Source organism: Solanum lycopersicum, chromosome 9, assembly GCF_036512215.1.
Source record: "Solanum lycopersicum chromosome 9, SLM_r2.1".
Lineage (NCBI taxonomy): Eukaryota > Viridiplantae > Streptophyta > Magnoliopsida > Solanales > Solanaceae > Solanum > Solanum lycopersicum.
Genome location: NC_090808.1, coordinates 2,058,021 through 2,202,199, shown reverse-complemented (window position 1 = coordinate 2,202,199; position 144,179 = coordinate 2,058,021). Strand labels below are relative to the sequence as shown.

The following is a 144,179-nucleotide window of genomic DNA, read 5'->3' as shown; positions in this document are numbered from 1 at the left end:
CAGATACTTCACAAAAACAAAAATTTGCTACAAACAAAATTAATAGCAAAACATCAAAATCCTTTGCAAGTCATATTTATCGATCGATTGGTAATATATTATCAAAAAATTAGGTTAGCTAGCGATTTAACAAGAGATTAACAACAAAGTTCATAGTTAATTTCAATTTTTGTATTGAAATATATACGTCTTGATAAACTTTTATTAATTTTTTTTGGAGATTTAAGGTAATTTTTTGAAACCCCAAATGTGTTTTAGTGTGAAAAAAAAAAAAGTTTTCTACACATTTTTTTTACAATATATATATATATATATATATATATATATATATATATATATATATATATATATATATATATTTTAAAACATAGAGAGTCTTGATAGAACAATATGCAAAGTGGGGGGCCTAATTAGAGTTCTACAATTTCGTCCGTACAATCAAAATTGACAAAAAAAAAAAAGAAGCAAAAAAGATTATATATAATCTTCAATATTTGAAATAAAAAAAGGGTGTTACTTCAAAAACAATAAATAAAGGATTAATAATAATTAAAAATAAAAAAATAATACTATAAATTAATCAAAAGTGTTAATAGTATATTCGATCCCTCAATTATTGACAAATTCTTATTCTTGATCTCTACGATATCTGGCTAAACATATTTAACTTATCATTAATTGAAATATACAAACAAAATTATGTTATCCTTTTGCCGGTGAACGTTCATAATTAATAATTGTGTATTATGATAGGCTTTTACAGTTATTTCATATTTAACAATAATAAAATTTAAAAAATAATTTAATATCTACGTTAAAGGGCTAACGACGATCATTACAATTAATTAAAAGTTAAATATATATAATAAAATATCATACAAATCAAAATTATAATTTATCAATAATCGAGGGATTAGAAATGCTATTATATCTCAAATAAACAAGGAAATAATATTGAAAGATTGTAATAAATATTTTAAAAAATGATCAACAATGAAAAGGGACAAAAAGGGCATGGGCCATATTCTTCATCTTCATGGATGATGCAAAAAGGACAAATAAAGTGGTCACAAATTAAATATATATGATTAAAAAAAAAAGAATCGTATATAATAGCAAATTAATAACCTAAAATAAATGGAGTAGCTAGGATTTTATTTAATTGTGCTCCATAACAAACGTTTGCGAAAAATTGTCAGACGCCTCTCTCCCAAATATCTCGTTCGCCACTCTCCTCCAATCTCTCGCTCGCTTCCTCACTTTTTATACAAACACAAGTGTATAAAAATTGTTTCTAATTGTATAAAGCAGAGAACATTGTACAAATTTTATACAAACGCAAGTCTCTTTTGTCTTTCTCTCTTTCTCATTTTATACAAATTCAAATTGTATATAATCGTTCTATGCACTTATAATAATACAATTCGTTTTTACACAGTTCTCTGTCCAAGTGTCTTTCTCTTTCTTGTTTTATACAGTTTGCTTCAACTGTATATGTATAGCGAATTATACAGTTTCTATGTTTGCTATGGAGCGCAATTATATAAACTTAGCTATAATATACAAATATGAATTTTTTATTTGCTATATGTGAAAATTGCCCATAAAAAAACATAAATATAGATATGGAGTTATATATGAAACTTTTGTTTTTTTGAAAAAAAAATTAAAAACATTATATGATCACTAACATGCACACATGGATACCAACTCTTCCACTATGAATATTTTTATTTTTTTTAAGAGATTGTAATAATTCATCACTCATCATTCATTATTACAACTCTATACACATGACAAAAACCTTTTTGGCATTTGCCTTAAAGGTCAACAATATTCATCAAACTTATAATATGGTCCATTCATATTACTCTAATAAATATTAATTATTGGATTGGAGTATAGGGTTCCCACCCTCAAAGTCCTTTTGGGATTAAGGTTTGCCCTATTCTTGATTTCACATTATTTTGTCCCCTATTTTAAGTATTTCGTAGATCTTTTAAGTCGTGTCTGATATTTATATTAGGATTTTGATTATTTTAAAATTGTGTCTCGTGAAGTCTATTAAAAAAAGTTTTATTCTTTATTAGGATTATGAGTCGAATTTAAAATCTCTATTAAGAATAGAGGATTCATATTCATTCACTATAATTTTTGTTGGTCAATTTGTAACTTGTCTTGTGTCGATTAAATTGAAATTTCACCTAAGTCTTGTGTTTTTTGGAATAATATAAAAGGCGCTTTAATTATCTTCCTTAATAAGTTTACTTAGCGAAAATTCAAAATAGTCGTGCCAAGAAAATTAGAAAGGATTAAATCGGGTAACAACTTATCTGTACCGAGTGTTTACATCAAAAATCAATACATGCATGTCATGTGTTTAAATTTATAGTTCATTTTACTTCATTAAATCACGTAATAATGAAAATTGCATTGATTTGATATAAACACCCGATGCGAATAAATTTTTTTCAATTAAACCAAATTTAAAAAACAACATATATTTCCTTCAAAAGCCTTGTACCCTTAATTTGTGCAGCTTGAAATAATTTTCTTGTTTTTTTAACCTTTTATTTGAAGGTTAATTAATTTTAATTCTACATTTTTATCAATAACAATTATTGGATGTCCTTTTTTTTAAAAAAAAAAATCCAAGACTTGTTTGGGGTTATAGATGATCTAACTAGCTTTACATAATTATAACTCTCCAATTTATTTTTATTTTTAATTTTAAAAAAGTCATTTTGTTAGATGTTATTATTATTTTTTTATAATCCATTAGATTATGTTGAAAAAATGGAAGTGGTTAGAAAGAGTTGCATTACTTGTAGAGAAGATTCCTAAGCATGTGCCCTAGTGATTAATTAATATTAATAAGATTTAATTAAGAAAAGCATGCTTAAGATTTTCTGGAAACCACCAATTAAAGAGTACAAATAACATTTATTTTAAAGGATTAGTTTCATAATGCAAGTTATGTAACATTATTCGACTATGAACTAAACTACACTAACTATGTCCGAGTTTGATTTTCGTAGACTGCACTTTTGTATTAGAAAAATCATTAAATATAATATTATATTGTAAATCTAGTAATTAAAATGAATCATGAGCGCGATCACAAGTTAAAAAATTCGTAAAACTTGGACATGTTTCGTGTTTGGCTTAATACAAAATTCAAGAATGAAAAGAAAAAAAAGTTAAACTTATAATTTAGAATGAGTTAATCCGGATAAAATAAAAATAAAGTTTAAATTATTATTTTTTTTAGAAAACTAAAAATAAATATTACATAAATTGAGAGCGGAAAAAATTTATATATATATATATATAAAAAAAATTGCAAGACCTTTTATCTGATTCTTCTTTATGGGATTCTCACTTTAACAACTCAAGAATCAACCCTAGAATCCACTAATCTAATTATCAGTACTAATTTTATAATTTATTTTATAATAATTGGTACTGTTTTATTTAATTATTAACAGTGATACTGTAATTGTTGAACTGGACTATTATCTGTTATTTTCCACTTTTTGAGTTTGAGCTAAAGATAGTGCTATAATAAAAGAAAATTTGATATCCTATTAATATATGGAATATATTGTGGATCAAAACAAAAATAAATAAATATAGCATATGCTTTTATGTAAAATGAGTTGTTTTTACAAATAATTGCATTAAACAATTAGTGGTGTATCCAATATATAGATGCACATTTTCCATTATTAACAAGTTGGTGGGCCTTATGGTATCAAATTTTCATATATTGTATAATTTGTTGCAACCTTATAATTTATTTTTTTTGAATGAAAAATAAATAAATAGAGGTTATAATTTATATAGTTAAGAAAATTATAGACTATAAGGAGTATTTTAACTTTAAAATAAGACTTTTCGACATAAATTTCAAAACAAATATCAAATATCGAATGAAAAAAATACGAAATATCTCATTCTAGTAGTAGTTATATTATATATGGTAAGATTTTAAGTTGGTCAATCTTCCTTAGGAAAAAAAAAATTATATTTATACTCTTGATTGTTCCTAATATTATTAGCCACCTTCCCATGTTCAAAAAAGAAAACAAAGATTTTTTTTTATCTCAAAAAAAAAAATAACATCAAAATTAATTGTAGAAAATTTAAAGTGGAGATGTTTATTGTAATCAACTAATGAAAATTTTTAATTAGAGATCTCGCGTTATAATTTTTAGAGCTGAAAATCTCTTTAAAATGGAAATATTCACATTAATAGGACTAATAATTTTTGGATATCGAATGGTTGAAAATAAAATAAAAAAGATACAGTATATTCTTATGTTTTCTTTTTTATTCAGCATTTGATATTTACCTTAAAATTTGATGAAGTTTGATTATGCACTGAAAAGTTTTTTACTAAAGAATAAAATATTTTCAAATAAAAAGATAATTTCATACCGACCTGTTAAATTTAACAGTTTAGATTAAGGATAAAGAGGGGTGATTCATGGTTAAAAAATTTTGTTATAGGAACATAAAAAAAACTTTTTAGTTTACTTTTGCCCTTTTTACCTTTTTTTAATCTTAATTTTTTTTGGGGGTGGGGGTGGAGGACCATTTAATTATCAATAGGGAATTAAATTAACCTATTCATGTTATTTTCCTTTTCATTCAAATCTTCATATAAAGATTTGCCACTTTCAAGTGTTCCTAGCATCAAATTACATCATGCTCACCTAAGCCATTTCTTGTTATCAAATATACCATAATAATTATTTTAAAAAAAATATATTATTATATATAATATTATAAAATTAAACAACTTATTCTATACCAAAAAAAAGGTCTTGGTAAAAGAGACCCCTATTAAAGATTTACTACCACCTATAAATAATACATATCAAATAATTAGGACTATTGTTTAGCCTCTATAGAACCCTATTAGCTACTAGATTAGGAAATATTTATTTATTTTTTGCACTAATTTGATAGGATTAGTGCTAATTGGGGAACAAAGTAAATGACAAGATAAAGTTATTTAATTAGTAAAAATAATATCTATTATAGAATAAAATAATATAAATTAAGGGGTGCTCCCAAAATGGCAACAATTTATAGATTTGACTAATTGGTCATAGAGACAAAAAAAAAAGTTTATTAAGTATTTATTTAGAAGTAGTCCCCAATTGCTAGTATGTACCTTAATTGCACAACAAAATATTGTGAATCTATTTTGAAGGATGTGAAAAGCTATAATGTTTTTTAAAATTAGCCTTTTTTTTTTACTAATAAAATTAGGTAAAATTACATGATTTTATAATAAAAAAATCAGTAAAATATATAATTACTCGATCTATATGTAATTAGATTTAATTGAGAAAGAGAACTAAAATACTGGCTAATTAACATTGTACAATTACTAGCTGGTTTTTCAATTTTTCTTTTATTACTTGATTTATTTTAAGGGCAAAGGACAGAAATCTAGGCAAAATTATCATTTGTCCCTTATAAGTTTATAATTATAGAAATTCTTCAAACTGATACAATATTATAAGTGTTGATACATTAATTTGATTCATGAGATACATTAATCATTAAGTAAGATATATTACATTTTATACATGATACACTAATCTGATGAACACTTTATACATGATACTCTAATCTGATGCGCGATATACATTAATATGATATGCTGATACATTAATCTAATGCGTGAAAATGAGGGTTTTGGAGAATTTATAAACTAACAGGGATAATGATAAAAATAAAACTTAAAGGTGGAATTTCAGACATTTTTCCAAGAATTATTTTTTATATTTAATAACTCTTTAATTCCAAAAATTTCATATACACACGTTTAATTTAAGAGTACAAAAGATTCATTTTTTTTCCTTTAAATTTCATACCTAATCAAATTAGTAAGGATTAATAGCAATTTTGGTCCCTTAATTTTTGCAAATAATGATTTTTAATCCTTGAACTTTTACTTAATACATTAGACCATTGAAACTACAACTTTTGATCCATCTGCATTAAACACACACAATTTATCTAAGATTTTTTAATAGTTTACTAACTCATGACAAAACTTGTGAATTTAATTACTCGAATAACAATGTGCATAGAATATACCAATCTTGATCCTTTTAACCAAAAAAAAAAACAAGAAATAAAAAAAATTAAAAATTTATTACTAAATTGACAATTATTTTCAACTAAAAACATGAAAGAAATAATTCTTTCAAATATTACTCAATTCTCAAATAATGTATAATATTTGGTGTCCGAAATTTAAACAAATGTTAAAGAAAACGTCACTTTAATTTATTGAGTGATTTATTGGTTAAGCTTTTTTGTTTATTTAAAACAATTTGTTGGTTAAAATTAAATTTGAAATACATATGATTTTGTAAAATCTCTCCTTTAGTGTTCAATATTCATATGAATATTGGTTAACTTTGAAATGTGTATTATATGATTCTCTTTTTTTTTTAGCGACACGTTTTAATAATATTTTTTTATTTTCACGAGTTCAAATTCAAGACCTTTTAACTGATTAAGACGGACGAGATCTCAATTGTCCATGATAACCTAGGTTGATGACATAGATATATCACTTAATTATTTGAATATCGATTTTCTTTGACAATAATAATTCTTCTTATTCTTTAAATTTTATTAAAATGTTATTTTCTCAAAATAATTTATTTTAAATAATAAACTGTGAATTATTCCTGTATTCCGACACTTAAATCTCTTATTAAAATTATTACATTTAAATTATATTTTTAAAAAAACTTATACAACATATTACACGAAAAAAGGTTTTTCCTATTACGAAATGATGAAAAATGTCAAAAAAATGTAATTTTCACTCCGTTTCCACCCAATCAGCTCATTAGAAATACCCATAGCGAAAATAAATTTTCATTGAAATGTTGAAAATAATCATAAAATATTTTTTATTTTTCCACTAATTCAAATAAAATATATGTGAAAATGATCATCAAATATTTTTTAGTGAGATAATAATTTTTAACCAGTGTCAAATATGAAAGAATAAAATTCTAATAGTAAAAAAATCATGCTTATAACAGGATCGTAAAAACTAACCATTAATACGATAACCAAAGTAAATAAATATAATAATTAAATCAAAGTACATATAGTTAGATGAAATATGTTTCTTCAAATTAAGTGGTCCCTAACATATGATATGAAATTATTAAAGAGATCAATCCCTAGATAAAAACAATGCCTAGAATCATTACAACTTCTTTTAAAAAAAAATTTAATTAAAACTTTAATCTTATTTAACTATATATTTTTTTTCTTGATTAGGTCTGAATTAAGCACACTTACACACAAGCAAGACAATAGGGTGGCATAATAAGCATCACATGCATCACTTTTTCAACAAAGTCTTTGAGTGCTTCTTGTTCATATCTTCATCTTAAATTAACTCATATTTTAAAATTTAATTAAAATTTAAGTCATATATATTGATAATGCAAATAATTATTATACCATTCGTTCAATTTAATTGATTATATAACATGTTATTACAATATTTACTTTGCATATAATTACTATACTGTATGATTTACTTTAGATTTCTGTCCTATATACTATATTCGAATTCACACTAGAAAAGAATATTGAAGATGGAACGCCTTCGACGGCTTTACACTTAAGCTATAACTCTGACTCTCTGATTTAGAATGAAGGAATATTATTACCACTTTAATAAAATTATTTCTTGATTCGAACAAACATTTTATAAATAGTTACATATTCACATGTCGATTTAACTAGATAATGTAAAATTTTTGTACATAGTCAATAAGTAGAACCTAAACTCATTTAATTAATTTGACCTTTACCTTGGAATTATTGAGATGAATTTATTTAAATATTGGACATATACCTTTTAATAAGGCTAACTAATTATGAAGAAAGAGAGTGAATTAGGGTTGTTCCTTTTTGACTTCTTCCCCAAATTAAGCTGATTAATTAAAACAATTAAGACTATTCCAATCAGTAGAATTTTAATTGAATTTCTTAATCTATATACGCTTATTAATTTTTTGATTAAAAATAGTAATAATATATTCAGTGTACTTTAAAGCCAAATATGAAAAGGGATGAGAGGTACACAAAACTTAACCTTATTATTTATAATGATAGAGAAATTATTTATAAAATAGACCTTCGACTAAAAATAATTATTTCTCATTTAAAAAAAAAAAGATTATAAAGTATACAAATTAAAAAATAGACCACCGACTAATTATGGGATTTATACCAAAAAACAACTTATTGGACTTTTTCTATTTGATTTATCAATAAAAAATATTATTGTATTTTTAATTTATGTGATATTTTTTATATTTTAAGGAGGAATAATTTAATTTTAATTATGAATTTAGGTATGAAATTTAATTTTTAAAAAATATAATCTCTATAATAAAAAATTGTATAAAGATATTATAAATCGTGATGATTGATGATTTAAAATATTTAAAATATATTATAAGAAGTTTACGATAAAATATAAATTTATTTAAATCTCAAAATTTGAAAAGTGTCAACGGATCGAGGAAATAGTAAACCCCTATTATATATAACGGCCATATCTCTATGATTGAGCCTCTCTTTCTGTACTAGTTTATTGTTTTATTTTAGTTTTAAATCATTTTTCGTTTTATTTTTATTTTGCGGTCATATCTTGGTCTTTTTTCTTTTATAATAATTCATTATCATTGTTTTTTTTTCTCTTTTAGTGTTCTTTTTTATATACATAGTTTGCTTTAGTCCAAAGTTTAGTTTGAATCTAAAGTATGTTCCCAATTATATGTAGTTTACTTATGGTCGTTTGGTCTGATGTGATAATATCAAATTTTTTTTAAAAATATCACTCGATTTATGATATTTATATTAAAAATTTAATAAAATTTAATTTTGTATTAAATATCTTTGAAATAATTAATAATACTCACATCGATTGTTTAATAGTGCACTAAATTAGTGCATTAGCTATATGTCAAAAATGCTAACTTTTGTTTTAATCAATTTTTTTTTTATATTTTTCATTTAGTTTTTGAATTTATTCTAAAAGGTTGATATCACTCTTTTTAAGACAAAAAAATAAAAATAAAAATAATGTCATGACTAAAATACTTTTTACCAAGTCCATCATAGAAAAGGTGATTTTTTTGAGTACTTAAATAGAGAAAGATCATTAATTGAACCCTTAAAATAAGAAAAATTAAATTTATATGTCCTTGAAAGTTCCAAAAAAGAGTGAAGTCAGTAAATACTTTCTCTGCAAATATAACTGAGTTTCCCATTTTCATTAACTTCACTTGTTATATTTAATTTATATATATGTATATATTTTATTTAAAAAAGAAATATATATTCTTTCATTTTTAGCTAAAGATATTAAAGTTAAAAGGATAAACATATTTAAAAATATAAAATAACATAGGAAAATACTGTTCTGGCCAAAAAGACTTTTTCTATATATATATATATATATATATATATATGTGAAAAAAAGAAATTGGCAAGAAAATTTAACGGATGTTATTTCACTTTTTAAAATATTTTTATCCTTTTAATTTTTAGTATCATTTAACTAAAAAATGATTTTTTTTAATTAAAATCAAAAGATAATTTATTTTTTATGTCTATTTTATCTTTAATATTAAATATTATTTACTATTTAACATATTTTTTAAAGTATTAAATTTAACAAAAATAAAAACTAATATTTTTTATATTATTTTTAGTGTCAAGTTAATAATAAACCATTGTGATTGGACGTAGGTATATAATAACTTGCTGTTGTACTCATGTGCCAATCAACAGCCTGTTTGGCTCAACTTAAAAGCTGGTCAAACTGACTTAAAAACTGATTTTTGACTTATTTAACTGTTTGACAATACTTAAAATAGCTTATTTTAAGTTAAAAAAATACTTATTTTAAGCAAAAGTTAAAAGCTGGGGTAGGAGTGCTTTTTTTTTTTTTAGCTTATAAGCTGTTTTAAATTGACCACATTTTTATCTTTTTGCCCTTTATACTTTTATACAATCTCCAAATTACCCATATAACCCTAACATTCCCTTCTTCAATTTTTTCCTTTTCACTTTTGACGTAACAACTTCAGCACTTTTATCCAAACGTATAACTGTTTATTTTAAAAATAAGTTTCAGCACTTTTAAAAGTATTTTTTTAAAGCTACTTTTATTAAACCCATCCAAACGGGCCCTAAATTTCATTTACTTAATGCACATAAATCATAAAATATTGGTATGATAAAATTAATATTCTTAGTAACATATATGATAAAATTCTATATATATTAACATAATCAGGTAAAATATTGTATTTATAAGAAATGTGATGTAGATAATTTATTACAATAAAAATATTATTGCTTTTACGATTTAAATTTGTGATCTATTAATCACATAACGGAAATTTTATTGTTGCTGTCTAAAGCTTCCGTTTGAAAGATTGAATTAGAAAATGTGTGTATAAAAATATGCACATGTAAAACATATAGAGACACAAAAATATAAATATTTATGATTCGGTGAAAAATCGATCTTAACTGATAAACAAATCTGAATAGGCTAAAACGATTTGAATTTCACTTGACAAAAAAAATCGACTAAATTGAATTTAAAAACACCTTACATTAGTTAGTCCTAGTAATTACTTTTCGAGTAAATATCGATGGAAAGTCTTATTATGATTGTAAATTATTATAACTCGATCTCAAAACTAATACTTCATAATGTAATATTCGCTAACTTTTTTTCTTCAATTAATTTTTATATTTCTAGCATGACTATAATAAAACATACGCCACACCTTATTTCTACCTTATAAAGAGATAAGAAATATTATTTTCGAAAGAATTTTTATTCAAGTTTCGAGTCGAAGAAGAAAGAGGGGCTTTTTGGTAAAACAACATAATGGTCAAAAAGGAAAATTAACAGACAAAAGAAGCCTTTGTTGTGAAGGGACTTGCAGAAAGTAAAGAAAATTAAAGCCTGCAAAAATACTGAATTTATTAAAATTTATATTCCTTTTAATTATTTTTTAAATTAAAAATTTAATTTAAAAAATAATAATAAACTGACATAAGCAAAGCTACAAACCTGAGAGAATTTGCAGTACAAGTCAGATACACAGTTTACTTTACTCATGTTTTTAGCTAAAAAAAAAATAAACAAAAATAAAGCTGAGTTACTGAGTTTTTTTCTCAAAAATATTCCAAGAAGACCTTATTATTGTACTTTAAAATTTTAAATAAGTGTTTCGACATTAAAAAAAAATGTAAGGAAAAAACTTAAATATGTCATTAAATTTAAAAAATTTTTATTTATGTCATCGGTTAAAAGTTTGGCTCATTTATGCCATTATCGTTAAATAAAAGGTTCATTCATGTCATTATTTTTTAAAGATGGTTTTGGAAAGTCATTTTTGATACACGTCCAATTATTTCGTCCATGTCATCAACTTTTTTAATTAAAAAATAATAATTCTAAAAAAATTGAATTAATTTTTTTAATTAAATAAATTGATGACGTGGCCGAATTATAATTGGCCATGTCATCAATTTATTTAATTTAAAAAAAAATCAAAATTCTTAATAAAAATTGAATTATTGTTCTTTTTATTTATTTTTATTAAAAAAATTGATGACGTGGTCGAATTATAATTGACCACGTGTCAAAAATGATTCTGCAAAAATATTATAAAAAATAATGATATGAATGAGCCTTTATATTAACAGTAATGACATAAATTAGTTAAACTTTTAACTGATTACATAAATGAGCATTTTCTAAAAATTTAATGGCATATTTGAGTCTTTTCCCAAAAATATAATATCTGAAATATCTCAGGTGTAAAAAAAGAAATTATAACTTCTAAAAATTATGGATTTAAGATGTGATGTTAGAAAATGAAAGGGTGAGTATATATATTTAAATTTCTCATCAATAATTATTTTCTATAATAACACATCATTATAACCTGATTTTTAAAAGTTGATTTCACATTTTATATATATATATATATATATATATTTTTTTTTTTGGTAAGTGAAAAAGTGATTTCGTTATAAAAAAGTTTGACGTATTATATTCGAAATAATTATTTTGGTACAAAAGGTGCACTTTAACGGACAAACAATGTCGTTACCGATTCACAATATATATAACAGTCAAATCTTTCTATGACGAAGATTTTCTGTAACAATTTTTAATTTTCATCTTACGCAATACTATATGCTTCTTGCAACATTATTCGTAACTCATTAGACAAATCACATCGTTATAAAGTGAATTAACTGTTTAAACAAAAATATGTTACATTAACACAAATCGAGAGCGTAATTAAATTCAATTTAGCCTGTTCCTTTTTTTTTTTTTAATTAACTAATATTTCAGTACAATACTACTATTGGTTATCAAAATTCTTGAATCCAACAAATTTGCTGTCATTTTTTTTAAAAAAATTATTTTTTTGGCTTTCCTTAAAGTATGAAAAAAAAAAAAGAATAGGAATCTGCAGATTTTTTGGTGATTTTCTGACAAGTGTTAGCAAAAATATACTTAATGGTATTTTATATTTAAGCCAATTAAAAGTCATTATTAACTTTTATTTTATTTTTGAAGGTACTAAAAATGATATTAGTGGAAGTATGTGGTGTTAATCTGACAAAAAAAAAAGCTTAAAGATGAAGGAATTTGGACAAAAATTATAGTGGAAATTTGATTAGATCCAACTTTTTTTTTCTTTTCTCTGTAACACAATCATTAGTTATATTTAACTTTGGGGAATTTTATTCACCAACTAAGGTGGAAAAAACATTTTTTAAAATTTACCGGTTAACGAAGTAGATCGAGAATTATGAAATTACACGTTTAAATTTGAATAAAAATAAAATAAACTCATAACTTATTTTTATCTATCATTTTTTTTAACAAAACATAAAAATAAACATTAATATCGTCATAAAACACTTAAATAATTTTATTTTTTTAATTTGTAAAATACAAATAAAAGTGAACAGAAAAAACAATAAATTACTCCGTATATAGAAACAAATAAAAATAGGCTAAAATGGTGCTTTGACCATTAATTAAGAAGAGCTCTAAATAGAAGAAGAAGAACAATTATTTTTGTTTCATAAATGTGAAAAAAATTAAGTTTTATTGTATTTTTATAATATTATTTATAAAATGATAGATATTAATTACATATATATGCATTTCTAATGTGTGAAAATGATAGATTATTAATGTTCAGAAAAAAACAAAAAAATATTATTTTTAATTGTTAATTTTAATTTTTTTTAACCACCGCCAAATTAAAACTATATTATTTTTTCTGGTCAAAAAAACTAATCTTCAGTTTACACACAGTATTTCTTGTCTGATGCTTAAGTTCACACACACTATCTCTTTCTATAGGTTGCTCTCATCATCTGTCAATTCTTTGTTTTTTTTTTTTACCAAAAAAATAATAATTATCTACTCATATATTTTCGAAATTTACGTATCACGTCTATCTACATCAATTAAAATCAAGTTAATATAACGTGTTCTTTCAAAATTGAAATTTGAGTGTTCGCTTATATAGACAATCTTTGCTAATACAAATAGTACTCAGTAAAAAAAAGTAATTAATCATCAAAGTTTTGATCTTTATGAACTTTATCTGTAGTTTATTGTTTTTACGGTTCGAATCGATACTTTTAACTTTTAATAGAGTAAAGTTATGTTATTTTGCAACTCTTGATCATTTTTATTTTATTTTACTATTTTTTAGTCGTTAGAGACTCAAACTCAACTGTTAAAATGACTGATACTTACCATACGAGTAACTCCATAGTATCCACCCTTCCTATTTTAATAACTAAAATAGTAAAAAAAAAAACAACCAAGAAACAATCCCCTTACTCCAATGCTAAAAAAGTACAAATAGTAAAAAAAAAAAGATTCAATTTTTTTTTTTGCCAAATCAAAGTCAATGGTGAAGTAGAAAAATATGACTAGGAATAGTAAAAAAAAAAAAATTGGAGTAAGAAACAAGAAAAATTATTAAAAAAAAAGTTGTGTATGGTGTAGGGTGGGGGGGGGGTGGGGGTGGGGTTTGGGGTGGGGGTGGGGTGGAAAAAGAAAAAAAAAGAACTACATAGTGTGGGTGTGTTTTGTAAGTTTTCATTTTGCAAAGCAATGTCACAAGATTCTGAGGAGATAAAAACCATTGAACATTGGAAATGGTCTGAAATGCAAGGTGTTGAACTTGTTGTCTCTGAAGACAAAAATTCAAACACCCCCACAACAACAACAACAACAACAAATAGTCATCAATTTCAAGAAACAAGAATGGAGGTGAAAAAAGAAGAAGGGGGTGATGTAGAAAAGCCAACTAGTCCACCACCAGCAGTTGGTTTTGGTGAACTTTTTAGATTTGCTGATGGTTTAGATTATGCACTAATGATAATTGGTTCACTTGGTGCTTTTGTCCATGGATGTTCTTTGCCTTTGTTTCTTAGATTCTTTGCTGATCTTGTTAATTCTTTTGGCTCTTATGCTAATGATGTTGATAAGATGACTCAAGAAGTTTTAAAGGTAAAATTTTTACTAGTTGAGAGTGTTAAGCTATAGTTAAATTTAAGTTCTTGATAATGTTTTGTGTTTATGCAGTATGCATTTTACTTTCTTGTGGTGGGTGCTGCAATATGGGCATCTTCATGGGCAGGTAAAGCAAAAAACTTCATTAAAGTTGAATCTTTTTTTGATTTCAAGAATTAGTAGCTTCATAAAAATTGAATCTTTTTTTGATTTCAAGAACTGGGAAGTTCATAAAAATTGAATCTTTTTTTTTTTGATTTCAAGAATTGGGAACTTCATAAAGATTGAATCTTTTTTTCATTTCAAGAATTGGGAACTTCATAAAAATTGAATCTTTTTTGATTTCAAGAATTGGTTCTTTGTTGATTTTGGTAATGGTTTGACAGAGATATCATGCTGGATGTGGACTGGTGAGAGACAAACAACAAAGATGAGGATCAAATACTTAGAGGCTGCTTTGAACCAAGATATTCAATATTTTGATACTGAAGTTAGAACTTCTGATGTTGTTTCTGCAATTAACACTGATGCTGTAGTGGTCCAAGATGCCATTAGTGAGAAGGTGAACATACTAGATGAACTTTTTTCTTCTTTTTGGGAAAAAGGGTGTGTAGTTTGAGGATCTGATAAGCTTTTTCTGTTTGTGTTTTACTGTAGTTGGGCAATTTCATTCATTATATGGCTACATTTTTGTCTGGATTTGTGGTGGGATTTACAGCAGTATGGCAACTAGCTCTAGTTACTCTTGCTGTAGTTCCACTTATTGCTGTAATTGGTGCTATCTACACTATGACATCAGCCAAATTGTCAAGTCAAAGTCAAGAAGCACTTTCAAAGGCAGGGAACACTGTTGAACAGGTAAAGAAAAAATTGTATAAATTTTTTGAAATTAAGATGTTTCTTTGCTACTTGATATGCTGAAGTGTTGATGGTTTACAGACAGTAGTTCAAATTCGGACGGTATTGGCGTTTGTTGGTGAGGCAAAAGCAATGCAAGCATACACAGCAGCACTTAGAGTTTCTCAAAAGATTGGATATAAGAGTGGATTTTCAAAAGGATTCGGACTTGGAGCTACATATTTTACTGTTTTCTGTTGTTATGCTCTTCTTTTATGGTATGGTGGCTATTTAGTTAGACATCATTTCACCAATGGAGGACTTGCCATAGCAACAATGTTTGCAGTCATGATTGGTGGATTGTAAGTACTAAGCTTTGTACGTAAAAATGTCGATTTTTTTAATTAGAAGAAAGTTATAGTTGCTTAAGTATTTCTCCTTCATTTGATAGGGCATTGGGACAATCTGCCCCTAGCATGACTGCATTTGCAAAGGCTAGAGTTGCAGCTGCCAAGATTTTCCGGATTATCGATCACAAGCCAAGTGTCGACAGAAACGCCAAGACGGGGTTGGAGTTAGATACTGTTAGTGGCCAGCTAGAGCTTAAGAATGTCGAGTTCTCTTATCCTTCAAGGCCAGAAATCAAGATTCTCAACAATTTCAACCTCGTTGTTCCGGCTGGAAAGACCATTGCTTTAGTCGGAAGCAGTGGTTCGGGGAAAAGCACTGTGGTATCCCTTATCGAAAGATTTTATGATCCCACCTCAGGTACCACAACTTTGCAACAATTACTACTTCATTATTGAATTCAATATTAGCAATGTGATGGGCAACTTTAATGAAATGTCTGGCAGTTGAAAATGAATTTCATGAAGTCCATGTGTTTATGTGGAGACATGTTTAGTTATCATGCTATGTTGCTCGGACTCTTCAAAACGCAAGCCGGATTCTCCAAACGTAGGCGTGACAAAAATTTCAGAGAGTCCGAGCAATGTATTTAATGTATGAACATCTCAAGCTAATAGTTAATCTTTATGCAGGACAACTTATGCTTGATGGAAATGACATTAAGACACTGAAATTGAAATGGCTAAGGCAGCAAATTGGCCTTGTAAGCCAAGAACCAGCACTTTTCGCAACAAGCATCAAAGAAAACATACTATTAGGAAGGCCAGATGCAACACAAATTGAGATCGAAGAAGCTGCTAGAGTTGCCAATGCCCATTCTTTCATAATCAAACTTCCTGATGGCTTTGATACTCAGGTTAGCTAACTAAAAAATTACAATTTGTTTGTCTGTTTTTGACTCGGTACGTAGTTCAAGAAAGCAAGTAAAACTTTTGAATCTTGTTATCTTAAAGTAAAGATATGTGGAATGCATCAAATTATCGTTTAATCTTGTGATTTTAAATACGCCATGTGGGAAGTTAGAATTAAATAGTCGCCACAAAAGGAAAGATACTATATCTTCAAAACGGACTTAAAAAAGGAAAGTGAGACAAGCAAATTGTGACTTAGATTCAACCAATTATGCTGCATTAATAGAGATTTAGCAGATGCATCATTAAATGTTAAAAATTTCTTTACATTCCATATGGTATTTAATATGTGACCATATAATATAACTCATGCTGGTCCCACTAGTGTCTAAGCTATAAAATAAATATAACTAAAATCTAGTTTGGCATTAATCTTGGTCCAAGTGGGACCACTAGGGATATTACAAAGATTGATGCAAACTTATTAAGTAGTGCATTTTAAAGGATCTGTCACGACCGCAACAACATTTTTCGAGAGTCCGAGCAACAATGTACTATCATATAACAAAAGGGTTTCCTTTAGTCAAAGGCAAAGTTTCTTTTTTTTTGACCTAAAGGATGACTTTAGCCTAAGGCAAAGCCAATTAATTCATTGGTTGTGTTGAATGGTCAAATATCTATAGCTTTGAAGGTACATTTAACTGTTAATTATATGCAAAGATGCTTTTTTTTTTTTCAAATTTAAATTGTTGTGTTTGGTCAACAAACAAACCTAACATTATTATAATGAAGTCAATGTGTGTAGGGGACTGGTCATTTCATTTAAGAAATGGGTAACATGGGGTTTTCAGTCAACAGTGCATGTGCATGAACAAATTTTATTTTATCTATTCATGTGAGAACAAAAGACTTTCTTTGTAATGTTAGTAGTTGGAGGGTTGACAATAGAGAAGATAAATGCATCAGAAAAAAAAATTGAGGAAAAACATGTAGGGTTATCGATACTCGGTAGGATTATAATAAGCATGATATACATACAAAGTCAAATAAATACTTACTTGGAAGTTATTGTGCTCACAAGATGTATGGGGGTGGGGCGGGGGTGGTGCATTTCGTTGGATCGATTAAAATATAATTGATTGGGAAGTGTAACAAAGGGACAAGTTGATGAAAGCTGGAGATAGTAACTGGACTGTGATAATTAGTTTTACTTGATTTATCTATGAGATGTTACTTAGTAGTCAAATATCAAACTTTTATTTGTTAATCTGAGAGTAAAATGAAATTTGCGCTGTAACATGTATGACGTAAGCTATTTTTTAATTTTGATGAGTACGTTGCCTCTATCGAGCCTTGTGATGGACCGGTGTGGCATGAGTCGTAGTCATTATTTCTGTGATTAACGTTCATTGTTTTTCTTTAAAGTACACATGTTTGAGTTAGACCTATGGAATGTGAAAATGTGTATTTGGACATTGCAGGTAGGGGAGAGAGGATTACAATTATCGGGTGGACAGAAGCAGAGGATTGCTATAGCAAGGGCCATGCTTAAAAACCCGGCCATCCTTCTTTTAGATGAGGCAACTAGTGCTTTAGATTCTGAATCGGAAAAGCTAGTGCAGGAGGCTCTAGACAGGTTCATGATTGGACGAACGACACTTGTGATTGCTCATCGTCTGTCTACTATCCGAAAGGCTGATCTGGTGGCTGTACTTCAACAAGGCAATGTATCGGAAATTGGAAGCCACGATGAGCTTATGAGTAAAGGAGAGAATGGTATGTATGCCAAGCTCATCAAAATGCAAGAAGCGGCTCATGAAACCGCTCTTAGTAATGCCAGAAAGAGCAGTGCAAGGTATAGTTATCCAAATAATAATATTACACCTGACACTAAAAACGAGAATCATAAAACTCACAGCTGTGGCTTATACGTGAGGTGATTGATTCTTAATGCTCTTCAACTTTTTTCTCCACAGGCCCTCGAGTGCAAGGAACTCTGTAAGCTCACCAATCATCACTAGGAACTCTTCATACGGTCGATCACCATACTCCCGCCGGTTGTCTGACTTTTCTACCTCGGACTTCAGTCTCTCTCTTGATGCTGCATATTCGAATTACCGAAATGAAAAGCTTGCATTCAAGGACCAAGCTAGTTCGTTTGGCCGGCTTGCAAAAATGAACTCTCCTGAGTGGACTTATGCTTTAATTGGTTCTATAGGCTCTATCATCTGTGGTTCACTTAGTGCTTTCTTTGCATACGTCTTGAGTGCTGTTCTTAGCGTGTACTACAATCCGGATCATGCTTACATGAGCAAACAAATTGCAAAATACTGTTATCTTTTGATTGGAGTTTCATCAGCTGCACTCATTTTCAACACTCTACAGCATTACTACTGGGATGTAGTGGGGGAGAATTTGACAAAACGGGTGAGAGAGAAAATGCTGGCAGCTGTGCTTAAAATGGAAATGGCGTGGTTCGATCAGGAAGAGAACGATAGTTCAAGAATTGCTGCTAGGCTCTCTCTGGATGCCAACAATGTTAGGTCAGCCATCGGGGATAGAATCTCCGTCATTATGCAGAACTCAGCTCTCATGCTAGTCGCGTGCACAGCAGGATTCGTATTGCAGTGGCGTCTGGCCCTTGTCCTCATTGGGGTCTTCCCCGTGGTCGTTGCAGCAACAGTTTTACAGGTGAGTGAGTTCATGGAAACTCAAATTGAATCCCACAACATGTTAATTTATCAGTTAACAGGTTTATCAATAAAAATGATCAATCTCTAACTCATTAAGACACTTCCTGTTTCTGTATACTCCTCCGTCCCAATTTACGTGACATTCTCTCCTTTTTGGTCAGACGAAGAAAAAGGATAACTACTCTCCATATTTAGTTACAATTTGACTTTATACTTCTCATTCTACCCTTTGTGAGACGATATATATGCACACAAACATCTATGACTTATTTTAGACTACAAGTTTTAGAAGTCTTCATTTCATTTCTTCAACTCCATTCCTAGTCAAACACGTTCACATAAAATGGACGGAGATTCATTAAGACACTTCCATTTTAGATTATATGTTCTTTTTTTGCTGAATTATTTGTATCTCCCAACAGAAAATGTTCATGAAGGGATTCTCAGGAGACTTAGAAGCTGCTCATGCCAAAGCCACTCAACTTGCTGGAGAAGCTGTAGCTAATGTAAGAACAGTTGCTGCCTTTAATTCGGAGACGAAAATAGTCAACCTTTTCGACGCAAGCCTCCAGACTCCGCTTAGGCGTTGCTTCTGGAAGGGACAGATAGCGGGAAGTGGTTATGGGATTGCTCAATTCTTGCTTTATGCTTCCTATGCCCTTGGCCTTTGGTATGCCTCCTGGCTTGTCAAGCACGGGATCTCTGACTTCTCGAAGACGATCCGTGTCTTCATGGTGCTCATGGTTTCTGCTAATGGTGCAGCCGAAACATTGACCTTAGCCCCCGACTTCATCAAGGGTGGCAGAGCAATGCGTTCTGTTTTCGAACTCCTTGACCGTAAAACAGAAGTTGAGCCGGATGATCCAGATGCTACCGCTGCCCCTGATCGTCTTCGTGGTGAAGTGGAATTTAAGCATGTAGACTTCTCATATCCCACTAGACCCGACGTGTCAATTTTCCGTGATTTGAATCTTCGTGCTCGAGCTGGAAAGACTCTTGCTCTTGTTGGACCAAGTGGATGTGGAAAGAGCTCAGTCATTGCACTTATAGAGAGGTTCTACGAGCCATCATCCGGACGTGTCATCATCGATGGCAAGGATATTCGTAAGTACAACCTTAAATCCTTGAGAAGACACATTGCTGTAGTGCCACAAGAACCTTGCCTCTTTGCTACCACCATCTATGAAAACATCGCGTATGGACACGAGTCAGCAACCGAAGCTGAGATAACCGAAGCAGCAACCTTGGCAAACGCCCACAAGTTCATATCTGCATTGCCTGATGGATACAAAACATTCGTCGGAGAAAGGGGAGTTCAATTGTCCGGTGGACAAAAGCAAAGAATCGCCATTGCTCGTGCTTTCCTAAGGAAAGCTGAGCTAATGCTGCTAGACGAAGCAACAAGTGCACTCGATGCAGAGTCCGAAAGATGTGTACAAGAAGCATTGGATCGCGCTTGTGCAGGTAAGACCACTATTATTGTTGCACATAGGCTATCTACAATCAGAAATGCACATGTGATCGCGGTCATAGACGATGGGAAAGTAGCAGAACAAGGTTCTCATTCTCATCTGCTGAAAAACTACTCAGATGGTATTTATGCGCGTATGATACAACTACAACGATTTACACATGGAGAAGCTGTGAATATGGCAACAGGATCAACGTCTTCTTCGCGTCCTAAGGAAGATCTAGATTGAGAAAAAAAACGCGAATTGAAGCTCAAAATGAAAATACCACTAGAAAAAAAAAGAAAGAGGAGTATACCTTGTGTAACACCCTTATTATTTTTTGGACTGCTAATTTCTTGTTCACTGTTGCTAGTATAGTATAGTATAATATGTGCATTAATCCAAAATTTATATTTATCCTTCAATCTTTCACTCTTTTTCTCTGAGAACACACCAAATCAACTCAACTTAGTTGTGGCAGTACAATGTTTGTATTACGGTAGACTGTTTACATCATAGCCCCTTACTTGAATCATGATAACGCAGAATGCTTTATGCACCGTATTTTGCTTTTCTTTAGTTGTACAATGTAGGAAGGAAGAAAAAGGGTGAGTGGGACAATTCACTATCTTTATGGGGATTTTTAGTACCTAGTGTTCATTAGCTACTCGATAAAGTGGTTGAGAGTTGTGAGGTTTCAGGTTTAAATTTCATTAGAGGAAAAAAAAACACTATGTGGTGATTCGTCTCATCTGTCCTAGCATAGGTGAATAGAGTTACTTGGTATTTGTTACTGGTGAGAGGTAACGTGTATCTTGTGAAACTGATCGAGGTGCGTGAAAACTGACCCAGATACTATCCTCATAAAAAAAGGTCAAAAGATGACATTTAATCATAGTTTCGAGCCATATACCAACCGAACTAAGTTCAGTATTTAAGTAGAGAAGGATTGCAAACTCATAATCTTCGAGTTTAAAAGGCTTTGACATAAGCATATACCGGTTCAACCAAAGAGTTATCATTAGACGAACAACTGATATTGATCCAAAAGGAAAGACGGTAGGTATAGTTAGGTCGTGATCGAAACCATCCGATATATTCATCCACAGTCATTATGCTCTCCTAAAGTGATCTCCCAAATTCATCGAGTTTTTCCAAAGAATCAAATTGACCAATTATTAATGATATGTCGAAAATTTGTAAAATACTTATTTACTTGAGGCTTTCAAACACTTGTTAATTCAAACCGACTTCAGATAATTTTTTCGATCATAAATAACAAAGACACACCATACATGATTGATTTTAGTCATGTCTATGGCCACAAAGTCATAGTACATCCCCTTTATTTCAAGACAAATTCATCATAATGTTTGAAACAACATATTTAACTTTAATTTGAAGAAACAAATTTTTTGGACATGTTTTATTTTTTGTGTCCCACTCCTATCAATTCACCACCAAATCAACCTAACTAGACCCTACTAATTAATTACTACTAGTACTAATTGTTACAAACGTTAATTATGACAAAACCTTAATAATTAATCAAGATTGTTAAATTTGTCTATGATCACTTTTTTTATAAAAAAATATTGTTTGTGGGGATTAATAAAAACATGGGACCTAAAAATGTTGGATTTTAGACAAGATTATAAGTCATAATCCATGCCAAGATATGATTTTATTTTACTTTTTGCAATTTTGGACTGTTTGATTTTTGATTGTGTCCCTAGAAGAGCATCTATCGTAATAGAGTTTTAAGTTTCATGTTCTGATATACGTATAAAAAAATATTTACATTATTAGATTATTTAAGAAATAATTATACAGAACTTTATTTAATAGCATTAACTAATTAATATTTATAACATGTTAAATTACACTGATCAATATAAAAATATTCACCATTTTCGAAGATTTTCAATGGGATTCGCTTTGTTAATTATTGAAAAATTTAATTTTAGTCATTGTGATAGATAATTCAACATATTTAATCTTCAATTAGTTCAAAAAATATATTTTTATCCATTTACTTACAAGTATATTATTTCGAAATATGAAATAACACTACAAATTAAACATAACACATGAATAACTAAATAACGAAAACATTTACTAACTCTCAAAATTTGTCAATATTCACAATCAAATTGAATATAAGACACACATTCCAAATAATTTAAAGTTAAATATACTTAATTAATCATAAAAAAAATTAAAATTACATTTACCAATAACATAAAGGATCAAAAAATGCTACAACATCCACCCCTAACCTAGTTTAAATGATAGGTAAATAACTTATTATGACAAATTAAATTATAGTGTTCATATAAAATTATACTGATCATATAAAATTATTTATTATACTGTCTGTGTAAGCATATAACCGATAAATCGAAAGTGTTAAAAAAAAAAAGAGAAAGCAACTTATTATAATTGATGAGATGAAATGGAAACGTTGAAATTCCTCTATTCTCGATTAAATTTTTAAAATTAATTTTTTTTATAATAACAGTAATAATAATATATTCAGTGTTGTCCCATAAAATTGAGTCTAAACAAGATAAGAGTATAGTATGTTAACCTAACCTCTATCTTAAAGGTAGAGCGATACATATTTTTTTGATAGACCCTCTGCTCAAGATTAGAACAATTTCGGACGAAAAATAATAATTAATAGAATAACAATAGTATAATCAAACTACACAAATTAAAACATGTTATAATTGGACACGAGTCTCTCCGAATAAAATAAGTTCTGTTGAGAGGCAATCCTCAAAAATGAATCATGTAATACATAAATTTAAATTTAGTCGAATTTCAATATAGATATCGAATACGGAGCGAAATGATTGTTTGAAAAAGGATTGAAAAAGAGTCTAATAGTAAAAAGAAACAAAAATTCAAATAATGTGAGATATTTTTGTATATAGGTCAAAAAACTTGTTTGGAGTATTATTATTATTGTTATTATTATTAAAATAATATCAATAATATAGTATTATTAATAATAATAGTGGGGTGGGAGGTGCACGAGTGAAAAGTTACATAAAAATGTGACATTTTTAAAGTTGAAAGGGATGCTATATTATGGGCCTTTTTCATGATGAAGGCAACGGCATTATTTTCAAACATTGGTAAAAAAAAATAAAAAATTGAATAAAGGGGTAATTATTAATAAATTTATAAAATAATTAAAATTTATCTTTAGTTAATAATTGAAGTTAATTAAATAAACCTTATTTAGTAACGTCGTAAGCTTTGCAACACATGAGTTATTTACTAGAGAAGTAATTAGACGTAGATTGTGAGTTTTGAATCATTTCAGTAATTCATAGGTAAAAAATTGCGAAGTTATTATGAGTTACAAGATTATTTATCGAGAAAAATCGACCGTCTGATCTTATATATCTTGACCACAAAAAAGTTATTTCATAGGTCGTATTAGTGAAAATAAGATTAAAACTAAAATCTCTTCAGACTTAATATACTAGATCAAGTTATGGATAACAATAGTTTCAACATTATTAATTTATGTTATAATTAATATTATTTTTATACATTCTACGAAAACGATCCGAAGTATATTCCATTATGATATTATTTGGATCCTATATATTTGTAATTGTCTATGTGAACAAAATGCTAAAGTCAAAAACATGACAGATATGAGTTAAAATAAAATCATTCAAATGAATAACCAGTTGTGTTTTATGAAATAAAGATATATATATAAGATAAGAAAAAAAGACAAAGAGTTGAAGACAAATTTATTTTGAAAGTGAAAATTAATTTATTCAGAGACTTAATAATTTACGTAAAAAAATATATGAAAAATATGAAGATTATTTAAAAGTTTCATAATATTTGCGTGTTTATAAACAAAAAATTAAACTTATAAACTCAAATATATCATTGTATTTGTATAACTATTAAATATTCTCATTTAAAAAATAAAAATCAAAATCGCGTCATTTTAAAAATAAAAAAATAAAAAAAATATATTATATAAAATAAAATAAAAGATGCATCATAAGAGTTTTGGACTTGTGTTTTTGACTTATTCAAATGACAAATAAGAAAAAAAATCCATAAAATACAAACAAATTTTGCGTCAGAAAGTGTCGTAAAAAGCAATTTTTAACGATTTGTTTTTTTTCTTCTTATAATTATAATTCTATTTGGCGTACACGTTTGGAATTCCGAAAGAGTATGAGTCCGTCCCTCTACCTTTCTTTCTACGACTTAATATTTAGTTTTATTTGTAATAAAGTTAAATTTGTGATACGTGTTCCATAAATCACGTGTAACGTCTTTACTATCGAATCAAAATCCTAATTGTAAGGGCGAAGCTAGCATGAAAAATATAATTAAACTTTGACTCAAATTCTGTATATTTCTCAAAAAATCCATCACATAGTTTGCTTCTTTTAAAAGTCTGTGTGTTTCACTACTCTGTTACATTGATTTTTCACTCTGTATCCGTTACCCATATTTATCCAATTAATTCGAACGTTGAGAAGTCCCGTATTTAGATTCAAAAATTGTAATTTCCAATTAAAAATGGAGAAATACTTACCATTCCGTTACAACCCTTTTTGGTACGTTTTACATTTACTATATATATATATATATATATATATATACAACTAGAAGAAAACTAAGATAAATGTATATGATATACACATTGCCTAATGTTACCCAAATTGGGACATTTATAAATTGGTCCTAACTTAAAAATGAAATAATATTAGTAAAATATTAATTCAACTTTGTACCTTTAAGCCTTAGGATATACTATATATGAGATTATTGTTTGTGTTAATTGACTATAATAGAATGTTTACATTATAACTAATACAAAACACACACACACAAAAAAAAAAGATTAACCCCATAGCATCACTCAATTATTACTGCAATTGCACATAATTATTCGATATCTGCTACCTTCTACCATCACAAGTACTACATTATTCCACAGTTAACGATAATAATTAATAGTTAAACATGTTATTTTGTTCATTATAAGGTTCATATGACTTTCAGTTTCCACAAATTTAGATAGGATACATCTTGTAAGATGGATCAAGCACTATTCCAGTTCAACGAAAACTGAACGAATTACTGCTCTTTCAGCGTTTAGCTATCGAACCCAAATTGAATAAATTGACATATAGATTCAAAGACGGCGGTTCTTTAAGCAATCTGTGTTTTGATACAGTAGAAACAAAACATAGTAGGTAGTCACTAGCTAGCATCATCTCAGCGAATCTAGGCCAAACAAGAAACACCAAGGTAATGTGCTCTGCTAGGTATCTTCTAAACTTACTATACTGGGAGACGGAGAGAGACGGAGAGACGGTTCCTCTACCAGTGTCAAATGAGTTGTAAACAGGAGGGGGGAAGCTCTAACTCATTGACATTAGCTTTGGACCATTATCTGGCATGCCCATTCCAGCAGCTAAGTCGGCATCAAGTTGGGTGTGCGGTCGAGGGCCCATCATTATTTTCACACTGCATAAACAAAAGTACAGAACTATTCAGACTACCAACTATACTCACTAAAAAGCTACGGATTCACAATTCATTAGTCAAATTTGTGTGTTTGGAGCATCATATACACTTCAAATTGGATATGCAGTTCCCGACCATCTCAGTTTACAACTTATAATGAGAGTATCACATTTTCAAGTTGTAACATCTATGTTTCTGTTACGTTAATGTTTTAAGCTGTACGTATGAAACAAAATCCTCCAATTACCATGTGAGACATGTTGAATTATCCAAGAAATCCCTACTTGGACAATGCAAAGAAAATAGAGAAGCTGATAGACGAATAAAACACAATTTGTATGTTCAAGACTTCACACATTATTTATAACCAATTCTCTTTTCACCATTCACTTGCAAAAAGCTGCTAATCTATTCTTTCACCCTGTCCATGCAAGTGTGAAAGACTGCACAGGCTCTACGATGTATATGACCTCTATTTGCATTTGTTGACCCAATGCTGTCAAAACAACCAGGATAGAATAAAAAGGTAACTTGCAAAGAACACTAAGCAAGTACTACTGCCAAATTCACTACTAGAAGTTCTTCTATAATTAAAAAAACAGAATAATACTCCCTCCGTCCCATTTTATGTGGCACCGTTTGACTTGGCACAATGTTTAAGAAAAGGACGACTTTTGAAATTGTGGTCTAAATAATTCTTAGATACTTGCGTGGTTGTAGATCCTTTCATTAAGGGTAAAAGAGGAATTTTACAGTTAAATTGTTTCTAATTATAGTAAGGTGACATTCTTTTAGGGACAGACTAAAATGGGACGGAGGGAGTACTATTGTTCTTCCATCTTTGAAAGTAACACACATCTAACTCTCTAGACAATCAGCTAGTACTATTTGTTGGCAAAATGGTTTAACAGCAAATTATCAGGTATGTGTTACTGTGTAATACAAGCAGCTGAGATGGTCTTCAGTCTTCAATATACAACCCTAAAAGCACATCTCTATGGTCCTCGACTCATAAACTTCATGGTTCTGGTAAGTTAGATCATTGACCTGTATCTGTAGGAAAATTTGATGGCAAAAATGCAAGAATCAAGATGGTCAAGGACCATGTTTCCTTTGAAATCTTTAGCTAGTTTAGTTGTTGCTAGGCATGCTTTCCACCCAGTTTGTCAGTTCAAATGAATTTTAGAGAAGGTTGTCTCTACTCCTATTGGACTGTGTGGGACATCATAGTTTGCAATTTACCGAGTTTGTTATACTTCATAATAAGGAATGATATGATACACAGACAAAGCGCTATTATATATTCCCCTTCTCTTAAGAGGCTCTAAATTTGCAAAGGAATTGGTTGATCGAGGTAAACTTCTTCTCCTCGTTCCCTTGGTCAAGGTATCTGGAAATGCATCAAGGCTATGTCAGATTTCTTTCAAGAGAATTCACCAACAAAAGGGGGATGGTAGGAAAACAAGTTTTTGGTTTTCTCAAAAAAAAAAAAAAAGGAAAACAAGTTTTTGGACTGGAAAGGCATGGCTCTTTCCTAATTAATACAGTTCATTACATTCAAAACAATTGATCGTTTTTTAAAGACGGGATATGGCTGTATTATCATCTTTCAGGAGAAACCAAAATATTGGGAAATGGATAGCAACCTAAGTTGATTGGAATTTTCGGAAGCTCTCCTCCAGCTTCTTCCATGTCTGATTGTCTCACTCAGAATGTCACCCAAAGGCAATTGGGTAGGTACCTATGTTGATTGGATAGCTCATTACTACGACTTGCAATAATTTCCTTCTGGATGTAACTATCCCAGCATCACCTTTTGTTGGTGTCTTAATAACAAAAGTTACTCCTTACAGATCAAAATAAAAAGGGTCTACTTCCTAATTACGATGTTTGGGCCCATCCAACTTTTTATTCTCTTTAGGATGAAGATGTCTTATACTGAAGGAATATCACTATCTAGTCATTAATTCTTATTTGCAACGAGTGCACCTTGACTATTTCATCAAGTACCACCAACTCGCATAAATACCGGATAATCTTCCACCAAAGCCAAGGCAAATGGAATGTATCACCCAAACAATTCTTGTTTCTGCAGGAATGTAAGACATGGACTTTCATTGCTTTTACTCAACTCATTGATTGCTATGCCATACTCTTGAGACACCTACATCTAACTGAAAGTCTGAAACACCTTTTTTAGCTTCTAATCCTTCTCAAGTCAATAAGTTTGCCTTCAACTACAGTACCCTCACTAGTCTCTAGACTAAATACAATTACTTTGTCTCCTACAAATAGCTTTCTATAAACAAGTCAAAGGAAATCAATTTACAAGAAAATCATCAATTCTCAGCATTTAAGCTTCATTACCTCGCAGTAATAATCAGAAGAAACTATCCTCACCTAACTTCAATCCATTCACACAAACTCATCCCATAACAAATCAATAATTGCTTATTTCCTCTGCTTCAATTACCCTTTTATTTGTAGTTCCACTGTTCTTTCCTACTTCATTTTTAGCATGACTTCTTCACTAACGTATTTCCTTTCAATACTTGTTATTATTCTTTACTTGAACCTGGAATATATCCTTAAAGAAAAAACCTTTCTACCTTCACCAGGCAGGGGCAAGGATATGCGCACACTACCCTCCTCAGACCCTACCTATGAAATTATACTGAGTATGTTGTTGTTGCGATAAGAAATCAATAAAAAAAAAGTATCTTTTGCTCCAATTATTTCACAGTTAAGCTAAAATCAATTAACATCATACCGCTTCCTGTGCTTCTTCGTCTTGAAATGCTCATCCCTCACAGTAACATTTGCAAAATATCGACTAAACACGCACACACAAAAAAAAAAGTCATTTTTTATAAATTAAAAAAAAATCAAACTTCACGAAAATTGAAGCAGCGAAGTTTATCTTACTCGCAGTGCATACAGTAGTATTGACCCATTCCGGGAAGATCTTCGTCGACGGGCAACTCTTTCCGTTGCTCCTCCGGCTTTAACAGCTCATCGTAAACAGCATCGTCTCCTTTGACAAGGAATTTCGCACGGCGAAACTGCTTGTGAGAGTATCTACGCTTCTTCACGCTCCTGTGAGGACACTTTCCTCCCATTTTTTCCCTCTCTGCGAATTAGGGTTTTACCGATTGGATTGGGAATTTTTTTTTGAAACCCTAGATTGTGATTTCAAAGGGGAATTTATATATATATATATGCTCCTATATAAGACGGCGTCGCTTTGGTCGTGCTCTTGTTTAGATTATTATTATTGAAGTTGAAATATTATTATTATTATTATTATTATTATTATTATTATTATTATTATTATTTTAATAGATATAATTATTGGTTAGAGTAGAGTTGAACATTAAAATTTGCATAATTTTATACATTATTATTTGATTATAAAAATGATAATCCTCACATAAAATCTACCAAAACTATATATTTGCTTGCCTTTTTTTCTCTTTTTTTTAATAAGGTATACTATTGTTGATGTAATATATTGATTATATTTTTTTTCTTCGTATAATTAATTTATACGAGTATGAGCGGAGTTAATAATATGTTGATGATTTAAAGACAAATTAGTGTTTAAGTTAAACATAACTTACATGAAATACATGAAAGTGAGGATTTTGACACAACTTATATCCACACAGTGAGGAAGTTCAAAGTATTTAATGTTAGTAATTCAAGAAAATAAAGAGAATAATAGTGTTACTATATGCCATATTAGAAGAAATGGATGAAGTGGAAGCTCACATATCGTGGATTGTGTAATAAAAATATTCGCCATTACTTGAAGGTAAGTTTTATGAAGTGATTGTTTGACCCAACTATGTTGTATGTGACATAATGTTGGTCAGTTAACAATTCACACATCCAGAAAATAAATATAGAAAATTTAAAGATATTAAGATGGATGTGTGAATATTTTATCAAAAAAAGAAAAAAGATGATTATGTACTCATATTATAAGAGATAAAAATTAAAATGAAGATATTCAAGATAAGTTAAAAGTGATTTATAGACAAAATGATGAAGGTGGACGGAGATAGTTAGGACACATGAAGAGGAGATGCATAGTTGCCTAGCAAGTAGGTGTGAATGGTGAAATAAAACACACAACCTCGAATAATTTTTGCAATCCCTTAACCACCAATATTTAAAAAGGTAACTAGATATGATTTTATGCATACACGACTTATTAAAGAATACATGATCCTAGAAGAAAAATATGAAGATCGATGATTAGAGTCGAGAATTGTTTTCCATAACCTTATTGTTCTTATTACACTCCAATATTGCCCTTGTTAGATATTACATTACTTCTTATTGCTATATTCTCTTCTCCTTTGTTTTTACACAACCTTTTTATTATTATATTTTATTTTCATACTTATTTGTTTATATATTTTACTTGACTAGTAGGTTTATTAAAATAACATTTTTATCAATTTTTATAACATAGAAGCAAGATTATATATATACTATATTTTTTAAACCTCACTTAAAAAATCACATTGAATATATTATTACGATATATTCTTAAATCATCTGATTGCAAGTTAAAATTATCATGGTAAAAAATTGAGAAAATGCACAAGTACCCCTTAATTTATGTCCGAAATCTTAAAGACACGCTTATACTATACTAAGGTCCTATTACCCCCCTGAACTTATTTTATAAGTAATTTTCTATCTCATTTCGACTATGTGGCACTAGCTTGAAAAAAAAGTCAACCAGCGTTGAATCCACAAGATAGTATCACGTAGATCGAAAAGGAATAAATAATTATTAATAAAATAAATTTTAAAAAAATAATAAAACCTTAATATAATATAAACGTATGTCTAAAATTTCGACTATAGATTATTCCTACAAAATTCTTACCTTATATATGTTAAACTCAATAAATAGATACCGTTCAGCTGGTCCTGTGAATTATTTAGGATAAGAAAGAAAATTTATTGAAAATGACAACTCAGTATTAGGTTTTTCATACACTTGACAAGTGCATGGCTAAGAATAGCTCATCATCTCTTCACATACCTCTCAGTTCCAATTATCAAAACAACTTATTATTCCGTTCGTTTCGAAAAAGAATAATTTAGTTTAACTTGAAATCAAGTTTAAAAAAGAAAAAAGACTTTTTAATTTTATAATACTAAATTAAAGTTATGTCATATGTACTAAAATACTTTTTAATCTTATGACCTTAAATATGTCACGTAAAAAATAAAAGTTAATGTATTGCAAAAAAAGAAAAGGATCATTTTTTATGAAACTAACTAAAAAGGAAATAAAAATATTCTTTTTAAAACGAAAAGAATATTTATTTTGATCATTTTATTTTACTATATACTTTTTGCTAGGTAAATATCTGCCTAATGTGAGGTATTTTTATAAACTTAAGTGATTGATGAGATTAGACCTTGGGGTTTTATAATTTTTTTAGTTTTCTTCAAAGAGATTTTTACATAGGTTTAGAAATTGTAAAAATAAAAAATAAAAGGAGGATCATTTACTAAATATTTGTCCAAATATGTCACTTCTCTAATGTTTGATCATAGATTTTCAAACATTTTTGACAATATTATTTGAATGAAGATTCGGGCGAAATCTCACAATGAGTTTGGCTATAATATTTGAGAAATATATTTTATTTTTTAATAAATATAATTTACACTCATAAGTCTTAAAACTATCAAAAATAACCATAAGTTTGTATTATATAACAAGATAAAAACGTCAATGTAACAAAGATTCATGACTCCACCACAAAGTTAGTTGAATCTTTGTTGCAACAAATAACAAGTAGTGGTTGTTCAGAGAGAGTGCGACATACATCATTTCATACATCGTGAAGTAGATGAAGCACGTGACGTTATTTCCCTGATCCGCAACAATCATATCATCGCTTTCGTATTTATTGAATATTCCATCACTCCTTTGGTGTTCATGTAAAAAATTATGTGATACAATGCAAACAACTACTCTAAAGGATGTGTTTGGTGTAAAACTTCAATTTTACAAGCTCCCAAAACACTAATTTTTTCTAGTAACTGAAAATTTGAGTTATTCGTCAAATAATAGCAAATTATATAGACACACTATTTGCTTAAAAAAATTCCACTTTTTATTTGAAAAATCTATGGCCAAACGGAGCCTTATCGCCAATTAAAAGGGAAAGCGTTCCATAATGGGATATTTTACCATCCTACAGCTCGAAGACAAATATCTGATTATATTTTAAGTGGAGAAATCATATTCATTCCACCACAAACTTTAATGGTGTAGAAGCAATTAATCGTCTTCAAAACAACACCATTGATATCCATTATCATCCCGATAGGACTAGACGGGCCTGCCTCGTTGCGCGTCGAATTCCTAAATAATCATATTATTGCATCGACAAATCAAACAAGAATCTTGATAAGGAAATCAAACCAACCATCGTAATATTTTCTTTACGATTGAAAAAATAAGTGTCAACTTATGCTTACCTCGATTAATTCGTTGGATACTACCATCTCCCATCAACACAGATTCAACCAATGCTTACACTTAGTGCAACAACTTTGAAAGGTAAAGATTGGGAAACTAATGGGAGGCCAAGATACCATTTTTGTCTGCATGAACACCTACACCTTTCTGCACGAATTATACGCGAACTAATTCGTTCACTAAGGTGCAGGTGCAAATGCAGATAAAAATATCTCTTGTTTATCAAAATATGTTACATTAGAACGAAGCGTTAGTAGATATAATAGCAAATGTGATGAAAATAAAATTCAAATATAATAGATCTGGACACCTAACATGAAAGAGCCTTCCTATTTTCACAACACATATAATAACTATATTGGCATTGAGTGTTGGTATTTATTATTTATAATAACTATTGATGTGGTGAATTCTTGGGATTTGATATATGGGCTCAAAAAGATGTAAGCTACACAACAAATCACACACGTGAAGAGATGAAATAAATAAAAAGAAAAGGATATATAAGTTTCATTCAAGAAAGAAGCTTCTAGAAAATGAAGTTGATTGCTCCATTTTTTAACCAAAAATCTTGAGTTCGAATCATGAATATGAAAAAATCATGTTACGAAGCGACTTTCCACTTACATGAATTTACACGACATGATTTGAATATGCAGGAATTCAATACGGATATCAGACACCGAAACAAAAGATAAAAGTTTGAATGGTTAGTAGAATAGTTAGACAGAAGCCACGTGCTGAATAGGCTTGGGCAGATGCTGTTTACTCTTGGTGACCAATGATAAAATGACACGTGCTCTGACCAAATGCAGCAATGCTAACTCCACCTGAAATGCCTCAGTCTATCTAGTGGAATGCAATTTTCAACCAAACTATGAGTAAATGCAAATTTTAAACTCGATGAATTCAACCTAAATATTTCGTAATTTTTCACGTATATTCGTGTTTTGGATGAACACTGTTAAATTCAGTTCAACACATTGTTGCATCAATCTTCTGCCACACTTGACCATTGAGTCGAACTATGAGAACGAAAGATCTTTATGACGAGGAGTAACGATATATTTGAAATCTTTCTGTCTTAACTAAAGGTCTCAAAGTTTAAAACTTGGGATGTAAGTCTTAATGGATAATTAACCCCAAGTCGGAGGTAGAGGGAATTCAGTCTCTTTACCTCCTAAGCTATTGGTTATCGTCTAGATCTATTGAATGGTCAGCAACTTTCTCTACCAAACTCGATGAATAATGGACCTGCCTAGTTTTTCGAGTAGATTATCCAGTCCCCCCTTAAGAAAAACACATTAATGTGCTAAATTTCTCACTAAAGCATACCTATCCTCCTCTCCACAACTATTAGATGTCACATGATCCATCACTTCAAGCAATAATCACAAGCACCAATTGAGAAATGCACAAATTAATCTTATCAACAACCAATCTGGGTAAACGAAGTAACCATCAACAACCAGTGGCAATTATCAGAATAATTATCAGTATTAGGATGTATATCTGCGACATACACATAATGAGAACCAATTTGGCCACATCGCCCAACATAACGTTACAGAAAAAACAGTTGGAAGTGTTTGAATAATATAGTCGATAGTAAATGGAACCTAAACATTGAGAAACAAACTACACAATCAGTGTTTGACATGTTATGTATAGGACTCAATAATGTCTTCCAGGGAAAAACAGGTCTTTGCTCATACGTTGGTCACCAGAAACCAACTTTTTTCTATCAGCACCAATCCAGATATGACAATAGAAGAGACTTCGTCAGCACAGGGATGGAATCTAATTTTCAGGAGATTGTTGGATAATTGAGAAGTGAAAAGGGTGATTGAACTACTAGAAAGGATAGGAAATTTTACAGGGACGACACCACTACTCCCGACTCCATCAGATGGGGGCACAATGAAGATGGATATTTCTTATTAATTAGAGTATACAACAGGGGTTTATCTGAGATGACAGGAAGTTTTAAAAGCCCCCTTGGAAAACTATATGGAAAAGGCATGGCACCAACAAAGGTGAACTGCTTTTTAAGAATAGTAATAAAGAAAGCATGTTTCACTCATGAAACACTTCAGAGGAGGAAAATCAAGATAACATCTAGATGCTCTTTATGTATGGAAAAGCATGGCACCAACAAAGGTGAAATGCTTTTCAAGAATAGTAATAAAGAAAGCATGTCTCACTTATAAAACACTTCAGAGGAGGAAAATCCAGATAACATCTAGATGCTCTTTATGTATGGAAAAGCATGGCACCAACAAAGGTGAAATGCTTTTCAAGAATAGTAATAAAGAAAGCATGTCTCACTCATGAAACACTTCAGAGGAGGAAAATCCAGATAACATCTAGATGCTCTTTATGTATGGAGGCAGCAGAAACTAACAGTCACTTATTCCTTCATTGTAAGGTAACATCTCCAATCTGGGCAATCTTTTTCTGTCTGGCTAGGGAGGATTGGACAATGCCAGAACATAATGCACACTTGCTAAGCTGCTACATTAGAAAAGGTGGGATGTAAGAGTAAAATAAAATTGGTGGAAAATGGTACCAGCTTGCAGTTGGTGGAACATATGGAAGGAGAGAAATTAAAGGATTTTGATGGCAGATCAAATGGAATTGTATTTTAGTTTTTGGTGCAAAGAACAATGTAATCACACTTCTTTGATGGTGGCCAACATAAAGGGTATGCTGAGGAATACATTAATTAGAGAACTCCTAAGAAGTCCACTATCTGTTTTTCGGTTGGATTGTCAACTGTACTCCTAAGAAGTCCACTATCTCTATTCCTCAGGATTCAGGGATTGTTAATTTATCTTTTAGCGCCCACATGCTTATTTATCCCTATGCATACTTGTAGAATAGAGATTGTTATTAAGGATCATAGATATGATTACAGATATCATATCCTTACAAGATCTTGAAGTCTACAACTTTGAAAAGAGATTTTTCACATAACACATTGAAACAGTAGTGGAGATCTCAAGAATTCTTAGTTATGCTAGGCATTGTGGAGGAGATTTACAGGACAATATGAACTTAAAGAATCTTAACAGCATCTGAAGTGGCTGAAGAACCTAAGGTGCTTGGTCCAAAATTCATTTTTGTTATTACTTTATTCCCCACAGTTCCCAACTATCACATTCCCAATTTGAAAGGATTAAATTTGGAGTACTACAAAGAGAATATAAAAATTAAAGCACCAACAACGCTGAAATCTATTCTAAATACTTGGCAAACTCAAGACAAGATATATATAAGATTAGAAAATATAGAACAAGAGAGAAGATAGACCAAAAGCATTTTATGCATATACTGATGTGGTATATTAAACTGAAAAAAGTCGAACATCTAAGAATTATAAAGAAATAGATCAAGAATACTCACATAGTTGAATATAATTTGCACTATCCATCTACATCCTCATGGGGTTAAATAATTTTCTCAAAAGATCAGGGCAAATGTTGCATCAGGTCAAAGAATAAACAAAAGAGAATGGAAGGTGTCAATTTTATCTTATGAATTCAGCGCCAACAAATATCAACCTCCTGTTAAGAGTTAAAAATCAAGTCCTTTTGACATGGACTAAGTTTAGAGGTTGTCAATACACAAATAAAAGACTCAGAACTAGATAATATTTTTGGCGAACTCCATCCTTTGATTTTCAAAATACATCAATTTTATGGAGTGCCAGACGTAAATACACCTATACCAATTGAGCTGAACATTCTTGTTTCATACCCAAGGGATGTTTGGGTAAATACTTACGCACCCCAGGTGTTTATACAAATCAAGTACGTTAACCTTAGTAGTTAAAAATTAGAGTGAGAATGCATACAACTTAACCATGATTACGGGGTGGATGTATATATGGACACATTCAGCGATGCAAGCCCGAGGTTGGTGTGGAGTGAGGCTTAGTGCACATGTCATCCAAAAGAAAGAAAGATTCAAGTATCTTGGGTTTATTATCCAAGGAAATAAGAAGATTGACAATGGTGTCACACATCGTTATGGTGCATGGTGAATGACATGGAGGCTCACATCCGGAGTATTAAAAAGATGCCACCAAAACTTAAGGTAAGTTCCATAAAGTGGTTAATACCAACTAAGTTGTATAAGGCAGAGTGTTGGCCAGTCAAGAGCTCTCATATTTAGAAGATCAAAGGTTGTGGAGATGAGGATGATGCAGCAGATGTATGGGCTTATTAAGAAAGATAAGACTAGAAATGAAGATATTCAGGACAAGGTAGGAGTAGCCTCGGTGGAGGAAAAAATGCAAGAATCGAGACTGAGACGATTCAAACATGTGAAGAGGAGATGCATGAATGCGCTTGTTCTGAGGCGTTAAAGTTTTTGGCTATGGATGATTACAGGAGAGGTAGAGATAGACCGAAGAAGTATTGGGGAGAGGTGATTAGACAAGACATGACACAGTTGAGCCTTACAAGGACATGACCTTAGATAGGAGGTTGTGGAGCAGTGTTATAAAGGCGTGCTTAAGCCCTGAAGAGAGGCTCAAATTGCGTTGACTGTTTAACCTTGCTAATGTGCGCCAGGTGTTGTCATCAAAGCTCTTCCCTTGTGAATGAGCATTTCCCAAAAGGCAACACTAAACCATTGATATTTCAATGAATCATAAAAACAATCAATTTCTTCGTTCATATATTTGTTATTCATGCTTACAATTGTTAGTCATGGACAAAACACACACACACACACACACACACACATATATATATATATATTCTCCATCTGCACCTATTCTCAATAAATCTCATGCTTTATTTGCGCTTAAAGCCCCTATGAACCTTGGAGTTTTTTTGCGCTTTTTGCTTTTGATTACACTGTTATGTTGGGCACGAACTATGGTAGAAGATTAGTAGATAGTAGAGTGTTGTCTCATTTATCCTTCCATACTAGTAATCGTAGTGTTTCTCAGGTAGTTTCTTGTCCTTCAATTTCTATCATCATCTATTGTCTCTTGCTAAGTTGCTCGGACTTTTCACTTTTGGTGTCACACCCGTGTCAACACGACATGGGTGTGGGTGTGGGGTAGGTGTTGGGATCTGTGTCCGATTTGGTCAACCGATTTTGCGTACTTTGACCAAAATTGATGGGGAAAGTCCAAACAGTTTTTTAATGCTTTCTGTAATTAATAGAAAAGCTAAGGTGAAATTGAAGAAAATGGAATACCTTTTATATAGAATTTCTATGTCACTCATTTTCCTTTAATCACTGTCCAGATTCTCCTCAAGTTCTCTACGTAATATCTCATAACTTAGGTTTTATAACTCTATTTTAAAGATAATTTAATTATTTTTAGGCGAATCCACATCCGTATCCATATCCCTGAGTAGATCATGAATGACCCGACCTCTAGATCCACTTCCGTATCGGACACCCGCACCCGAGTCCGAGCAACTTCGGTCTCTTGTACTTTTATCACACTATTTTGTTGTAATTTCTGTTCTTATATTTTAATAATACTTTATCATGCTTTTAATAGGTTTTGCCATGATTTCTTCACTTTCATTTTTCTTTTCCTTTTTGATCTTCCTTCTCCTAAGGCGAAGATATACCGAAAACAACCTCTCTACCTCAAAGGTTAGAGTAAGGTTTACGTACACTGTACTCTTTTTAGACCTCATTTGTGGAATTACACTAGGTATGTCGTTGTACATGTCTTGCATTCATTGGTTTGCGCAAATATCCAGCGCGGCTAAGTTTTTACCATGACATTTGTCACTAATAGATTAAAGTTGCTTATAATTTTCAACTTAACAACATTTTGGTGTAGGAAAGTTGACAAATTGAATAACCAAATCAGCCAATTTAACCAACAATTTATTGCCCTAAACAAAATCGGACATAGCATAACTTTAGAAATTTATTGCAATCAACAAGTGGCACGTATTTAAACCAAACTTCCTACTTTCTAAAGAATTACCGACAGCCATGATATAATTAGGGAAGTCACCCTTCACAAGGTAATTTATAAACATTTAAATAAAGCCAACCACTTACTAACATATCCATCGTGACTTGGGACTGCAAGTGTCCCACACAAGAATCGACAATTTAGATGACATTGCGAGAGTTGATGACGGTGGTAACGTTGGATGTGCTCAAAACGTGTTGTGTTCTATATTCACATGATTCCAAACTTGTGTGGTGTCTTTGAGGCTAGATATATGCATCACTTCATGGTTCTACATCCAGAAAAAACAGAGTTAGGCCAGCTGTAAACTTCAAAGCAAACTTTGCAATTTTCATTTATTTGATAGTATGATTTCAAAAGCAATCAGTGATGTCGGTGACAGGATAAAACGACGTAGTCCTACTAAGATAATTATTTTGTTTCTGATTCAAGTCAGAATTACCACTAATACTCTCAAAAAGAAAGCATGAAATCAGAGTAACTTAGGAGCTAAAAAAAGGATAAAGGCAATAGTGAGAGAAGATAACAAGTTATACTAAAGACTCGAGGAGTTAAGAAGCATTTTGGTGAAATTCAGGTGAAATCTCTTTCACGCTTCTATTTAGATACGTAAATAGATAATAATCATTCAAAACTTAATCTTCATTATCGAATACAAAGGTTTAACATGTATATTTATGTTTAGATCCTCCAACAGCATTGTCGGAGGGAAAAGCCAAACATCCAGCTAGCACAATGATACGTTGCAGCACCTTCATTGCATGTAGACCGTGTGTCTCTCACATGAAAGAACTTTATTTAAATGGATTACTCAATCTACAATACCACTCCAGCTCATCTCCATTTACTATCGTCACCTTCACCACAATCACACTGCATCTTTATTTAAAGCAGCAAAACCTTCATCCTAAATTTCACCACAATTTCCCTCCATCTCTATGTACTTGCAAGGGCAAGCTCGTTCCTTTCAACCTAAAGTGCTCTGCTCCCTAACTAAACTCTGAATTCAGGTCGAGACAAACCATGAGAAATCTCGTTTTCCAAGATCCTGGGATCAGAGTAAGCACCAATTCTACTCAAAGTCTAAATCATGCTTGGGAGCGAATACGAGTTCCAGTTGTAGTGCCTGCCCTACACCTTGCAATGTATATATGCATAGCCATGTCCGTCATGCTATTTCTTGAGCGTATTTACATGGCAATAGTGATAGCAGGGGTCAAGTGCTTTGGAAAGAAAAGATATACCAAGTATAAGCTCGAGTCCGTAAAAGAAGACCTAGAGAAAAACAAAAACTACCCAATGGTGTTGGTCCAAATTCCTATGTTCAATGAAAAGGAGGTACATACCTTACTTGAGTACAAGTTCCAGAAATTTAAAGTTATGCATAAATAATTATTGTTTAGCTTTGTGTTTCAGTTTTTCCTAGAAGAAACTACAAATATGCCTGTTTCCATCGCCCTTTCTTTTTCTGATCAGTGGTTATATTTTTTCCATCTTGAGAGTAATTTTTAGAGAATAAATCACAAACATACAATGATCCCAAAACTGAAATAAATTGAGTGAATCAGAAAAAAGAAAATACAATTTCATTTCTCACGACACCAATAATCAAAAACCTAGAAACAACAAAGAGCATACAACCATATCCTAGTATCAATTGAAAGTTCATGGGAGGATTTTACCTTCAATGCTAGAGGAACAATATTTGTTCTTCTCTCACCCTTCATCTTACACTTCCCCATACCTGGACCGATCATCCAGAAAGAATTATAAAATAAAAATTACACCAACAATATGGGAAATTTCTTAAATGAACAAATAGATACCAAGAGATTACTCCCTTCTCATATAAATCCCGAACCATTAGTCAGAATTTACTAATTAAGCTAACAAAACTTTTGTCAAGATATATATCTAAGCTTTTCCCTGTTGAGTACTGCTACAAAGCCATGATTTTAATAGCAAGAGACCAAATGATTTAAATAGATCTAAAAGGTCAATGTTAATTGGTCAACAAGGTCAAACCAAGATGTAAGTCGGGACATTGAAAGGAAGGAAGCTTATTGTCCATCTGTTTATAAATTAAAAAAGGAGCAAGATAGTTTATGGACAGTTTTCACCAGTAGAATATACTGACTGATTGCAGAAATTATAGATTTATGTTAATCATCCAATACTGTTAAAGACATACATAGCTTAATAAGAAGATAAACTACAATGAGCATCAAGAAACCAATGGAAATAAATTAGATATTTTCTGCAGTTAGAAAAATAAGTTTAATAATATATCAATAGCATATTGACTGCAAGGTTCTAACCTCTAGCTTAGTCAAATGAGGAACAATATTTAGGAGCGTATAAAATAAAGGCACAGAGTTTTGCGCCTTGCTCTGAGTCCTGATCAAAGAGGATCAAAAGTAGACAACAAGAAAACACATTTGAAAGTAGTCCCAACTAGAATAGCATACGAATAGGGATATGAACTTTCTCTACACTATAAGAACCATTATCATCTTATTGTTTATTATCAGATTATCATCTTATTGTTCATTATCAGATTATCATCTTATTGTTCTTAATTAGATTATCATCTTATTTTTCTTTATCAGGTTTACAAGCTCTCAATTGGTGCTGTATGTGGCTTGTCATGGCCATCAGATAGGCTTGTAGTGCAGGTTCTTGATGACTCTACCAACGAAGTTTTACGGGTATCACTTTCAACTCAACTTTATCTGAGAGAGAAGCTTAAGAATCTTCTGAATGCCAACTAATGTTTGAGAATATAATTGCAGACATTAGTGGACTTGGAATGTCGAAAGTGGATAGAGAGAGGGATAAATGTGAAATACGAAACAAGAAACAACAGGAATGGCTACAAAGCTGGTGCTCTCAAGGAGGGTCTAAAGAAGCAGTATGTTGATGACTGTGAGTATGTTGTGATCTTTGATGCAGACTTTCAGCCTGAAGAAGACTTTCTTTGGAGAACCATACCATATCTTATCGACAACCCAGAACTGGCTCTGGTTCAAGCCAGATGGAAATTTGGTAAGGCCAAAGACTGCATTATGTCCATACACACACTGAACAATTGTTCATGACCTCAAAAACAAACAAAATTAAAGTTGTTTGGAAGAGGTAAAAATTAATGAATAGCGGATTACTATGTTTATGATAATAAACTTTGATTGTCTCCGTTCTATGATAAGAGGATTCTTTTATGTTTTTCTACTCACTCAAAGAACTTGTCATGAAATCATACATAGACAAAGGATTACCGGTTTCAGTCGTATTTCTGGTTCTTTCTTGGTTATTAATGTAAGTGAAAATCCTTCCACAGTCAATGCAGATGAATGTCTGATGACTCGACTTCAAGAGATGTCACTGGACTATCATTTCAGTGTTGAGCAAGAAGTTGGCTCATCCACATGTTCATTTTTTGGTTTCAATGGTAAACAAATAGTCAGATCTCACTCCATATACAGGCATTTAACAGCTAGACATTATTTTAAGAATGTAATTAGCTTTTTGGATTGAATTGTAGGGACTGCTGGCGTGTGGAGAATTCGAGCAGTGAATGATGCTGGCGGATGGAAAGACAGGACCACAGTAGAGGATATGGATCTTGCAGTACGGGCGAGCCTGAAGGGTTGGAAATTTTTGTTTGTGGGCGACTTAGCTGTGAGTTCATAACTTCAATCTTCTTACTTATGGCAATGACTATACGCCTCTATGTATCAGATGCCTAACATAGTTCATTTAGGTCAAGAACGAACTCCCAAGTACCTTCAAGGCTTACAGATTTCAGCAGCACCGCTGGTCATGCGGCCCAGCTAACCTCTTTCGCAAGATGATTAAAGAAATCATCCTTTGTGAGGTATCACTATTTAAAAAAGAATTTATACTATTAAAAAAAGTTATTTTGTCAACAATTCACACATCACACCTTTTCTTTTAAACGCAGCGTGTATCAGTATGGAAGAAGTTTCATCTCATCTATGGTTTCTTCTTTGTGAGGAAGATTATTGCACACTGGGTTACGTTTTTCTTTTACTGTATCGTCATTCCAGCAACTATCTTGGTGCCTGAAGTCCATCTTACAAAGCCTCTAGCTATATATCTTCCAGCAACTATTACCATTCTTAATGCCGCTTGCACACCAAGGTATGTAAACTCACGAAACTGAACTCAGAAATCGTCCTTCTGTTTTTCCATTTTATATTTTTCAAGCACAATAATTTAATACACCTTAATTGGTTTCCACACAGATCTTTCCATCTTCTTGTATTCTGGATCCTATTTGAGAATGTCATGTCTCTCCATCGATCCAAGGCAGCAATAATAGGACTCTTAGAAGCCAGCCGAGTAAATGAATGGGTTGTAACTGAGAAGCTGGGGAACACGATGAAGCAAAAGTACAGTGCCAAAGCATCAAAGAAACCAAGATCAAGGATAGGTGAAAGGTAATCATGATATCATTTGACAGTTCTCTCACTCCCTAGGAAGTTGGTTAAACATCAAAGTGTTCTCTATCCTGCAAATTTCTGACTGTAACCTGCACTATGGTTTTGCAAACAGGATTCACGTCTTAGAGCTGCTAATGGGAATGTATATGCTACACTGTGCTATATACAACATGCTATTTGGAAATGACCACTTTTTCATCTACCTGTTCCTCCAAGCAGGAGCGTTCTTCATTGTTGGAATTGGCTATGTTGGAACATTCGTCCCCAATTAGAAAATACGGTGAACATAGGATGCCACTGGCATGCAGGACACAGTGAGAACCATGCCCAACTAGTATACTAGTAGTATGCAAGTGCTAAATTGTTTAAAAGTTAGGCCCTACAAGAGCTTAAAGGTTTCAATGTAATAATGTGTTTCATTATTTTTATATATTTCCAGAATTTACAGATGTTCATTTGGCTGCCCAAATAACTTTTGCTACTCTTTGTCGTGTCATCAGATATCCATTGCATAGTATTGTATGTAGTAAATTGTGAAAAAGATAAGCATTAGTATTGTGTTCTAATTTTATCTTCTTTTCTGCAAGAAAAAGGCAAATTCATGGAACTTAATGATTTAGCTAAGCATATTTTACTTCGTGACTCAACCCCTCCTAAAGATTTTAATGAACCTATGGATCCAGAAAAAAAAAAGGGCAGCCTGGTACACAAAGCATTCCGTGTTAACAGGGTTCGGGGAATGGTCGCACCTCAAGGGGTGTAAATAGACAACCTAACCTAATCCAAGCATTAAGGGTTGCTTCCAAGCTCGAATCCGTGACCTATAGGTCACACGAAGACAACTTTACCATTGATCCTAGAACCTCAAAATTTTATAAACCTTACATGGATAAAGGCCAAAACCAGAGAATCTAAATATCTTACAAGAAAGTGGGGACTGACAGTGAAAAGTCAAATATTCCTCCAGCTTTGGACATCTTCATCTGTTAACTGCTTCTTAGACATGGGAATTCAATATTTTTAGGACTTGAAATCTTCATTAAGGATCTATTGAACAGCTAGCAAGGACGGTATATGAAGAAAAGGATGAAGATGATACGGAAGCTTATTCCTTTATGCATCATTTGGACAGTTTGGCAACAAAGGAACAAGAGACGTTTTAAGGGAAAGAGAAGTTGATTCCTGTTATAAAATATAGTTGATTACAAAATTTGTTTCGCTGGCATAAAAATGATACTGTAATTAGCATACATGACATCCCAGACTGGCTAGATTAAGTTTCTGGTTAGTCTTTGTACAAATCCAATATTTATATACTTGTCTAGGTCTTGGTACTTTTTTTGACTTCTCCAAATGAAATGAAATTGTCCAATATATACATATATAAGCAGTCAGTAGAGGTGAGATTCATGACAAGCATACAACAATTAGCAGACACATCTGGCTACAATGGCAGACAACTTTCAACTGTGTATATAGGGCTCTCCCCTTAAGCGCAAAACACACGAAGAAGTTGATATGTCAAGGAATACTAAAAAAATGATATTTTTTTTTGATGAAGTAACTTTTTTATATTAATGGGATGACAAATTCCTTTTTTTTATAATGTAAGAGATGCGGTGGGAAATTCCTATAGTAGAAGTAGTAAAAGAACAATACGGTTCTCTGCAATAAAAGCAGTTGAAAAGAAGATATTTTCCCTTGTCTTGCTTTATTAATTCTTTAAGTTGTGAATGCAGGGCCTAGAACATTACCTCTAGCATAGTATTCTACAAATTAGTCACAATGTTCTTCTTGCCGAACACACTACCAATGTTAAAGATCAATGCAACTAAAGGATTGTATGAGCAATCATAACCTGGAAATCATTCTCCACTCCTCTCACAATGCCAAAACCAAGACGTTCTTTGTAGTTTCAACAAATCTCTTTTCCTCTAACAAGGTAAGATCCGTGTGTCAAGCTCATAATTGCAGAACAATAAAACCAACATCAAATAACTTGCCTATGCTCTTCCGAAATTCTACCGGTATATCATCAGGCCCAGACACTTTTCCCTTGCTCATCCTACGAATAGCATCCTTAACCTCCTCGACCTTTATACACCTACAATACCCAAAATAACAACGACCCTCGGTGTGCTCCAAATTACCCAACCCCTATTAGATAATGCCTTAAATTTTTCAAATAAAACAATGATTATCGCATGTATAGGCAAATACTACCCTAAATTAAGGCTCAGTGAGAACAATAAGCACAAAAACAGACTTACATGGACGGGGTCAATGAGTCGATCAGAAGGCTCTTATGGCCTGGGTTGGTGCTCTCTATTCGACTTCCAAGAAGTACCCGCCTAAGGTCTGCCCAAGTTGCCGAACTAATGCCGATAAAAATAATGTAAGATCTCGTAAAATAAGTAGAGACATATACAGATACATATACAGGCAAGAACAAAAATTTGCTTCTGATTTTACAAGCAAAACATATTTCAAGTTGGTTGAGAATTATAGAGCACTTGTTTCTTACTACAAATAGTAACTGTTTCTACAGACAAGAAAAACAGCATATGTTGGAAGGGAAAGAAAAGATGGGATCTTTACACTCAAATCATGCTACACCCTTCTGCTCAATCTACAAAATGCAACATCAATTTGGCTTTGGAAAGAAAGTTCGGAAATGCCATGCCCCTTACAAAGTTCAGATCTTCACTTGGTTAGTAGGCGAAAAAATGCATGTCTCCCACAGTCAAATTTGCAAAGAAGACGAATGCACATTTGCTGTAGATGTACACTATGCGAAGAGCAGCCAGAGGACACTAACCATCTATTTCTGCATTTAAAAATAACTGCTCAATTGTGCTACATGTTTTTTAATAGTTTTGGGCCTGAACTAGACAATGCCTACAGATGCATACAATCTACTACAAAGCTGGCACCAGAGGGGACTTAAGGGGCATACATTCAAGACTCTGGAATACAATACCAGCAACGATTTGGTGGGTTATTTAGAGAGATAGAAACTCAAGATTTTTTTCACAACAAAAATAACTTAGTCTTAAATCTCATTGTGTTTCCTTGCTTTTTCCTTTTGGAACGACAAGGCAAATATACATGATATACTCAAATTGTGTACTTCTGTAAGAACTTCTTTTGATGTACAGCATACTCTTGATGCTGATACTTGCATAAAAAGTTTACCATACTTACAACTACAACAACATACACAGTGTAATCTCACAAGTGGCGTCTCGGGACGATAGTGTGTACAATAAAAAAAATCTCATTATATAGCAATCAACTATCAGTGCCTTGATGGAACCTCTCATTAATACTCTTCCAATTAGTATCATACTCATTCCTTTTTGCCAAAAAAATGTATTACACCATTCAATTTCTATACAACTTTCAGCAATTCAAATTCATTAAACCACACAAAACTTCAAAGTTTGACATAATAGTTTCTCTCATTTCAACTTATTCTACGGATACCTGTCACCTCCCCGTTAGCTGCAAGTACCAATAACTCTATTCATCAAAAGTTAAGTTCAAGACAAAGGAGAAGAAATTACCTGCGGAAGCACAAAAGTATTGTTGAGGGAAGGAGTGCTGGAAGTTCCGATTACCGTGCCGGAGAAGAGACCCGCCGGACGCCGATCGGGTCAAAGGGCTTTGAGCTAACCGAATTTGAGCCAATGCACAATAAGGTTGAAGCCCAATAAGAATGGGTCCAATGTTTAATGTGGGCTTTTAGAAAGAAGCCCAGTATCAGAATACATGGTATTTGAAGAAGGAAATTTATTTTGAAGTAAAAAAAAAATGCAATTAGAAAGTCTAGTCAAAGAATATTACTTTTAATTTAATAGATTTAATTATAAAAGTGTTTTTCCTAAACTATTTTTAATATCACCCTTAAACATGTCCCTCAATAAACCTCTTAAAAGACCTCATTTATTTTTATTAAAATTTAGATATTTGAATTTAAATGTACATCTGAATAATATGTTGTCTTTAAATTTGAACACTAAATGATATTTAAAACGTTTGTTTTTCAGTAATCGAGTATACATAATTTATTCATATGTATAATAAAAACGCAAATCAAACAAAAACTAATTAAGTATTGACAATCAATAAAATAAAATTAATATTTTGATTTAAAAATGAAATATTTATGCTTGCTAATGATGGTGGAGATAGTTTGTAGTGTGGTGATGATGGGAATAGTTGTTGTTCGTTGGTAGTAATGATGATGGTGATGGTTATGAAGACGAAGGTAGTTGGTTTTGTGGTGACTATCATAATGACGGTGATTGATAGTAGTGTTGGTGGTTGTAATTGTGAAGTTGGTTGATGTTATAGTTGGTCGTGTTAATGGTGATGACTGAAAAATATGTGGTGATGGATATTGTGTTTGCTATAGTTGGTGGTGGTATTAGTTATGATAATGGAGGTTGTTGCCAGTAGAAATTTACCACATTAATAGTGTCTGATAATAATAGTCGAAATGACGATGGTTATGATAGTGTTTGAAAAATATATGATGGTAGTTGGGGGTGGTGCTGGTTGTGTGGCGTAATTTGTCACTATTAGGAATTGATTGTAGTCATAGTAGTGGTGGGGAGGTGGGGTGACTACAGATACAGTGGTGATGGTGATGGTGACAGTTGATTTAAGTATATATAATGTTGAAGAAGACAAGTGTGGTAGCAGCTGACAGTATTCGTTAGCAAAAGTGGTAATTGCGATAGCTGAAGTGGTTGATGGTAACTTGAGATAACGGCGGTGGTGATGGTTGTAACTTGTAATTGTGATGGAAGAGGTGGTTAGTGGTGTGTCGAGTGATTGTGAATAAAGTGTTGGTGAATAATATCTACACAAGAATACATTTTAATGATATTAAGACTATGTTCTATATCTTTATGATTAAGACCTCTTAAGACCAATTAAGTGCTCCAAATATTAATGAAAACGAATATACTGAGACGTGTAATGTCTCGATAATTCTGTTTTAGACCTCTATCAAAATAATCACAAATAAAATCGTAGTCTTTAAGAACATTAAATATTTCAAAACAAATTATACTATGAATAGAATCGTTTCATCCTTAATCAGAAATTTTTATGTTCAAGTAATACAAAAATATAAAGAAAATTATGACAAGAAATGTATTCCTCTTAAATAAACATTATGCTATGATAATGATATGTTATTTTTAATTAATCTAAACCTAATCTAAATGAGTTTTATTGGAAGAATTACATTAATTATCCACAAGACCTCTCATTTTTTGTGTTTTGGGTGGAGGGGAAAATAATTCAGTCAAATCAAATTAGTTGATAAGGGGACAATCCAAAATTGTAAATTTAGTGTCACAATACCATTCTTTTCTATTTTTTTTTTAATCTTAAAAAACAAATCTAACAGCTAATATATTTATTTATGAAAAAACAATCTATATATATAGGTCGGTTTCATTTGTGGGGATATATCATAATGTTTTAGGGTTTGTACAAAAGTCATTAAAGTTTTCAAATAAGTTTCTTCATTTCTTTTTCTCAAAATTTTAGTGATCAAAATTTACTCTTCTTTTTTGTGGAGATATACACTAATTATATATGGATATACACTAATTATAACATGAATTATACGTATATTATACATTTGTTAAGTTATTTTTCATTTAAGCGATTTTGAACGAATGACTGTAAGCTAATTTTTTTTCAATTTAATTTAGTCTCACGGTTAGAAAACACTGTCCTTGATTTGTAATAAAGCTTCGATTTGAGGGTAAGTTCTGAATCATAAATCGGAAGTTGATAGATAAATTTATACTTTTTTTTCTTGAAAATTTTGAATCACAATTTCACATAATTTGCTAACCATAAATTTATATTCAATAAACAATTGTATATGAACAAATTATGATAATTCCCCCCCCCCCCCCCCCCCCCTTAAAATTGATAAGCTTATTGCCTATGGGGGACCTTTTTCTTCTTCTTGGCCAAGCAAAGCATTAAAAACACTTGGTTGTAATTTGTCAAACTCTAGACATAGGGACCTCTTTTTTTCTTATTTTTGCCCTAGGCAATTCCTACTACTATTACTATTTCCCTTTGATTCCATGGCGAGCGGAATTAGAATTTTTAATTATCGATTTTGAACTTTGAATTGTTTATATTTATTACATTCATTATATATTATTTATATTTATTCGAAAAAGCTAAAACAAATACAAAAATTAAGTTAGATTAAAATTAATAGATTCTGTTAAATTTATAACTTTAAAACTGAATCCGCCACTCCCAAAAAGTTACATAAAAGTCAAGAGGTGTCATATTCCGATTTCATTTTCAATGTCCTTATAACTCCTAACACTTTCATAATGATTAATAGTTGTATATAGTTCCAAATAGATATACCCCTACACTTTTTGGGGATACTATAGTTTGCGAAGAGTGGTCGTATAATCAAATAATTGAGGACATGGAAAAAAAATTTAAGGAAGCTAAGCAAGGATAACCAATCTTTTTTCAAAACTATTTTGAAAAATAAGTATGTTAGAATCAAATTTTATTCATATTAACACCAAAAGTTATAGTATATAGTTAATGAAAAGGACTAAAATTTATTTTTGTAATATCAAATTCAAAGCAAGCACCATAGGTCTCTTCAATCTTCATAGATAGAATATTGGTGTTACCTAACAATCTCCCTTCCACACTTGTCATACATGCAATATGTTGTTATTAGTTCTTGATTTTGATATCACTAAGGAAATCAAGCGCTTATCAACACAAAAGAAGCTATTCGTAATCGGGGATAGCGTGGCGGAGTTAGAATTTTCAATAAGGAGGTTCAAAGTTCGTAAAAATAGACACACTGAGTAGTTGAAGGGAGGTTCAACATCTACTATATTTACATAAATTATTATTTTAACCATGTATAAATAGTACAATTTTCCGTCAAAAAAGATTCGATTTTAATTTAAAAAAGTCACTTCTAGAAAAAAAGTCAATCAGCGTTTGGCCCACAAGATAGTGTCACGTAGGCCAAAAAGGGGTAGAAAATTATTAATAAAATAAGTTCAGAGGGGTAATAGGACCTTAGTATAGTATAAGTGTGTCTCTGAGATTTCGAGCGTAGATTGAGGAGTACTTATGCATTATCCCTTTATAATATAATCAAACCATTTATTTTTTCTTCAGACATACTCCCTCCGTCCGGTATTGTTTGTCATGGTTTCTATTTTTAGAGTCTAACTATAAAAACTTTGACTAACATTTTAAAATATACTTTTTCATCATATTAATATGCTAACATTGTAATTAATAGTACTTTTCATATAGTTTTAGAATATTTATTTATTTTTTTTGTATAAAATATCAAATTTATGTGATCTAATTTACTTTTGAAAATTACTCAAATTGACTTTCGATAAGCGCAACATGATAAACAATTTCGGACGGAGAAAGTAATTCTCTAGATGTGTCTAGCTTTTAATAATTTTTTCTTTTTTAATGAATAGTTTATTTTTTATACAGATAATATTACCCAAAAAAAATATTGAATAATGACATTTGACAAAAGATTTTTAAGTGTCAATAGCTTACGCTCAAGAGTGGAGCCATCATTAAAATTACGATTTGACAAAAGTTAATAATTTTGAATCAAAATTTAAATATGCATAATTAGATTATTAAAAACATATGGAAAAATAGTGGTTCAAAATGCATTAATCAAATTTAATTGTGGACTATATGTTTTCTCATGCTGCTTATAATGATAATATTGTAAGCATAATGACCACATGATATTGAGATTAGTAGCTAATTAATTAATTAATGAACAAATTGATAGATGTTTCCAAAATTTTCAATCTACACATAAGTTTTGTGTAGTCTATTCATTGAAAATTGGAAAGATTAATTAATCTTGAGTAATTTCATATAATTTGGAAATGTAAAATTGACTTAACAATCTCTTTCCAACTAATATTGCATTACCACGTTAATCGTTAAATTTCATAAGAGATAATCACTCTATTTTGTGTAAGATATGGATAAGATATATATTTACATGATATATCTTATTTTGTTTTGTTATTAGCGTGTAAACTTTAAAAGTTGAAATTAGACAAATAAAATTGAAGAAATATAATATACTAGACGAGAGAAATATGGACGGAAGAGGTATATTTTTCAAAGTCAAAGTGTAAAATTTGATTTATTAATTACGACAATAAAATTATTTGTAAAATAACTCTATTAAACTTTATCCTAGAAATAAAATAACAAAAAAAAATATCCAGTAAAATTTCATCGATATAAAATGTGAAAAATGAAATTAAAAAAAATTGTTTCATATTTGATGTTTTCTAATCAAATATATACTTTTCTAGAAACATTCTTTTCTTTTCAAACCCATGGATTAAATTTTACCTAAACAAATGGTGCTCGATTGACTAACACGTTGTAATTATATTCAAAATATAATAATGATTTTTTGCACCAACTTTAATTTGTGCAACCAACATTTACCAAATATATTATAGTACAAATTAAATAGTAGTTTGTACTCTTTTTTTTTCCCCTTTGATATTTATAGTACAAAGAACTCAAGAGCAAGGAAGTACAAATTGATCTTGTACAAACATGCCATACAAATATATATAATAATTTTTCTTCAAGTGTTTGAATCTATTAAATAAAAATTAATAATGCATCTTGAATCGAATAACTTAAATCGATAATAAAAAAATATTGAATTCAAGCTCATAAAATTTAAATCATAAATTTACCTTTCGATAAGACAGTTACATTTTTTACAGTATATTAGAGTTTTTAGGATTGTAACAAGAAATTAATAAATTCATTACAGAATTAAGCTGTGAACTTTATAAATTCTTGATAAAGAACGTATATCTTCCTAAAAAATCTAAGTGACATGGATTTAAATTAGTTAGCCTAGTAAGTTTTGAATGATAAAAATTGTTTTTTTTTATGTTAATTATTAAAAGAAGAGCTAGGTTTATGAATTACATTAATGACATAATATATATATTAGACCCTAAATTTGGTTTCAAATTTTAACTTTGACCTCAAATTATTATAATGCACAAATAGGCAGTTTAATTATCCCATCTTTTAATAAATAAACACGCGATTCTTACCTGGCAAAATGCGTGAAATGCACGCATTCTACGCGAGTGAGCGGTAATTTTCGATACCCACAAAGGTAAAAAAATGTTGAAATGACAATTCTTCCCTTAATGAATCTCTTTTATATTAATTAAAATTAATTTTAATTTTTTTAGATTCAAAATGACATGTAAGATATTTTTTCAAAAAAAACATGTAAAATATTTAGTTAGTTGGCAGCCACTGATTGGCTCCACTAATACACGTGGGAGCATTTGTATTTCACGCACTTTAACTCCAAAAATCACATATTTATTTATTAAAAAATAAAATAATTAAAGTGCCTATTTGTACGCTACAAAAATTTGAGGTCAGAATCGAAGTACCAAATCACATTTATTGTCTTTTGGGTTGAGGTAAAAGCCAAAAATTAATAAAATGATGTTCGAGAAATTCCATAAGAGTAATTAATTTAATTAAAAGCCAAACATATAAGCCATCTTCAGCGTTAAAATGGACAAGCTAGCTCACTAATTACCTAAGAAGTCAAAAAAAAAATCGATAATTCCACTTGAAATTATAAAATTAATTAATTGACCTTTTCACTTTGGATCTTTCACCTTTCAACAAAAAAAGACAAATAATTATTTATGCCAAGGTGGTAAATTAACGTACTCTATCTGTCTGTATAAGCTCGCTCATATTATCTGTCTCAAATTCGAATAAAAAAGAAGATTTTTCGAAAATCAATCAAAAATAATTTCTTTATCCCTGCATATTATATTCTTTTTGGCCCTATTTATGAAATTATACTGAATTTATTATTATTATTTATTTTTATTATTATCTTCGTTTTTGTTGTTAACGTAAAAATATTTATACCTATAAAAAATAATCCTCCATAATCTTGGTGAGAAATGCCAATAACCAAGTCAAAGAAAATAATTACTTCAATACTTGTTGTACGTATGTAGGTAAATAATTAATTTAATTTAATTATAAGGAGCATATAATAGCCACAAATTAAGGTGACGTAAATTAATTTGTTCTCTTTTCATTTGTTTTATATGTTGCATTGACATATAATATGTGGCCTATGAATCTCTAAATTCTTCAATCTAGTATTTAAATTTTGTTACTATTATTTTTACATTTTTTAGGAACATATGTGGATGACATCAAATTAAATAAGTTCGCGAACAATAGTTAAATAAAAATTGTGTAAAAGTATTAATTAATATCATATATTTATTAATTATTTAATTTTCATGAGAAGATCATTTAGAGTGAAATAATCTTTTGCTAAAATTTAATTTTTTAAAAAAAATTAGTTTTATGTAATTCTTTTTTTAGGTATTTTTTTCAGAACGGGGAAAATTAATTGTTATAATGACCATATTAGATGGTAGCTAGGAGATTAGAGTAAACAATTAATTTTTTCCTTTCATCAATTAATTGTTGCATGTGATTAATTATTTTTCAAAAGTAAAACACCTTTTTCAAGTTGAAATAAATAAATTAATAAATAAAAATGATGGTTAAAGTTAGGTGGTAAATTATGAAACAAGATTAAAGTAACAAAAGTACAAAACCGGCGGCAATCCTATTTCACATTCATGTATCAAAATAACATATTTAATACAATTAATTTAATTACTAAATGAATGAATGAAATATCTTGACAAATTTAAAAAAATGTATAGCTAAAATATTATATTAAAAGTTGGAAATTTTTAATTAAAGTATATTTTAATTTAAATATATAAATGAAATATCTTGACAAATTTAAGAACTCGACGACATGTACATTCATCTCCCCTTATAACACATCGCTTTTAAAATCAAGTCCAAAATCTAAATAGGAAAAATAAAAAGGTCAAAAATAAAAAATAACTAACCAGTAAATTCAAATTTAAAAACACATATTTAAATATCTAAATTCGTCCCTTCAATCCGATCAGACACTCTAACATTTTGTTTAGATCATTATTATCCATTGGTTCATAATTTATGATATTATATTATATTTTATTGTGTTGTATTGTACTGTAGATATCAATCAGTAAAAACTGTAATGTTTGTTATTATTTAATAACATTTTAATTGTTTGGTTTGATTGTATCGCATTGTGTTGTAACTTATAAATTTACTAAAATATCCTTAATTATTTTGGGGAATGAGGTTTCATTAGATTTTTAAATAATTAAGGTAAAAAGTAAAATAGTATTTTGAAATTTAAGTAACAACGTGAATACACCAAATTGACTGTTCCATAAAATAGAAATTTTCATTGTTACGTAACAATGAAATTTGATAATACAATACAATAAATTTTAAATAACAATTAAAACAAACATTGTAGGTCTAGCAACAATACAATACAATACAATGATCGAAATATAGTGTAAACTTATAAACAGTCATCTAGACATCTCTAGAATTTATATATCATACTAAAATCTAGTATCTACTAGACAACAAAAACGAATCGAAGTATTTAATCGTGACGTAAAATCAAATTAAAATGTCTAGATGCGTACTCCTAAAATTAGTTATCCTATTATCACATTCATCCATCATTCACATCATCCATCCATATCTTCATTTTCACATCACATATACATATATATTATATATACACACATTTCAACCACCCCCACCCCCTCAATGACACCCCACCAACCCCCCAAAACAACCAAAAATAAATATATAATAAAAACTAAAATAAAAGAGTCCATAAGTGGGGGCTTTACTAATTTTTATTATAAGTATATGAATGTGATCTCATCAATTTATTATTTATTCAACATATTAAATATTTTTTTTTCTATATATTCTCTCATTTGCCTCCATTTTATTCTCTTCAAACCAAAAAAAAAATTTCTTTTCCTATAATTTCTCTATAATCCATTTTCATTTTATCAAATGGGTGAGGTAAATTCACTACTTCTAAAACTCAAAAATCACATAAATTCATTTTTAAACTTATCAATTTCATTCAAATTACTCAATTTTTAATTATTATTTTTTTTGGAATTTGCAGAAAAAAGAAGAAACTAAAGCAGAGGTAGCAGAGAAGAAGAATGACGCCGGAGAAAAAAAGTCCGGCGGCGGTGACGCTGTCGCCGCCGGTGGAAAAAAGGATGCCGGTCCTACCGTCATAGTTTTAAAACTCGATTTGCATTGTGAAGGCTGTGCCAAAAAAGTCAAACGTTCCATTCGCCATCTCGAAGGTAATTATTATTCTTCGCTTAAATCTCTTCTGAGTCGAGCCTATCGCGGTTATACCGAAATTCTAAAAATTAAACGAAGATTGAAATATAATTTGAAATTTGAATTAAAAGAGTGAAGAGTTTTAGTTTATTATTGATAAAATTTTGTTTCCTTGAATTTACCGGCAAATAGAACTTTACGGTTTTTTCAAGGAATCATCATTGTGATTAAGATCGTCGGTTCGATCGAATTTAATAATTTTTAGTATTAATTTTAAATTTATGCTAAGAAATTTATTAAATCAAACGAGCTCTTAGCTTTAGCACAAATCACTTAAGTCATAATGAAGTTCAAATTCTGATTTCCGTCTCTGAATTTTGATAATCAAAGGTGTGGAGGACGTGAAGACGGACTGTGACGGTGGAAAATTGACGGTGAAAGGGAACGTGGATCCGGCATGGCTCCGGGAGAAAGTAGCGATGAAGACGAAGAAGACGGTGGTGCTCGTTTCTCCTCAGCCTAAAAAGGACGCCGGCGCCGGCGCCGGCGGTGGAGATAAAAAACCCGATGAGAAAAAGGCAGAAGAGAAAAAACCTGAAGATAAGAAGCCTAAAGAGGTAATTTCACTCTCCTTCAACTATAGATTAATTAGTTAATTAGTTTAATTAAAGGAATAATATCACTTCACATCCCTCAACTATTAATGAATTTCAACTTTGATCCAAGCACATTTCATTTATTCTCAAAATTTCAATGAATAATAAAAGTTTAATGGTTGATAATTCATTAAATATGAAGGACCAAATGTGCTATTATAGCTTAAGTTTAAATTTGATATTTATTTTTTTGATGACTAATTAAATTTTTGATATATGTTTAGCCACAAGTAAGTACAGTGGTGTTGAAGATTCGATTGCATTGTGATGGGTGTGCACACAAAATAAAGAGAATTATAAAGAAAATTGATGGTAAGATCTATATAATATAGTCAATTAAATCAATAGTATTAGTATCTGCGCGATACGCGATTAATGAAACTAATAAAATTATAATCTAATTTTGACAGGGGTAGAAGAAGTCAAAGTAGATTCGGAAAAAGATTTGGTCAATGTTAAGGGTACAATGGACTTGAAGGAATTAATTCCTTATTTGAAAGATAAATTGAAAAGAAATGTAGAAATCATCCCACCTAAGAAAGATGATGGAGGTGGCGAAAAGAAAGAAGGCGGTGGCGGTGGCGGAGAGAAGAAAGAGAAAGAAGGTGGTGGCGGCGGTGGTGGTGAGAAGAAAGAGAAAGAAGGTGGCGGCGGTGGTGATGGTGGTGAGAAGAAAGAGAAAGTAAGTGGTGGTGGTGGCGGTGGTGAGAAGAAAGAGAAAGAAGGGGGTGAACAAAAAGCCGAAGGAAGTAAAGGTGTGGAGACAAAGTCCGAAGCGAATAAATTAGAGTATTATGGTTACAATGCACAAACACATTACGCGATGCCTGTGTACAACCAAAGTTACATGAATCAAGACTATGGTCTAACAATGTACGATCCCGGTTACAACGCTCATACGGGCTACGCCATGGAGTATGGCTACCACCAACCGTCATATGTACCACCTCCTCCACCAACGACATACTTGAACAACGCACAAATGTTCAGTGACGAGAATCCTAATGGTTGTTCTGTCATGTGATTCACGTGACAGATCATTCGATCATCAATGTTGAGGGAGAGAGTTCAAGTGAAAATGTAAATACATTAAGAAAATGTCTCAATATCTAAAGATAACACAATGAATTGTAATTTACAAGTTCTAATGAGATTTTACCCCGATACTTTGTATTAATTTGTGGGAAAAAATCACATATTATGAGACATTTAGAAAAATAATAATAATATGAAATGTATACGTAATGGTATATGAGGATATAGTTTCTTTTTAGGAATTGTCATTAGGTTTAATTAGGTTTATCTTTTGACTTGTATGTTATTAATATAATATATAGATAATAATATATTCAATTTTGTGACTACATATTTTTGTTATTTTCTTGTTCATTATTTACGTTATCTCATTGTGTACATGTAAGCATTCATGTTTAATTTTTAACCTATGGTGGCTAATAAACCACTTGGCACAAGAATATCTATAGTACAATTTTAATATTGTCAATATTTGTTTTTATTCATATATAAATTATAAATTGATAGATTTTGCACATAAAAGACATAATGGAAATATGGTTTTAGGTCACATCTTAGGGTAGTTGGATTAGCACCATCTACAATTAGACAAAATTAAAGGAATTGTTTACACCATGCATTAGCAAACTAACAAATTGTACACTCTAAAATATTCTCAGTGATTCAGTCGATATAAATATACGCTTAAATTGTTCAAAGTTTATATACGTATTATGCAACTCATTATACTATATATACTAGATAACTTGATGTCTTTTTAAAAAAGATATAAATTCTAAATTTTAAATTTACTTCCGCCATTATATCTTTTTTACGAGTCATATTTGAGAGATGGCATCCAAGAAAAAAGTTGGCAACTTCTTCTTTGGATTTTCAAATAAAAAATAATTAGTATCAAGCTAGGGTAAACATTTTTCAAAGTTGCAATAAATTTATGATAGAAAATATATAGAAAATGGAATTCATGATAGCTAGTATTGAATTATGTTGTAGCCAATGGCATAGAGGCTCAAGCTTATTAAGTCTCATCAAGAATTAGTTGATGTCAAATGATCAATTATTATGAACTATTCAAAGAGTTTAACTAACAATGATAAAATTATCTTTATACGATGTAAAATTATGAAATTAAATTCAGGATCATACATTTTAAAATCTTATTGCTTTTGTTGAAGTTCCAAACTCAAGGACTTAATTGAAAACTAAAGCACCAACAATTAGTTGCACTGGTTTTACAACTTTATAATTGTAAATTTTATTTACATATGCATCGTTAACAAAGCCAAATAAAACTATTAACCAAGACTTAAAAGTCATAAATAGTGGATTGACAATGATCTTATGATATTGCATTCGTTTCATAACATATATTTATGTGACAATAATCTTATGATATTACTTATAATATGTCAACAATTTTTTTTCACTTAATAAGTGAAGAGAAGAGGGAAGTAAGATTTATCGAGTTTTATAAAGTAATTTCTTCACAAGTTGCTGGTGAAGGAAGTTCGAAGAGATATTCTTCATTCATTACTAAGCAAAAATTTTAAGTCTTTAAATAGTTCGTGCTTTTATGAATCCTGCACGCATGTAATAACTGAGCCTTGTTATACAAGTTATTAGTTTCACTTATTATGAACGGTTGCATATATAATGTACATTTTAAGTAATCAAACACTATAAAAAAAATCTTTAACATTATGGTATAGATATTAGTTAATTAGTTAATTAGTTCAACTACAAAACATTTCTTAATTGTCACATGAATCATGAAGAAATCAGCTTAAACCGGTTATTTTTCCCCTTTTTAGAAATTTCAACCTTTCCATATTATATTATAATTAGCTTAAAGGTTTAAATTAATTAAACATAAGATATTTTAAGATGTTAAACTCTAGAAGCAATGAGAAGTTGGATAAATAAGATAATTCTAGAAAATTCCAAATTGATAAAAAGTGACTTTTGAGAAGTTGGTTTAGCTAAAAAAAAAAAAAAAGTGGATTAGACAAATTAATCTCTTGATTACAACTAACTACAATTTAACTAATTAATCCATTGTTGGTTACACATACCCTTTAAACACTGCAAATAGCTTTAATATCAAGAAATTAAATATATTTATTGCATGGAAAATATCTATTTGATTTTGCCTTTTCAAATACTATAAAGGTTAAGTATTAATTTAGCCAATACAAGGTTCAACTTCAATTAGAATAATTATATTTAGTCAAGATGATTTTTTTTTAAAAAAAAATAGTTTTCATGGTTTGGTTGGTTATGATGTTGATCAATTTATATAAGATACTTAGTTAAATACTCAAAGTTATATTTTTTTTTTATGTAAATTATTCAATAGATTTGACTCTTGTTAACTTCTTTAAGCCATGATAATTAAAACAAAATAATATTTAGAGGGTCAAGATTAAGGTGTTAATCTTTTGTCTATCACAAAGCCATTTATTAAAAGAGCTAACTCTTGCATTTAAATAAATATTCTATAAGAGTTAGTATAGGGGGAAATTCGTAAAATTAAGAGAGTCATTATATCAATATTGTTTTTGAAAAAATATCTACTTTGTTGAGTAAATTGTTAAAATGACGTTTAGATTTGTCTTCTTCGCTTCTAAAGATATTTAGAGAAAGGAGTATTGTCAATCATTGTCAGTTGATGATAAAATTTAATTAATGAATCTCTCACTTAATTATATTTAGTTGGAAAGATAGATGTTCGACATGCTATTATTTTCTTACGAACGTTTTTAGTAGGTCAGAGGTATTATTTCTCAACTTAAGTTTATCGTTATCCTCAAACTTTAAAAAAAAAAATTCAACAATTGAATTTATGAAGAATGAAATTATTAATTAAAATATAGTTGAAAGTTCTACGCACATCATAGGTCGTAATTTTTATTGAGTAAACAGACTTTACTCGATAAATCAATTGATATTTACTTTTCTATTTTAGTTAAATTAAGAAACCAGATTCATTACGTGATTAACACGTAACTTATATATGCTATTCACCTATTCATGAGGGAATTTATTTTAATTTTGTAAAATTTACTAAGTAAAAAATTCTAATTATGAGAACATGTAATGCTAATATTGCCTTAAGATGTAATTCGAATCTTAGACTATAATCCAAAAATCACGATTATTTATCAAATGTCACTAATCAAGAATTCTTTTAGATTATTATTTTAATTTTTTTTTGCATAAAGAACCCATCAATGTCAAAATCTTTTCCGTAAAATACGCAATAAATAAATAAATTAAAAATAGAGATTATGATTATTGACTAGAAGAATATTATGAAGTCCAATAATAGGTCTTTTTTTCTTCTTACTTTCAATAATTGTTTGATATCTATATTGAAGTTTGATTAAATTTGAAGTCATGCTAATAAGTTTTACATTAAGGGATAAAACGCTTTCTGACAAAGACGATTTTGTATTAAAAAAACTTAGATTCGGAACTTGTAATTAAAAATTAAAAAAACATCTATTTATCAATATATCATAACTTTTATCATAAAACAAAAGATCTTTGCGTTTTGCGTTAGTTGTTTTAAATATTTCAAACAAATCAAATCTAAAATATAGTGTGCGTAATTAACTTCGCTAGTATTCTAAGAATAAATATTTTGCATATTGATTTGATTCTTCAAAAATATCACATATTACGTCTCAGTTCCTTTGTAATTATTATTTTTAAAAGGGAAAATACACAAATACCCCCTCAACCTATGCCTGAAATTCCAGACACACACTTATACTATACTATTGTAACGACCTGTTTAGTCGTTTTGAGCAGCAGATTTTATTTCTGGAAAAACAGGCTGAGGCGACGGACCCCACGACGGACCGTCATGGGCAAGACGGACCGTCGCAGGGTCTCGTTTCAAAACACTTAGAAAAACTGAAAATTGGGTACTGAAATCGACTCTCTGAACTTCGTAACGAAATGGCAGGACGGACCGTCACAGGTGTGACAGACCGTCACAGACCCTTGGTGGAAATATTGGGTCTCTGAACTTTGCGACGACCTGCAGGACGGACCGTCGCAGGCACGACGGGCCGTCACAGGTTGCGTAATCCCAGTTGAAGTCGGAATTCTGGTTAAGTTTTAAAGGGGCGTTTTGGACTATTCCTGCTATAATTATATATTTCGTGGGTCTATATTAATAACTCAATTTCTTGGGGGATAAAAGAGGTAACCTTAAGTTAATTAGTGGGTTATTATTGCCATCTTTTACACTTGATTATATGTTAATTAGGGTAAAAGAAAGAGGGTTTGAATAAGAAAAATAGAAAGAACAAAGAGAAAACAGAAAAAGAAAGAGAACGAGTAGAGAGAGAGAGAAACGAAGAGGATAGCAAGGATTTTGAGAAGATAGCTTGTTGATCGCAATTCTTCGGTGGAGGTAGGTTATGGTTTCTCTTACGATATTCGTAGTAAACTCTTAATAGAGAATGATATGTATTGATAATATTGTAAACCCTGCTATGTGCTTAATTGTATGCTTGCATGAATGTAATTATATAATTGTGATTATATAAGCATGATGAAGTTATTGAATCCCAAATCTTGCAAAATCTTAATCTCCTTGTTAATAATGAGGCCTTGGTATAAAAGAAGGCGTGATGAACTAAAATAATGGGATTGATGAGGCCTTAGTATAAAAGAAGGCGTGATGAACTAAAATAATGGGATTGATGATGCCTTGGTAAGAAAGAAGGCTTGATGAATTGATGGAAGGAGATTAGGGGATCGGGTGTCACGAACCGACATGTAGAATTAGGGGATCGGGTGTCACGAACCGACACGTAGTATTAGGGGATCGGGTGTCACGAACCGACACGTAGAATTAGGGAATCGGGTGTCATGAACCGACACGTAGTATTAGGGAATCGGGTGTCACGAACCGACACGTAGTATTAGGGGATCGGGTGTCACGAACCGACACGTAGTATTAGGGGATCGGGTGTCACAAACCGACACGTAGATTTAGGGGATCGGGTGTCACGAACCGACACATATATTTAGGGGATCGGGTGTCACGAACCGACACATAGATTTAGGGGATCGGAGTGTCACGTACCGACACAAGAGGATTAATGAATATTGAGGGAGCGGAGTGTCACGTACCGACACAAGAGAAATAAAGATAATGAATCTTGAAAGATGTTAATATACTCAATCTAATGAACATGATTCCCAAATGAGTATGGTATCGAGGCTTGAGTCCTCATGTGTGAACTTGACGGTAATTGTTAATGATATAGTATTTGTTGTTGCTACATGTTGAGTATCATAGTTGATTTTATGATATTACTCGGTATATATTGATTTCTATTTTGAGTTGGCCGATGATATCTACTCAGTACCCGTGTTTTGTACTGACCCCTACTTTTATGTTCTCTTCTTGTTTATTTATGGAGTGCAGCAAACGTGCCATCGTCTTCAACTCAACAGTAATTCAAGCCAGTCTTACTACATCGGAAATTCAGGGTGAGCTAATGCTTCTAGCTTGGACTGGATCTTCTTCTTCAAGTCTTGATACCTTGAACTTCCGGCATGGACTAGCTTCTTATGTATTTTTAGCTTTTAGAATACTCTTAGTTTAGTCATTTGATCGTAGATGTTCTTGTGATGATGACTCCAGATTTTGGGGAATAATAGATGTTGAATTTTAGAAGTTAATGAATTGGTCTTTATTTAATGAGTTTAAGTCTTCCGCATTACTTTCTGTTGATATTATATTGAAATGTTAAGATTAGATTGGTTGGTTCGCTCACATAGGAGGGTAAGTGTGGGTGCCAGTCGCAACCCGGTTTGGGTCGTGACAACTAAGATCCTATTATCACCATGAACTTATTTTATAAGTAATTTTCTAACCCTTTTTGGCCTACGTGGCACTAGCTTGAAAAAAAGTCAACCAACGTTGGGCCCACAAGATAGTCATTACGTAGGCCAAAAGGGTAGAAAATTATTAATAAGATAAGTTCAGGGGTAATAGGACCTTTGTATAGTATAAGTGTGTCTCCGATATTTCTGGCATAGATTGAGGGGTTGTGCATTATCCCTTTTTTTAAAAAAAATGCATTTTTCTAAAAATTCTACATATGCACAAGAACTTTTCTGAAAATAATATCTTTTTCAGAAATAATTAATTTATTCATCATCATAATTATTTTCTAGTGGCGAATTATTTTACTCGATATTCAATATTCATTTTAACCAAAAAAAATAATAATTTTACTCCGTGATACACATATTCACGTGCCCCATGATACACACGCATGTCATATATAAAAAAATAATTGTATCATACTTGGAAAAAATGTGCACTTTTCTAGACAAACACAAGTCAAATTTGGACATTTTGAATACGTTAGTTTGTATCTATATATATATATATATATATATATATATATATATATATATATGTATATATATTTAAAGGCGATTAACATAGGTTGTGGTTCAATGGGAAAAACGTTTCACTCTTAACCAAAGATCTCAGTGATATAGAGGAAATCATGTTGGGCGCCCGACACCAAACAGACCCTGCAAAATGCAATTCAGAAAAAAAAAAAACTTAAAAGGTGGAATAAAAAATTTTAATTATGAATTTTAATTATTTTTGTTTATTTATTGAAATCTGAATAAATTATTCAAATATATTTAAAAATATACTTAATATCAAAATTTGAATCAAAATTATTAAATTTAATTGCGTAGTACTAGTCATACACGATAGTTAGTTTGCTTTTTTTTTTCAGATATAAAAATCATATAGTAACGAAACACAAGTTTAATTTGAATTTTATTTTTCAATGATCATGATCTTTTAAGTCCATGGACCCTACTAAAACTTAGTTGTTGAAATAATTATGTATGTACATATGTGTGATATAAGTGGCGGATTTAGAATTTGTAACTAAGGGTCCAAAATTTGAAAAAGTAAAGGGCTGGCTCTGTCTTTATGTGATACACATAAAACAGATTACGATAGATTGTAATGGATTGATAAATGCATATTGAAAGAAAAAACTATAATCTATCAAATAGTTTCATCATTAGTTTATATTTTTAACTCAATATTGTAACAGATTCTTAACTCAGTCACTATTTTGTGACAAATAGAAAGAAAATATTTGTGAAAAGTTTGCGACGAATCAATATCACTATCACAATTTTTTATTAACTCATCCTCATTTTCGTCATAATAATCCTGTTACGAAATTATGACAGGGTAGTAATTATTTTTTTCTCAATAATATAAAACTAAACTGTAAAATATCATCATCTATATCCAATGGTGAATTTAGGATCTTAAGTTCGTGGGTGCTCACTTCTCTTAGTATTTTTTAAATGTTATAATTAAATACTCGTCATTTCTTAGAAAATACTAAATCGCGAGATTTTTAACTAGTTAAATTTTTTTCAAGAAATAAATGGTTGTTCTTTATAAAAATATTTAAATCACAAGAAATTTATTCAAAATATAAGAGAAAATTTAAAACTAAAGGTAAAGTAAATAAAGTATAAATGGAAGAGAAGGAAGTTGAAATTAACAAAATTAAAAAGAAAAGTCATAAATAAAGTATAAGAAAAGTAATGAAGAATTGAATGGGGAAAAAGAAGGAAACATTTAATTTTAGTTATAAATAAATACATAATTTGAGTTATAAAAATATTTGGATATATATATATATATATATATACACACACATTACGTTGAGATTAATAAATATCAATAGTAAATTTCATTCATATTAACGAATTTTCTCGTGAATTAAACTAATACAATTTACGATCGATGAATATTTATTATCATCAATATCGAATATTCCTTCACAAATTTGTGTGTTTATATATATATATATTATTTTTTTTCTCCTTTCTTTTTATTAATAAATTTATTTATTTATGCGTTTCAAGTTGGCCATCTAATCAAATTTGGCATATTTGAAAATTCCAAAATTTATATTACAAATAATGTAATTTATATTTGTCATATTTATTGTACCTAGTGTTTTCTTGCGTAGTGCTTTGGCAACATCTCCATAATATCACAATTGTTTCATGCAATTTTGTCAAATTTTCAACAATTTTTTTTTTGTCAAGATAAGATAGTGATGACCAAAAAAGCCAAACCACAAAAATATAAAGTTGTTATTTTTCTTAACAAAAAAAATATATCACATAGGAAGCTACTCCACAAGACTAAAAATTAAAGGTTAATTATGATGTCAATATTTCTTTAAATCTCCAAAAACAAAAAAATTAAAATACAACAAAAGTTGAAACCATCATATTTTTTAACTTTTAATTTTCCTATCATCAACCTAAAGAAAGTTGGACAAAAATAAGGTTGATTGTAAATTTGTAACACACAAGAATGGCAAATTTTATTTTTAGTTTTATTCAAAATCAATTTTATTGATAAAAGTAAGACTCGTATACATTAACAATATTATAAAGAGGTGAAGTCAGAATTTTTACTATTTTGATGGAAATTCTTTATATACATTAAGAACGAAACTCAAAATGTTGATTTGACATGTAATTAACTTATATTGTGATTTATTGAAAACGGTTACTTGTACTGTATTTTTTCTATCTTAATTTATGTGGTACTATCTGAATTTTAAGAGACCACAATTGTCTTTAATTATGAACTTAAATATGAAATTTTGTTTAAAATAAAAATTTATATTAATTAACTCAACTAATTAAAAGTCCTAACTTTTCGTGAGTGTTTTTCATTTTTGATACTTTAGGAAGTATTTAAAAACATTTTGTGCAAAATTACGTGTGTGTATAGAATTCAAAGTTTTCTTTATAGGTAGAATAAAGACAAAATAAAAGGAGCCAATAATTGTTGGGATAAAAAATTAAATTCTTATAATATGACATATTTCCATACATCATTTAGCATGTTTAATAGAGACATCTTTTAAATTTCCCTATCATGGATCATTATCAAACACCACTCAAAAGAATTGTAAAATTTTTATTATATGAAACAATTTTTAAAGCATGTCATTTAATTTGAGCTCAATTAAAATTTTATGTTTTTTAATTTATGGTATACACAAACAGATATTTGAATATTTATAAAAGTTGAATAAGTATAGATACATATGCGATACATTTTACGTAATATATATAAATAAGTTCAAATATATCTTATATGATTGTCATCATGTAAAAAATCATGTCGGACGTGTGTACGTATCGTACACTAAAAATTAAAGAATATAAATATCAGTTAACATCGAATTAAAAGATATATAGATGGTTATGTAAGCATGTTGTTAACTTCAAGAAAAATAGAAAAATTGTTGTAGAATATTTTATAGAAAAGTTCATCACAATTTTTGTGATAATATTATGAATGAATTATAGTATTTTAATTTTCATGTTTTTTTAAAGATATTTATTACATTATGATTAAAACATCATTATACTATACTACCATAACACTTTTTAAAAATTTCACTTCTTAATAAAAGATATTATTTTTTAGATGATTTGGTAATATAGAATAATGTATTTTATAGTATCAGTGTGAACAAATTAAATTGAATCAGGTTCTTTTATAATAAATGAGAACAAAATTAAAGTTTATTGCTTTTAATACAAGTAAACTTTGTATATATAATATGAAAATATAAATATGTGGCACAATTTCATTTAAAAAGCCAAAAATGCTGATTTCATTTATGATTAAAGTATATAAAAATTGTCATTTTTGTGTGAATAATGATTTTATAAAAAAGTGAAAAGATTTTAAATAATGATTCAATATTGATAAATAAAATAATTTCTATAATCATTGATTTTCATAATTTAATTTTTTGAGTTTTTTTATATTTTTTATTCGAAGAATATTTATACTATCGATAATTTTATTCGTTCTTTTTATCTTTATAAGCTAGACAGACGACATACTCAATATTACTTCAGTTATAAGAAAAAACAATTCTTACAATTACAAAAATAATAAATATTCTCTATCGTTTTAATTTGATATTTTAATTTTTGGCATGATGTATATCAATATCCATCAAAAGATTTTTTAATTCAACACACATTATATAATATATTTTTTTTAAAAAAAAATGTTATCTATACAAATTTATTTTAATTTAGCTTCAAATTTATTAGAATTATTATTAATTATTGGACTATATGTTTTGCCTAGTTCATCATTGAAAATGTGTTGATAAAAGAGTTCTATTAAGACCTGTTTTATTTTATTAAGCTTCATTTGTTGGTTTTTAATAGAGGTGTTAATTATTCAAATCTCACTTGTTAAATGTGTTTATCTTATAAATTTATATCATAATTATTCAGATCTTAATAAGTGTATTAATTATTTTTATATTACATGTGACAAATTTTTATAAATGAAGATGTGTATCCAAGAATTTATACAAATATAACATGAGTTCATCGATTCAATATAATGAATTAATGATACAAATGTCACAAATTTAAATTTCGTTATCATATATTATTAAGAAAAAATGTCAATATGTGTGGCTCATAAAATTAAAAAACAACCCTTCACATGCAGAAACATATGGAAAATATAATTAAGTATATAAAAATGATCGAATTTAATATCCTGTACAAAATTTATGTGTGATAAATCGTATATATACAAATGAATTGATTATCGATTTACATTAAAAAAAATAGCAAAAACATATGTCTACATTTTTAGATAAAATAATCTACTTCACATCTTTTTTTTCTTTTGGTAAAAAAACTAAAAATAATATCAATATATCAATTTTTTATTTTTTTTTAAGATAAGGAGGAATATTTCAAATACTAAGGAAATAATTATTCATTTGGCAAGCTATCAACATTTTCATATTTAATCTGAATATCCACTCCTAACAAGGTTTATTTATTTATAATTAAAATACTGTAGGTTTAGGTACAAATTAACATAAGCATCCAACAACACTACTTTATTTTATTTAATTAATTAATTAGGTCATATTATTGGCCCCTAAAATTCAATAGAAAAGGCATGCTTTTGAGCTTATATATATATATATATATATATATTTATTTATATTATTTTTTTTATTTTTTTTTAAATTATATTTTTTGTGGGATGGATTTTGCTACATGAGGTCATATTTTTTTTCAATAATATAAAGGCCACGTATATACCTAACCTCAAAACAATATCTAGTAATATAAAATAAAACATTTTATGAATATATTCTTTATTGTTTTTTTTCCAAATATTTTATTTCAAATCATGCTTTGCTGACTCCGTACATACTTGTCTTAATTAAAAATCTAAAATATAATTTTCTTTATTAAGTTTGTATTATATGTTGTACACGACTAATTTTTCCATTAGGGCAGGCTTACTTGATTATTAGGGAAATAAATTATGTTACGAGGTATTTCTTTCTTAATTAAATAGGTCTTGCGTGACACAAAATTAAATTTGTTGAACAATTTTATAGCTATTAAATATCAAATAAAAATTGAAAAGAAAGTAAATGAAATTTGATCCGTTCATTTATTAACTCAATTTAATGCTGGAAGATTCTAGAAGAGATTGATGGCATGGTTCACTCCAGCTAAAACAAGATAAATGCAGCTTCAGTTCCACGTCATCTCAACAATAGTTAGTTGTATAATAATTCATTTATAATATTTTTACCTAATACATAGTGATGAGATTTAATAAAAATATATTTTGAAATAGATTCATCAACATTTTTATAATTATTTTGTGAAAATAAGATGATGAAATGGATTTGTGGATATATTAAAAATAAAGAGTAAGAATGAGGATATCTGAGCAAAAGTGGAAGTAGCTTCATAGGGACGGAGATAGGTGAGAATTTATGGATCCAAACGAATTTGATAACTTTTTTGTAGATCTTATATCAGTTTACTGAGGAGACGAGCTTATTAGAGTGTGTAACTCAAAGTTACGAATCATTAGAATAGAATATTAACAAATATTGAAATATTTTCTTACTTCCTGAAGAATTTAAATTTAGTGATGTCGGTTGTAATATAATTTGTTTTAGTCTTGCTTTTTCTTTCTACTAATTATTTTCATTTCATATTAATTGTTATATTTTCTTCATTGCTGTTTTCCTTTTTCATTCTTTATTTTATTATACTCAAGTCGACTATCTTTCAAAAGTAATATATTTATCTTCATAAGTTAAGTATACGTCGTATACCCTCGACCAGTAATTCATTTATGAGATTTTATATCGGAAAAACGTATTATTAATTTGTTATTTATATGTATAAGATAAATTTCAAATCAAATTATAATCGGATTATTAATGAGCCAACCATCGATTCATTTTTTAAGTAAAATCATTTTCTTAGGCCTGCATTAAATTATTTTTGTCACTCGTATATCAAATTCAAAAATTATATTTACATAATTTAAATATCATTTTTGCCTCTTTTATTTGTTAATTACATACACGTATTTACAAAATTTAAAACCTAACTTTTGCAGGCCATTAATTAAAGTTCCACACGTAATCTTACAGTATGTATTTAATGTTGAGTTCTATTTGCCCTAAATTTCTTATCATAAATAGGTTTTTCTTTTAGGAAAAGGTTTTGGATTGACTAATTATTTTTTTGTATGAAAAGGTTTAGGATCACAAGCTTGATACGTTATCACTTGTGTGAACCTCCCATGTATTCCGAGAGAATTGGTTGAGGTTGTTTCCCTCTGTATTTTGTACTCTCATATTTATAGTAGATTACTCATCTCCTTTGTGGACGTAGGTCGATTGACCGAACCACGTTAAATCTTTGTATTTTTTGGTATATTTCTCGTTGTCTTCTTACTCATGGTCTTTCGAGGTTTGTATTGCTAGCTTCCGCGTTTACACCTGCTTATATCCGGTCCTAATATTTAAGTATTAAGAGAAATATTTTTCATTAATTTTTTTTACAAAACAATATTTTTTTTCAATATTTATTAAAACTAATAATTTGTATTAAGCAAAGCTCTTAAGAAGTGCTAATGCTTCTAGAAAAATGTCATTTTTTCATTTTTTATTATTATTTTGATTAAAATACTTATATTTTTAAAAATTTGGTCAAATATACTATGAGATTTTACGTAAACATGCATGTCCACTTGTATTATTCAACTGAAACCTAAAAATACCAAAAAAAAATTAAATAGATGAGGTGACAAAATCACTAGTGTGGTCCAATTTGGTAATTAATAAAGGGGTTAGGAGATTATTAAGCCCCTAACTTAACTAATTAATAGTAGTACAATGACATCTCTAAAATTTGTAATAACCTAATTTTATTAGCACTTATAAATAATATAAATATAAATATAATAATGATAAAGTTTATTGAGGAAATGGTTCACTATCAACAATATATTGCCTTGATTATATAGACATTCATTACTTTTTATCTCTATTTTAAATTAAATATCTTAAATTTAATTTGTAAATATAAAATTATTTTTATTAAAAAAATATTTCTTCTAATCAAGCAAATGTTAAATTATTTTAATTAAATTTAAATCTCAAATATAAAATTACATTTGTTAGACAATATTTCTTCTAATATAAGATGTTTTTAGCTTAAGTCGAAATTTAGTATCGAATATAACCTGATAAAAGAAAACAAACCAAATACTATTACTTTATCTATATTCTTAATTAGAAAAATTGAACTTTTTATTTAAAAATATTTAACATAAAACGTTATTGATATGAGTAAAGATTTAATTAAAATTAATATCATATTGAATATCGAACTTACAAAAAAGACACCGCAAAAAACTCATTCATAGATTGAGAGGGGTATTGTGGCAATGAGTCATTAAATTGACCTTTTAATGCCTGTGACTCAGCAATGATTATGACGTGGCCATGTTTTTGGCTTCTTCTTAAGAAAAATAAATTAAAATAATTAAACATTTCAACCATTAAAAATAAAATAAAAAGAGAGGCAAATTATCAAGAGAGGTATAAAAGGATTTCAAATGAAATAATAGAACACTATTTTGCCAAAATTCCTTAAAATAAATTATTCACTAAGCATGGTCCATTTCCTTTTAAAATTTCAAAATGTCTTTTTGCTTTATTTTAGGCCAAATATATAAACAGATCTCTGAGTTATCCCAATTATGTTATTTTTCTATTGAAATCATTGACTCACCCATATTGTTCCGTTTAAACAAACATTATTAATTGATGTGAAATCAGATTTGTGAGAGATATTGATAGAGGATACACATGTTTCAGAACTCATTAGTCCAATTGACAGTGAAAATGTTCGAAAATAAATGTGTTTTACATAAGTCATTTGAACACATTAAAAAATAAATCAGATGAACACGGTTTGTCTTCATTTCTTCATTCAAAATCATTACAATTCGAACACAATTGAAGGCATTTACAATAGAAAAGCATATTAAAATCAACCAAAAGTTTAGAAGTAACAAATTATGGATGGTTCAGTAATTTAAAAAAAAATGACGTAGTTGACGTACCTGAAAGAAAAAACCCAACAAGTTTAGGGATCTGTTTATGAGTTCGGCCTTTATTTTATACAAATTTAAGTGCGTACTTGTGCACACCCAAAGTTAAAGATTATAGTTATCAGCTGACTTTAAGTTAATGATTATGTTTATGTATTATGCCTAAAAATATATAATTATCACATATTCAAGCATTTTTCTTTATTTATCAAAAGTCATATCCCTTAAAACAAATTAGTGAAAGTTTTAATACTATTTTGATGATATAACCAAAACTTAATGACATACATGCATGATCATGATGCCCATATTCCATGACATGGCATGTTGAGCATGAGACATGTATGATGGATGGCAATGCATATGACATGCCATTTTTAAATTTTTTTTTTTAAAAAAACATGTGAGTATGAACTAAAAAGGGTTTGAAGAATATTAAATTTGACATTTTTTAAAAAATGTGGGTCCCAGTCCACGTCATTCTTTCATATTGCCATGCTGGATTTTGAATTTATAACCCAAAGTCCAAAAATAACCAACCGTGCGTATATAAATACATTAATTATCTTTCATTTTTCAACATCACATACAAAAATAATCAAATATTAAATAATAACAATAAATTACTCTTTGAAAAACAAAATTAAAGAAGAAAATATATGTTTCTTACTATAAGATATATATCGTAAATAACTTACCAGATAAGTATAATATTTATCGATAGAGTGATTTTTTAAAAGTAATTTAAACATACATTGATGGGATTTTTATTAATGAAATATAGCTTTGCTAGCTTTCAAAAGCTTGGTGAAACGGGATATATTAGAGTCGATTACGTATGTGTATGCGTATTGATTGAGAAATCGACGTGGAATTATTCTTACTTGAATGACTTTCTTTCGTCTAAAAATTATAGTATAGAAATGTCAAATATACATATTAAATTTTTTTATTGTGATAACTTTCTTTATATTCTGAATTTCATTAATGAAAATTCCGATAACAACATACGAATGAGTTGATTTTAAGACATCCCAGAAAGAAAAGGGAAAAAGGTGAAGTAGAATTGCTTCATTATTTGGATTACTCTAAATTATATGATATAATATAAGAATTAAACCAAAGTAGAATGTTTCTAGTCAAAGTAATTTAATTCAAATGAAACCTTTTCTTTACAATTTTCATAACTTGGGAAGAAAAATACAAGTTGAGTAACACTAGCCACCATATTAGTCAAAAATATTAATTGTTGGTTCCATATTAGACCATTAATTTCAAATCAAGGTTCACCCCTCCCTCCCTCCACCCACCCCACCCCAACCCCACCTATTATTAATAACCAATGTAGTTATTTGACATCGACTCTAATTTAATTAATTTTACTTATTTAATTTCATACAAATATAAATATTTAATTATGTAAATATAAAGTATCAGAAATAAATATCATGTAAGATCAAGTTAAACTATTAACGCATGTATTTAGTAGTTGAAGGATCACAAATAAGTATTACAGTCAGAGGTGAACACACATAGGTGGGGTAGAGTGCACGTGCACCTATTAACTTCAGAAAAAATTATGTATATATATATATATATATTGATCTATTCTAAGAAGCTGATAGAAAATATAAGTAATCACGCCCGTAGAAAGCCTAGAAAGACACTTGGTAGTGCCGGTACAAGCCAACTCACCCGCCCACTCGATTAGGTTTCAATCTACTAATCTAATACGATATTATTTGTTAATTGTCTTTAATAATTCTGCTAATAGTCTTCAAATTCTGATTTCGCTTTCGATTATACTAAGAATATTTGTTTCAATTATTAATAAATGATACAGTTATACGAAAGATAACTCGAGTTTACACTATATTCACACATGGTTTTAGAGTGGAGTAGATTAATTTAATGAATGATATATAGACCAGTAGATTAGCATAAAACTTGTTCTAATAATAATGACTTCTTCAAAATATAAAATACTTGTTAAACATAGTGTTTAAAAAGTTATAAATTCAGAGAAAATGCACAAGTATGCACAAGTACCCCTTAAATCTATGCCCGAAATCACAAGGACGTACTTATACTATACTAAGAATCTATTACCCCCTGAACTTATTTTATGGGCAAGTTTCTATTCCTTTTCGACCAACATGACACTAGCTTGAGAAAAAAAGTTAACTAGCATTAGACCCATAAAATAGTGTCACGTAGGCTGAATATTATTAATAAAATAAATTCATAAAGTAATAAGACCTTAGTATAATATAAATGTGTGTCTAAAATTTCTGATATAGATTTAGACGTACTTATTCGTTATCTCAAGAATTTATAAAATAGTAGCTTTTTGTCCCTCCATCTAAAAACATTAATATTTTGAGCTAATCTTTTTGTTCCCAAAGTTTGAAACCCTCTTTACAAGGCACAAATAAAGACTTTGAAAAGATTAATTTTTTATTCACACTAGAAAAAGAAATGTATTATTCTGACTATATTTTCTTTGATTTAAATTGAAGACTTTTTTGAAACATAATGACTAGCCTTGATTTAATTTTATTTGTTAATATAGTTACTTTTTTGACTTTTTGGAATCATTTTGGCTTATTTGGATAAGCTTGAGGTTATATAGTTGCATATTTTTTGTGGCTGGAGAAAATATTTTAAAATATTATTGAAGTGTGTGCAGCACCATATCTTCCTTAAAAAATAATAATTAAAAGTCCATTATAATAATTACTATTACTAAGTATACAAACTCTAGAAGGATTAGAAATTGGACTTTTTAGATTTATAGAATTTTGTGGACTGAGCTTCGATTGATAATAAATTTTGAGGTTGAAATATGAAATATTAGAAATTTTGAGTTATTGAAAGTTGAGATTTTTAAGATATGAAGTTATGTTTAGATGTGTATTTTATTTGAAAATAAAATTGGTGAACGAAAGTGAGTAAAGAGTTGTACAAATACAACTACTCATCGATATGTGGATCTAATTCGGCTAAAAAATTAAGCTCATTTAAAGAATCAATACGTGACTCTTCGCAACCTCCCCACCCCACCCCACCCCGAACCTCCTTATACCTAAGGCTAGACATATCTGATGTATGAACAATTTAATATGATGACGTAACGTTGAAAATAAAATTTGAAATGAATCCTTCACTAATTTCATGTTGAATAAACTGATTATAGAAATCACTAACATTGAAAATAAAATTTTACGAATGAATTATTCTCTTATTTCACATTATAGAAATCGATATTGAATCTAATTCAACCTTAAAAATTAGTTGGAATTTTTTTTTAAAATTTATATTAACTCATTCTTTAAAAAGTATCGATTTGAGACTCTTCAATATGCAATTTTAAAATTTTGATGTCAATGTTTTCTCTATGAAAATAGCAAATCTCTATTTTAATTAAATTTTTTTTAATTGTACTAAAGTTTAACTTTAATTCTTGATAATATCAATTGAGATAAAAGAGTAGAGTTCTTAAAAGTTATAAATGGGCCTCCAGAAATAAAGCCCATCAAATCAACAGCATAATCCAATAGTAAAGCCCATCTAATTGTATTTGTTGACCCAAAAAAGCTTAATGTTAAGTGAAGTGCACATATAGCAAATTTTAGGATCTATTTAAAGAATAGCCCAAGTTTACAAACATTTTAGAAAAAATCACCTAAATATACGTCAAAACTTTTATCGCTATTTCTAAAATTTTCTATCATTTTTTTTTTTTAAAAAAAAACTCCAATTACATATGTCGCCCTCTCTCCTCTGGTCGATATAACTATGTATCCGAATGTCTGTAAACATATTCGAAAGTTCAATAATATATCTGAATGTCCTATTCCTTTTCGAATATATATTTTTCCTTTTGAATACCACTCTCATCTATGTATTCAGATATATTCAATTTTAACGGATAATTATAATTTGGAAAAAGGTAAAACAAAATAATATAATGAGCTATTGACACTAAAAGATTTAAGGAAAAACTACTTAAATGGGTCATAAAGATGATTATTTTTGCTTAACGGATCATTTTTGATCGATAATTTCGTTTAATTTAATACTAAATCACTTTATACATATTGTGGGTATGTATTCAAAAATTACTCGTTAGTGAATGATATTATGAAAACGTAAAGAAAATATCGACGAATAATATTACGTTCACGTGTCCCTATTTAATTTTGTGTTACGAGATCTTCCCACCATGTCAATGGTGAATCGAATACGAATCTAATGGCATTGGTGGCAGCTTCAACATCTGTATCTTTTTCTACTGAAAGAATCACTTGTCGTTTCACAAATTCACTCTTCAAATCCAATTTTATTACGAAGCTTAACAATCTAGACTCACCATTGCAGCAATGGCAAACAAGATCAAGAACCTCGTTTATTATGCATAACCATAGTGTTATTGATTCATATAAAGGTGTAAAACGAGTTTCATTTCAGCTTCCTCTGTTACGATTACCTCTTCGTGTTGCTCCTAGTTCATCTCTTCCGTTTCTGCACAAATTCATTTCATCTCCTATGTCTTCCTTAAGTTCCGACGCTAACCCTGATGTTAAAACGGTGAGTCCTCTTTTCCCTTTTCGATTTTGAGCTTGTTTTGGGAGATGGGTGTTTGGTGATTTCTGGGTCTTAAATTCCCTTTTCGTTTTTTTTTTCAATTCAAATTGGTGATAAAGATGTAATTTTGAGAAATGGGTATTTGGTGATTTGTGGATTTAGGAAATTTTTTGTGTGCTATGGCTGTAAGGGTGATATGATTTTGGATTAATTTCTTAAGGAGATGAGATATTGAGCTTATCCTTATCCCTAGTTATGAGTGTTTGATTGTTTCTGAGTTTTTGATATTTATGTGCTATTTGCTGTGATTCTTTTTTTAGATGTGATGTTGAGCTTGTTAATGATAACGGGTGATTGATCTGTATCTGAGTTTTGGTCATTGTGAGCTTGTTAATAGTAGTTCTACCGTCCTACTTTTGTTGTAGGTTTATCCTTCAAAGTATAGTACGTAAGGACGGAAGAACGATATAATCTATCCAATAGTATGTAAGGACGGAGAACGATATACTCTATCCAAACACTGCATTTGTTAAGACAATACAATATGATATACGTAATACAACACAATACTTAGCAACCATCCAAACAAAGTTTCAAGAGAAAGATGGCTTTTTGAGCGTTTACCAGGAAATTAGTGTGATTATTTATGGTGTTTGGGTGTTTGTGGTGCTATGGCTACATGTTAGCATACGATAACAACATAGACAGTGTAATCTCACAAGTGGGGTCTCGGGAGGGTGGTGTGTAAGTAGCCTTATCCCTCTACCTTGTGAAGTAGAGAGGCTGCAAGATAGCTTGAAATATTTTTCATTTGTAATTCTTAAAAGAGATGTGATTATGAGCTATTGCTAGAATTTTTGGGGTTGTGCTCTGTCTCTTTGTTTGCTGTGATTTGTATTGAAATTCTTCAAAAGGATGAGATTTTGAGCTTACATGAGGATGATTGTCGGATTATTCTGTCTATTTTCTGTTGCTGCTGCAGGTTTTCGGTGGGTTCAGTTGAAAATCTTTAAAAGGATGAGACTTTAAGCTACTTGTTTTTTATGGTTGTTTGATCATTTGAGTTTATGTATTTCATATTTGTGTGTTGTGTGTGCAAGGTAGCTGTGATTTTAGGTTAAAGTTCTTTAAAAATATGGGACTTTAAGGTGTTTTTTCAGTAATGAGTGTTCATATTTTCATGCATTTTGGTTACTTGTGTGTTGTGGTTGCAGGTTAGAGCTGTGATAAAAGGGAGAGTGCAAGGGGTGTTTTACAGGGACTGGACTGTGGAGAATGCTAAGGAATTGGGATTGAAAGGTTGGGTTCGAAATCGGAGGGATGGATCGGTGGAAGCTTTGTTTTCTGGAAGCCCGGAAAAAGTTCAGGAAATGGAGCAGAGGTGTCGGAGGGGTCCATCATCTGCTATTGTCACTGGACTAGATGTCGTCCCCTGTGATGATGACCCTGGAGCTGGGTTCGAACGCAAACAAACTGCGTGATCATAGGCTAGCCTTTTGGTAAAGACTAACCCGAACACTTCTTTTGTTTTCTCTAACTTGCTCTTGCTACATGTTTAAGTGATTATAAGTATATCATGTTTGTACACACAAGGTCTTTGAAATGTTAAGGAATTTATTGTTAAATGTTCTTATTAATGTCCCCGGAACTGTGCTTGTGCTTTTGCTAATTGCCTTTTGAATTTTAGCATTATCTTACCATCTTCATGTACTAGAGTAACTGACCATGTTTTGTGGACTCTTCATGTTTGCTGCCGAACCTGTGTCGGTACGACGCTAGTGTGGGTGTGGGATCTGTCTGGTATGAGGTCATATTGTGACCAGATCCATGAAGATTTTGATTTCTCAAAGATGTAAGACATGGGAAATGACATACCTTCAATATTATAGTCCTTTTGTCTCAATATTATATCCACAAGAGTATCTCTCAAAGTTTAGAATATCTCTGTAGCTCTATTTTATAATTTTGAATTTCTTTTAGTAGAATCCCAGCACCCATACCTTGATCCATACCCTCAAATCATAAAATTTAGATTTTACCGGAATCCGAACTTCGGATTAGCACCAGTGTCGGACACTAGTATCCGAGTTCGAACAACTTAGGTAATTGATGTAGTGGGGTTTGTGGCTTTGGGAGATGCTCAAGCCTCTACTTAAGACCATTACATATGGCGAAGTTTCCAGAACTGTTTGCGCATCTTTTCAGGCCAATATGGACTAGAGATTTGGCCACTACCAACAACTACATACCCAGTGTAGTCCCACATGTGGGGTATAAAGAGGGTGAGGTGTACGTTTAGACCTTACCACTATCCTTGAGGGGTAGAGAGGTTGTTTCCAATAGACCCTCGGCTTGAGAATAGATTTGCAAGACTAAAAGGCAATGATGAAAATAATGAAGAAAGAGAAGTACTGACAATAAAACAGTGTAGATACCACAAAGTAAATAAAACAACAGTACTAACAAAACCGAAGAATAAGATAATGCTAGCACAAAAACCAATTATGCTGTCAAAGAAACTGAGATTTGGCGAGTGTAATGTAGTGTTTTTTTTCGTTTAATGAATCATGTTACCTAAGAAATTTAAACTATAGACTCAAATTACAGTTCCTTTTAGCCATTATTTTGGATCCATTTCTACTGATCAACCTATGGGCAGATGTTGCTTAGTGTTACCAGTTTCATTTGAACCTTTATGTGTAAAACTTTACTACATTGCAGCAAATAATAAATATGAGCTCATTACGCACCCAAGGGTGTGGCCTATTTGTCAAGTAAGTGGTTGAGAACCATGAAGTCTCAGATTCAATTCCCAGTGCACAGAGTTACCTGGTACTAGTTGGTGGTGGGAGGTGAACTGTGAAATTAGTCGAGGAGTACGAGAGTTGGCCCAAACACCATGTTATAGAACCGTAAAGGTCGAACCCATAGAACTAAAATCCTGGATCCACCCTTGGTCAAGAAGGGAGATTATCTTATACTTTTGCTCTGCTCCAAGTATGGTAACTTACATTACCTTCTATGTCAAAGTCAAATGTACTTGTTACTCGATTTTCTTTGATATCTCTTCAGCCATATGTTTATATGTTGAACTCTTAAATAACAATTCGAGGATTTTTGCTTCTGATGTTTTGGGCATATATATGCTTTGCATGTGAGACGTATATTCTTCCTATGGCCTCTTATTCTTATTGTTGTTGTGTGTGCGAATAACATGTATATTCTCAATTTTTCTTCACCTTATGAATTCTGAATTTATCTGAGGGTCTATCCGAAACAATCTCTCTCTACCTCCTAAGATAGGGGTAAGGTCTGCATACACATTACCCTCTCCAGGCTCTACTCGTAGAATTACACTGTATATGTTGTTGAGTTTTCTATCAATCTGATCGACTAACTTTGTTTTCTATCTATCCTCGAGGCTGCAGTTTGCCAAGCAAATCAAAGACGATGAGTTGACTGGAAGCTTTTACTCCATCACAGCTAAAACATTCGGTAAGATTTACTTTTATGTAGTTTCAGTATCCCCGCATCGGTTGTGATCGATGAGAAATGTGGACGTAAGCTTGTTTAAGGAGCTAAGTTACGCCCAAGGTTCATTTTCTTATCACGTGACAAATGGTAGTTGAGGAAAGTATGGTACAATAAGTTGAGGCCCTCGATATTTTATCGATACACAGTCCTAGATATACATATATTTTCGTATTTGTTGATTATTTTTAATTTAAACGGTTGAGTGAACAACTCTGTTAGTTCTTAAGAGAAAAAGATATGGAACCAATTATATGACTTTGACCTTTTGAATACTTTTTCTGTACAACATTTTAGACTATGAGTTGAAGATTTGATCTTTCATGGATTTGAGTTCGAAATTTTATCACAATTCGTTTAATCATTTATGAGTTTACGATCATATAATTTAAGGTCTTTTAGAAACAGTCTATCTACTTCAGAGTAACGTATGTGCATATGCTACTTTTTTATTAATAGAATTTTCACTGAATATGTTATTGTTATACCATGTAAAGTCAGAGCTAAAATTACTTAATTTGAATTAAGACAAGTTGTTTGTTAATTACAAGTTGGGATAACCGTGTGGGGCAAAAAACCAAACACTAAGGGACCTTAATTACATGATTAGTTGTTTAAGAAAATGAAACATCAACTATTAGCAAAAAAAAAATAAAGACAAAATACACATAGAGAGTTGTTCCTACACTCTCAACATTACAAATATATATGTAACTCTTGAATAGGATATAAAATATTATCGATATAACTGATTTTATGGTTCGAACTCATAAACTATGAGTTATATGCGGAGATAATATTACAGTTGCTTCCAGACTCATATAAATTAGCATAGAAGGTAATAACGCAAAATTCTAAGAAATAGAATCATAAAAATGAGTTTAATGTTTTCCTTTAACGTAGAAACACCTATGAGCCTTCAATAATGTCTTTCTTACCCGTTGTTTGAGTTGACTAAAAACGATGAATTAAAGATAGCCTATATATAAAATCCAACTCATATGTATTAAATTAATTAATAAATATGTGGACCACAGTTTAATTTAATCTTGCTGACCCTTATAAATATGTTCAAAGTTTTTTTTTTTTCTCTTAAAACTATTTTGTTATTTTCTGTTCCCTTAAAGGAGGAATATGCATTTGAATCTGCCAACTTCTTGTCTAGCAAATCTTTTTATATATTACAAATTTTTGGAGATTATCCAATCAGCCTAACACACTTAATTTTAAAGTTTAAATTCTAAAAAAAAAATGGAAAAATATTTTTAGAAAAATAAAAAAGTTTAAAGTTAAAATTACTTTTTAAATATAAGAAAGTATGTCATTTTCTTTTCAGGACTAAATAAAAGAAAAAAAATATGACATATAAATTGAAACAAAGAAAATATGCATTTTCGTAACTGAAAATACTTGTTTGAAAGAGTTACGAGTTTCTCTTTTTACGAAAGTGCATCTATAAATACTTCCTATCAAATAAACGTAAACATTAAGCTAAAATATTATGAATATACTATAAGTTTATCATGGAACTTTCTGCTTAGTACATTTAATTTTATTTATATAAACAGAAAATGAAGTGGAACTTTTTTAGCTTCTCTTTTTCCTCGTCCTGTCTCAATTTATATAATATATTTCATGAAATGGAATTTACTTTATTTTTATGAAATGATCTATAGATTTGTATATTTTAGATTATAAATTTCAAAAATCTTTATTTTATTATTAAATTATGTATTCAGTCAAATATGTTTGTATAAATTGAGATAAATAAACACAAACGATTAAACAATTTACAAGTTTTTGAGAGCTAAGAATGTGACACCAAATTAATTTTTTTTGGTGGATTGCTTATTACAAGGTTGTTTTAAATATTAATTTATGAAGGTATCCTTTATTATTATTGAATAAATTTTTCCTTTGACAATTAGTTATTATGGATCACAATTCACATGAGGTGTCTATAAGCATTACAATAGAAAATATTTAGATTTTTATGATGTGACAATTGAAGTACCCAAAGGAGAATCTAGTATCTTTTAGATGATCAATAATTAAAGTAATTATTTTAATAATTTATTTGATACTTATATTAAAAAGTTTGACAAATCTTAACCTTAGCTTTTAGGAACAAAGAAATATATCTTTCGTTATACTTTTTTTATGTATTTATCCTTATCATCCAATATAAAGTATATACTTATCTTTAAATCGTTAAGTTTCATATCTCCACTTTTATCATCCTATGTGGTGTCTACATGGGGCATGCCACATATATATTTATATTATTTCAGTTAAAACAATATCTATGTAGGTATGTCACGTAGGCGCCATACAGATGCTACATAGAATGAAAAATTGAGATATGAAACCTAACTGTTCAAGAGCAAATATGTATCTTTAGTTGGATGACAATGTCAAATAAATCGAAAAACTTTAACGAAAAACAAATTAAATATAATCCATTACTAAGAGTACAAAAACAATATGATCCTTTTTCGATATCAATATATATAACACTTTGTATAATAATCCAACTAATAATTCATACCAAACACACCCAAAATGGAAAATCTTACTGGCCTTTCCTCATATCCTTTTCTTCTCTCATTTGAGCAATACATGAAAGGTCAAATTATTATTAATTTCATTTATTAATCATGTTTCTTTCTTTATTGAGTGCGCGAATAAAGTTTCACGTACATCATATTAAAAGTATAACGTAGCCGTAGGTGAATTCGTGACTGAATCAAATCTTTCGTGATGAAAATGCACTCTTCCCTCAACTTTTCAACATAGGGGGCTAGCTTGCTTTCACTGGTGGGCGGGAGGGCGAACGGTCCAAAAGACACGTAGACGGAGGCGAGTCCAAAATCTAGTTGTTTCATTTTTCTTCTTGTTCATCACTCGGAAATCAAGACAAACCGAACACTGCGATAGTAAGACATGAAACACTTGTTTGGATAAGGTTCATTGAATTTTTAAGTACACAGATTTTTCGAATAATCTATACACCCTTCACTTAAAAATTGTACTTTTATGTACAAAATCAAAATTTTATATATGAGTTGACCTAACTCAATAATTTTTTTTCCACCAAGTACAAAACAAGAACATAAAGTTTGGAAAAGTGAATTTGGAAAAAGATATATTATATGATATGTAAGCATCAATAACCAAAAAGGTTGAAAAAGCACATGCAAATATATAGGGACCCTATATAATACTTTATACTATAAATCCCCTACTCAACTTCTATTAGAAAAACAAACCAAATCCTAAAAATTTTCATTTTACTATCAAATATTAATTAAGATCAAAATATGGTGAAGTCCAAGATCATTGGGAAGTTATTGAAGACTCAATATCTTCATCAATTAATTCTCAATTCCAAAAAAATTTCAAATAATAATGCTACTACTAGTAGTGAACAATTTTCCGTCGAAACGCCACGTGGCAAGACATTATTGGTGCCAAATGATGTGAAAGAAGGACATTTTGCTGTTGTTTCAGTGAATCCTGAAGAGGAACCACAAAGGTTCGTGGTTAATTTGAATTGGTTAAATCATCCATCTTTTTTAAAATTATTGAAAAAAGCTGAAGAGGAGTATGGTTTTAGTCAAGAGGGTGTTCTTGAATTCCCTTGTCGTGCTGCGGAATTGGAGAAGGTTCTTGCTGTTGAATGTTCGAATAAAGTCTCACGTTGGTAATCGAAAAATTTAATAAGAAGCTATACATATATATATAAGATGTAAGGGTCATTTGAGAAAAAAAAATATATGTAATTAATTGCTACTAGTGCTTTTGTAGTTTAACAAAGTTATCAACAAGATGCTATAAAGATATCTAAGGGATGCAATAATAGTATTTGCTCACTTCGTTTTATTTTATGTGGTTTAGTTTGATCAGGTATAAAGTTTTTTTAAAAAGGTTTTTTTGAATTTTATTACTTTTTAATGATATGTATGATGTATGATAAAATAATTAACAAACGTTAATTGTGTTATTGTTTAATTAGACTTACTTGTTTTGAGAACAATGTTTATTTTACAGACTAAGGTCAAAACTATCCTTAAACTATGTGAAATAGCTTAAATATACCCTTAAACTATATTTCGGTTCAAAAGTTACCCTTTCCGTCAAACTATTGGGTCACACCTACCCTTCTAGTTAACGGGAATATCCATGTGTGTGTTAAATGTCCCGGTGATGCCACATGTGCACGCCAAATAGACCCACCTCCACATAGACGACTAAAGAAAAAGGGTCAAAACCGTCCTTAAACTATTCGAAATAACTTAAATATACCCTTAAACTATATTTCGGCTCAAAGATGTCCTTCCACTCTAATCGTTACATCTCACTTGCCCTTTTGTTTAACGGAGGCATATCCATGTGTGTGTTAAAATGCGCCATGGACTCCACACGTGCGTGCCAAACACACCCCACCTCCACACTTGCCCTTCTATTTAAGGGTAGTTTTGACCCTTTTTCGGTTCATTTTATATGCTATATAAATAGAATGATATTATCTATGTTTTAAACTTCTTATTTTATCCTTAATAAAATATTTATAGTTAATATCATAGCTTATTTTAGATCACAAATTTCTAAAATTTTTATTTCATTTTTAAATTTCACGTTTAATCAAACAGTGACAAATAACGTAGCCAAATACAGAAGCAATTTGCAAGTTTTGAGAGCATAGAATATGGCGTTGAGTTAAACCCTTTTGAAGTTTTCACCAAATTCACCAAGAATTATTTTTGATCGACAGCTTATTTAGGTTAATAATAAAGTTATCGTTAGATTTTCATATAGTTTCGTCTAATCAATGTATATAAAAAAATATCTCCTTTGTATTATTGAATTTTCATATACTATTGAATAACTCCTTCTAACTCAAAATCAAGAATGCTTTAGCATAGTTATTATGGATCATGTGTAGATGTCTGTAAGCATTATCATGAAAACTTATTATGTTAATTATTTTTTTAATTTTTCATCTGATGTTAGGAGTCCGTAACAAAAGAAAATTTAATATCTTTTAGATTACTAGTAAAACTAACGAAAAGTACCATAAATTAATTTTACCCAATTATCAATAAAAGATTACATCAAAAGACGTGTCTCAGTAAACTGGCATAGGGTAATTAGCAACTAATCTTTTAAAAATATCTAATACATATCTTACACGCTTAAAACTCGTAATAAACTAAAAAAATATCCAATATGAAGATGTAACAACACATTTATACACAAAATATGAGACGATAACGTAATATAAACATATAAATTTTAGCCAAATTACATGTATCTAGATTGAAATAATATATTAATTGCATTTGAGATATTTGTGAATTACAAAAAGGACCCCATTCAACGGATGAAAGGGATTTATCAAGCTAAGTAATATCAATATCAATATAAGAAAAAGGGAAAACGTAGCTAACTAGAAGAGAAGGTCCCTCACTTTTTCTTTTGTCTTCATCTTCATAACTATATTTAATTAATTTGTATAAACTTATTTCATTTACGCTATCGTGATTATCATCATTTCTAATTTTTACTTGCTTGTGTTATCTTATTTAAACAGTCATATACAAATCATGGCAGATCGATAAAATTTTAGATCGATGTTGTAATATATACATTCGACCTAATGTATGCTTACTCACAAATTCTATCGAAATGATATGACTTTATATCGCGTTAATGTGAAAAACACATGAACATGTTTTACTTGACTAATATAGTAAATTAACAGAGCCCAGTGGGATGTTAAATGAGCGGTTTGAACTAAGTAGGCATTTGGTCATGAGATGAAATCAACGTTTGGACATGTGATTTCACGCATTTCATGAGATGAAATCACAAATTCTCCAAAAAAATCATGATATGAGTTTTTTCAAAGGTAAAAATCGATCAACAAGTTTATATCTTATAAAAGTAACCTACGGTTAATTTATATATATCTACTAGCCATTTATTCCATATGTAAATAAAATTATAATTCATATCATTACTTTTTAAACCATTTGTAAATCATATATAACGATTATTCTCTCAAGTATAATTTTTTTTTACTTCAAATCAATTGTTAATTTACCATCTATACTCACCAAATTCCATATTTTTTTAAATCAAATTTATTACTCCTTTGTACAAATCAATTTGATAATAAAAATTCATTATTAAGTGGTTAAGAGTAATCACATGACATAATTGCAAAAATAGTTTCCTTAGCTAATAACAACTTGAACACTATATCTTATGTTCAATTTTTTTAATTGAATTAAAATTTGATCGATAAATGTTGCATTTTTTAGAATAGCCTTGGTGATAAATGTATAATGCAACTTTATAAACTTTTTCTTTTATTTGGTGAGATTGTATAAATAATTGGGACAATTTTGATGATTTTACAACTTATGAGATTTTTATGTCTATGATAAACATAACGTAAAAAGCCCAAATCGTATTTCCAAACAAACCTTTTAACTTCATCTCATAATTTTATATCGCATGGTCAAGCGGGCCCAAGTTGGTAAAAAAGGTTTCTTAAATTGATATGATCAGCCTAAAATGGTTAGATAATTCATGAGATGAATTTGCAAGTTAATTAACTATGACTGTGCTCTAAGAGTTTACATATACACATGGTATATCTATATTAATTTGTGTAAATATTGAGTATGAATAAATTTTTACTCTCGTACAAACTACAAAACCCTAATGGAGAAACTTTCATAGTCATACATGTGCGATATGAAATGAATTTTACTTCTGTATATCGTCAATGTAATAAATTACACTATCATATCATTTAAAGTTGACCCTCGAGAAATTCCTCATATTACATATTTCCTTCTTTTCGAAAAAATAGCTAGAAAAAAAGTATAACCCATTATAATAAGTAAAAATAGATAGGCGTTGAAAAAGTTATTTACAATACATATTTCGATAAAAAAAAGAAAAGAGAAGGCATAAATATCTAAAAGTAATTGCATTAAGAAAAAATGGATCATATGTTTGCAATAAATGACTAAAATAGTTGTAATATATGACCAAAATGTTTGGTTGCCAATTTGGGCACATTATTAGTTGTATCGTGTCTAGTTATTAGCCTTCACCATATCCTATATAAATCCCCTTCTAAAGCTCTAGAAAAAAAAACAATATACACCATATACACAACAAGTATACACCAAAATATGGTAAAGTTCAAGATTATTAAGAAGTTATTGAAGGCTAAATTTCATCAATTAATTTTCAAATCCAAAAAGAGGTCAAATAATAATCCTACTACTAGTTCTACTGATCAATTTTACGACGAAATGCCACGTGGAGAGACGTTATTGGTTCCGAGCGACGTAAAAGAAGGACATTTTGTTGTTGTTTCAATGAACCCTGAAGAGGAACCACAAAAGTTTGTGGTGGAGTTGCATTGGCTAAATCATCCATCATTTTTGAAATTATTAAAACAAGCTGAAGATGAATATGGATTTAAGCAACAAGGTGTGCTTCAATTTCCTTGTCGTGCCGGGGAATTACACAGAGTTCTTTCTACTGGATGTTCGAATTAAATGTCACGTTAGTAGCTCAAAAGATTAAGTATCTACATATGTATAAACAAGGCCTTTCGAGGAAAATCGTGTGGCCCAATGGAGCTCAACTATTAATTATTTATAAAGTTTAGTTCAGGTGTTATTCTTCAATTAAACTTAATAATGTTAAGGACAATTTTTCATCTTTTTTTTATATATATATATATATAGATTGATGTTGATCATGGAGTTGTCTTCTTAGAATGAAATAGTGTAGTATGTTTCAAATTATATCAATAACAGTTACGTCGTATAAAGGAGAATTTTGTATCTTTTTGTTCAGTAATAGAAGACAAGTACTCATATATAATTATTTGATCGAGTGATTATTTACTAGAACATCGACTAAACATCATGAGTCAACTCCACTTTGGGATAGTCCTAAATATTCAACTAAGTACTAAATTATTAAAATTTCTCACACCAACCGCATAAAAAGAATATGATATTATATTATTGGTGCATTTTAAATGATTCTTATAAATTATTATATTATCGAAATTCATCGTTCAAATGGAATTTAATTAGATTTTAAACAAGAAATAAATTTACATTAAAATAATAATTAATAATTTCAGATATTAATGGTAAGTAAGGACAGTAAGTGGGGGAGAAAGGGAAATATCAAGTAAGTAACATCAATATCAACATAACATGCATTTCTATATCAGTTGTTCTCTTTTTCGACTTAAAATATCACCATGGTTCACATAGAAAATTCGCATATCTAAATTATGATAGTTCAAATATAAAACTTAAAAAAATAAAATATTTTAACTGTATTACGATCCTTTTCTCGAAAAAAGAAATTTAATAAGAGTTGAAAATATATCAAAGATGATTAAGAGTAAATCTTGATTTAGTTTTGACAATACATGACAACTAATAAGACTTGTACTAGCTGTTAAAAAATAGATACAAATACATCTTGATTTTGACAATACATGACAACTAAGAAGACTTGCCAAGATCATAATATCATTCGTCTAAGATCAAGCGGAATATTATCATAGAGAACATATATAATATACTTTCGGTGTTTCATATGTTTTATTTAATTTTGACTTGACACAGAGTTAAGAAAGTAAAGAAACCCTTTGAATCTCATGTGATCTTATACTAAAGGTACGTAAAATGTATCATTTTAAATTTTATCGTCTTAAACATGATGTTTGAAAAATTGTTAAATCACGTATCTCCATGTTTCTTTAATAAATAAATGTTTGTGATTACAAACTTTCCTATATGCATAAAGATGGCACATACCGTCTTTTCACGCTTAGTGTGAATCTTTTTCTCGCAAAATTTAAAATGGTGAGTCTATTTTACCAGATATAAACTTATGAGTCAAGGTTTACATAAAGATTTTCAAATCGGAAACCCAAAAATCCTGCTTTTCGAAGAATTTGGTATTTGAAATCATGATGTTGATTTCAAATCGCATGTTCAAACGTCTACCAGAATTTGTGAGGCTATTAAAAGCACTACTGAAGGAAGAATACAGATTCAAACAGAAAGGGTTTTTCTGAAGTACTTTGTAAACCATAGGAGTTGCTTTGAGTACCAAATAACAACATAACCACGGTAGTTTCACAAGTGAAGTCTGAAGAGGACAATGTGTACGCAAACCTTACCCCTACCAAGAACACACTGAATCGGTGGACATGTATCGTTCGCCTTTTTTGTCATCTTAAGATAAAGTAGAACTCAAGGACACAGCAGTATGAGTCTAAATAACAGATGGAGCAATACCATCAATTAGAAAAAGCAATCATGCAGCACTTGGAATATCACCAAACTTTTCAGAGGCTAAAAATGTTTTGATTCATAGTATCAACAGAAATTTCAAAAGGAAACAGAAGCATGCTGATAAATTGGAGAAACTTATGGAAAGTAAACAGGCCAATTGAAGTAGTACGAGTCTCGGGTATCTTTATCCATGTATTGGTTCCACTGCGACAAACGAAACTCAAATGAGAAACATAAAGCCAGTAATTTCATCCTAGTTTGAAACTAAAAGCATTGGAACAAAAACCGTCATCCTTTTGGGGCGCATAAGAGTTAACATAAGAAACTTTAGAACCATGAGTACCTTGAATTCATAGTCCTGATTTTTCTTGAGAGCTTTCTTCCAGTGATATTGCTCAAAAAGCATGGCTTTGTCATGCCAGCTGCAGATAACATACTCAATAAGTCAGATACACAGCAAAAAGGATTTTTTAAAAAAGAAATCTCAATCTTGAAGTAATATGGCTGTCGTTGAGACAACACTTACTACTGCCAGTACTTAACAGTATTTCTGCTATCTTTTGTCTCGTAACCTATAACTAAGATTTACATGAAAGCACAAACAGATTATCTCCAACAAGCTAAGCATACTACAGTCATCATACATAGAGGTTTTTCTCTAGTGAATATGGAACTGTTCCACAGGGATGTGTCTCATGGCACTAATTTGGACGTCTTGAACAAAGCAGTACTTAATAAGTTCCTAAGATTTCTACCTCCGACCAAGTTTGGGTGAGTGTGATCTTCCTTTATTTGAGGTCGTGCTAACACTAAGACCTTTTACGTGTCTGAGGCAATCATCAAATATCCTAAAACTTTTAGTTTTTGCTTTACTTAAGGTAAATCCCTGATCTATTTTGTAATCAACAAATGCTTTGTTCTTAATGAGGAACAGAAGAAAAATAGTGAGAACGATTAGGAGTTCAACTTAGCATGAACGTACTGCTCCTTTGTTGTTCAAATGCCAGCAGATGCCATTTAGCTGGAAGAGGTGGGAACTTAAGAAGAATGGAACACAAGATAGAGAGATGTGTATGCAGTAATTTTTAAGATAAAAAATTGAAAGAAAAGAATGAAAATGAAGCACAGAGACGACCTGCTAGCATGAATCAAGCGCTACTTTATTCCTAAACTTCTGCAACTCAATGATTCTAATGACAATTTAATCCCGCAACATACTAGTAACACTTATTTCAGCAATATAATCTTTTGCACAAATGAAAAAATATCACATGCCTACTGTCGCTCATAAACTAGTGATACTCATATATTCTTTGAGTTGGCATTATAGTGTGCACTAACCTTCTATTGACAGTCTGCAAACTAACTTTTAGTAATATATCCACTAAGAAGGTTTAGAACCTAAATACGCAAAACCTATATTCACCGATATTTCCATTTAAAAACATATCAAGTGGAAGCATCGACAATGTTCCGGACATCTCAATGGGGATGGAGAAAGGGCTAAAGTGAGCAGGCAAAACAACTCACTCAACCCCTTGATGAAAAACAGATTGACTCAATTATCTTTTTTGATACAGACTGATCCCACATAGCTTAACTCTAAACTGTAAAGAGAAACTGGCAGTGTAAATTCAACAGCCCTTAACTCAATCATAATCACTTCAAGAACAGCCTTAACTTTATAATGATAAGGATCAAGAACAGCTTTGAAGGTTAATTACTTGTCCACCCAATTGAAAAGGGAACTTGCAAGGTGAAAAAAGACCTCGCTTGTGGTATCACAATGCACAAATGGACCACAACTTTACTTCAACTCTTAACATCATAATTTGATAACCACTGTCTTTATCCAAAACTAGTTGTTGGTGGCTATATGAACTGAAATCCTTTATGCCAGTTATGTTCTATTCAGACTTATATGATTCCATTACCAAGTAATTAGTCATTTACGGCAAAGCAGAAGTTCTCTAAAACTAGAGGCAACAATACCAACTAAAAGTAGAAACGTCTTACTCATCCCCAAATAGATGTACAATGGTACAAGTTCCTAACCAAACTACAAAGACTCCTAACAAGCACCATACCTACAGCAAAAGTTGACCAACACCTTATGTCGATACCACTCCTCGAAACTACAAGCACACTGCATAGAAAAAGAATTGAGCCGAATAAAGATAACCCCTTTACCACACTCTCTCCCTTACTCTTGCTTTAATAGCTCTTTTGCACCACCAACACCACAGGGTGGTACCACTCCCCAAAACTAAAAGCAGTCACACATACTATATAGAACAAGAATTGAGCCAAATAAAGATAACCCTTTATCACACTCTCTTTCTCTTGCTTTAATAGCTCTTTGCACACCAAGACCACAAGTCGATACTACTCCTCAAAACTACAGATACTATATAGAACAAGAATTTAGCTAAATAGATAAAATCCATTTTAACACACACACTCCCTCTCTCTTTTGCCAACACCACAAGTTGATACCACTCCTCAACTACAAGCAAACTACATAAAACAAGAATCGATCCAAATAAAGATAACCCCTGTACCACAATCTCTCTTGCTTCGATAGCTCTTTGCACCACAAACATCATAAGTCAATACTACTCCTCTAAAACTATATGCACACTATACAGAACAAGAATTGAGCCAAATAAAGATAACCCCTTTACCACTCTCTGTCACTTTCTCTTGCTGTAATAGCCCTTTGCACCACCAACACCACAAGTTGATACCACTCCTCAAAACTACAAGCACACTACATAGAACCAGAATTGAGCAAATTAAAGATAACCCCTCACACTACCTCTCTTTCTCTTGCTTGAATAATTCTTTGCACCACCAACACCACAACTTGATACCACTCGTCAAAACTACAAGCACAATAATAGAACAAGAATAGAGCAAATAAAGATAACCCCTTTTACCACACTCTCTTGTTTTAATAGCTCTTTACAACACCAACACGACAAGTTGACACCACTCCTCAAAACTATGAACACACTATATAGAACAAGAATTTCGCCAAATAAAGATAACCCCTTTACCACACTCTCTCTCTCTCTTTCTCTTGCTTTTCATAGCTTTTTCTGCACCAGCAACCCCACAAGTTGATACCACTTCTCAAAACTACAAGCACACTATATAGAACAAGAATTTAGCCAAATAAAGATAACCCCTTTATCACATTAACAACAAATATGAAGAAAAAAGTATAGAACAAGAATTGAACCAAATAAAGACAACCCCTTTACAGCTCTCTCCCTCTCTTGCTCTAATAGCTCTTGGCATCAAAAACCAATTTTTCTCCTCAAAACTACAAACACACTACATAGAACAAGAATTGAGCCAAATAAAGACAACCCCTTTACAGCTCTCTCCCTCTCTTGCTCTAATAGCTCTTTGCACCACAAACACCACAACTCAATTCTACTCCTCAAAACTATAAACACACTACATAGAACAAGACTTTAACCAAATAAAGATAACCCCTTTATCAAATTAACAACAAATATGAAAAACAACAAAACATTGTTGCAAAAAACAAAGAAGTGAAAGTGAGTTTTGCAGGTTTTACTTGTATTGATTGGAAAGAGTCCACATGTAGGGATTGATCCATGTCAGTGCAGAGAAAGCAGCAGACCCGATCCATATATTCACGAACCGTTCCGGGTCGGCATGTGGCACTCCCGGGTCACCCCTGTATGCGTTTCCAAAGTACTTCTCCATTTTCTGCTTCTTCTTCTTCTCAAACTCTAGAAGTTTTCTCTATTAGCTTATCCCAATATTTTGTGAGCCAAAGGAAGAATTATATTTATGTATGTGCTCTTTTAACTTTTTGGAGTTTCACATTTTACCCCCTTGAACTTCTCGTACTATCGCGTATCACATTAGAGTCTGGTTAAATTTAAATGATGATAAAATATTTTTTTAATAATGAAATTTCATATGTAGAATTCAAACTCGAGACCTCCCACGTGTCTTAAATGAAAGTGTCCTCGTATCTAGGGTTCGAACTAACACATTGAAAATAAAATGCTTCTACAAAAATATTTTCATATCAGAATTCGAAATCTCATATTAGAGATGAAAGTATACTTGTCATTTTATCATAAATTTTATTGAATGTTTGTTAGTAATGTTCTATTTACGATTGTTATTAAATATTAACCATAACGGGTCATGTTACATTGAGTAAACTATAAAAAGGTATATACCTTTATTTTTTTCTGTGAGAATCATATTTTAACTGTCTATTATTCTATTCAATTCAAACTATTGATTTTTCACGAATTTTATACCTCAATTGTGAAATTTACTTTGTAATAACACATATCTCGATTTTGGGCTGGTTTACAAATGCTTGTTGTCTATTCAGAATAAATCAATTCAACATTAAAATATATTTATATAAATAGTGATAGTTTAAATATATAAAGAGAAATAATGGACCGTTTAAAATATGAAACTAATTAGGAAAAAAACTAATTTGTTTATATGTATTTTTGGATTATTAATTATATTGCATTAAAAGAAAGAATGATATACAAAAGGAACTTAATTGGCTCTAAATATAAAAGAAAAAACATCAATGGGAAATTATGCAAATATAGAATAGTTAACAAATCAACTACTTGAATTATGTATAAAGTTCACATATTCATATATGTAAAATATTTCCTCTTAAATTTGTAGTTTTGTAATCTATATATATATATATAATATGATGTCTACAACTTCTTCTCTAACAATATGGCAAAATAAATCAGTCAAAATTGATGATATAAATAGATATAAAATTTTCACTTGATATTTGTTTGAAAGAAAATGCATTTGGATGTTAAATTGGTTATTATCTAAGTTATGTTTGAACTTAAAAAGCTTTTAGTAATAATAATATATTTAGAGTCTGTTTGGCTCAGCTTAAAAGCTGGTCAAACTGACTTAAAAGGTGGTTTTTGACTTATTTAGTTGTTTGGCAATACTCAAAATAACTTATTTTAAGTTAAAAAAAACTTATTTTAAGCCAAAAGTTAAAAGCTGGGGTAGAGGTGCTTTTTTTTTTTTTAGCTTATAAGCTGTTTTAAGTTGACCACATTTTTATCTTTTTGCTCTTAATATACAATCTCCAAATTATCCATATAACCCTAACATTTCTTTCTTCCATTTTTCCCTTTTCACGTTTGATATAACAACTTCAGCACTTTTATCCAAACGCATAACTGCTTATTTTTAAAATAAGTTTCAGCACTTTTAAAAGTACTTTTTTAAAGCTGCTTTTATTAAGCCCATCCAAACGGGAGTGTAATCTCATAAGTAACATTGGAAGAGAACGACGTATACACAATTTTATTCTATTAATTACTTCCGTTGAACCTTCGGCTCAACTAAAGCATAACAAAATAAAAAATGAAAAATAAATATATTAATAAACAATATGCTAAAAACAACATAAATAATAAATATTATGTAGATCGAAACAAAAAATAATAATAATAATATATCGAACAACAGATAATAAAATTGTAATATAACGGTCATATTAACAAAAGAAAACTAGATAACGTTCTAACTGCCTACTAAAATTTTTACCATAATACTCAACCTCCGTGTCTCCCGATCAAGAGTCATTTCCATCGATAAACTAAACTCCAGATAAATCATGTTTTGTCTGATCACTTATTTAAACACACTTTCGAAAAAAATTTAAAATAAAAGCTATTTGGGTCAGATGTGAATTTTCTAAACTATATGGGCTTATATGCTATTATTAGAATGTAATTTTTTCTATAAAAAAAAGGTCCCGCTCCGGTATTCGATCCTCCTCTCTCTCGATCTAAAAATCCCTTTCTTGGTGTTTGGTGTTTACCGTTTAGGGTTTATCAAAAAATTCTGCATAAACCCTTCTCAGTTCTCTCAATTTTGAAGCAATTTCAATTTATAAATCAAGAAGTCGGTACCCCAAGTTGAATTAGTCTAAAAAATCAGCTGTAAGTACTCATTTTCATACATTTTGGTTGTATATTTGGGGCATTTGGTGTTGTAGTTTTTCTTGTTAATGTAGCCTAATAGTTAAGGTTTTATGAATTATCAAGTGGGGTTGAGGAATCTTGAGGTGGGTTTTTGGTTTTGTTGAAGAAGTTGGTTGAGTTTTGGGTTCTGGGGTTCGCATTTTAAATCACAAAGTTGTGATTTTTGTTTTAATTTTGGGAAGAGCAAGGAGTTTACAAAGTGGGGTGGAGGAATATTGATGTTTGTATTTGATTTTGTTGAAGAATTTGGTTGAGTTTGGGTTCTGAGTTTCACACTTTGTGTTACAAAGTTGTGATTTTAGTTATGTTTTGGGAAAAGAGAGGAGTTTACCAAGTGGGGTGGAGGAATATTGAGGTTTGTATTTGATTTTGTTGAAGATTTTGGCTGAGTTTTGGGTTCTGGGGTTCACATTTTGTGTCACAAAGTTGTGATTTTTTTTTGTTTCTAGGAAAAGACACGAGTTTTACCAAGTAGGGCGGAGGAATATTGAGATTTGTATTTGATTTAGTTGAAGAATTTGGTTGAGTTTTGAGTTCTGGGGTTTGCATTTTACATCGCCCAAGTTGTGATTTTGGGAAAAGACCTGAGTTTACGAAGTGGTTGGAGGAATATTGAGGTTTTTATTTGATTTTGTTGAAGATTTTGGGTTCTGGGGTTGTCATTTTACATCACCAAGTTGTGATTTTTTTTTTCATTTTGGGAAAAGCCAGAGTAGTTTAGTAATTCATGTCTACTTGTATTTGGGGCAATTGGGGTTGTTCTTTACTCCTTAATGCAGCTTAAATGCATAGGGTGTTCATGAATTGCAAATGAGTGTGGGGATCTTGAACTGCATATTTGAGTTGTTGAGTTCTTTGTAATGTTACCAAGTTGTGAACTTTTCCTTTTAAAGGCACAAGTTTGAGCTGAGTGGTGAGGTTTTTGAGTAAAAGAAGCTATAAATCTTTTAGGAACTTGAATATGATCGTTGGAGGTAATGCCGAGGATAAAAGGGAGAAAGAGAGCACTGTTGATAATACTAGGGAAGAAAGAATTGGTACAGACGATTTTGGGCGAGCAGTATCGAGGACTGCGGTGGCACAGATATGTGAAAGTATTGGGTTTGAGATCTTCAATGAATCTGCTCTTGAATCGCTTGCAGACATTGCAATTAAGTATATACTTGACCTAGGGAAGACTGCTAATAGTAAAGCTAATATAGCTGGAAGAACACAGTGCAATGTGTTTGATATTATTCAAGGATTAGAGGATATGTGTGCCTCCACTGGTTTTCTGCGAGCATCGGAAGTGAACCGCTGTGGGTTAAGTTCTGGTATTGTTAGCGAGATGGTTGAGTATGTGGAATCTGCTGAAGAGATACCATTTTCTCAACCTCTTCCACATTTTCCTGTGGTAAAACAACCCAATTTGATACCCAGTTTTTTACAAATTGGTGAAACACCACCATTTAAGCACATACCTCCATGGTTGCCTGCATTTCCTGATCCGCATACTTATGTACGGACGCCCACGTGGAATGAGAGGGCATCAGATCCTCGAGCTGATAAAATTGAATTAGCAAGACAGCGAAGGAAGGCAGAAAGATCTTTATTAAATTTACAACAGCGATTGGTGTGCAATGGTTCAGCAGTGGCATCAACTTCTAGGCAGCCAGATGATGTTGGTATCACTTCAAGTGCTAGTAAAAGTGAAAACCCATTTCTTGCAAAACCTTTTCAAGCTGGTGAGAAAGACGTGGACCCAGTGGCTCTTCCAACTAAACTTTCTAGTGAGGTAGATGATAAAAACCACATTTCTTTGCTGGAAACGTTCTCCCCAGCAATTCAGGCAATGAAGGATGGGCTTTCTGAAACAGTAGATGGTACAGAGAAAACACTTCCGGACAAGAGGCCTGCTGTCTGTTTAGAGTTCAGACCTGGAAAGAAGGCCTTAGGCGATTCTTTGGATCTAAGGCTTTGGAAAAAGGGTTCAAGAAACGCTTCCTTGTTCCGGCGGGATGAAGACAGAGATGACAAGAAGAGGAGAGCTGAGTTAATACTGAGACAATCTAGGGAAAATCAGCAGGAGTTAACCCAGTTGTAAATTAGTTGGTTAGTTTGATGGGGTAGTTCTGTACCCTTTTCAAAACAGCAGCAATTGATTAGGTTTAGATAAAAGTCAGTCATACTGTAATTCTTCTGTGGATGTCACAGAGTCTGTTTGGATGTCGAGATGTAGTAACGTAGAGCATTTTTTTGAGGTTAGTCATTGTTCATTCTCCAATGAATCTATTTCAGTGAGAATCTTTTTTCCTTCTATATACTCACTCCTCTTGCTCACTCCCCTCCCAACCCCCGAGAAGAACACACACGCTCGCAGAAAAAAAGATTACACAGAAGAAAAGGGGGAAACAGAGTAGGAACACATGTTTTTGAATAACAATGGTGTTGGTCATGTATGTATTTCATTATTCAGTCTTTAATGCAGAAGTTTGGAAGTGGGGTTTTGATGGATGAAGCATGCAAGTGATGAGAAATGTCAAGCCTAGTTGTTTTGTTTTCTCTTGACATTTTTGTTTTCATCATTTCATACAAATTGGTAGTTGTTATTTGTGAGTGTGGTACTCAGGGACCAACAATAGACTCAAAACTATGTGTGTGTCTTACATGGCCATGACTATAAAATGTGTAAAGGATTTTCTATGTTTCAACATTTTGTTGTCAACTTGTTATCAATGTCTTGCTGCTTCATTGTCCAGACTAGCAGTTTTTGGAGTTCTCTTGGGTTCTTGTGGTGTTTTAACTTGTTTCATTCATAGTGTAAAGGTATGTTTTAAGGTTATTTATGAAACTCAAGGCATTCATTTTATCCATAGGCTATTGTAATTTGTATACAAGAAAAAAATTAGTTTATATGGATTTTTTTATATGATAAAATTGGGGAGAAACAGATTGTTTCCTTCATTTAACCAAAATAATGCGATAAATATCCTGCGTACATACCACTCTCCTCAGATCCCACTTGCGGGTCATACATGTCCTACGTTAGAGATGTCTAAACAGAAATTTCACAGCGAAAGATCGTTTTCAAACAACAGGTTCATGTCTGCATAGATAGAGAATAAATGCTAATAGACACTATGAGATATGTTCTGAAAATTCGAGTCTTTAACATACAAAACTAAAATTTAAGCAAGCAAAAATGAAAATGTGCAAACTGAGTGTCTTTTTTTCTGTCTGCTCTCTAACAATCAACGATCCACAGGTCGACTAGTGCTGCTCAAGTAATTGAATTAGTGTAATAGGAGAACTGTCTAAAACTATCCTCTCCAAGAACAGTCGCGAAAGATGGGTCTGGTCTGGAGGGTGGCCATCACTTCAACTTCAAATCGGTTTCCAGAGGAAATATTTTCCCGCGGTGATTAAAGATCATGAAATCCAGATTGGCAGGCAAAGCGACCACCCTGCATTGTAGAGATACGTAAGATACCCAAAAAAGGACATTGCATATACATCAAGGGCAAATGAACCGACTTCTGCTACAAATTCTCACTTGGCTATACATGAACTTCAAACAGTAGGACTACGTATGTGCTTTCACACAATTTTTTCTTTAAAATACTTGAAAGCAGGAATACTTTTCTACTTTAGTAAATGCCCTAAAAGATAATCTAAACTGTTACCTAGAATTTGAGGGACGGTGATGTAACTCTCAAAACAGGTTAGACAAGGAAAAACACATAAAAGCTTTCACTGAAGTTGTTATTCAGCACTGAAGTAAAATATTAGATGCCCTACAACCACAAAGACGCTGAACAAATGGTACCCATAACCCAAAGCCAACCCCACGATTCCAATTTCAAATACCAAGGTGACCAGACATTCCTCTGCCCCCCTCCGCTCTACTTTTCTTTCCTTTCAGCTACTGCAGAGAGCAAAATTATCCCCAAATCATGTAATGGTTTATCCCCATTATAGGGTCTTAGGAGGTAGAAATAGGTATAGTGTCAAATACAAGTCATAACAGAACTCCTTTTCATTCTACCATTGTTTCTTTGGCGGCAAATACAGGTTTACTTTAGCAAAATAGTGAAACAAACCCATTACCTCCATTACACAAAATTTAACCAATTCAGCCGTTTCGTCTAGTACTAGCTTCTGCATTGAGGGATTACTAACAATGAAACACTTGGACGTTATCATCCCAAAATACCAAGTTAATATCGAACTATATTTTCTAACTATAAACTATGCTTCCCATAATCTCTCTGCGTCAAGTTTTTCTTCTATATATTGCTTACCCAAAATCACTAAGAAGAAACCTACAAATTCTAGTCTTTTGTTGATTCACTAGCAAGAAATTATCATCGTGACAAAGAAAAACAACCATCTGGTCATCTCCACTGGGTGTTATGGAGTATAAGCGACGGTTTACATGCAGTGTACGGATATTGATAAAGAAGTTAGTTATAACTCCTACTACATCAGCATAATGGTGACAGAAAGGATTCTGGTAGTTTGAGGAGAGAAGGATTAAACAGGTAAACCAAGGACATATTGAGACTCGTCCAAAGAAAAGTCAAAACTAGTGAATATATTAAATAGGAGGAGCGTAAATATCATGTTTCTGGTATCCACAAGAGACTGGGTAAATAAAAAAAGAATCCTAAATAAAAAAGAAAATACATGTCTTTCTAATGAGATGTGATCTGTCGAGGGTTAGATGAACTAAGCTAAGTTGACAGGGAAAAAAGTCGAGGGATCAATAGCAGAAGTCATAATTTGCGGTATTCCTAGGTAGATATAAGTAGGAACGGGAGAACACATTGACAAACTATGATTCAAAAAATAAAGTTTGTAGATATAGAGAAAAGTAATGGTAGGATTATCAAATGGTAAAGTAAAGAATCAACACCACCAGTTTTTAGTGTCTATATTCAAAACAGAAAGCAAATTTTCTATACTTCAAAACTGGATTAAAAGGAGACAAATACTAAATTTTGGAAAGATATAGGTATGTCCAAGGATAAAAAATGATCAACATATCCTTATTAGGGGAAATCTGATGGGAGAGATCATGGTGTTGACTGTTGACAAAGTATATGGAGATATTGTTGCAGTAACAAAGAGTTACCCGGTATCTCTGTCTGTGGGAGGCAGGTACTCTGTGGAACAGTTAAGATGCGTGTAAACTCGCCCAGGCACCATAACTATACAAACAAAAAATTGATTTGGTACTAGAAATGAAAATGACAATGTTATTTACAGGTTTCCTAACTTATGTTTAGTTTTAGTTAACACTTGCACCTGAAGGGACAAAGGTTGGTCAACAACCAACCAAACTTATACTTCTCTGAACAAAAGGGGAACTGCACTTGATAACATTTAAAAGTAGGTAAAGTCAAATAGACTTCATTTCTACTAAAAGAAAATGTGCAGGCCACAAATATGAATAGGTCGTCACTGGGAGAAGCTTTAACCACCCAAAAGAGACGGGTGACACCAGATGTGTAGTGGCAGGCACGACAAAAGAAGAAGAGCTGCAAGCACAATGATTCTGTGGTGGATACTAAACAGTCAAACCAAAACACATTTAAAGACAAGTGCTTAAAGAAGGGAGCATCGGAGTTAGAAGCTAATACAGTTATCCAGAGGAAAAAAATGAGAAGTTGCATTGGAAAGTAGCATCTAGCTATATCTAAAAGTCTAAGACATTAACCACAGTAATTCTGACACAGGAATGGTGCAGGGCAAGGATACGTAATAAAATGGAAATTATCAACAACAGAGAAGTCAAGGATAACTTTAAAGATTCACATCCATGACCAAAAGAAACATTAGCTCACTCTAAGCCTTTTGTCCATTGAAGTTGAGGTATCCTTGTAAAGGATTGGAAGTGCCATAAAGAAGTCGGAATGGTATAACTCACAAAGCTACGAAATTTTGTTTGCAGTAGGCAACAATAACAAAGAAAGATGCAAAATGAGTAGAGAAAGAGTTTCTTAGTTTTGAATTTTGATACATAAAAATGAAAGTGATATTCAACGTTGTCTGAACTTCAAGAAAAGAATGATAAAGTAGACATTTAGGGATATTACAAGGGTGACAGAGAACATGTTAGACCACAAAGGACGCTATATGCAAGAAAAGTGATGGAAATTTATAGAGGTTATATTTTTGCTAAATCAAATCACAAAATTGATAAAAATATATTGGAAGAGAAGGAGGATTTCCACATAATACTCATTGGCCTGGCGCGACTTCTAAACTAGCCGAGGGGCACTTTGTCCACGAGGTAAGCCTAGCTTTTCATTAACTTAGAGAAAGAAACTGATATAGTGCTAGAAGAACTCCTTTGTGAGTTCTTAAGAAGAACAAAATATATATAACAGTATAACACATGGAAGATATGAGCAAGGGAACATTGACCACTGTGAGATGGTGAGAATAGATCTTCCCATAACAGTGGATTTACACCAACTATCTATATTCCTACAAGTCCCTAGAAATCCAAAATTTTCTATTACTGCAAAACAAAGAAAAAAAACAATAAAAATACAAGAACCCCAATTAAAAAGAATAAATTAAGTACCTGTTTTCCTCAGATTGAGGGTGGATTGACTTGAAATTTCCAGGGGCAGCCATTGCAGCCCACAAGCATAACACTAAACTAACTATCAATTCGATAACAACCTGCACATTACCCAATACTTTAGATCAATCATTACCACATCACAACATACCCACTATAATCCCACAAATGGAGCCAAGGAAGGGTGATGTATGCACAACCTTACCCCTATACTATGAAGGTAGAGAGGTTGTTTCCAATACACCTTCGGCTCAAGCAATCATATCAAAAATCAAACATGTAAAGATAATACTGTAGTGAAGAAGCCATGTTGAAAATAATTAATAAGAGAACAAGTAGCGACAACAAACAACACGATTTAACAACAAAACAATTAAAAATAGAATAATCATTACCACATCACAACAACAACATACCGAGTATAATCCCACAAGCGAGGTCAGACTATTTCCGATAAACCTTAAGCTCGAGTAAACATATCAAAAATAAAGTATGTAAAGGAAATACAATACAACAGCAAATTTACACAATTGAACAACAAAAATTTACTTCTTGATTGAACAACAAAAAAATAAGAAAAGATCAATCACTACCACATCACATACATATAAAAAAAATTCAACTTCTTGTCAACTATAAATAACTCAGCAGATTCAACAATAAAGGTGAAAAATGAAAATTTACATCAATGGGTGGTCCAGAAAACTCCTCCTCAGTAATCTTAAGCAAAGCCCTATCTGAAATTGAACAAAAAAAAAGAATCTTCAAACTGATGCCGCAAAAAAAAAAAGGTAAAAAAGGGAACAAAAACCTAAGTGGATTACATTGGATTGTGGAATAGGTAGCATGAGATAGAATTAGAACGCCGATGACGCCAACGAGGAAACCGGCACCCATCTTGGTCGGAGAATAGATCGGCGGCCGGTGAAGAAGATTTTTGACGGCGGAGATCAAGTAAAAGTGAGCTAAATCTGCTTTAGCTGGTTGTACTTTGAAGATTTAGCAGCGTAGATCCGTATTTCTATTCGGGTCGGGTACTTACCCGACATTATATTTAGTCCAAAGAATTTCGAGATTCAGATTTTTTTCTATTTGATTCTAATTTTTTCATATATACTTTTTAAATAATAAATTATATTCAAATTCGCGATTAAAATTAAATTGTTCAACAATTGAAATTTTGAACAATATCATATAAATTACGAGAGTAATAAGTAATACATTGAGGGAGGATTCTGTAACTCTTAATTCTTGAAGGGATGTAAATGTATTGTCTCATATTAGAGAGGGACATTAATGCAAATTTCTTCTTAAAACTATATAATAAAAAAAATATGTATATATATTGTCTCTACACATTTTATCTTCATTCAACTTGTCACTCTTGTTAGCCATTTCAGGTAAGTAATTTGCTAATTTTTGCATCATTTTTTAGTTGTATTGATATACTTACTATATTAGATACTGTGTTTTCAAAAAAAAATTTGGGGGTACCCCTTGCCAACGAAAGCAAAGATTTTGCTTTTGGGTCGAGCTCGTTGCAGCGGGCTTGCCTAGCGTGGGTTTGTGATTTGCAAGCTATTGCATAGATTTACCCGGTGCGCACCAAAGAATAGCGGCTACAGTTTTTCTTGTTATCGGAAAAAAAAATTGGGGGTAAGAAAGGGGATTCCGGGAAAGGAGAATTTAGATAATCAATCAATTAAACTACTAAGATTCTTCGTAATTTTTGTTTATTGTTCATATGAAAAATTTGATATTTTTCTTGCAGTTTGTAGTTCAAAAGTTTGATTCATAGTGAAACAACAAAAGGATGAGTTATGTTCTGGAATTCTTCTTAGGGTACACTTTACCTAGAATATCAAATTTCCACAATGGTTGTACAAAATTTCATGATTTGCAACAAATTAGACTGCGTTTATCGTATGGGAAATGTTCTGCAGTTCGAAAATGTAAAAAGATTCGATTTTTACGACAAGGTTAGTATGAATTAACTTGCTGTCAAAGAAGTCGAAAATCTTGTAATCCTGTTATAAATGGTGTTGTCAATTTGCTTGTTTTTTTTTTTCAGCTTTAAATTTGGAGCTGATTGATCATGCTGATTTGCTTTCATTTCCGAATGAGGTACGTTGAGTAATTTTTTTTCGTTACGTTTAATGAGAAGGTGTAATACATAAACATACACTCAAACTTAGTCTCAGCTGGCAACTAAGCACATTCTAGACACCTCAACTCGTCTTCACTATGTGACACGGTGATTGTTCATTTGTTAAAGCTTCTTACACTAGAAACTGATGTAGGATTTGATCTGATAGCTAAAATTTCGACCAGCTCGTATGCATATTTAATTGGGAATGTAAAAAAGCATCAGAAACATGAACGTTAACGTGACACATTTATTGTTTTTTCATGTGCCATTCAGTGTGCTGTCTGTTCTTCTTACTCAGACAAGAATCGAATTTTAGGCTGAAGCTTGTGATGGGAGAGGAACAGATATCTTACCTTACGTGCAAACTGTTAGAAACTTCCCAGAGGAGGAGCTAATCGGAAAAGTTGTCATGGTCAGATTGGACTTGACCATCGTACTAAGGGAGCAGAAGAAACAGCAGTCTCCAGCAGCTCGCGTAATTTCAACCATCAAATATCTACACAAAGCTGGGGCAAAATTAGTTCTGTTAAGTAGCTGGAGTTTGAGAGCTGACTCGCGGCTTCTCAAATTGGAATATGTTGCAGGTTTAAAAAGTTCTTACTTTTTACTTATTGTTCATGTTGTTTCTCCCCATCTGTTAACTTGGGCTTAGCTTCCCAGAATACAGTGTTAGAAAGCGCAAAACGCAAATAAAGTGTGAGCCTTGATGAAAAAAAGGCTCAAAGAGAGAGAAAATACAAATATATATGTTCCGTCCAAGACTAATAATTATAAGCATGAATGACAAATATATTATATGAACAAAAAACATGAAAAATAGATATATGATAAAGTGTAATATTAGTGATTTAGTGTCGCCTCTTCAAAAGAGGCTGCTAATTGGCAAGTAAAAGTATGTCTTAAAACCTTGATCAGGACACTGAACCGCATATTAAGCGACGCGAAGCACTCAACACACTTTGAGCCTCGCTTCATGGCTTAAGTGCATCTTTGAAAACACTGTCAGAGTATGAAAAACCTACCTAGGCACAATATTCTAGGCAATGATGAAGGGCCGGCATACATCTAGTTTTTACTTTAATGTTTTTATGTTCCAACAAAACATGTTTTAAATGGAGTTTAATTGATCTGGATAATGTGTTCTTCAGAACTTTTATCGTCGGAACTTGAACTAAAAGTAATACCAGTGGATCTTGGTTCTGGATTTGAGCAGTCCCTGAGGGAAGACAGACATAAATCTTCCATCCTTCTTCTTGAGAACCTTTCTCAGTTTAAACAGGAGCAAGCCAATTGTTCAGAGTTTGCACGACGCCTATCATCTGGCGTGGATATCTTTGTTAATGAAACATTTTTCCAATCACATAAGATTCTTGCATCAAATGTTGGTATTACTGGCTTCTGCTATGCGTCCATTGCTGGATTTCACTTTGACGAGCAAATGTCTCAACTGAAGAAGATAATCGAGATGAACAAGAGGCCCTATTTTGCAATAGTATGCACCCGTGAATCTAAATCTAAGTATTTTTCAAGTTCTTGATTAAAATGAGAACAGGACTTTTCTGGTTCACATATTGCAAGTGCTAATTTGAGATGCAATGCAGGTCGGAGGTAATCTCGCTGGGAAAGCAGTAGCCTTGCTATTTTTGGCATCTAGATGTGACGGCTTAGTGTTTATTGGCAATGCTGCATTTCAAATAATGCATGCTTTTGGATTACCTGTTCCTATGGAATTGGTGGAACAAGAATCACTAGAGGCAGCCCGTGTGCTAGTTGAGGCTGCAAAGGCAAGAGGAGTACAAATCATATTACCAAAAGACTTTTGGTGCATCAATGATTATTATCCGTCGCGGATGAAGATTTTTCCTGCTAATCGTATCATTGATGGTAAAGTTAAATTCTTAAATCTTCAACCTAGCCCCAAGGTTTGCATTGTTTCATTTGCTAGATTAAGGACTAAATGGACAAGAGATTGCTGAACAATTAAAAAAGTGAAAATATATACTCCCTCCGTTTCAATTAGTTTGTCTGGTTTTGACTTGACACGGAGTTTAAGAAAGTGAAGAAGAGTTTTGAGTCTTGTGTCATAAATAGAGATATGTAGAATGTACCAAAATGCCCTTTAATCTCATGATCTTAAACATGTCATGTGGAAAGTTTAGAATTAAAGAGTTGCACGTAAGGCAAACAAATTGAAATGGATGGAGTAACAAACTTCATTTCCTGGCTATTGGCCCGTCTCAGTCTATTTGCACCATTATTGGACCGTCTCTGTAGTATTTACCATTGGGATGATAGTTCCTAATATATTTAAGGATTTCAAATGTTTTTCCTTAGGATGGAAACCTGTTGATGTTGGACCTAACACATTGGGGGAAATGATCTCCGTGCTTTCGAGATGCAAGGTAATCTCTGAAGTTCCTTCTGCTGAAGATTAGTATTAGAAGTGCTTGCTCAATTTTGAGGTCTCCGTTTGGTGTTCTTTGACTAGTTTGATATGAGTGAATAGAATCTGTCTTGTCATATTGCAATGGTAGGTTTAACCTTTGATTTGCGTCTATGAAATTGGTAATTTCTGTGATCTTATCATTTAATCTATTCTGTGGAAACAATATATGCTCAGAGAAGTATGTTTTCATTGTTTTTTCAGAAAATTTTGTGGATTGGAGCTGTAAAGTTCAGCTCATCACATCAAGAATCTGCTGGAGCATCCAAATTAGCTGCGATGCTTTATAATCTTAGTCAAATGAACTGTGATCTAATTGTGGTTGGCAAACAGGCATGTGAGACGTTTATTGGGAGATCAAGGCACGTTACAGCTGATATGATTGAAAATGCTTCCATTGTCTGGGAGTTTCTGAAAGGGAGAAAGCTTCACGGGCTCTTGGCACTAGATAGAGTAAGCCTTTTCTAACTCAACATGCTGTGTTAAAGAAATTTTAAAATCCTGAAACACATTGTTAACAAGTAACAACCATCCCACTTGTCTTGGATCCAACTTCCTCAAGTTTTCTAGAATGAAAAGGAAATCGTATTAATAGAAAAAAGGAGGTAGATACATGGATAACGACAGAGATTTCATTGAATAAAAAATGATACAAGAATTAATAAGCTCATCAATAACCCCTCCAATTCACATCTTAACTAATGTTTACAACATTGGCCGCGTGTTATGTCAACAACAACAAATTACCAGTGTAATCCCACAGGTGGATTCCGGGGAGGGTGATGTGTGCTCAGTCTTACCCCTACCTTGTGAAGATAGAGAGGTTGTTTCCGATGCCTCTACTTTATGTAATGAGGAAACTATGACTATTCTCATTTTAAGTGGAGCGTACTAGCTGGGGTGGTAGAATCATATATGTTGGGAAATATTTACTTAGAGTAGAGTAATAATACCAGGTTTGGAGTCTTTATTCCTGATAAAAGATTTACTGGCTTGCCTCCACTACGACTTCTTTTCTGTATAACTGCATGACATGCATTGCACGTTTTTCCCCTGTTTCCTGTCATCTAAGTACTTCAATACTCAATTGAAGTGCTGCTAATCATTCACATGGAACTTGACTTTGAACGTGCCAACTAATATACAAAGTATGCTTACCATAGGTGTATGTTAGCTTCAGAACTAATTGAGTGTTTGGTGTTTGTGCAGGCATATCCATTTAAGTTGAATTGGGATGCTTTATATGCCAATACAACCCTACCTCTTGTTGTTGACGTAGGAAGTGGTAAATCTCTCTTTTCCCTGATTCAATCTTTCTATAAATCTATCAGATCATTTGTGTTTGAATGTGTATAGTCATTTGTTACGCCAATAACAACTTCATATTTACAATGAATCCACTAATTTCCCTATCTGGGAGCAATGAATCCAGTGTTTCCCCGGTACTCGTGAAGGAAGCTTACACCCCCTAGTTTCTCTATTCATATATTTACAAATCAGCCGTATAGTTTAAACCAAGCAATGTCTGTGCTAGACTTTCAACTACAAGAACAAGTATACTTCAATCTCAGGCTAGCTGGGGACTTGGGGTTGGTTATATAAATCCTCAATTTTCATTTCACTACATGGAGCTCTATGAAGACCACCTTTCTCATGTTATCCTCTACGCTTGCTATTTGCACCTTCTATAGGGTGTGACCATTTCTGATCTTATATGACCGCATTCATCTTAAGTCTGCATTTCCTACAACACTCATTTTGCTGATATATTGGGCCTTAGAAGCCCAATTTTTGTTCCTATGAAACATTGTTGGTCTTACAATCATTTCATAGTGAGAGGGAGACAACCACCTTATATTAACAAATAAAACTTTTAGTTATATTTTTCCATTTCCTTAGCTTTAGCTAACATATCAACACGACCACGCTGTTGTGCAGCATTTAAGGACACAATTAGTTCTTACTTCTCACAGATGAAAGCATAAAATTACAGGCAACGGTTTATTTCTGACCAGAATGGCAAAGATGCGGAAGGATTGGAACTTTCTTGGACTGGAGAGAAATGAAAAGGTTTTAGTCTTATGCAGAATGTTTCATCTGCTGCTTCCTGTTTTTTCAAAAAAGAAATCATGTTCTAAGTGTAACAATTTTGACTTTGCGTTTTTCCAGTTGGTAAGACGTTGTCTTGATCATGTTTCTCAATCTGGCATGACAAATGGGTACATGCTGTCCTCCCTACATACTTGTATTATAGAAGCAGATAGTCATGTATTATCTGTTTTCTGATTTTGTGTTTTGTTCCTAGATACTTCATAGCAACGAATGCCACATCAACATTCCGATCCATTGTTTCCAGTTACCCTGGTGATCTTGTGCTTGTGTCAATTCAGGTAGGTAGCATTTTGTTGCTTCTTTTGAATAGAATCTTAGATACATATCGAAATGCCATGGTCAAGACTGGCCACGCATTTGCTTATACGTTAATAACACGAAACAATCAAGTTTGACATATATTTAGTTGCTTTAAGTTTCAAAAAAATAATCTTAACTTTCTTAAACACTGCGTCAAGTCAAAACCAGGCAAACAAATTGAAAGACAGAGAGAGAGAGAGAGTAGTAAAGAGTATAGATGAATAACTTTTTGATGCTTACGGATGTGTTTGGAGATACAATTTGATATGACGATGTAATTATGATTACATCGTTACAACTAATGCAACATTCCTCGCAACTGCAGTGTCCAAATCCAGATTTCAATAGAACAGAACACCGATGGAGGATGGTGCAGAGATCATTAGTTGAAGCAATAGCAGACTTAGTAGCTCCTGATGGGAAGGTATGATAAGTGCAGCTCTCTGGTGCTATGCATTTGCGTCTCGTGTTGAATTGTTATTCTGTGTGATTGATATTCTTCATCAGATAGCCAAAAGTAGCTCGGGCTGATATGTTTAGCGTGAGACGAACAAAAGATCATTTCATGAGAGAAAAGAAGAGTACTAAGTACTAACACAAGTCTGTTGTCTTAAACACAGGTATTTCTCCAATCTGATGTAAAAGAAGTTGCAGTGAGAATGAAAAAAGAGTTTATGAATTATGGCAAGGGCAAGCTCACAGTAATGCACGATTCGGAAGATATCACAAGTCAGCAAGATGGATGGCTGAACGAAAACCCCTTTGGCATTCGATCAGATTGGGAGCAACATGTTATAGAACGTGGCGCTCCTATGTACAGATTACTGCTATTGAAATCTTCATCTTCTGGTTGAGATAGTTACAACAGGGTGGATTATTCAACAAACAAATTCCCCGAGGTAAAATTCATGCTACAGCTTTCAAGTTAAGTGACTTTCTGAGAGAAGAACTCTTAGTTGAGTGACCATCTGAGATATTATCACGCGTTTTGGTTACCAAACAGATGGTCTCGGAGTTTGAACGCAGATGGTCTCGGAGTTTGAACGGAGAGTGTGAAAAGAAACAGGAGCTGAAACATAGTACCAAAACTAACCATTGGCACCAAAGTGAGAGAGCTCAGGTAGGAAAACATAAACAATTAGGAGATTCATTTCACTATCTTTTTAAATTAACATGATTGAGTTCATTTTCTGATCTTTTTGTTCAAACAAAAGTCGAGTTGATTTCTCAGACGATCACTCAACTTATAGTTATTACCTCAAAAAGTCACCATTGTTGAAGAAAATTGACTTTATGAGATAATAACTCGATTAATTGAGTAACCATACGAGAAATCAACCCAACAAAGGTTTAAAACTAATTTCTGATTGCAGGTTTTGCTCGGTATATTGCAGTAATCTGAGTATAGCAGAAAATGCCAATAAGTTGGATGCTAATTGAGGGCTACTAAAATAAACCAGCAAGCAGAGGCGGAGTTAGAATATTGTATACAAATTTGAATGACTTCTGTAGCTTATGCTACTCGTATAAATATTTAATTGTGAACCCTGTTACTAAAACGAGCTTCGATTCGATCACAATCTTAGAACATGTAAATTTTAAATTTTGGTTTCGCCTTGTATTATAATAAAGAAAGATGGATGGATTTCCATTGGAAGTGTTATTTAGTGGTCTGAATTGGATTGAGAATGATGAGGTCTCAAGTTAAATTTTTGTAGAGAAAAAAATATGAGGTGGTTTCTTTTCATCTAAGGTTTGGTGGACATAGATACTTGATACAAGTGCCAGTGGAGATAGTAGGTACCTCGTGCAATTAATCGAGGTGTGCACCTTCTGTTCTCGACAAAAAAAAAGCATCTTGGGTAACATTTGTATGTATATATTTACAACAAAGACGATTTCACAACATACAAATGTTGAAAACTAATTGATAAAACCACAAAAAGCAAAATTGATGACCTCTTTAGCCCCCACACAAAGGTAATGGGGATAAGGTCTGCGTACATCTGACCCTCCCCAAGTTCCACTTGTGGAATTACATTGGATATGGTGTCGTTTGGATATGGTGTTGTTGAAGGAAGGGATCTCTTACCGATATAAATAATGAACACATTTAGTCTTGCACAGCATACAAGTGGGGTGCCAACTCAACGAGCCACAAGTAATCGATTCTAGAGACATTACGGACATAACTATGGTTAGTATGAACCAGTTCATTGAAAACTATACACTCTGGCTTGGCTCGGAACAGGACAGAAGACGGGTGTATTTGCACAATCAAACCACTTAACGTCACCCTGCCAGTAGATAGTTAAAATGAATGTCAGATATGGGAACGAATAGATGATATGTCAAAGAACTCCAAACAGATACACTAATTGATGCCGGACTAATAAAGCCACTAATCTTAACCTGTATGCACCATCAGGCTGCTTCATAGCTGCTTTAAGAAAAAATGAGGCAGCAAGGCATCTGCGGAGGAGAAGTGTATCATCTTCACAAGAAGTGACGCGAAGACCCATTTGTTCAACATTCCTCACAATTTGACTGAAACATAGGTAGAAAGCTTAAGATTTTTCACTCACTCAAGGACCCGGACAAATGAGAAGAAGCGGCAAGTACATTATATAACAGTGAAATATGACGAGCATGAGCATAAGAATGTAACACATAAAAAAAGAAGAGTTAATGGTCAAACACTGAACGGTAGGAAAAGGGAACAACTGATACTTCAGATGTGTTTTGAGAAATAGTCGGTGATAGTTCAGTAGTAAAAGTGAACACCTGATAGTTCAAGTAAGAAAACTGGCAAAAACGTGAATGTGTGTGTTTTATCATTTTCTCTAAAAGAACTGTGGAGGTAGAAATAATCATAAAGCAGAACAGAATAATATTTCCTTGAAGTTGAAGTACATAATGCCTACCTGTGGATATCACGAGCATGTTTTAGAGAGCGACTGTTAATATAATTATCCTTGCACCATTTTCTAAGATTCTTTTCAGCTTTTTCTTCACTGTGTACCATCTTGTTCTTTTGAAAGAACTCATCAGCAGCACGGTATACATTAAGCAATGTCAGATGATCCCCCTCTGGACTTGCAAAGCTTTTCAATGCGTTTCGTGACTGACAACCACAGGTAAAATTATTCAGACTGTTTTCGAATTATATTACATGCCAAAATTAGTATAACACATCAACAAAGTCAAAGGTGACTGCTAAGTGGAAAGATAACACAGGAAAAAGAAAAGCCAATAACACGGGACGACAACAGTTGCTAAAACTGCACGCAAAATTCTTCTTCAGTCCATTCACCATTTCATGGCACCCTATTAGCTTGTACTTAACAGACAGATTTTGAAATTTAAAGAAAAACGAAACTAGAACAGCTAAAACGACATGAACAATTTTTTATCTACTCCAATGGTTAGATAATTTAAAATATTGAAGGTAAATTTTGTCGATCGATCGCCGGAATCAACATTATAAGAGTTAAGGGAAATGTCTCTCACGAATTCAAAAGAGGGTCGAGCTTTAAGCTCTACACCCTATTCATCAACTAGACAAACTTATTCAAAGCCTGTAAACTGAAAAGATTTATATTTGAATGTTGGAGCATGAAACTGATCTATGTCTCTTTAAATAAGTAATGGACCTCCTAATCTCATACTAGACAATATTATAATGCACGACTTTCAAGGGCCAGGAAACTGACGGGCATAGAAGATCCTAACCAAGACAGCTTACTTATCACCAGACAAGCTGCAAAGCTTTTAAATTCAGGCCCGTCTAGTGGTTCGCCAAAGATCTCCTAACTTTCTCCATAATGATTATCTGTAAGCGAAGCTTTCTCATGATCGGGAGATAGGCGGATGGTGTCCAGCAAAAGTATGTTTTTTTAATTAAAAATGGAAGGTTCAGTATACGATGCTATCTTAAGAGCTGGATGCAATAAAACAGTTTGACACTCATTGGACTTATAGAAAGAAAATATTTACTACAATCCTATGTACATGTTTTGGGGGGTGGGAGGTGGGGGGATGGGGGGGGGGGGGGGTAACAACAAGCTAGCACAAAGGACTACCTCTTCCAACTTTTCACGTGGTGCATAGAAAATAGATTCCACTGAAAGCATTGCAACACAGATCAACATTTCTTTCAAGCAGCCAAATTGGCTAGCAATAATGAGAGCCTTAGAGTAGACTGGATCAAGGGGTAGCCTGGCCATTTGACGTCCAACATCTGAAAGTTTATTATCTTCTGTTACGGCACCCAATAAGTAAAGAGACCACAATGAGTTGACTACAGCAGTCCTGTTAAAGAGAAGCAAGGAAGGAATTATAGTCAAGGATGAAAACAATAATTGCACGACAATATCCAAATTCTGAAAATGACTGCATAATCAGTAATGTGATAACGCATGCAGGGGGTGCAACGTTCTGCTCCATAAAGTAAAGGGCAGCACAAACGTTAAGCTGTTGTTGAGTATCTTGCTAGTTTTTTCTCTTCTTATAAACAGTCGGATCACTTAGTGGAGGGGGTATTACATAAGTTAGCTCTATAAGAAGAAGCAACGATTTGCCAACAAATAAGTAGATTTCATAGGTCTGATGATGCTTCAGTTTCACAAGGAAAGTGCAGGTTTCCAATTATACAGATTTAAGTAAATATAGGATGGATGCTCTCCATTGTGCTTCATTAATTTAACAAAACATGAAATGGATTTTATACATAATATATGGTGAATTAAGTAAAACATGTTCAGTGAAATGATGCAGTACCACCATGCAAGAGATAGATACCAATTAATGGTCAAACACGTGCGACACAAACTTGAGTCATGCAAATAGGACAAAATATTGGGGGTTAAGAATTAATAGAAAGGCATCATATATGCTGATAGCGAAATATATATGCAAAATGCACTGAAAGACTTGTCTCTCTCATTTGGGTAATCACCTGTCTGGTTTTTCAATGAAGTCAAAGTTGATGACATCATCAATGCCTAGAGCCTTGAGCTGCAATACAACATTTGAGAGGTCACATCTCTTAATCTCGGGTAATGTAGAATCTGTAAGTTTCTCAAAGAAACTTTCTTGATATAAACGATAGCATTTCCCAGGTCCATCACGTCCTGCACGTCCACTACAAAAATTCAAGAAATTAGCCCTTGATCTGATATTTAACAGATAATATAACCAAAATAGTAAATGTCTGTTATCCATTTCCCTCCTGTATATATAAATCCTACTGCATTGGTTCAACTTCTCGATCACCATTGTCCCATGGATTTTACTTCAGAGGCTGCACCCAGGACTTTTTAAGTTTAACCTTGTCTCTATTTTTATTGTACGCAACTAAAGTATCTACCAGCTACCTCCTACTCCCCACCAATACAAGTACCGGATAACTCTGCCCGCCAAATAATAGGTACATGGAAAGAATACGCTACTTTTATCGATTGCAATTTTCAAATTTTAAGCTTCTATCTGTAACCAGAAAAAGAATCCTCCTCTACAATTCCTCTGCTTTGAAAAGATATTATGCTTACAATTACAATCCTCCTATTCCCTATGTTGATCTCATCAATATTATGTTGGCCCTTTGAAGTATATTAGTACCTAAGTGGCAGATACAGATCCAAGATAAAACAAAAACTTCAAAGCATAAGTACATCCCAGTACATATCCTTAGCCTATCCCACATGTCAAATATGATTAATGCAAAGTAAGAAGAAAATTATGGTTCAAACCACCATAATTTTTAAAAGTTGGACAAAAGATGCCTTTGAATGAAGTTAGTTGAGGAAAGGAGGTGATTTAGTCAATGTGTATTGAGACTTAAATGCACCTGGAAGCACCCTACCTCCTTTGAAGAGCTTGAGCTTTAGATGTTGTGACAATGATCAATGAATCAACTCCCATCTTAGGATCATATGTTCGGGCTTTCACCAGTCCAGGATCCACAACATACCTAATACCAGGTATTGTCACTGACGTCTCAGCAATATTTGTTGCTAGTATCACCTAAATATGAAATGAAAGAATTAAAATCTGATTTTAGTGGACATAACTTGCCAACTCAGAGCAATTACCAAATATTAAGCCTTGAAAACTTCATGTCAAGCATACCAGTGAAACTAGATAAAGAACTTATTAGCATTATTATAAACATAGCCAAATAATAAAAATGCACATTCACAATGCTAAGCTTTGTAACAAATACAAGGCTACAAGCTAGCACATAACCAAACTTTATTTACCTTGAGAAGATAACCAAATAAATGTTTCTATAGGTCAGGTATTAATTTCATATATATTTAGTGTGTAGGTAGAAGTTTCTAAAATTAGTACACAAAGGGATGCACCGGTATAAGCTCAACCAAAGAAAGAAAACATTGCATACTAACAACTAACCACCCATACGCACCTACCCTGGAGAAAAATAAATTGACCTTATGTTTATCCCCAACTGACATACAAGTGCAAGGATCCGGCACCTCAGAAGGTTACTTGCAATTTTTGTGGTGTATTTGGAGAATTCACGTGAAATACCCACACACCAAAGTGACACCCGCTGAACATAACCGTACAAGCCAAACCATGGCATCTACGTGGAATGCAGATATTTCTAGGACAATGATACTCATATGTACTACGTTATGCAAAAGTAATGGAAGGAATTCATAAAACAACTGGCCGAATATCAATTAGAGCTATAAAGTTTCATGAAGTGGTAGAAATGGAACTTGTTTTCCTTTATGGAATGAAGTGAATTAACCTAGTTTTCAAGAATCATTTCAATTCCGTAGTCACAACATTTTGACAAGTGGCTTATTCCTTTGAAAAACACTGCAACTCAGCTTTGTCTTTTTTCAGACAGATGATGCAAGATGAATTCAAAGTTCAGAGTAACTTTTTTTTCACAAAGGATGTCACACACAATTATTATATTATCCTATAAACAATTCAATGGAGTTCATATAATTCATGCTTTACACACAGACCTAAATGCAACCCCAGATATAGACAAAAGGTAAGTACATCCATGATCCATCTCAAAAGTTCAAAAAATAAGCTATCCAAAGAAACAAATCAACCTTACGATATCCAGCTGGTGAAGGCATGAAAACCCTCATTTGCTTCTCAGAGGGAAGTGATGAGAATATGGGAAAAGTTAAGAGTTTCCTACTGCATTCGGGTAATTGTCGGAGACGTTCATGGATAAGCCTCTCAACGGATTCAATCTCCTCTTGACCAGTAAGGAATACAAGCACATCACCAGGTCCCTCCTCTAGATGTATCTAGCAAAACAAGTTGGAGGAATGAACAGAACATAAGACATTCAACAACATCACAAACTATAAACTTGACTAATCGAACCCTCAATGCTACTTGAAACATTAAACTTAGTTATGTAAAAGGCCAATATAGTAACAAATCCATCTAGGAGCTGATAAATAATATACTATGAGAAAGCAACAACAAAGGCACAAAGCTGCTGTGCTTTTGTGAAAATTTAATGACACTGTCGATCAGTTCAAACTCTTATTTGTGAAGCAACAAGATAAATGTAAAAACCTGAAATATAGTAATCAAAGCTGCATCTATGCAATCTGTCTCAGGCTTATGGGTGTAGAATATATCGACAGGAAACTGCCGTCCCTGAACATGAACAGCTTTTGCACCACCAAAGTACTCTGAGAAAACTCGTGCATCCATACTGGCGGACATGATGATCAATTTCAATGGGTTGTGCTTTTTCACTTGACATGACTTCAAAATACCGTCATTCTGATTGTCAACCCTTTCCTCCAGGGCATGCCCGTTATTAGAATTATTATGATCAGTATTTACCACTCCGTTGATAGATTTTGACCTTGCTTTCTGTACATTCTTTAACAGTCCAAGCAATACATCAGTGTGGATAGTCCGCTCGTGCGCCTCATCAACAATAATAACAGAATACTTGGAGAGGTATGGATCCAATAATGCTTCCCTGTAGTAGTGATTAGTGGCATGTCATTCACCATTTGTAAATTGATTTTTCCAGATACAGCTTTAGATAATCATAAATAGCTCTATCATGTGATGTCAAATGTGAAGTAAACTCTCTGTGGCACATGAACAATCTCTCCACACATGCCCGTATATGCAACAATTAAGTCCATAATCATGGCTATATTACTCTTTTTTTTCTTTCAGAAAAGTGACTCCTACATGTAATGCATCAAACCTTTTTTTTTTCCTTATTACCTCAGAAGCAAACCATCTGTCATATATTTGATCTTTGTTTGGCCAGAAGTTACATCTTCAAATCTAATAGCGTATCCAACCTTTTGACCCAATGGAATGCCACATTCCTCAGCAACACGTTTAGCAACAGTGATAGCAGCCACACGTCTAGGTTGAGTTATCCCAATGATACCACCATCACGGCAAAATCCCCATTTGTAAAGATACTGAGGTATTTCTGCAAAGATATAGGCCACACTAGAATAAAGCTGAGGAATGTCAAGATAGCAGCTAAAAGATGCAACACAGACCTACTTGTATCTGATGAATAATACAAAAGATGCATTTTTTAATTTTTTAGATTATTCTACTGTATAAGTGTATTTATTCCTATAGATTGAATAACAAATTTTGTTACTTGGAAGTTGAGAGAGAGAGAGATTAAGGAAAATTAGCGAAAGAGAGTATCCAAGAATAATCTTGAAAATCATAGGACAATATATATAAGTTCATTATATCAGGATGAATGATTTCGACACACTCAAAAAATGGAACCGACAAAACAGAGTGAGCTGTCAGACGACAATTCAGCCAATACTTTCAGGTGCACAACTCAAGCAGTTATGACCAATCACAAACGTTCACTAACCACCACAGGAGTTCCTCAGTTTATGGCTACACCAAGTTAGTGAGGGTTACTTAGACTTAACCGAAATTTTCATATGGTCTCCTGTCCTAATTCATTATCCTTCCTGCTGTCAATCCTCGCATATCTCTCATCCTCAAGCACACTCATCGACCAAAATGTGAGAGATATCCTAATTCGTCTAAAAAGAGTCGAATACTAAAATAATAAGCAAACATGAAAAACAATAAATTGTTGGGTTCAACCCCCACTTAGGAAGTATAAGTTTATAATGCGTAGATGGCTTCCTTAACAAAACTCCAGATCGACTTTGCTTTGCCGAGAGAGCTATACCTCATTTTAACAGCCACCTCAACCCCTCACTACAAAAGAAAAGACTCCTAAGAAATTATTTAATGTTGTGATCACTAAATCCACATGTACATCACCCTTTACATTTTCACCAAATAATCAAAGAACCATATGTCCGATCATCAAAACTTCACCAGTTCTATAATGTGTGACTTGCACAAACAGACAAAAAGACATCTTTATACACCTCGGTAAAGATTGATAAGCCACACAGAACACATAAACAAACAGATAAAGAAGAAAGATACAATATGCATGAGTCTTTTATCCTTTTTACTAACTGAGGACGTGGAAGGCCTTAGAACTGGCACAGCGCAACATCATAAATGACCACCATCATTGAAGTATTATCTAAAGTATTGCAATGTAAATGGATCTACGTCACATGCATGTCAGTCAGTCTAAGAGGACATGTAGCAAATAGTACTTACGAGTTGTCTTTCCACTTCCAGTTTCTCCAACAATTATCAGAGTGTCATTATTCCGCACCTCCTCCACTAGTCTCCTTTCAACTAGAATTAATCAAATAACATGAGTAAGATGAAAATCTACAGAATACAGCAAACTAATAAAACAGAACAGATGAAAATGAAATAACAGTATGACGTTAGTATGAAAAATCAATGCAAGCACTGGCTTCTCAAGAAATTATACGCAGCATTCATGCGTATTGAAGATATATGAAGATTCATCATGAATCAGCAAGTTTATGCTAGCTGTCAGCCTACCGTAACCCTCATTTTTCCGGGGTTACAACCAACAATATAAAGAAGCTCGCACATGGGGAGAAACCACAACACTCTAGACTCTCGATAAAATCAGCTGTAACCATCAGAAAAAATAATTTTCCCACAGGCCATACACTACTTCACTAAAAAATGCCAACTCCCAGCCTAGCACTTATCATAAAACAATCAGTAAACTGAAAAACAACTCACACTGAAATACTCAGAACAGGATTGGAAAAAAAAAAGCACATTAGACTGAAGAGTTCAAATTGAATAACTAAAACAATACCTGCAGCAATTGGTAAATTTTTTCTCTGTTGCTCAATCTTTTGCTTCCTGCCAAAAAAAAAATATCAAACCATTGAACAAAAAGGCGTGCATCTACATAGTAATATACCCACAAAAGAAAGAATCTTTTAGCTTCTAGGATTGAACCAAGAAAGTATAAAACTAAAACTAAACAAGGGTATATACTAAAAAGTAACAATCTGGCAAAAAAGATCAAATCTTTGAACATAAACATAGTTAAATACCCACAAAAAGGACACCTTTAGCTTATTGGATTGAACCAACAAGAGATAAAAGTAAATTCAACAAATGGGGTATGCTAAAAAGTTTTTTTTAAAAAAATTACCTGGAAACAAAGTCCCCTTTTGTTTGATTTTGATGAGTGTTTCTTGAAAAATTGTTAGCAGCCATTGAAGGCATATCTCAAGATTAGTTCCAAAACTTGTTAATGTCAAGTTTTACAAACAAAAGGTGGAAACTTTGTTCACTATTATGAACAACAAGATGAAGAGTTGAATCCATAAGGAGCCGCAAAGCCTAATATATTCACCCTTTGTTTTAAACAAGGGCATAATTTTTATTAAATAATAAATTAAACTTTTAATATGTATTTACACAAGTAAAAATAGCAGAGAATGATATTTTGATAACTATATAAATATATTTTGAGGTATAAAAAAAAATTAACTTTAAATACATTTTTTAGATTTTAAATTGTAATTTATGTCGAACTTCATTAACACCAATCAAAATTTGTTTATTTTTATAGATAATTGAAAATGCCTTCGCGTTCGAAGTCTATATTATTTGACCCTTATTCTAAAAGTAGTTTGTTTTGATTTACTTATCCAATCAATGAAATCAAAAAGAATTTTTTATATCTTTTTTTATTTCTATATATATGTAATATTAAAGAACAGCTAAATTAAAATAGTTTGTCAAATTTAAAGTTTCAAAGCATTGTTAATAAAGAAATGTTTATCTTACTTCAACTCAAAAAAAAAATCATATTTTTTAATAGTATTATTTTATCGATATACCAATAAAAATTAACGATGGATATATGTGATATTAAGTAAAACTTTTATGTTAAATTAAGTCCCTCCATCATAAAACAACTTTCATCTTATATATATATATATACTTCTTATTTTATAGAATTTTTTTATATATGTATATTGTTAAAGGTATTTTTAATTTTTCATTTATATATTTGCATATGGTTAATCATATGATCAAGTTTTTAAATGGTACTTTATAAAAAGGCTAAATACATACGCAGGTCCCTAAAGTTGTTCGCGCTTTTCTCCCAGGTACCTCAACTAACCAAGATTCCTATAAAATCCTTTAACCCCAATAATTTGATCCTTTTAAATATTTTTGGCTGATGTGGAGCCAAATTTCAATAATTTTTTTTGGTAATTAGGCGCGTGAGATGAACCTTCCCCACGTGGAAATTTTGACCAATACAATCCAACCAAATTACACGTCAGTGCCACATATTATATCATCAAACCTAAAAATCAATTTTCTCCCAAATCACTTTTAACCCGTTTCTAAACGAGAAAACCCTAAGAATCTCTCATTTTCAATTACTTTTACAGCTGAAATTCTTACATTTTATAGTGATTTCGAGTGTTTTGTTGAAGGAATCATCGAAGATTGCAGACGATTTTGGAGTTCATTCGCGATTTTCGAGTTAACGAGTGTCAGGTAAGTGACGAGCATGTTGTTGTGGTTGTGTGTTTTTAATATATGTGTTTATCCTGTGTTTATTATTGATATATACTGGGTTTTAGTATCAATGTGGTGGTTGTTGTTAATATCTAGATAAAGCTAGGGTTTTTTGGTTTTTATTGTTCATAACTGTCAGAAAAATTTGGAGCCTTGTTTCAGGGAATCTTATGGACGCCATTATTATAACTCGTTTTCATCATGGTGGTAAGTTTATTCAGGACAAAACTGGAATTACTTATAAAGGGGAAGCCGAGGTGGAATATGTTAATATCGACAAAGACCACTTCTCAATAATCGAGTTACTTTTTTACACTAAACAATTGGGGTATATTACTGTTGGTGGGTTCTGTGTTAAAGACCCCACAAAAAATGACTTTATTGAGGTGGACACTGATTTAACATTAGTAAATCTCATCAAAGACCTAAAAGATGGTGACTTTTTAGACATTTATGTAAAGTATGTGGTGGATGATTTAGAAGTGGTCACAACAGGTTTGCTTTGTGGGTCTGTCGTTGAAGAAGACTTAGAAGATATAAATGTGACTGCAAGTGAAGGGTTAAATCATGAGGCTGAATCTGAAAATGTTAATGTGGAAGTTGAGCCAGGAGATATATCAGATCTAGATGTGGAATGGACTGAATCAAATGAAGAAAGTAGTGATGACTCTCAAGAGGATGCTATTCCTGATGTGGATGACTCTGAGGTTGATGAAGAATTAAGATCTCTTAGAAATGAAAGGAGAAACAAAGTGAAAAAGAAAAAACCTACTCAAACTGAGGAAATAAAGCTTGGAACAGCTGGTGTTGATAGAGGCTTTGAAGACATAGGAAGGAATAAGGCTGCTAGATACACTGGAAGACTAGGGGGTGATGAGCAATATATAGATAGCTCAGAATTGGACAGTGAAGACAGTAGGGTTGAATTGGATTCAGAATTTGTGAAGGGTGTTGATTTACCAAGAAGAAGAAAAAGTAAAAAGGTAAGATTTGATCCTGATTGTGTTGTAGCAATTTTTGAGCTTGGTATGGTGTTTGAAAGTGCTGAACAATTTAGAAAAGCTATTGCAGACTATTCTTGTCAATATAAAACTAGGTTAAAATTGAAGCCTAATGACAAAAAAAGAGTTAGAGTTAAATGTGAGGACAAGAAATGTAAATGGTTGCTGTTTGCTAGTATAGATAAAGATTCTGGTGATTTTGTTGTCAAAAATTATTATCCTGTGCATGTATGTCCTCAATCGACCAAGAACAAGTTGTGTACATCTAAGTTTGTTGCAGAAAAGTTCAAGGATGAAATAACCTGTCAACCATATATAAGATTATGGGAAATTCAGGAATTAGTGAGAAAAAAATTGAAGAGGGGGTGGTTGGAAGGATGCAGAAAAATTATTGGTTTTGATGGATGTTTTCTGAAGGGTTCTTGCAAGGGAGAATTGTTGGTTGCTGTTGGTAGAAATGGAAATCAACAGATGTTTCCAATCGCATGGGCTGTTGTTGACACAGAGACAAAACATAGTTGGAGTTTTTTTCTAAAGTACTTGATAGAAGATCTGAACTTAGGCAGAGGACATGGACTGACTGTTATGTCAGATATGCAGAAGGTTAGATGGTTTTTGCATTGTATCTTGTTCTATTATTCTTTTTCTTGTGTTGCTAATACTTTTTAATGTTTGTGCTACAACTGCTTACATAGGGCCTTGTACCAGCTTTATGTGAGTTGCTACCAGATAGTGAGCAGAGAAGGTGTGCTAGACATATCTGGTCCAACTGGCATCAATTATGGAGTGGTGAAGAAAGAAGGAAACGGTTCTGGAGATGTGCTAAGTCAAGTTTTGAAATGAAATTTGAAGATCAGATGGATAAACTCAACAAATTAGGTAATAAAATTTGTGAGGACTTGTTGCATTATGAAAAAACTACTTGGTGCAAAGCATATTTTAAAGAGCATTCTAAGTGTGACATTGTTGAAAACAATATGTGTGAAACTTTTAATTCTTGGATACTAGTTGCTAGACATAAGGCTATCATAACTATGCCAGAGGAGATTAGGCACAAGATAATGGACAGAAATATTGCAATGAGGCAATTTGCTGAAACTTGGATCTCAGATATCTCTCCTATGGCTAGACTAGTACTAGAAGAGAACAAAGATCTTGCTAGATTTTGTGAAGTTAGATTCAATGGTGATATTGGGTAAGAAATCTTAGATGGTCAATACAGACATATTGTTGATATAAGAAAGAAGACATGTACATGTAGAACATGGCAATTGAGGGGCATACCATGTCAACATGCTGTGCTTGCATATCAGCACAAAGGCATAGAACCTGAACATGAAGTGGTACATTGGTATAGGAAAGAGACTTTTTTGAAGGCTTATAATCATTTTCTACAGCCAATACCAAACATGAAAATGTGGCCTCACACTAGTGGTGTAGTGATTGAACCTCCTGAACCAAAAGTCATGCCTGGTAGGCCACCAAAGTGCAGAAGAAAGGCAAAGAATGAGCCTAGAAAAAAGTATGGAAAGTTATCCAAAAGAGGAGTAAAAATGACATGTTCACTGTGTCATCAAGTAGGCCACAACAAAAAATCTTGTCCAACATTGGTAAGTTATTATTCTCTTCTAATACATTTACAATAAGTTTCAATTATTTACAATAATTAATTATTATTACTGTATTAATAGGCTGAAATGGGACAAACTGGAGGCTACCCAAACAGGAAACCAAGCTCAAGCCAACCATCACTGTCTAGCCAACCATCAAGCTCAAGCCAGCCACCATTGTCTAGCCAACCATCAAGCTCAAGCCAGCCACCACTTTTTAGCCAACCACCAAGCTCAAGTCAGCCACCACTTTTTAGTAGACCATCAAGCTCAAGTCAGCCACCAGTATTCAATCATCAAGGCAGTTCTATGTGTTTTGATTCTTCAGCTGTTAGAACAGAGCAACAACCTGCTAAAAGCAGAGGCACATGCAGAGGTAGAGGCACTGGGAGAGGCACTGGGAGAGGTACTGACAGAGGAACTGGTAGAGGCACTGGAGAGGTACTGGCACTGCCAGTGAAATTGGAAGAGGCAGTGTTTTCAACATTGGAGGTGTATCAAGTCAGCAACCTGATCAACCAAGGACTGTGGAAGCTTCAATATCAACAGGAAGACAAAAAAGGACCAAGACTATAGGATTTGGCATCTATACAAATGCAAGTGGTAGTCAAACCTTTAATGTAAGTGTATACATAATTTTGTTCATTTCTTACTCTACTATATAAAGTCTCATTTGAAGATATTTCCATGCAGCCTGGTACTTCAGGAGAAAAATTTATCAATTCGAGAGTTTATAAGGATGCATCTCCAACAAATATTGATATTGGTTATAAGCCTCGAGGACTCAGGTGGAATGGTGGAGATGCTGTCACTGGTTCACAGTTACAACGTATCACTCAGTCAAGGAAAAACAAGCGTGGAACATCTAGTGCACCAAAGAATGCCTAATTTATGTATTTATGTAGACTAGTCACTTTTTGGTTGTGTAATTAGCAGCAGAAATTTGTATTGACTGCTTTAAAACTTGGAGCTCACTAGAGCAAATTAATGGCATGAATGATCAATTTTAACTGCTTTTGAGACACAAATTATCTTCATTCCTTCAATTAGATCATTACAATAAAAACACAAGGCATTTACAGTAGAAAAATCGATCTAAATTGTCCATAAAGAACACTAGAATCTACCATACATACTTTTATGAAGGAATCTAATAGAAGACAAATGAATCAACTAAGATTATTTTTTACACAAATCCAAGTAGCCAATATCACCCCTACGATGATGCATATTATCCATACTTTTCTTGATCGATTCCTCTCCAATTCATATGTTTTGACTCTTTTCAACAAACCCCATATCACCCTCCTAGCTTGAGCAGGCATTTCATCATCATACCATCGAAAATATCCACATCCACCTCGTGCCTACAAAATTAAAGAAAAAAATTGAATTATAAATAAGGTGATTCTTTACTATATTGGACAAAAAAATGAATTTGATTTACCTTTGAAGTTTTGCAACAAAGGAACCTACGTCCAGGATTGGATTGCGTCCATGAGGTCTTCATTTCCACAACAATCCCACATTGACATAGTACTTTCGCAGTTGAAGAAGAAGAAATCGATGAAGAAGATTAATTCGACATTGGAACTTAATGATTAAGAAGAAATCAATGAAAAAGAGATATAAGAGGAGAAATAATGATGAAGAGAAACAAAAGAGGAGAAATAAGGGATGAAGAGAAACAAAAGAGGAGAAATAATGGAAGAATGGGAGAAATTAGGGTTAAAAGGGGGAAGAAGATCGTTGGTGGGTAGTTGAAGATCCACATCAGCACTTTTAAAGCGTCTGCACGCGCTTACAGGACGTGAGATCACGTTTGGCTCCACATCAGCCAAAAATATTTAAAAGGATCAAATTATTGGGGTTAAAGGATTTAATAGGAATCTTGGTTAGTTGAGGTACCTGGGAGAAAAGCGCGAACAACTTTAGGGACCTGCGTATGTATTTGGCCTTATAAAAAATTTCCAAAAATACCAGTCTTCCTTGAAAAATATCAAATTTGTCCTCAATCTTAACCACCTATTGCAAAGCCATTTTAGGTTATTCAATTTTAATTTTTGCTTTACATATATGTACCCATTGTATAAATATAATAGGTTGATTTAGTTCTAAAAAATAATTTTTTTATTTGAGTATTTTTCAAACTTTTGCATAGTTGCTCTAACTTTGTTTTTCAAAGGAGGATATAACATTGAATTTTTTTTTGAGAAAATTACGCGGTTAAGCAAACTTATACTATTTAATTACTATCATAGTTTCATCACTCAATTCTATTATGTTTAGATTGCATATCTATAATGATCTAGTTGGTTATTTTTGGAGATTTTCATAAATTTATAGTTTTACCCATTTTGATGTTGATCTTGAGTCATTTCTGATTAAGTTTTGGAAGTTTATTTCGAGATTCGAGTAAAAAGTTGTGAATTTTGTAAGGCTTGAATCTGAAAAGGCTAAAGTTTGCTTAAAAGTGATATTTTATGTCTTTTGAAGTTTTGAATGTCGAAATAAAATTTTGTCGATTTCATTAGTCCCGAAATGTAAAAATTGATCTACATAAATTGTTGATTTCATATTCAGAGTCTTTTTGAGTATTTGAGGTCCTAAGTTGGAAATTATTGAGATTTTAGTATTTGGGTTGACTTAGGTCAATATTCATAATTTAGATGTTTGAATCAAAATTTTGAGAATCTGTTGGATGATTTTAGTCTAGAGTGAAATCCTGAGTTTGATTTGACCTTTTTAGGCGTTATGTTTATTTCTTGTGACTTTCACGAATCTCAGATCAAGAAGACTGAAAAGTTATTTCGATAGTTCTATTAAGTCAAGAACATCGAGTTTAATCAATTACCATTTATGATTTGTGTGTACGGGGTTATGAAAGAATCCCGAAGATCTTTTCGATGAGTTTTTAATTGACTATTTTTCTAGTGTATGTATGCACCGCTTTAACAAGCGATGGTGATTGCTTTTTTGGTGTATGTGTGCACCGCTTTAATGAGCAATGGCTCGCGTAAGTGAAGCCATTGTCGCGTTTACAAGGGGTCGGGTCACATGACCTTGTGTATTGTAGCACTGTTAGATCGGGTTGAATTCTATGCAGGTTGTGATTGGAGAAGGTTCAATTGGGACGAAAAGAGTGCTTAATTTCTATCTACTTTTGCTTTGTTTAGTAGGTTGTTTTCTGGCCGTATTGTTTGGTATTCATTCTTTGCTTCTACACTTGCGTATATTCCTAGTTCAGACCCATGTGATCTTCTTCTTCTATTATTGAGACTTGTGGAAGGACTTTGAGAGGTAAGTGGGCTTCTTGTTCTTTTTACTTTACGTTTTGTTCTATCCGAGAAACAAAGACTTTGAGACTTGTAATTATCTTTTGAATTCGGTATTATTATATTATTTATTTGTACATATGACAATCAAATTTTGAAATTATTTTAAAATTAATAAGTTTTCTACTTTTATTTTATTCTTATTTTACTTTTTGTATTTCTTCGTTTCATTGAGTTTGAGTGATTATATACTTTCACTATAAAAAATGAATTTATTCACTACTTGGAATGTATAGTAAACTCTCACAATGAAATGTATATTCCACTTACGGCATATTGATGCCATCTCACTGCCACATCAAATATCATGTCAAATTTCAATATTTTTTTTTCATGACACCATCGCGGAACCACTAATATTGTCATCATATTAGTACCAAATATTTGTATTTCATCATAAAAATCTTTTTTTTTTAGTACAACATGACAATATGAAATAACTGAGCAAAATTTCTCTTGAACAAACCGTTTTACGTTCACCATCATAAAAAAAAAAAAAAGTAATTTCCCAACAAATCTAAAACAAAGAAAAAATGGAAAAGAAAATAAAAACAAAACAAATAGAGTTTTCTCTTCAAGTACTCAAAGGTAAAAAATACTTTAAGCTTTGCAAAGCTCCAATTTCACCACACCAACCACAAATTTTACCATCTATGTATAATAAATAATTCATCAAAATCACACTATCACCTTTATTCCCATAAAAATTATAAAAATCCACCACAAAATTCAATATTTACCTATATATCCATCAACATATTTTATTTTTTAAACTAATCATCAATTTTATTAACTATCGTTAAAATCAAAATAATATATCAAACATAATAAAATAGTAAAATCAAATATTCATTAAAATAAAATACACGTGCAAATGCATAACTTAAAGTAATAATCAAAATAATGTTGTGTTAATACACCAAAAGTCTATTGATCTTCCATTTTAAAATGATATATAATCTAATATTTCTATATAAAAATATTAGGATAATAATTTAATGGTCGTTACATTTCTAATAAATATAAAGTCCCTAAATAAGACACTATCATGGATCATTAGATATGAGAGATAAGTTATAACAATCTCAAAATAAAATGCATAATTATTTTATCATGTTATTTAGAGATATTAATTAATTATGAGATTACTTATTCATATTAAATTACAAGGATATGACATATTATCCCATATATATTGCAAGAATATATTCCAACCTACTCAACAATTTTTTCTATCACATCTCCAATATCAAAAGATTGATATTTGTTTTATTGTATTGTTCGTTTAAATATAATATTTGGTATGATTTTGATTTAAAATTTATCATATCATATGTTATAATACGTCGAAAATGTTTAATTTGTGAATGATTGGACAGAGTCTTTCGCCTTAGGCGCGATAACTTCACTATTTATCTGTATTATCTTAGAAAAGCGTAGAAACTATTCCTTTATCCTGACTCAGCTTCTTTCTCCAATACAGGAAATCTAACAATTCCTATTCTTACTAACGCTTCGTCCAGACTAGGGAAAGGTAGGCAAGTAAGAGGCGGATCTAAGGCTTCTTCGACTTCTTATTCATAGTTGAGAATTGAGATATTCCCAATCTTCACCATGATCACGTTGTTATCCGAGTATTACCTCTGATTCATTTTATGTGATACCCTTTTCTTTTGAATCTATCCCAAAAAAAAATATTACTTTTCTAATTAGAAACAATTTAACTTTAAAATATTCTTTTACCTTTAATAAAATATTTTTCAACCACACAGTGACACAAATATTTATAGATTGTTTTAAATTACAAGTTTTAAAAAGTTTTCTTTATTTTATACACCATGCCAAGTCAAATAGGTTCCACATAAAATTAGATTGAGAAAACAGTTATTATTTAATAATTTCATTTTTATCCTTTATTTATTTTTTATAGTAACTTTATCTCATAGCAAATTTTGCTTAAATTATATATGAGCAATATTATGAAATGATCGAATACGATACAATCTATTCAAACATTATAATCATTAAAAATATCACGATGAAACAATGGAGTAGATTCAATCTATTCGTAACATTATAATCATCAAAATAATATAATATAATATGATACAATAAATTATAAAATATTTTATAAATGTATTTATTCTTCGACATGAATTTAGAATTAGTCGGACCTAATAAAAATACCGTAATCACAATTGAAGGGGAGATTTTCATGTGTAATTTTCCTCATATTGTACTTTTTTTGTTCCTCTCTTTTTCCTTTCCTTTTCAATTTCCTCTCTGACCAATTGAATCCATTCGTAATTCCAATCTACTTTCCTCTTTCCACCTGCTGCTTCCTGCCGGTGCCGACTTGCCGCTTGGATTTCCGATGGTGTTCTTCTCCGGTTGATTCACGGTAACTATCTAACTTACCGTACTCGGAAACCGACCTGAATTCCGCGATTTTTCTCTAATTTTTCTTGTTTTATTTGTTCAATATTTGGATTGAAGAGGTTTAGTTTGATTATATGTTGCTGATTACTATGGATATAGAATTATATAGTGCATTCTTCCTCAGGAAGCTTGTATGTGGTCCATAGAAATTCGAAATTGGTGATTTTAGACATTTTCTATATTCAATTTTAGTAATTGAAGCACCATATCTGGTTAGTTTTAGTACTTCAGATCTTTTTTTTGTGTTGATTTATTGTCCGTTTGATGAGCTGATGTGTTAATGATAAAATTTGCTTGATTTTTGATGGATATAATCATATAACCAAGACTACAAAGAACAATGTAATGGAAGAACCAATAAATCTAGCTATTGTAAGCATAAAAAATATTAAGTTAAACTGAATATGTTGCCAATCTTTTAGTTTTTGGACGAAAATGTATTAGGGAAGTGTGTAATTAGAGAACTATAAGCATGACATATGGATGAGAATGTCGTGGAGCTTTAGTTTTTCTTAAAACCGAGCACGAGAAAGTAATAGCTATTTGATATTCCCCTTTGAATCTCATGAATTAGGTGTGGACTATAGTAATAACTCCAAAAACCTTTTGCCTTGGATTCTCTCACTACACATCCCGTTATGACGTCTAGTGGGATTGAAAACTTGTCTATTTGAGCAATGAATTAAGACGCTTAAAGAATAGTAACTTTACAATCTTCTAACGTGGAAGGCTGAACGCAATTACTCCCTTTGTTCCATTGCGCGTGACTTTTTTTTTTTTTTTTTAAGTTTGTTCCATATAATGGTACTTTTTTATTTTTAGAAACAATTTAGTTTTGAATTTTCCATTTTATGCTTAATGACTTATAGCCAGAAAAGTGTCATCGCATCCTTGAGATGACAAGTTCCTAACAGAGGAATTAGTTATGATAAGCTCAAAGCCTTATTGATCACAGTGTCATCCAACACGTGTTCGGTGATCAACCTTAAAAGCTAGCTTATGAGGTGAGTATAAGGAGACAAACAACTCATCCCTCCATAGATGTCAATGTCTGACAATTGGCCCAACTGCATAGATGGTCGGTTCTTGTGCTGGTGGGAGGAAACAAGTAGCTGGTAGAATTTTGAGGTGCACACATGCTTAATCAGACATCGCCGTCATTAAAAGTAACATAAAAATCAAGTACCTAAAGCTTCTTAAAAGATGTAATTAAATTATATTTAAGTGAAATTAGTGAAGTAAAGATCTTGAAATTAAGTTCAAAAACCAATTTAAAATTTTGATTTTGACACAGAATTGCAGTCCAGTTTCTAATTCAATTACTATTACTAGTATTGATCGCTAAATATTTTGTCCTAAAATGTAGGAAATTCATAAATAATGTTCCCTCAACAATTAGTTTATTTTCTAATTGTGTTTGTTGTTTTCTGAACAATTGAATCGAGGCTTTGGAGGAGAATTTCCATTTAATCTTGTGAACGAAATTGGTAAAAGAGATACAAACGGAGAGGAATAATAACCATAACCAATTAATGAGAGAACAACGGAACAATCAAGAACCCGAATAGAGACTCCCCAAAATGATGGGGAAGAGAGCGGCCACTAAACAGTTTCTTTAGAAAAGCCACCTGCCCCAAAATCATGTATTAAGATAACCATTCTTTCCTTCTATATTTTATCGGTAATGAGGTGTCTCACAGTCTTTTTCAAGCGTTAGAGGGTATTGAGAAGGAAGTAGAGATCCCTTTAAAAGCCATAAGCCAGCATATCTTTCTTACATATTCAAAGATGGGCAGATGAGACCCTGTTGAGATTCATTCCTCGAATAATCTAGGAGCGAATAGGACTTATGGAATGACAACTAAATATCGTTTAAAAAGGTTACACTAGAAGTCATGATCATTTCTATCTGATCTTCTATATAACATCTACTTCTCTTCGAACATCTTGTTTTCCTTTCTTTCCACATTGTCACCCTCCTAGAATAGAGACACATGTGATGATGCATATGCTTTAGCCCTTAGCGCCTTGATACCTACACTTAGGTGCTGGCTAAGTGAAGTGTAGCGTATAACCTAAATTCATCTAGCTTCAGAACTTGAGCATGCTTAAATGAGCCTTTTACTCTATTGGTTCCTGCAATCTTTTCATGAAATGTAGGGGAATGCGGTCCCTTTGCAAATCTTGCTATGTAAATAGCAGAATCTTCTTAGGTGCTTCTAATCAACAATTCTTACTTAGAAAAAAACAAATGACATATAAGCCTCAGATATGAAGTGATCCAAAACTTCTTAGGTCTCGAGGAAAGATAATTTGGCTAGTGCTCTAGGGTCAGAAAGCAGTTAGACAAAATCAGAAGGAAGTTGGAGAAGTCAATAGCTGGAAACATCAATACCATTTGATAAAAGGGATGAAGTGGTAAGATAGTTGAAAAATGAGGCATTTGTAAGAAAGGATCATGCATATGAAGATTCAAAATAGAAGTCTTCTATAGAAATGGCTATAGAGGTTTAACCACTAAGAAGATCGTTTTGTGGGAAAAGGTTGCAAATGCAAAGTAGTCATAGAAGATCACTGGTGCACTAAAATTGTTTCTCTACTTGTAGGGTGGAGCATTGGAAAGATATTTTAAATGTTTTGGGAGCAAATTAAAAGAATTATATATGTTGAAATATGGGGATTGTCTGTAGATACAAGTTTTTCGCACCATCAATAACTTGATCTCACTGTTTGTGGGAATAGTTACTAACCCTTTCAACTGTGCTTCATGTTCTGAAGCTAACATAGCACAGTGCTAAATAACCATATTGGACATCAAATAACTGTTATGAGTGGAAGTATGACAGCTTAATTCATCTATGAGGAAATTGGGAGGAGAAATGGTTGCAAGGCTTCATTCCATGAGGCGGAAAAGTAATGTTAAATGTTTCTTTTTCCGTGAAGGCATGTTCTGGCAGAACAAAAGGACCATGACATTGCTATTGCTTTGAAACTGTTAGAGTGGGTAGAAATCCCACATTGGTTGGGGAATGAACTGTGGTCTCCTTATATGGATTTGGGCAATCCACCCTTCATGAGCTAGCTTTTGGGGTTGAGTTAGGCCTATGTGTCATATCTTTACATGATATCGGAGTTAGGTCGGGGGGCCGGGGGGGGGGTGTTATATGGGTAAAAGTTTCACATTGGTTGGGGAATGGAATGGTGCTCTCTTACATGGACTTGGCCATCCCCTCCCTCATGAATCATGAGCTAGCTTTTGAGGTTGAGTTAGGCCTAGGTGCCATGAGCTAATGAAGTATGCTTAGCGGCTTTGGCTTTCGGTTCGTAGGAGATCCTAACCATGGATCGTTACACTTTGATTCGAGTCAACACAGTATGTGTTACCATGTAATCTTTTGGCTTCATCTTGGTACATATTATGGGGTTAGTGTGTGGAGATCAATTAGAGTACTCTGGTCTTTTACGAAGAACCACACCGATATTAAAGTAGGAAATGGTTACAAAGCATTTCTTTTGGGAGGATAAGTGGCTGAGATCAGATAGTTTAAAAGGGTTTGTTCGCTGAATTGGCTGGTATGGCAGTACAATCGTAAGTGAGAGTGGCTGACATTTGGACACAACAAGGATGGGACATTCAATTCAGGAGGAACTTCATTGACTGGGAAATTGATTTTGTCATTGAGTTTCTCGGAATGTTGGAGGAGTTTAAAGGTACTAGAAGAAGCAGATAGATTGTGATGGAAATTATATAGCAAGGGCATATTCAAGGTGACTTTGCTTACAAGTTTTTGAACCAAGGAAACCAACAGACACCATGGAAGCATATATGGAAGACCAAAATCCCCTTCAAAGTTGTCTGTTTTACTTGGTTATTGGCAAGAGAGGTTGTTTTGACACAAGAGAAACTCAGGAAGAGAAAATTCTAATTATGTTCCAGATGTTACCGCTGAGGTGAAGATGTTGAGATAGTTAGTCATCTATTTCTAAAATGCAGGATAACTACACAACTATGGAGGATTTCTCTTAGCCTTAGGGGCACTAGGTGGGTCATGCCTAACAAAATAACTCACTTGTTATATTGTTGGGAGGAAGCAAGAGTAGGAGCTGCAAACAGAGACAGATGGAGAATTGTCCCTGCTTGCATCTAGTGGACAATATGGAAGGAAAGGAATTCAAGATGTTTTGAGAGAGAAAATTGTGATCTACAAATGGTCAAACTAAATTGCATTAGACTTTTTTGTTTCTGGTGCAAGCAAACATACTTAGAGGATACTGACTCAATTATAGACATCCTAGGATCTTGTTAGGATTGTGAGTCAGTTTTTCAGTTTTCAAATTTTGTTGTAAATATGGTTTCAGTGCAACACATGTATTGAGTCGTCAATATATACAAATGTTACCTTCTTCTAAAAATAAAATAAAAATGAAAACGGCACCTCTGTTAGTTTCTATAAATAATTTGTGACTTAACTTGGCATAACAATAATATAAATAATTTGTTACTTTGTTGCTACCTTTCCTTCTAGTCCTTTATGCAGTCGAGCTTTTATTCTCATAATGAACTAGTTTTCTAAATAAAAGCAATTTTAATTTTACTTGCTCTTCTCTAGAGATCTTTTTCTGTGCTCATGTCTGCATGCACATAGAGATATTTTGTAAGGACACATATGCACATACATATGTATAAAGTTTAGGTTATGAACCAATATGATTTAAACTTTGTTGCAAATTGTCCCAGTATGCATTGTAGATTTGTGAATATTTCTTAAATATTTTAAGGAACACTTCTGATAGGTTGTTGAAGTATTCAAAATGTATGATGGAGGACAATTAAAAGAAAAACTTGTGGGTATTTGTCATTTGGTACTCTTTTTTCATGCATGATAAACTTTTCTAGATCTCTATTATATTGTAGTTCCAAATTATTTTTAGTTGCTTCAGTTTTTTTGTAAGTTTCTATAATATTGTATCCCATGCAGGTTCTTTAATAATGGTGGTGCTTGTGAGCATGTGCTAATGCATGGATCTTTAAAGAGTAGTATTTTGATATATAAGAGTCGATGTTATTTCCTTTTCTGCAAGTCTGACTATACGTGACAATCAATCTTAAATTTCTCTGTTTGAATATTGTGTGGTTTTTTATTTGCTTTTCTAGGTACTTTTTTATCTTTTGGAGGTTTGAGAAGTACCTTCTGGTGTTTGCAGTTGAAAATAGAATGCAAAGCTAATACTTCGGATGACTTCAACATGCAAATGGTACAACAGGTCTCCTTAGAGCGTGACACATGCCTCCATCCCGAGACTTTTATGGGCAAGGATGGGCTTTCTGGTGTAACACAACACCCTGCAGTGGCACTGTCAGTGATACCCTCAAATGATCATCTTGCTTCACAGCAGTCTGTGCTGACACATGATCATGCAGTGACACAGCTGGTACCATCCTCCCAAGACCATGTCATGCTTCAGCTGCCAGGTACGTCGTAGAAATAGAAATAAATGCTATATCTTGGCTGTTTTACACTTAATCGTTCTCTAGTTGTGGAAGGTTAACTTGTCATTTTTTCTGCTGGGATATTAATTACTAATGCAGCCAAAAGACAGCCACGTCAATGGGCTGCATGGACACGTCAGGAGGAAGAAAGCTTTTTCTCTGCACTGCGACAAGTTGGGAAGGTAATTCACTATTTTGGTGTTATATACAGGCATAAAGCTGGCTTCCTCTTTTGTTTTATTTTTCTTGTGGGATCAATACTTACTGTGGTTGCGGCACTTTCTTTTTCAGAATTTTGAGAAAATTACTAGTCGCGTGCAGAGCAAAAACAAGGATCAGGTGATATATGGCAAGATGTATTTATTTATTTACTTATCCACATATCTTTTCTTCTACGCTTTTTGCTTCACTTATCTTTTTTTTTTTTTTTTGAACATATCTATTCCTTTGATTTGGCAGGTCAGACATTATTATTATCGTCTAGTGAGGCGTATGAACAAGTTGTTGGGTCCAGAACTTTGTCTTGATGCCAAAAATTCCAAGGATACTAATGCTGCAATGTTGCGATGGTATGTGGTAGCCGTTATTTAGTCATTGATCTCTCTCACGGTTGTTTCAAACTGATGAAACTATTGGCTTGAAATTTTTTGTGCTATTTCATTAGCAGCACGATCCTCTTTTGGTCCATTTTTTATGACATAGAAGCAGGGTTTGCATTAAATGTAAGGATGGTGTTGTGTGTGAAGAAATGAAGTTATGAGATCAGTGCTGTCCTTTTTTAAGCTTTTAAAATGTAGTGTTTTTTTCTGTGATAATTATGCATTAGACGCATGCTATACTTGTACGTCTTTCCTATGGTGAAGTAAACCAGCAATATATCCTATTTGCTGGTTTGGAGGAGTAAACCACGAACTTTGTCTTATTCACAACAAAATCTATTTTGTAAACTTGGAGCAAAATGTAGCTTAGTTGTGACACTTGTTCATGTTAGTAGCTCCTTCTAATGATATAGCTAAATTTGACTTTGTCTGTAGGTGGTCTTTACTGGAAAAATATAGCTGTAAAGCCTCAAAGCTTCATTTGAAACCACGGAGGTTTAAAATATTTATTGAAACTTTGGTCAGTCAAAAGCTCAACTTTTCGTCCTTTATAACACTCCATGTTTCAGCATGATTTCTTACATTTTTAGCTGGGACTGAAGTACATTATATTGTCATAAAGGAGAGTCAGCTGTTGAAAGACCGGAAAAAGAATGTAAGAAGGCGTCCTTCTCAAGGAGAAAGTAGTTCTACAGCTGCTGGATCTCCTTCAAGTCATGGCAGAGTGTCAACTAATGATAGTCGGACAGTTAAAGTGGTTCTTCTTGACAACCAGGATGTACAGAAATTTGGATCTGGAAAAGGCTCTTCTATAAAACGCCATGTCATGGGTGTCAATAGAAGCAATGCAAAAGTAGACTCTTCTGTGAAAAATGCTAGACATCGCCGAAGGACAGGTTTGTTGTTTATAAAGTTCATGAATGAATTACATTTGTTGCTTCTTTGGCTTTTATGCTTTCCCTGCATCCTTTTACAAAGCATATGTTAGAGATATACATTGCTTCATATTGGATATGTTTGGGTATAAGTGGATTTTAAAGGTCTTAGGCTACTACTCTCTTTCCATATGTTTTGAGGTGGTTACTCAGATTCTCTTACATGTAGGAAGAATTATTCATGGTATGGACTATTATATAAGAATGAGTATAGATGTTTTACTTTTACATTGGAGTATTTGTTTTGTTCTCCTTACACTACTTCTAGATGGCTATATGGCATCATAAAAATATTTGACCTACATGTCATTGCAGTGGCAAGCCAACCCATTGTCTTCCTCCCACCCTCCATACCTTAATTGAGATGTTTAGAGGAGTGTTATTAGTGATATTTCTATGACTGATATAGTCTGCCTTACTGTTTTGGCTCTTTTTCTTTTAGTTGTTCTTTTGCTATTCATTTTCTTAAATAACAAAGCTATCTCTGAGCTCAATCCTCTGTTGTATTGTCTCTGGGTTGCAGGTTCTGCATCAACAGCTGCATACAAAAGGTGGGAGAAGGCTGCAATTGCTGGAGTTTCATTGGTAGCTGATGCAGCAGAACATTTGGAACGAGCAACTATTGATAAAGATGTCGGACTGGTCCAGAATTCGCAGGGTGGGTAGTTAATTGAAGCTTTCTTGTTCCCATTAAGGGTTGTTGATTCCGTCAAATGCATCTAACTTGCAGCTATCCTTTATATGAATAACTTGCAGCTATAAATGGTTTTGAACATGTTGGCAAAAATGTGCATTCTTTGCCGACTTTATCCCAAAATCTGTTAAACGAGACTAATTTACAGAGTTGTATGAAACTCAAGCTCCAGCTGTTTCCTGTTGATGAAGGAACTAGAAGATCCCTGGAAATGGTAGGTTAAGTAAATCTCTTTGCTGTTCTGTCATTAATTGGTTATAACATCTGATGTAAAACTTATTTGCCATCACTTCTCTTTCCATTCTGTGTCAGGATAATCATAACCCTTACTTGGAGCTCACTCTAAGTAATCGAAAAAAGATGTCATCCGTTTTGGAGCATCTCAATCGTAAATGGGGAAGTTCGAGCATAGCAACTGGAGAACTGGTGCTTTTTCCTTACCATGTACAGATGGAAAACCTGGTGCAATCCCTGAGATGGACCAAAGATACCACACAGAGTGCGGCTGATGTGCATAATCTGATCGGAAGCCCTCCAGTTTTTCGTCTCAGGTCCATGTTTTACGTTTTCTTTTTTATCTTTCAGAATATTATTTCTACAATAGTCGTGGGACTGATTTATTTATCCTTCTTTTAGATATGGTTGGTTTCCAAATGCTGAGCTTGGAACACCTCTTGAACTATTGTCATCTGCCATTCCGTTTATGCAAAATATTAACCCTAACATCACAAATGAAAATAATGCGGAAATACTAGCATCATCCCCTGGTAAACTTGTACGATTTTCTAAAGAACCACTAGCTTCTAACCCAAGAATGACTGTGACATCCTCCTCAATCAAGCTGTCTGGTGAGTCAAACTTGCAAGCAAGCATGGGTCTAAATACCTACACTTATGATCATGATGGAACTCTGCCATTGAATAGAAGGGAGAATGGGGATGCAACCACAGCAGAACAAGCTGAGATGGTATTTTTTTTCTGTAGTTCCATTCTCATTCTGGCTTCATTTGCTTAATAGAAACTCAGAGAACTGGCAATTCAGTTGAATTACTTTTGGCTCTTTTACTTTCAGCTTATCCTTATGTTTGCTTTTATTGTCTGCATTTTTGAGTGATGAATAAAGTCATAGCACTCCTTTCAACGTTACCAATTTTTTCTAAGAAGGGTCATAACACACCTTTCTGAAACTTACTGAGTTGTCCTATTACATGATGAACTTCAGCAAACTTGGTTGTCAGCTTTATAGGTGAGATATGTTGAAGACCACCTCATCTTGATGATGCAATAGCTTATTAAGGAAACAATTTTAGGTACAAATTTTTAAAGAGATGGTTGGCGATTTTGTCTAAGGTAGGAATCAAAGTAAAATCTGCTGGAAAATCATGTCGAAGAGGATAAGGACTTCCATAGGAAGAAACCACCTATTTGAGGTTGCATCCCAGGAGAGGTCATTTATAAAGGAGGGCACTTATCATGAAGATATGTTGATATGATCAGGGAGCAAATTATTGACAAAATTGGTCCAAGTAGAAAACCAGCCTACTTTAAGCTCACTGCTCTAGAGGGAGTGATTGAGGGGATCTAGGAACCAAGTGTTATTCCCAATTTAGACTGGACTGATCCTCTGCTGCTGTCTTGAGAAGTTTGTCCCGTGAAAAATATTTGAGTTAATTTTTACAGTCTAATTTATTCGAAAGATTGCCCAAAGGCTAAAAGCCTGAGTAGTTGATCCGGATATCTCTAAAATGATCAGTAAAATCCCTCCTGTTAAATTACCCATTGCAGAAGGAGCACTATTAGATAATAAGAAATTGTCCCCTTCAGATCAGCCATTAAAGAACTGGTACTCAGTACCCGATTTAGTGAAACTCAAGGGATATTGTAATACATTCTTCACTTAGCTCGTTTGTGTCTGATCGGTAAATAAAGCTATCAGTTTCGAATTCATGCCAATACAATGATTGTGTAAAACATGTTTTACTTGTTGGGGAGAAATTGAAGTCCTATCTTCAAATGTTCAAGTTGAAGCAAATGGATTTTGAGGTTCTCCCTGTTTGATTCTTTTTTCTTTTGGGATGTGTGTTGAAGGGATGTTTTGGAAGGATGTTGGATTGCATATCAATGAATTAGTTGCGAGTTGCTCATTATTCTTTTCCTGAATTTTTACTTGCTTCCTATTAGCATGATATGCAGGGAAGCAAGGCCAGTGCTTTGTCGGCAGGGGATTGGGAAGATAGCCTTACCAACATAAGTGTCGGAGATCTTCTCTTTGATGCACCTGATGATGAGGAAACAGACTGTATTGACTCAGCTTTGTGCGGAAGCTCTCATTTTCTCTCACAGATGCCATTAAGCTGTGACTCGTTTGATGCAGCGATTGCTGCTCATATATATAAACATCAAAGCAAAGCTGATTCTCAGATGGCTCTTCCACCTCAAGCATCTTCCATTTGGAATGCTGAAGATACATGTGATGCTTTTGCATTCAAGAAAAATGTTGCTTTCAGTGACAAATCGCAGTGTTCATCCAGCAATGTTGGTGCAGAGAATTCCCAGCGGATTGCTCAGTCATCTTCCCTGGTATTGGATGCAGTAATCAAGGTAGAATCTCATGAAAAATCACTTTGTGCTAGTTCAATATGGAGCGTATTCATCATTTTTTATTTCTTTTGCAGGATTTGCCTGGGAACATGGAGTCCTTTAACGGTGAACCTGCTCATGATGACGCAGTGGATGAGTGTCAATCGGATGCACAGGCGTTGGATGGTTCTTCAAAGGATCTTAATGGGCTCTCTGGCATATATTGGGTAAATCTTTCCTGCCTTTCTGCTATTAGTGATGTTTGCATCATTTATATATACAGCCATATAGTGTGTCAGCTTTAAGGGCATGTGTTTACCGAGTTCATCTCTTTCAACTCTGCAGACAGACTCTTTAGGACCGCTAGAACTGGACGCTCCTTCATGTAGATATCATAGTGAAGACATAACTCTGAGTGATAGTCTTGGTGGTTTTAACCGCCTCATAGTTAACAGTCTAGATGCATTCCAAAATTGCTCGTTCTTTGGGTTGGACAAAACAGAGCCTGGATCTACTGTTGAACCTGTAAAGACTTCAGATTTGAAGATCGGCGCTGAAGTCTAAGCTTCTCGACTAAAAAACTTAGTTCGGCTAACTTTATAGGTATCTCTCAACAATCTCAAGTCCAGAATTTCGTGCATGTGTGCAACGCGCAAGTATGCATAGCACTTTAAAAGAGAAAAAAAGGTTGAAATGGGACAAAGGTTCCCTCTCTAATGTACAAAATATAACTCTTGAGAGTACTTCAGGTGTCTCTGAATGTGTGTACATTGTGTAGAATTTTATGTGCAGCACGTAAAAATGCCAAATTATTTTTGTTTTTTTTTTTAAACTCATAAATGTTGCAAAATTCTCAACTTTGGCATAACAAGGTTTGATATTGATATTATATAATCGACAACCAACACAATGTGAAAGTTTATAAATGGATACTTCAATTTTGACTGTTCTTTTCGTAGAAGTCTATACTCCATGTAATGTTTATAAACCCCATACATTACCGTCAAAGGATATGGCGCAATGGTTCCTTGTGCAAAGGTTTTGCTTTCGAATCTCAGATACAATTTTTTTTTAAAAAGTAGGGTATGCTCTTCTCTAGTGGGTTCTATGCGACATGAATTTAGATTAGTTGGGTTTAATGAGGATATTTACCTTCCATGAAATAAAGTTAGATGCAGAGTCGGAATTTAGAGAAAAAGTCTCAAATCTATTTAAGATTTGAGAAAAAAATAATATACACGTAAAAAAGATTAAGTGATATTCATTCTATTTTAGTTTGCGTAACTATTTTTCCTTTTTAGTCAGTTTTAAAAGTCTTTTTTTGTTTGTTACATATATCATATGTCTTTCAATTTTAAAACAATGTGGTTTGGAATATCACTTAAGCAATATAGGGTTATTAATAGAAACTTATAAAAGTTGTTTAGCAGTATAGTGTTGTTATTAAGAAAATTGCAAGGGTAAGGCAAATTTGATTCTTAATTTTAAAAATAGTCTATTAAAGTGCAATATTTAGCAAGATATGGTTTAAATTCTTTTAGAACAGTTACAAGAGGAAGAATACACTTTTTCATGTTAAGGTCGGGGCCGTTTAATAAAGACATTAACACTTTTTTTCGTATTGAACAAGTTCTAAATTTTTTTATGAAGAGACATAATATGACGCGTTCACGATCTTTCATTAACTAAATTTAAATCTTTTTAGGTAATTAAATTTCATGAAAAAATACATTTTTTTTTTTTTTACTAATGGGATAATTTTTTACCCCTTGACAAATTTGATGTTGAGATAATATTCAACTACCTAAATTTTATTTTTTTCTCTGAAATAATAGAAGACAATAGTTAGCCGGCAGGTGTCAATTTATTATCTACCAGAAAGTTACATTTTATTTTCTTATTATATACTTTTAGCAATCCCTCAGACTCAATCAACTAGAATTAGGTGTGCATCTATTCAAAATTTAAATTTGATTGACTTCGACCTTTACAATTTGTAATAATATTAAATATATTATATTTCAAAAATTATATATTTTAAAACATAATGCTTATTAAATTTTAGTAATTTTTTATTTAAACATTTCATATTTAAAATTAATTGATTCAATTAAGGCTTCTCATCAGAAATTTTGGTTTTTTTATATGGCGGAACTAGATGGGGTCGATATCTCAAAAGATTAGAGCATGTGACTACAAACCAATAGTGTCCAAAATGAAATTAGGTTTTCCTCTAGAGTAGAAATTTATGATTGGGATCAAATTCAATGCTCGAACTATAGACAGTTGATTAAGAGTTATTATAACAAGAATAGCTTTTAATGATAATAAATGTCTACATTAACAAAAAATATTAAAATCTTTATTGTCATTTGATTTAGTTTCGCTATAGGCTTTAGATATATTTATAAAAGGTCATTTCAGTTTGACTTTTTATTTTGACTTAAAAATAACTTTTTTAAATCAATTCAAACGGGATCTATATATAAGAGTAGCATTATCTGAAGAAGAATCAAAAAACAAGAATGGCAAAAAGCAACCAAAAACCTCATGCAATAGTAATTCCATGCCCATTTCAAGGCCACATAAACCCTAGTATTCACCTTTCACTAAAACTTGCAACAAAAGGCTTTACCATAACATTTATCAACACAAAGTATAGCCATGCCCAAATAACCAAATCACAAAAATTAGACCAAACTCATAACATATTTGCAAAATTTCAAGAACTTGGCCTTGACATACATTATCAAACAGTTTGTGATGGTTTTCCCTTAGAATTCGATCGATTTTCGGGGTCGAATACCGAGAAGTTTTGGGAAGGATTTTTACTAAATTACCCTTTTCATGTTGATGAAATTGTTGGGAAGTTAGTAGAATTGGATAGCCCTAGGCCAACTTGTTTGATTGTTGACACTTTCTATGGTTGGGGGACAACAATTGCTAATAAGTATGGACTTGTTAGTGTTTCATTCTTCACTCAACCTGCCTTGGTGTTTACTATAGACTATCATCTTGACCTTTTGCTCAAAAATGGTCATTTTGGCTAAATTGGTAAAGTTTCATTCTACCACTTTGTCTCTCTATTGTTCAGGCTCGTAAAAAAATGTTATCTTATTTGTGTCTGATATGATCCTCTATACTAGATTGGCTTTGAAAGATCTGATACACACCCTTCGACATTTTTCTAGAGTACGAGAGTAACATATATCACATGTTCATACAAAATTATTTACTTGTATTGATCAACTAACTTATAAGATAGTAGTAATTTCACTTCTTTTTTTTTTCTCTAAACAATAACACCATTTATGTACCGGAAATTTTTTGTTGGATTATTGGGTAGTGTAAAAATTCCTTACAATTAATTTGATTAAGTAAAAACAAAAATTTGAACAATCCACCTTTGCTATAACACGTTAGAATACACTGATCGTGTAAAAATACTTTACACTACGCAGGGGTATGAATAAGATTAAGATATATGAACTTTCTACGTCCTTAACCAAAGATCTAGTGTAAAAATACTTAAAAGGGATATTGGTTTCCCCTTTATTAGGGTCTACGTCGATCGAATCTCAATTAGTTGAGAAGTGCTAAATGGCCAGAAAATTTGGCCAAATTTTTTTTAAAACTATAATATCTTTTTTATTTAAAAAAAATCGATCTTTTTTTTTATTTTTTTAGTAAAAGGTATTAAAGATAAAAGGGTAAAAATGTTATAAAAAAGTAAAAATACATTAAAAAAATTTCATTTTGACCAAATTTTCTGGCCAAAAAGATTTTTCCATTCCGAATACCCTATAGTTATTATATATGAAAAAAAAAAACTTACATTATTTATGTTTAATTAACTTCATTATGATGTTGATTACTAGGCTAACTTTTGCTATTTTTTAATTTTTTTAAATGATGTTGATTACTAGGCTAACTTTTGCTACTTTTTTTTTTATTTTTTTAGATAATAGGAAGGATACCATATATTCTATACCAGGAATTTCAGCAATTGATCCAAGTGATTTACCTTCATATTTACAAACAAAAGAGACATCAACTATTCTTCATCAAATTATCTACAAAGGTTTTGAAGAAGCCAAGAAATCAGACATTATAATTTGTAACACAATACAAGAACTTGAATCCAAAGTAATTTCAATATTCCAAGAAAAAACAAAAAAACCCTTTTTTGCTATTGGTCCAATTTTTCATGATCATCAAGTCAACTCATCAAAAAATGTCAAATTTTCCAATAGTTTTTTGCCAGAGACAAATTGTTTGGAATGGCTAAACACTAAACCTAAATCCTCAGTATTATATTTTTCACTTGGTAGCTTGTTTAGTCCAAGCAAACAAGATGTTATGGAATTTGCTCAAGGAATATTGCTTAGCAAAGTGGAATATTTTATTTGGGTACTTAGACCTAATTTGGTATTTTTGACGTCGGAATCCGGATCACCCAAAAAATGGTGTGCTATAGCACACGAAAATCGTCGAAATGAGCC

At 31.8% G+C, this 144,179-nt stretch overlaps 12 protein-coding genes, 1 long non-coding RNA gene and 1 other non-coding gene across 33 annotated transcripts; 9 read left to right on the top strand and 5 right to left on the bottom strand.

The window, feature by feature from the left end:
• Positions 1-14,215: 14,215 nt before the first annotated feature.
• ABCB14 (ABC transporter B family member 14) lies at positions 14,216-21,312 on the top strand. Its single transcript, XM_004246576.5, has 10 exons — positions 14,216-14,644; positions 14,720-14,774; positions 15,034-15,209; positions 15,305-15,505; positions 15,587-15,846; positions 15,936-16,252; positions 16,525-16,748; positions 18,225-18,598; positions 18,720-19,434; positions 19,859-21,312. The coding sequence occupies exons 1-10, from the start codon at positions 14,246-14,248 to the stop codon at positions 21,134-21,136; spliced, it is 3,999 nt and encodes a 1,332-aa protein (XP_004246624.1). The 5' UTR covers positions 14,216-14,245; the 3' UTR covers positions 21,137-21,312.
• A 4,715-nt stretch (positions 21,313-26,027) lies between these two features.
• LOC101261850 (zinc finger (C2H2 type) family protein) lies at positions 26,028-29,596 on the bottom strand. Its single transcript, NM_001366382.1, has 3 exons — positions 29,336-29,596; positions 29,181-29,243; positions 26,028-26,410 (listed from the first exon to the last, which is right to left on the bottom strand). The coding sequence occupies exons 1-3, from the start codon at positions 29,527-29,529 to the stop codon at positions 26,305-26,307; spliced, it is 363 nt and encodes a 120-aa protein (NP_001353311.1). The 5' UTR covers positions 29,530-29,596; the 3' UTR covers positions 26,028-26,304.
• A 3,450-nt stretch (positions 29,597-33,046) lies between these two features.
• Positions 33,047-33,133, bottom strand: MIR530 (microRNA MIR530). The gene has a single exon (NR_161760.1). It is a non-coding gene; the product is annotated as a microRNA MIR530 (primary transcript).
• A 6,590-nt stretch (positions 33,134-39,723) lies between these two features.
• LOC101262342 (glucomannan 4-beta-mannosyltransferase 1-like) lies at positions 39,724-43,804 on the top strand. The gene is made up of 9 exons (XM_004246579.4): positions 39,724-40,224; positions 41,496-41,594; positions 41,679-41,931; positions 42,224-42,334; positions 42,428-42,564; positions 42,647-42,760; positions 42,848-43,047; positions 43,152-43,346; positions 43,462-43,804. The coding sequence occupies exons 1-9, from the start codon at positions 39,910-39,912 to the stop codon at positions 43,619-43,621; spliced, it is 1,584 nt and encodes a 527-aa protein (XP_004246627.1). The 5' UTR covers positions 39,724-39,909; the 3' UTR covers positions 43,622-43,804.
• Positions 43,805-55,220: 11,416 nt separating this feature from the next.
• Positions 55,221-57,717, top strand: LOC101262648 (heavy metal-associated isoprenylated plant protein 3). Its single transcript, XM_004246580.5, has 5 exons — positions 55,221-55,418; positions 55,528-55,717; positions 56,088-56,314; positions 56,578-56,665; positions 56,764-57,717. The coding sequence occupies exons 1-5, from the start codon at positions 55,410-55,412 to the stop codon at positions 57,375-57,377; spliced, it is 1,128 nt and encodes a 375-aa protein (XP_004246628.1). The 5' UTR covers positions 55,221-55,409; the 3' UTR covers positions 57,378-57,717.
• An 18,315-nt stretch (positions 57,718-76,032) lies between these two features.
• LOC101262949 (uncharacterized) lies at positions 76,033-80,370 on the top strand. 2 transcript variants are annotated; one of them, XM_026032799.2, is made up of 3 exons: positions 76,033-76,514; positions 77,726-78,010; positions 79,940-80,370. In XM_026032799.2, the coding sequence occupies exons 1-2, from the start codon at positions 76,179-76,181 to the stop codon at positions 77,990-77,992; spliced, it is 603 nt and encodes a 200-aa protein (XP_025888584.1). In that variant the 5' UTR covers positions 76,033-76,178; the 3' UTR covers positions 77,993-78,010; positions 79,940-80,370. The 2 variants fall into 2 exon arrangements, with proteins under 2 accessions (XP_025888584.1, XP_019071337.1); XM_019215792.3 differs by having other exon boundaries at positions 76,049-76,514; positions 79,933-80,370.
• A 9,034-nt stretch (positions 80,371-89,404) lies between these two features.
• LOC101263743 (uncharacterized) lies at positions 89,405-93,289 on the bottom strand. Its single transcript, XM_004246585.5, has 3 exons — positions 92,985-93,289; positions 89,739-89,817; positions 89,405-89,599 (listed from the first exon to the last, which is right to left on the bottom strand). Exons 1-3 carry the CDS (start codon positions 93,134-93,136, stop codon positions 89,531-89,533), a joined length of 300 nt encoding a protein of 99 aa, XP_004246633.1. The 5' UTR covers positions 93,137-93,289; the 3' UTR covers positions 89,405-89,530.
• Positions 93,290-94,467: 1,178 nt separating this feature from the next.
• On the top strand, positions 94,468-97,737 carry LOC101264247 (transcription initiation factor TFIID subunit 8). Its single transcript, XM_004246586.5, has one exon. It carries the CDS (start codon positions 96,401-96,403, stop codon positions 97,520-97,522), a length of 1,122 nt encoding a protein of 373 aa, XP_004246634.2. The 5' UTR covers positions 94,468-96,400; the 3' UTR covers positions 97,523-97,737.
• A 765-nt stretch (positions 97,738-98,502) lies between these two features.
• Positions 98,503-103,184, bottom strand: LOC101264548 (membrane magnesium transporter). Its single transcript, XM_004246587.5, has 4 exons — positions 102,835-103,184; positions 102,695-102,747; positions 102,011-102,111; positions 98,503-98,882 (listed from the first exon to the last, which is right to left on the bottom strand). Exons 1-4 carry the CDS (start codon positions 102,905-102,907, stop codon positions 98,792-98,794), a joined length of 318 nt encoding a protein of 105 aa, XP_004246635.1. The 5' UTR covers positions 102,908-103,184; the 3' UTR covers positions 98,503-98,791.
• LOC101264854 (phosphoglycerate kinase, cytosolic) lies at positions 103,092-110,677 on the top strand. 12 transcript variants are annotated; one of them, XM_069289000.1, is made up of 16 exons: positions 103,092-103,410; positions 103,782-103,989; positions 104,082-104,134; positions 104,433-104,743; positions 105,308-105,651; positions 105,761-106,043; positions 106,494-106,561; positions 106,807-107,055; positions 107,812-107,887; positions 108,596-108,672; positions 108,772-108,821; positions 108,908-108,992; positions 109,340-109,438; positions 109,635-109,913; positions 110,018-110,134; positions 110,409-110,677. In XM_069289000.1, the coding sequence occupies exons 4-14, from the start codon at positions 104,569-104,571 to the stop codon at positions 109,866-109,868; spliced, it is 1,740 nt and encodes a 579-aa protein (XP_069145101.1). In that variant the 5' UTR covers positions 103,092-103,410; positions 103,782-103,989; positions 104,082-104,134; positions 104,433-104,568; the 3' UTR covers positions 109,869-109,913; positions 110,018-110,134; positions 110,409-110,677. The 12 variants fall into 12 exon arrangements, with proteins under 12 accessions (XP_069145101.1, XP_010325972.2, XP_069145102.1 ...); XM_010327670.4 differs by having other exon boundaries at positions 110,388-110,677; XM_069289001.1 differs by having other exon boundaries at positions 103,311-103,410; positions 104,476-104,743; positions 108,919-108,992; positions 110,388-110,677.
• A 195-nt stretch (positions 110,678-110,872) lies between these two features.
• On the bottom strand, positions 110,873-119,853 carry LOC101265161 (pre-mRNA-splicing factor ATP-dependent RNA helicase DEAH10). The gene is made up of 12 exons (XM_004246589.5): positions 119,606-119,853; positions 119,261-119,307; positions 118,675-118,755; positions 117,268-117,484; positions 116,593-117,010; positions 116,112-116,315; positions 114,878-115,038; positions 113,972-114,157; positions 113,097-113,325; positions 111,939-112,138; positions 111,427-111,561; positions 110,873-111,311 (listed from the first exon to the last, which is right to left on the bottom strand). The coding sequence occupies exons 1-12, from the start codon at positions 119,677-119,679 to the stop codon at positions 111,128-111,130; spliced, it is 2,136 nt and encodes a 711-aa protein (XP_004246637.1). The 5' UTR covers positions 119,680-119,853; the 3' UTR covers positions 110,873-111,127.
• Positions 119,854-121,147: 1,294 nt separating this feature from the next.
• Positions 121,148-124,628, top strand: LOC112942144 (uncharacterized). The gene is made up of 2 exons (XM_069288996.1): positions 121,148-123,604; positions 123,686-124,628. Exon 1 carries the CDS (start codon positions 121,164-121,166, stop codon positions 122,661-122,663), a length of 1,500 nt encoding a protein of 499 aa, XP_069145097.1. The 5' UTR covers positions 121,148-121,163; the 3' UTR covers positions 122,664-123,604; positions 123,686-124,628.
• Positions 124,629-129,099: 4,471 nt separating this feature from the next.
• Positions 129,100-140,603, top strand: LOC101265471 (TSL-kinase interacting protein 1). 8 transcript variants are annotated; one of them, XM_010327674.4, is made up of 15 exons: positions 129,151-129,340; positions 134,358-134,413; positions 134,534-134,851; positions 134,969-135,051; positions 135,161-135,208; positions 135,329-135,438; positions 135,904-135,988; positions 136,091-136,364; positions 136,927-137,061; positions 137,160-137,311; positions 137,410-137,648; positions 137,734-138,064; positions 139,291-139,698; positions 139,773-139,904; positions 140,023-140,603. In XM_010327674.4, the coding sequence occupies exons 2-15, from the start codon at positions 134,395-134,397 to the stop codon at positions 140,239-140,241; spliced, it is 2,553 nt and encodes an 850-aa protein (XP_010325976.2). In that variant the 5' UTR covers positions 129,151-129,340; positions 134,358-134,394; the 3' UTR covers positions 140,242-140,603. The 8 variants fall into 8 exon arrangements, with proteins under 8 accessions (XP_069145095.1, XP_010325978.1, XP_004246638.1 ...); XM_010327673.4 differs by having other exon boundaries at positions 139,279-139,698; XM_069288994.1 differs by lacking the exon at positions 134,358-134,413 and having other exon boundaries at positions 129,100-129,340.
• Positions 140,604-142,223: 1,620 nt separating this feature from the next.
• Positions 142,224-143,979, top strand: LOC104649081 (uncharacterized). Its single transcript, XR_743076.4, has 2 exons — positions 142,224-142,731; positions 143,639-143,979. It is a non-coding gene; the product is annotated as an uncharacterized lncRNA (long non-coding RNA).
• The last annotated feature ends 200 nt before the right edge of the window (positions 143,980-144,179 follow it).

What these genes read in the sequence shown, in the direction of transcription:
- ABCB14 (XM_004246576.5), top strand. Translation starts at nt 14,246, where the DNA reads ATGTCACAAGATTCTGAGGAGATAAAAACCATTGAACATTGGAAATGG. An exon ending in GCCAGAAAGAGCAGTGCAAG is followed by an intron (nt 18,599 to 18,719) that starts GTATAGTTATCC and finishes TTTTCTCCACAG; the next exon opens with GCCCTCGAGTGCAAGGAACT. An exon ending in TTGCAGCAACAGTTTTACAG is followed by an intron (nt 19,435 to 19,858) that starts GTGAGTGAGTTC and finishes ATCTCCCAACAG; the next exon opens with AAAATGTTCATGAAGGGATT.
- LOC101261850 (NM_001366382.1), bottom strand. Translation starts at nt 29,529, where the DNA reads ATGGGAGGAAAGTGTCCTCACAGGAGCGTGAAGAAGCGTAGATACTCT. An exon ending in TACTACTGTATGCACTGCGA is followed by an intron (nt 29,244 to 29,335) that starts GTAAGATAAACT and finishes GTGCGTGTTTAG; the next exon opens with TCGATATTTTGCAAATGTTA. An exon ending in ACGAAGAAGCACAGGAAGCG is followed by an intron (nt 26,411 to 29,180) that starts GTATGATGTTAA and finishes TTGTTTATGCAG; the next exon opens with TGTGAAAATAATGATGGGCC.
- LOC101262342 (XM_004246579.4), top strand. Translation starts at nt 39,910, where the DNA reads ATGAGAAATCTCGTTTTCCAAGATCCTGGGATCAGAGTAAGCACCAAT. An exon ending in CTATGTTCAATGAAAAGGAG is followed by an intron (nt 40,225 to 41,495) that starts GTACATACCTTA and finishes TTTCTTTATCAG; the next exon opens with GTTTACAAGCTCTCAATTGG. An exon ending in AAGAAATCATCCTTTGTGAG is followed by an intron (nt 42,761 to 42,847) that starts GTATCACTATTT and finishes TTTTAAACGCAG; the next exon opens with CGTGTATCAGTATGGAAGAA.
- LOC101262648 (XM_004246580.5), top strand. An exon ending in TTCCATTCGCCATCTCGAAG is followed by an intron (nt 55,718 to 56,087) that starts GTAATTATTATT and finishes TGATAATCAAAG; the next exon opens with GTGTGGAGGACGTGAAGACG. An exon ending in AATTATAAAGAAAATTGATG is followed by an intron (nt 56,666 to 56,763) that starts GTAAGATCTATA and finishes TAATTTTGACAG; the next exon opens with GGGTAGAAGAAGTCAAAGTA.
- LOC101262949 (XM_026032799.2), top strand. Translation starts at nt 76,179, where the DNA reads ATGGCATTGGTGGCAGCTTCAACATCTGTATCTTTTTCTACTGAAAGA. An exon ending in CTAACCCTGATGTTAAAACG is followed by an intron (nt 76,515 to 77,725) that starts GTGAGTCCTCTT and finishes TTGTGGTTGCAG; the next exon opens with GTTAGAGCTGTGATAAAAGG.
- LOC101263743 (XM_004246585.5), bottom strand. Translation starts at nt 93,136, where the DNA reads ATGGAGAAGTACTTTGGAAACGCATACAGGGGTGACCCGGGAGTGCCA. An exon ending in ACTCTTTCCAATCAATACAA is followed by an intron (nt 89,818 to 92,984) that starts GTAAAACCTGCA and finishes TGTTATCTGCAG; the next exon opens with CTGGCATGACAAAGCCATGC. An exon ending in ATCAGGACTATGAATTCAAG is followed by an intron (nt 89,600 to 89,738) that starts GTACTCATGGTT and finishes CGTTTGTCGCAG; the next exon opens with TGGAACCAATACATGGATAA.
- LOC101264247 (XM_004246586.5), top strand. Translation starts at nt 96,401, where the DNA reads ATGATCGTTGGAGGTAATGCCGAGGATAAAAGGGAGAAAGAGAGCACT.
- LOC101264548 (XM_004246587.5), bottom strand. Translation starts at nt 102,907, where the DNA reads ATGGGTGCCGGTTTCCTCGTTGGCGTCATCGGCGTTCTAATTCTATCT. An exon ending in TACCTATTCCACAATCCAAT is followed by an intron (nt 102,748 to 102,834) that starts GTAATCCACTTA and finishes GTTCAATTTCAG; the next exon opens with ATAGGGCTTTGCTTAAGATT. An exon ending in CCTCAATCTGAGGAAAACAG is followed by an intron (nt 98,883 to 102,010) that starts GTACTTAATTTA and finishes TCTACAATGCAG; the next exon opens with GGTGGTCGCTTTGCCTGCCA.
- LOC101264854 (XM_010327668.4), top strand. Translation starts at nt 103,824, where the DNA reads ATGAGTTATGTTCTGGAATTCTTCTTAGGGTACACTTTACCTAGAATA. An exon ending in AGAGGCCCTATTTTGCAATA is followed by an intron (nt 105,652 to 105,760) that starts GTATGCACCCGT and finishes GATGCAATGCAG; the next exon opens with GTCGGAGGTAATCTCGCTGG. An exon ending in TTGTGCTTGTGTCAATTCAG is followed by an intron (nt 108,993 to 109,339) that starts GTAGGTAGCATT and finishes TCGCAACTGCAG; the next exon opens with TGTCCAAATCCAGATTTCAA.
- LOC101265161 (XM_004246589.5), bottom strand. Translation starts at nt 119,679, where the DNA reads ATGCCTTCAATGGCTGCTAACAATTTTTCAAGAAACACTCATCAAAAT. An exon ending in AAAGGGGACTTTGTTTCCAG is followed by an intron (nt 119,308 to 119,605) that starts GTAATTTTTTTA and finishes TTTTTTTGGCAG; the next exon opens with GAAGCAAAAGATTGAGCAAC. An exon ending in ACAGATGGTTTGCTTCTGAG is followed by an intron (nt 117,011 to 117,267) that starts GTAATAAGGAAA and finishes TCACTACTACAG; the next exon opens with GGAAGCATTATTGGATCCAT.
- LOC112942144 (XM_069288996.1), top strand. Translation starts at nt 121,164, where the DNA reads ATGGACGCCATTATTATAACTCGTTTTCATCATGGTGGTAAGTTTATT.
- LOC101265471 (XM_010327673.4), top strand. An exon ending in AGAGCAAAAACAAGGATCAG is followed by an intron (nt 135,209 to 135,328) that starts GTGATATATGGC and finishes TTGATTTGGCAG; the next exon opens with GTCAGACATTATTATTATCG. An exon ending in GGCTCTCTGGCATATATTGG is followed by an intron (nt 139,905 to 140,022) that starts GTAAATCTTTCC and finishes TCAACTCTGCAG; the next exon opens with ACAGACTCTTTAGGACCGCT.